The sequence below is a fragment of the Anas acuta genome, chromosome 3 (genome assembly GCF_963932015.1).
Source record: "Anas acuta chromosome 3, bAnaAcu1.1, whole genome shotgun sequence".
NCBI classification, from domain to species: Eukaryota; Metazoa; Chordata; class Aves; order Anseriformes; family Anatidae; genus Anas; species Anas acuta.
Genome location: NC_088981.1, coordinates 91,350,171 through 91,472,066, shown reverse-complemented (window position 1 = coordinate 91,472,066; position 121,896 = coordinate 91,350,171). Strand labels below are relative to the sequence as shown.

Below are 121,896 nucleotides of genomic sequence, written 5' to 3'. Positions count from 1 at the left end.
TCTTCTAGATATTATCTGGGAGTTCATTTAAAACAATTGGGGGAGGAAGAAGGACAATATTTTGGAAGAAAAAATATTTGAAAAATGAGATGGCTGAGAGACTAGGGACAGGACTGACATCTCCATGGTAAATTTGAAATGATAGATAGGATAACAGAGATCATAGAAGATCCTGAAAATGAAAAATCCTATTATGTTTTACATTATAAAGCAAAAAGAATGAGTGAAGCGGTACACAGTAAGAGGTGATATAGTCAAAAGTAGGAGTAACAATAGTCTTTGAATTACTATTTTAAATAGATATGAAAAAGACTTGGACTTTTGGCAAATCAGAGAGACTTGAAATTTCCTAGAGATTTTGCTTAATGTCTACCCATTCAGATTTATTTAATGTAATATACATTGGGAAATCTAAAGAGATTTTTTTTTGTTTTTTTTTTTTAATCAAGAATCCCCATATTACTTACATTGGAGATATACAGAGAACAAAAAATGAACATGAAAAAGACAAGTAGGGAGAAAAAAGGAAAATCAGTTTTTCATCCGTGCTCATCTCTGACTCAATATCCTGCTGAAGAAACATGTCAATTAAAATATTGGCATACAGTGTGATGTTTGGAATAAATCCAATTTTAAGAATTATCCACAGATAGATTCCAACTGAATTTGAGTTCTAAAAAATACAACCTCGATCCTAAAGATCTGTATGCACTTAGTTGCAGAAGATGACCAAGAAATCCTCAATACACTTTTCCTGATCTTTGGTTCTTGTTCCTTGTCTCTCTCCACAAAATACTGTCTTAGGCACAGCAATGCAGTTTACTTAGACCTCCTTCTGCAACCACCTGCTAGCACACCTGGAGTGAAATTCAGCTATGTGTGAAATGTTAGACAATTTGAGACATTTTAGGAAATGGGGGAGGGGGGGGGGGGGGGAGAGAAGGAGGAGTGAGGAGTTTGCATATTGCCTGGACCTTCAGCTAGCTCTAGAACAGAAGGAAAATAAAATAATCTGAACAAACAATTCCTTCTATTTTGTGAATTGAAACAGATGCAGTGCATATGTTATTCTGATGGATATACATGGAGACCTAAATGCATATAGACAAGAGCTTGTCCGTATAAACAACATCTTAAAATATCAACTGTGGTATTCACTCATTGTCATGGAAGTCAAAATCGCATAAAACTGTAAGCTTAGGAAAAAAAATAAATAAATAATGAACATATTTTATGTGAAGTCCTCTACAGATTCGGTCCTAGTTTTCCATCTCACTACCTCTTCACACTGTGGACTCCATTAGTTATAAAAAAAGTAGAGTAAAGGCCAAAGTTAACCACAATTCTAGCAACACAGGTAAAGTAAACACACCACCTTGAGCAACCTTGAGCAGAAGCTTAGCACAAACATGGGGAAAATGTGACTGATGAGAAATGATGATGATCTGAACACTGGTCATCTTGCAGGAGATCATACTGGCACTGAAAGCTGTCGCTGAGTAAACCCATATATTTTGCTTTTCTCATGTCTTATCTTAGAAAAATATTTCTCATGAATTACCGAGGATCAGATTTTACCATCTCCCAGAAGAACAATTCTGTGAAATGGAGTCTTTGTCATCAAAGATTAAAAACTCTGCTGTGGTTGAATGGCTACCTTTTTTCCTAAAAACTGTCACGTACCTTCCTTCTGTGATAGTACCTTCTGTGATAGTACCTTTTGCTAAGAAGTTTTCCTAGAACATCGAGGACAGAAATATTTGACACCAGACATTTCAGTGTGTCACAATGCACAGAACATGAGCCAGTGTGCCATCCTGAGTGCTGGGCCCTTTTGAGCTCTTTTCCTTAGAATGACTTCACTCACCAAGGTGGTTATGCCCAGACAAGATGTCTGACTTCACAGGTGTTCACATGGACATTTCTATGTCAAGATTAGGGTCATGGATTTCCCCTCCTCCTTCCCTAGAATATAGAATTTTTCCATTTCACTTTCCCCTCCCTCATCACAGTCACTTGAATGATAAATGAATAGAATGACATCAGTCAATAAGCTGACATGCACTTGCATGAAAAAAGAATTTGGCATACCGGTTATACTTTCTGAGCCAACCTGTTCTCACATGTTTCCTTGGATTAATTCCACGCTGGTGATTAGGTAAATCCTTATTAATCCATGTGTTTGAGATAGACTGACATCTGTGGATTTTCAGAAATTTCCATAGCTAGTCTTTGAGTTTACCATAGAGGATCAGCATAAAAGTGGAAGAAGAAGATCGTAAGGTTGATAAAAGACTTACCAATATGATTAGAAATTCCTGGCACCTAATGGCATTTAAAAGATATATTAAACATCAAACACTTTAAAACCACATCCTTCATTAACTTTACAGCAGAGTTTGACACTGCCAATTTAGGACAGAGAGTGTAAAATAGAAAGGAATTTAATACCAGTCAAAAGAGGAAGGCAAAAGAAACACTGCTCTTCTCTGTTTATCACCGAAATGCTTTTTTTCTCTTTCTTTGCACTCTCCTTTTCCCCTGAGTGATTGGAAAGATCATGTGTGTGTGTCAAATCATTCTGGTTTTGGTTTCCTTTGTCTGTTCTTTTCCTCTGTCCATTTTGCTGGTTGTCATAGTTACAGCGACCACAGTCCTCCTCACCTTTCAGGGTCTTACAATCAATTCTTTAAGCGTTCCCTTGTAACAGTGCTTTGCTATGCCATCTTGCCCAATTTTTAAAGCAGTATTGTCTTCCTTAACCTATTTGTCACAGCAGTGTCCCCCTTCCCAGTTCTGTGTCCTGACAGACACCTCAGAGAAGGCTGGAAGTGCTCAGTTTTCATCTTCACCCCAGTATCAGTTCCTTTCCGAGAAGACTACCCGGCTTTAATCTTTACTTTCTTAACCTTCAAATCATATTTTGGCCTTGTCTTCATGTAGCTTTAAAGTGATATTTTTACAACTCTTTTAGACTGAGTTAAACCAGACAACCTCAGCACTGGAGTATCCTGGAGTATCTCAAACTGCTTTTTTTTTTTTTTTTTTTTTTTTTTTTTTTTTTAACTACAGTCCCATCTTGGGACTTGCAGCTATGAAGAAGCTTGACCAAGAAGTTCTTGCTGGGTTAGACAGAGCCAAGGTCAACCTCAGAAACACAGAAACATGAGATTGCACTTGGTTTCTCTTCAATGCTTAATAGGCTCTAACAGAGGGTCTTGTGTCATCTCTGCCAGCCAGGCTACTGCTCTTACAACCGCTGCTGTAAAAGGGACTAATCACTGGTAGGGTTGAACAAGTATGGTGCTAAAACAGGGGTTAGTGGCTCTTACTCAATTCAGGGCTTGTCTCAGGCAGTGTGCGTACATCTCTTTTGGCACAGAAAAAAATGTGACTCCTTGATCGAATTGCTCTGCTTGATGGAACTGACAAAAACTTTCAGCAAGGTCTTTATGATAATTCTGGCATTAGTGCTCAAGTTTCTGAAACAAGTTTTGTCTGTACCTGTTGGTATTTTTTTGGAAGCAGACATTAAACTTGATGGAAAATTAATTAGTTATACAAACATATACATTATAGTTATATCAATAATGTTCTAGACAGCATGAACAAGAAAATGGATGTTTAACAGTTTATTTGTTAGCCCTTTAAAAGGCAATGGCATACAATGTAACTATCCATCCTCAAAGCAATTATCCTGTAAACAGTCATACCTTTCCTTTCTATACATAAAGAAAACTCCAGTCTGAGCTTTCCTACACACACAGCCAACTTAAAATATTTCAAGTATATAGTTAGCACAAAAGTCTACTTTAAAAAAAATTAATTTTATATATATGTAATAAAAATATATCTGAAACTTATTTACTGATAGAAAATGTACACAACTGCAGTTTCAATGGATACCTGCAGCACTCTAGTGGCCATTCTTCATAAACGCAACATTGCGAGCTGGAAATTATTTTGGACTGTAGAGATTTAAAGAGGAAAAAAAAAACTAACAAAAATTAAATGGCTACAGAGTTAGACATGAAAGTTCTGGAAATGAGCAATAACATACTCTGTGCACACTGATTAAATTTATTCAAGCAAACCTGTTTTAATTTAACAACACTCTTGCTCTGCATTATAAATATAATGAAAGTAGTTTGGAGCAGAATGCATTATAGTTTGTGGTCATTTTATCTTTTGATGTACTAGTTCACCAGTTCAAGACAACTTAATTACTGGGAGCCTTATATAACTCACTTTCTCTTCATCACACTGACTGTAGGAAGTGAATAATAAGCTAAACAGAAGGGGAAAAGTCTCTATCCAGTCCTTATCCAGCCCTTTCAAACACGGACAGATGATTTTCTTCTAGTGTTTTTTCCATCATTTTGGGATGTCTGTTTTTAATGCTTGAAGTAACAGTTTGTATTTATTTATTTATTTTAGGAGTAATACAAAAATTAATACATCTCTCCATGAGAAAAGAAAAAATAAATAAAAGGAATTTTATCTTATTTGAACATTCAGCTTGTTTTTTACTTCATTATTCACCTCATTTGTTTAATAAGCATCCAGAAACTGCAAAACGCAGAAGCATAAAAGTGCTCCTATATAAGGAACTGTGACTGTAAAAGTTACAGTAAATAGTAAATTATCTCCCTGTATGCATATTCATAGATTTTCTTTCACAAGAGTGTCTAAGTATCAAGTACAATAATTAATGTTTGAATGTTATTTCAACTTTCATCATATTTGCATGTGTTTTACCAGCCGGAACTTGTCTAGGCTAAGGAAAAACACATACAGATATTTTAATCATAGGATTATTTTTTCAAGGAAGGTTAAAAATAAAAATGCATCAGTAATTTTGTACTACAAGAGGCATCCAAACACCAAAATGCTGGATACGAAGAGAGGAACTTTAATCAATTAGAAAGATAGGGCAAGACACAAACGTTAACAAATGATGAAATCAAGGATAATGGACTTGGGTGTCAGTGTTTTGCTCTGACCAGAAGCAGATCTTGAGAAAAAAAGATGAAGACTAGCGTATATACTACTGCTATATTCTCCTACCCCAAGTGGAGAGATAATGGATGCTATAATACAAACATTTCCCCAAATACCCTGTTTGAATAACAGCTACAATGATATATAATGATATTAAGAACAACTATGACACATTTGCCTCCAGGAGGGGTAAACACATCTTCTTTGATGTGTTTACTATACTTTGATGTGTGACTATAAAGTCTTTGGGAGATGTGGCCACCATGGATGATTGACATTGCAGAAAGAAAGGAACAAGTCAAGAATCCGAGATTTTCCACCACTTTCACAATTCAGGATGCTGATCAGAGGCATCTTCACTTCTTTCTATATAGGAGCTTGGCTCAGATTTTCCAGCTTTACTCACTAGCTCCCTTCATTCAGTTGTGGCTCTTTTCAGACAGTTTGAAAGAGCGCCCAGAGGATAACAGTTTAGTAACAGGAAAAAGAAGGGGAGAAAAAAAAAAAAAAAATCCATCATTTTTCCAAAGCACCTAGGAGAGCTGTCCTGCTCAATGAAGCTTTCATGGTACTTACAGTGTCAGGGATGAGGCACAGTGTATTAATGGGTTGCCCTGGGAAATGGTGGAATCACTATCCCTGCGGTTGTTTAAGGGAAGGTTGGACTTGGTGATTAGGGGCATGGTTTAGTGGGTAACATTGTTAGTGATGGTTGGACCAGACGATCATGGAGGTCTTTTCCAACACTAATGATTCTATGAAAATTACCCATAGAAAGATCCTATTTGCAAAAATGACATATTTTAACTCCTAATTAAAATGAAGGCACTCGCTCTGAAGACATTCAGAGCTTCCTCCTTGTCTTCACTAACTATTTGTAGAACTTAATCTGTGGTTCCATATACTCTATTCAGCATCATGCTAGCATAGTTGTTAATCTTGTATTCCCATCACAGTGTCACCACTGGAGATGCAGCAACACAGCCATTTGTGAGACTGAGTTGTAAGCTGGGTCAGGGAAAATATTTGGATGGGATGGGTGGGGGCAAGCCCACTAGATGTTAAAAAGGCAGATGAGAATACCTTAAGGCAGTATTGTCAACAAAGACAAACATCTTCAAACTATAGCTTTTAGCAGAATTGTTAAATAAGGCCCGAGATTTTGAATAGCTGAAAGTTAATTTGTCAGGACACTGCCCCAGATACAAGTTAGAAATTGTATAAAAGGCATTCATACCAACAGCATTTTCCAGTTTCCCATGGTTGCTAACCATATGCTGGATACAAGAGCAAACTATACAAGCTGTGAGTTTCTGCACAAGCTTTATCAGAGCACAGGAGCAGGTGCTCATCATGACCCTCTGGGGATTATCCAAAACAAAGAGGAAAACAACTGTGTTGTAGTTCCAAGGATGAGCCAGTAGCTCAGTCTTTAATGAGAAGTGTGATGAAAGCACTGGTGATCAAATGGGCTGATCACAGCTGTCTGTCCTGTTGTCCAGCTGTCTGAGGAATTCTAACACCAGAGCAATGAATTCCTTCTCTTTGGCTGAAGCCTAAAACAAATGCTTCCAGGAAACTGGTGGAGCTCAAATATTGCCAGAGTTAGTTGCTGCCTGCCTACAAATAAACAATATCAGCAATTATCTTTCACCAGTGATGCTTCTGTTTGGTCAAAAATTATCTGTACCCCAATGTAATGATGAAAAAGAGTAATGAAGATTAATTTCTTACTTGAGAGATTTTTTAAAATGGATCTGTTTGGGACAAAGTACTTCATACTAAGTGTATATAAGATATATACTTCTTATTTTCACTGCTGCTTTTGTAAAACTGCATCAACACCTCAATGTCTGTCACCAGTTGTAGCCACAGAGAACCCCAGCAGCACAGCCTGAGGCCAAGATACAGTCAGGACTACTGCAGTAAGAGAGCAGGTGTGAGGGGTCCAGTTTAAATACAGTGCTTCTGTTCACCATCATCATAGTGTATAAGGTGATATAATATATCTTTATAATGACTGTTAGCAGAAAGAAAACTGAATTGCAATGATCAGGGTTTAAATAAATTTACAGAATTTTAAGATTGGAGATTGAGATCTATACTGGTGAATATGGTGTTGGCTTTGTTGGATATATATATCTGTTTTCATCAACTGAAGAATGGTAGTTTCAAAGGAATGTCTATTCATTCCATACTTCTCCATAACTTCGGATGTTCAATGAGTAATGATATTATTTGAAAAATAAACTGCTAATAAAGTTCTACAACACTGCAGCTCCATTAGTCAATAGATGTGCAATGAGAAGAATGTATAATACACACCTCTAATCAACAGAGACTTTCTTCATATGGATGCACTACTGCTTATTTGTAAGCAAGATGATACTGTTCTAACGTAAAGTAAAATGTCTGTGACAGGAGTGGATTTATCTTAATGACTCCAGAGACCCTGTCCAATTTCAATTTCTAAATCCAGCTATAGGTGCAGCACTGGTGTTCAAATTTGTTTGCACATTTATAAGCATAGTTGCTTTCCCTCTTCCTTCCTGTCTCTTTCTCCTGCAAACAGTGGACAATATTAAATACACCATAATTAGGGCTTGAAAAATAGTCACACAACAAAAAATGGCATCTTCCCCATGGAAAATGTCATCATCTCTGAAAAGGCCAGCCTTTTTTTTTCAAAACATGCTTTTCACCCCTTCCAGTTGTGAGGATAATTGTCTAAATGTGAATTAAGTGGGAAGAAAAGAAGAAAACTGCCTTCCTAAAAGCTCAGACAAATAACCCTCCAGCCCAGGCAGCTGCTTGGTGGCATTAGTCAATGCTGCTGTTCCTGCATTGGGTCAGGAATTTCCTCTGGTCAACACTAAAACAGCTGGATCAGGCCATCTCCCAATCCCTGCTGCTGCTGCTGGCTGTGGGGCCATGGAGCTGGAGGGCTGTTTGAGCTCTTAGGAAGACAGTTCCTAAGTACTGCATACGCAGGCGGGGGAAGCCAGTCCACCCAGGGACCAGCACGCAACACTGACAGGGTGCCTGTGCCATCACTCCAGCAGCAGCCAGCAGGAGAGGGAAGAACAGGGAATGATTTTATAGCAGCTGATGGCACTCACTTGCTGGGAGAGTATTCGAGGATGGAAGAAACTCACAGAAGTCAGATTTCTTACAGCCTTCACAACATAGATGTTTTGCCTGTATCCATTTTCTCTCTATCCTCTCTTCCCACAGTGAGAGAAGAGCTCAGAGGAGTTCACTGCTGCACAGGCCCTTCTAGCAACTTTTGTTATGTATCTCTACTTCCAAAAAAAAAAAAATCTCCAAGATCAGTAATATCAACAACAAAAGATTCCACCATTTAAAGTGACATATCAGATATGAAAGAAGGAAAAAATGAAAGGCAGAAAAAAATATATAAATTTGTTTTGCTTGTCATTTTGTCAAAGAGAAAGACAGGAACTACCAAGGTGAGCCCAATACCAAAGTAAGTAAGTTTTAGTTTATTTATATGTTCTTAATATTTGTCTTTGGAAAATCCCCAAGGTATAATCTTTCTCTATAATGGCAAGAAGTGCAATACCAGCTGCATTTATACTAACATTTACCCCCCCTCCAGTGGAAAAACATGCTCCTGACATGTACTTTGTCTCTTGGGTTACATCTTGTCTCGTGTATTTTGTTTCTGCTCACTCATGGGGTAGTAATCTTTTGGGCTGTAATTTCTACTACAAAAAAAAAAAAAAAAAAAAAAGTATTATTTACCTAATATTGGAATTCATTCCCCTCCACTAACCCAATGTAAATCTCACATACCGCACATTTTCCTACACAGGTCCAGAAAACTACCAATACTATACTACCAAAGCACAATCACAGTCTTGCTATCAGAAAGATTTTTTCCCCCACATTATGCAAATTTCTTTCATGAACTAGGGTGCTTGGAGACCTTTAGTTTTCCATCCCTGTCTAAAATTCACTGGGCTTCCACTTGAAATATTTTAATAATGTAACTGAACAAAACACATACCATTTTATGTATTATGGTGACCTGTTCAGATATAAAGTTAGGTGCAATTAATCTTTCTCCTTGCAATATATTCTCAATGAAGATAAGACGATTGAGAATTGCTGCAGATCTGACCTAGATTTTGTATAGACAGAGAGCTTCGGGGGCTTAGCTACTGTGTTAGCAAGTTTAATAGTTGGTTCTGATGCTGGTTACTGGTCCTCAAGGTTCATAATTCTTAGGTAATGGAAATGCTAACTAGCACTGGAGAACAAAAATAAATAAATACATAAATAAAAGGCTTGGAAGACAATCTACTGCATGTATCTTTATAACATCTTCCTCAATTTGAGTTTGGCACCTAAATTTAAGTGTTTACTGTTTTGTGAAAGATTTTCAGAATCATGTTAATGGAGATATTTAAACAGAAATTAAGGTCTTGGGAGTCTTACTTCAATGTTCTGTTAGTTGCCAAAACTAAAGCTTACCCTATTAAGTACTGGTCTTGACCACAAAAGTGAAACATAAAATGGGATATTTTCATGTAAGAATTAAGAGATTAATATTACTAATGACAAAATAAAAAACTTTAAATTTTTTGTTTTGTTTGTAAAATGTTTGTTAATTATGAAGTAAAAATTAATTGCAGTCAAGTATCAGGCAGGGTTTTTCAGGATATTTGTGACATTATGGTAGGGACTTAAAGTAAAACTGAAGAGCACAGGTGTTCTATACATTCCTAAACTCCCTCTACTATAAAGAAATGAACATTTTAGCTTGGAATTAATATCATAGACTTTGGGGGGGGGGGGTGGGGGGAAGGGGGAAGGAGGGGAAGAGCAGTGTGTGTGTTAGATACATCTGATCAAATTTCAATATTTACAGTGAGAACACCTACATCTGAGCCAGTTGCCTTTTGCATCCTTAAAATCAACTGGACAAAAGAGTGTGTTGTTTTTTTTTCAGCATAATTCATCTCATACTAAAACAATAATTGAAAACAGATCAATATGGCTAGCACCCTGAAAGTGCTGACTTCTCTCCACTGATATAATAAGAGTCAAGGGTGAATGGCTCAGACACACATTTATTTAAACTTTGAGGAATAAATACGTCCAGTCTGACAGTCATATTATAATATGAAAGATATAAATGTAATGCTAACCAATAGAGGATGTTGTATTAAACAAAATATAATGTGTACACCAGAAGAAATTGTTCAGAAATAACAGTATAAAAGTTAGATGACTGGGGAATTTAAAAGGAGAAAAATTTACATTTATTTATGTAAGATTTTAAAAAAATCTATCATTTACATATTTTTAGTATATACATTTTAATATAAAAAGCTGTGACTAAGCTAATGGTTTATATATATATATTTAGGACCCAACATTAGCAATGGAGATTATTAATTAACAGTTATTACTTTTCAAGGGTACATTATTGTCTGCAATATCCTTCATGTCCTTCATTCAGCTATTTAAAAGGATAAATTAATTTTAAAATTGTATTTAATTATCCACTCTCTAGGTACCTTGAGTGTCCATAGTCCCAAAGAAAATACATACCAACAGGTTATATACAATGTTATATTTTATCCATCTAATTAATAATTAGCAAAAAAAAAAAAAAAAAAAAATATATATATATAATAGAATCATAGAATCATAGAATATCCTGAGTTGGAAGGGACCCTTAAGGATCATCAAGTCCAACTCTTGACACCGCACAGGTCTACCCAAAAGTTCAGACCATGTGACTAAGTGCACAGTCCAATCTCTTCTTAAATTCAGACAGGCTCGGTGTCTTAATCTTTCTTGTATAGAAATGTGTTTATATGATGACCTAAAAAAGGAGTTACAATACATTTGCCTAACTGTAGCTTTCTTCATGCCCATCATGTCAAACATAGTCCCCACCTTAGTCTGCTCTTGCAGTTTGCTAGTTCTGAGAGTGAACACATGGAGAGACAAAACTGTGATCTTTACTGAACAGCTTTGAGAGTCTTATCACAGAATCACAGAATTGTAGGGTTTGGAAGGGACCTCGAGAGATGATCGGGTCCAAACCCCCTGCCAAAGCAGGTTCCTTAGAGCAGGCTGCCCAGGTGGGTGTCCAGACAGGCCTTGAATATCTCCAGAGGAGACTCCACAACCTCTCTGGGCAGCCTGTTCCAGTGCTCCATCACTCTCACCATGAAGAAGTTCTTTCGCATGTTGTTGGTGCGGAACTTCCTGTGCTCCATTTTGTGGCCATTGCCTCTTGTCCTGTCCCCACAATTCCCCAAAAAGAGGGTGGCCAAATCCCTCTGTCTACTACCCTTCAGGTAGCTATAAACATTGATAAGATCCCCTCTCAGTCTTCTTTTATCCAGGCTGAACAGACCCAGGTCTCTCAGCCTTTCTTCATAGGGAAGATGCTCTAGGACCCGTATCATCTTTGTGGCCATTTTATCTCCCTGGTGCAAACGCAAAACTTAAAACTTCTCTCTATATATGTCTATATTTTTACTAATTGACATCAATACTTATTTTGAATATAGAATTAAACATATGTTTTATAAAATCATAAAAGTATTAAAATATCTCCAAATAACTCTCTTCCCAGTGGGCAGACTGAAGAGGGTATCTCAGCTGAAAATTGCTTATGATGAATTCTTGTTGGAAAGTAGGTATCTCACAGGCCCAAAGTGCTCTTTCTCCCTGTGTTACAGAGCAAGCAAATTGCTGCATTCTGAAAATAAATAAATAATCATATTGTTTTTCAGACCTGATTCTTTCAAGCCAAATATATTGCATTGCAAGGATCTCTCCTGGAAGCACGTATGTTTTCAGCTGTAACATAGATTCCTAAGGTGTGTTTCATAGCTGCTTGAAGATAAAAGACACATCGTTTGCAAAGATTGTGGAAACATGCATGAAATTTATAATTTTTATTCAAAATTTATAATTTATAAATTTTATTCAAATTTATTTGTCCCAGCTTGTTTTTTACTCAGAGAAGTGTACATCCATCCAAGCTGTAAGCAGACAGTTTCTCCAGGAGAATGCTGTGGGAAACTGTGGCAAAAGCTTTAAGCCTAGGTAAACCACATCCACTGCCTTTCCCTCATCCACTGAGTGTGTCACCTTGTCATAGAAAGAGATCAAGTTTGTCAAGCAGGACCTGCCTTGGATAATCCCGTGCTGTCTAGGGCTGATCACCTAGTTGTCCTGTAAGTGCTGTGTGATGACACTCCAGATAATCTGCTCTATGAACTTCCCCAACACCAAGGTCAAACCAACAGGCCTGTAGTTTCCTGGGTCCTCTTCTAGCCCTTGTTGTAGAGGAGCATCACATTTGCTAGCTGACAGTTGACTGGGACCTCCCCTGATAGCCAGGACTGCTATCAGGGGATAGAAAGCAACCTGGCAAGCACTTCCACCTGCTCCTTCAGTACACCTCAGGTGAATCCCATCTGGCCCAATAAACCTGTATACATCTAAGTGGAGAAGCAAGTCACTATCCATTTCTTTGTGTGTTATGGGGGGTTTTGTTCTGCTCCCAACCCCTAATCTTCCAGCTCAGGGGACTGGATAGCCAGAGAGCAACCGGTCTCACTACTAAACACTGAGGCAAAGAAAGCATTAAACACTTCAGCCTTTTCTTCATCATTTATGTTCATCATTTATGTTTTCCCCCAAATCCAATAAAGGATGGACATTCTCCCTGGTTATCCTGCTGTTTTTCTTTGGTCAGCCATTTTGGATTTCAGACATACATTGGGATATGTAGAACAGAAGAATATGACAGTCTGTGAACACAGAGTATTGGATTCAATCCCACAAGTGAAATACAAGCTCAGACAGGTTAGGCAACATTTAGAAGACACACTGTCACAGAGGCATCTGTTTCACCTGCAATTAACAAGTTTTGTAACATTGCTATAGTCTTCTCAGCAGATGATCAATCAAGAGCAATGATCTTCTCTAACAAAGCAAATAAACACAGTTTGACATTGTGAATTACAGTGTGAACATTAGGAACTATGTAGTCAAAATTCTCCTAGGAAATGAAACATTTTGATAAAGGATTATTTATTTATTTATTTATTTTAAGAACAGATAAATATATCTGTAAGGATTGTTGCGTCAAAGGTTAAAGTAATTGGGAGTTATGCCCCATTCATCCTTATAAGTCCAATCGCGTTCAGCATACTGAACTATCAAGATTACAGATGCACAAATAATGTAATACACCCTCAGTCTAGTTGCATTCCATGAACTACTATGGCCACACTTAAAAAGTTTGGTCATGTAAAATGAGAACTACCATGGCTAGATTAATGAGTAGTGTAATTTATTAAAGCAACAGATGCACAGGTTCTTTGAATTGCTGATGATAAATTCACTGTTCACAAAGCACATGCAAATACCAAGAGTATAAGTAACACTGCCTGGCTACAAACGCGTTAAAAGATATAAAGCAACTCTATAGGGATTTCTAAGATTCCCAGGAATGCGCTTGCTAAACAAGTGTTCAAATCTTACCCAAAGGTGTCCTGATGGGGGGGAGGGGGAACAGGGAGAAGAGAAGCTCAGCCCACCAACTGATCACAAAAGTCAGAAGGTATATTTCCTTACACAATGACATCTTCCCTTATGCGATGGTGTCTTCCCCAACATTCTCTCTCCCTTAAGCTAATTTGTATCATTTTTTATCTTTCAGCTGGATCTCGAGTGACTCTAGTCATACAAACTTTTCATGTGATTGGTGTGAAATTCTCTTGCTTTGCTTTTAAAGGTATAGACTAGAAAAATTTAAAACGCAAGCTCAGTGAGGTGTGGTTACACCTTGGAGGCAGATAGCTGTGGGATGGAGGTGTGTTTTGGTATTATAATCACGGAATGGCTGAAGTTGGAAGGGACCTCTGAAGATCATCTAGTCCAATCCCCTTCAATATTATATAATAATATTATAATGGATGAAGTTCACCAAAAGGACAGCATTTTGTCAAAAACATGACAGGCCATTGGCCCAGGGTAGCAAATATGCAACTTATTGGTTCTGATATACTTTCAAGTTCCCATCTCATCACAGAGCCTGGCCACAGTGTCTCCATTTTGCTCCACCCTTCATACAATTCCTCTTAGAGTCAGCATACCAAGCTCCCCCAGTGCTGTCAACATGGTTGGAGGCCTAGTAAACTCGTATGGAATGCAACTACACTACACCCTGGAAGCTTCTTCAATGCTGTACCTTTACTTTAAAATGTGAATATTAAGTTTAAATTCAAAGTCACCTCTGGCAATTATTCCACAAGGATAACATTCCTTTCTTTTTGTTAAGTACCCAAGGAGTTAAACATACTTTGTCTGGTAATGGGTGGAATCAGTCAAATATTTTACTTGTGGATACTTGCACCAGGTTTCCCCATTTGTCTGAAGAGAGGTATGTTTCCATTTCTCTCCTTTCCTCTCTCTTATTTTGGGAGAAGAAAGGGCTGTTAGAAATTCTGTATCTGAGAAAGAAACAAAGCAGCAGAGAGAAATGAAATTATTCCTCATTAGACTCTAGATGTTCTAGCTCTTGAAGCCTAAAAAGTGCAATTTCACATTATGTTAAATGTCACAGACTACAGAATACCCAGGTTTAATAAAAAATGTAATGCCTCCTTACAGCCATTGTTTTCAAAACCGGTTGAAATTTCTTTGGGAATTAAAAGTCTGTAGATCTGAGTTTTCAGAAAACAGCTACTTTATTGAAATAAAGAGTTATTAAAACCTGTTTCCACTCTGATCAAACTACAAAAGAGGCGGAAACAAACAAGCAAGCAAACAAACAAAAACCTACAAACTACCAGTTGGTTATTTTTTACTAAAAAGCTGAAAGGGGATCTCCCACTACTCAAGGGTTAAGAGCACTATCAGTGGGTGTGATATTTTCTAGTTCAAGATCCTTCTTTGCTAGTTTCTTTCAAGTCTCTATTTATTATAGTAATTTGATCTAAAGGAACAGTGAATATCCTATGTAGAGTGGAACAAGTCAAGAAGAGAGACAGAGAGAAAATCCTACTACAACATTCAATAGCCCAGTAATCAGATAATCAATGTAGAACACACTGAGCTGACTGTATTAGGGGATTTCAAACTCCATCATAGCTTTCCAGGACTTTATTTTAAATGTTGAAGCATTTAATTCTTAAATATCCACCAACAATTAAGCCTGATCCATAGTAACCTCCTCACAGAAAAAATATTGTCCCATTGATCATCAATAAAATAGTTGAGGTAATTTTATTGAAAAATTTTCCACTCAATATTGTCAGGAAATGTCCCTTAACTGCCCCCCCAAACGGCAAACTACCCTTCCTCCACCAATCACTGAACTTATTGTTCTTAATTTTAAACTGCCGTTTTAAAACAAGGAGATTTTAATTTAATTATCAACAAAATCTCCCTTGATTATGCTTGTTGAATGGTTATGTGCAGCTGAATAACCATATTATATGATTTTCATATTTTAATCTGATTATATATCTCTTTATTGCTCCTTTTCACTTTGTGTTGGGAATATTAAACAACAGTTCTGTTACACTTGAGATATAGTATGCTACCTTTTCCTCCCAAAATGTTGCAAATTATCTATTTCCAAAATAAAACATTTTTTCTTTACTGTGCATTGTTCAATGTCATACCATCTATCATTTAGAAAATCGATGGTTTCAGAGTATATGATATAAAAGCTACTATGAAAAATAAATTGCACTGAATTGTATTAATGCATGTGAAGATACTACACTACTGCATAAACAGCAAAGCAATCTAAATCAGAGATATAAACAACAAAATAAAGTTTCAAGAGGTGTTTGGTGCTATTGAATTGAGAAGATTAAATAAATCTTCTTATTTTTCTTCAAGAATCTATAAAACTGTGAGGCAGAGGGTGGGGCGGGGAAAGCTGAACTGTTAAAATGTAAATATCTACCCAGTGAGATTTTCAAAAGCACCTGGCTATTAAATTCCCGATTAGTTTCCATGGGCTTTTGTAAATCCTACTAGAGAATTGTCTCCATCTTGAAGAGTCTGAATACCTTTGGAAAGGTATTTCCAAATACTACTATACTACTTGCATTTATCACAGAATGGAAAAGATAAAAACAAGTTTCTAATTAAAGTGTCAGAATGAGATATAACCAAGATACCACAAACTGTTGTTCTAAAGAATACTCTTCTAACCAAACCCTCTTGTGTCAAATGGTTTGCCTTTTTTTTTTTTTTTTTTTTTTTTTGTAATGAGCAACATATGCTGGCTTTTTGTGAGAATAAACATAGCCAAGTTAAACTACTTGTAGCAATTTTATTCTTGGTAAGACACAAACTTCTGAGAAGCTTGTGAGGTGCTGAGCTTTTTTTGTGATTCTGACAAAGTCTGTGATTCTTTGCTTCTCTGCAAGCAAACAAAAAAAAAAAAAAAAATGAGGGCATTAGAAAAACCCCCCTGGTGTAATGTGCAGTACTAAAATATATGTTACCTGATATTGGCTAATGGAACTGTAGAAATATGTCTTACTCATAGAGTGGTGGTGCAATATATAATAGAAATTCTTTATATCATCACTATTGTTTTTTCACTCCCACTGAATCAATTTTCCAAACAGCCAACAGCTAGTTTTATGACATTGTAGAGAAATGACAAAATGATTAAATGGCATGTGCACAAATTAAGAAGAAAAATAATTTGTTATACTATGTTGGTTTTGTAGTAATTAAATATTATAACGTCCCTTCTTTAAATAATAAAGATTTTATTTAATATCTCCAAATATTTAAAGGTGGATAACTTCCTTTCAAATTATGAATTGCTTGTGCAGTTTTAAAAATGATCTGGAAGAAAATATGGGAAATGATAAATTTTGTAAATAAGTTCAGACTAACTCATTCTACAGTGTTTTGCAAGTACTGTTGCATATTTTGGCAAATCTAAATATCCATAGCTTTACTTAACTTCACATCTATCTCATTTAAAAAAAATAAAAAATAAAAAAAATAAAGATGGATTAATTTTTTTTAATTTTTTTTTCATGTTTGTGTACTGGCAGCTCATTACATCAGGATAGAGTCCAGTCATACAGCCTTTCCTTGCACAAAAAATTCTAATGAACACACAGAAGTAATCACAGAATCTGGATTGTAATCATACTTGCTAGACCTGCAGTCATTCACTTAATTATAAGTTCACTGTCCAATTATTATGGTGAAAGTTAAGTTTATCTAAAGATACTGGAAAGATCACCGCTGGTTTAACCTTTCATCTACTAACAATGTATTCCTTTTTCTCTTGAGGATACTAGAAGTCTGGTGGTTCTTTATCACCAAAGTCTCTAAAAATGGTATATTTGAAAAATACGAAGCAGCCCTGCCAAAACTAAGCACTAATGCTGGAATCATTTGATATGATCTGCGATGCAGGCAGAATTAGATTAGCTGTATGTTATTCTGCCTTCTGTCTTCTATCCACAAATATCCAAGAATATCAAAACCATATCACTGACATATTACAGCCAGTAAACAGTTTATGGTATTTTATTGTATTTGTCAATTCCATTCTAGGTAGCTGGTCTGAAGATACCATCTACACAAATGTCTGATCTATTTTAAATCATAAGATTGAAAAGATCCCATGCCAGCAATTACCATCTGTCAAATTTATGTTTATCGGACCATAAAATTTGCTTTACATTTTTAGCTCTTTACAGGTCTTCTCCACATTAAAATCAATTAGATGACTACTATCAAGACAAGCCATTTCTACTAAAAAAAAATAGGCTTTAACCAGCTCACTTAAACTAAATGTAGAAAATACCCCAAAAAATACCCATATATGAAGAAAATACCATTATTAATACTTTCTGCTACTGTATACAATATAGGAGATATATAAAAATCATATCTTGATGTATACTTGCAAATTCCTTTTCCTACGGAATTTGCTGTGTTCACTTTGACAGAGTATACACTTAGATAACTGGCTGGATCAGGATCTAATAATGTGCAGTTAATGTAGAAAATAATGTAGAAAATAACATAATTTTCTCCACTTTTCTATTTTACAGTATAGGTTGTAATCATTTTGCAAAAATCCAGCAAAAATACAGAACATTATTCTTCATACACATATACCTTTCCCTTGTGACTTTACAGAGATAAAATTTGCAAATTATATTATATTTTAATCAGATATTTAAAGATCAAAAAATACAACAATAACTCCAAATTCTCTCATATAGTGATTTTTCTCTAAAATTAAAAACCAGATGAAATAATATATTACATTATAGTACTTATAGTACTTATAAGTACTAATAGTACTTATTCTTGGCATCAACACCCTCCACCCCTCCCCCTCCACCCCCCAAAAAAAAAAAAGATTTTTGGGGAAAGGACTTAGATACCATGAACCATTCTAAAGAAATTCTAAAAATTTAAATGAAGGTAAAAATTTCAAGTTGAGAACCTTATTTAAATGTCCTCCAGAGCTTTTTCTCATTCATCTTACATTAACTGAGAAAAAAAAGGAGTACAATGGGATCCTTCTGAATATGTAAATTACCTTGTATTAATAAGTTTCAGCAGCTATATATTCCAGGTTTAACTGTTAGAACTCAGCTAAGGCAATAAGACCAAATCACATCTTAGTAATTTACATTTTTATGGTTCTTCTTAAAGCAATGTAGAATTTACTTTTACTGCCAAGAGAGGGCATAAAGCAGTATATAAAAATGTACTTACTACACTTGGTTTAGCCTTTGTTTCTAAACATAAGTTTTTCTTTAATTATTTTTAAGAAACACAAAATATTCAATAGCCATGACTGGGAAAAACAAAACAAAACAAAAACTCCCTTTCAACTGAGAAGGAAGTTTTGTAAGAATTGTAACATCTCTGAAATGAAATCCACAGGGGAAAGAACGTGGAAAACGGCAGCAGATAACTGACAGAGAAAGAAATATGCAATGGCTAAAGGAACAAAAGTCTTCAGAAAAAATCTCATTAAAAATGAATGCAGGTATATATACACTATTCCACCTCTTTAAATCAGCTTTTCTAGCATAGAGAGGAGGAAGGAAAAATAGTTTTATTCCTAATAGGTATCATGGATTTCCTTCTATTGTAAAGGGTTTTAAAAAACAACCCCACTCAGGGAGAAAGGAAAAATATGTATTATTTAAACAGCCTTCATTTTTGGGGCAGTTCTATTTCTGTGTATTGCAATGATTTCCGAGAGAAAAACCTTAGAAATCTAGACAAGGACTGCAAACCTTGCAGTTGAAAAGGTTTATGTAACTTAAACTAAATGTTTCATACAGCTTTAGTAGAAGTAGAGTACACTTGTACAGGTCAGTCCAACAATTGCTGATAATGATGCAGTCATATGAATTCACCAAAAGTCTGTAAGCAGTTTATAGCAGACATAGATATAGGTTGTAAACTAAACTCTATTCTTTGTCTATCTAATGTGTCTATCCTATATGAGGGTAGACTATGAAGACCATTTATTCATTTTAACGTCCTGAAAAATAATGAGATGATATTAAACTCTGTCAATTCCAGAGAGATTATAATCTGAGAGGTTAGTCTATCAACTCCAAAGTATTTTTGGATTACTTAAAGGAGCAGGTTTGTGTGATTTAGTGACATGTAAAAGACAACTTCAGATTTTCCTTGTGAAAACCTTTGAAGTATGTCCTATGTACCTTTCTTTCTGTTAAACTTGCTTTACCCCATATCCAGCCCTACAAGCAAGAGAACAGACAGCAAAATCCCCTACATGCTATAATGCAAGTGCATGAGTTCTGTAACTCATTTACAGAAAATAGCTTTCTTCAGAATAAATCTATTTTGTTCAACTTCACCCTAGAAAGGAAAGATGAAGCACACAACTGGAGTGGCAACAATAAAATCACAAGGGAAATTTTCAAAACATCTGGGATGTCTGGGTCTTCCACCATTCTCCTATGTCCCTTTTTTCATCTTCCAGCCAACCCTTTACACATACATCTGTGTGTGTTTGAAGAAGAGAGTTTAGCCTTTATATCTGCTATAAATCCTCTGAAATCCCCTCTAAGGGCTACTGCTAGTGTGGTGTGCTTCCTGCAGCAGTACCTGTGCTCCCATTTGTTGTGGTACCAGGTGTGGTAGTAGTATCCTCTCCTGCCTGGGTAAGTACCCTCTCCATCCTTAATACTACTCTGAGAGATTCTACAGAAGTATAAAGATAAACAAAACTAGACTAAACAATCCCAGTTCTGCCAGTTAAGCTTTCATCATAAACCATGTTTCCTAGACCTCTAGGTCATTTCCATTGCTCTCTTCACGATTCTCCTTAGTGAGCCCACATCTCTCTTTAATGTCATACCCAGAACCAGACAGGGCTTTCTAGCTGTCATCAAAGCAGAAGCTTGCGACACCTATAAATTACACATGTTTTGACTAGGATATAGTTATTTCCTGTTTTTGGCTGGTGTAGAGTTATTTTTCTTCATAATGGCTGGTATGTGCTGTGTTTTGGATTTAGAATGAAAATAATGCTGATAACACACTGATGTTTCATTTTTTGAAGAGCAGTGCTCACACAGAGATAAGGACCTTTCAGCTTCTCGTTATGCCCTGCCAGCAAGGAGGCTTGGGGGTGCATCAAGAGCTGGGAGGGGATGCAATCAGGACAGGTGATCCAGGCTGACCAAAGGGATGTCCCACACCATGTGGCATCATGCTCAGCAATAAGAGCTGGGAGGGTTGCCCAGGGAGTGGACCACTGCTCGGAGAGGGGCTGGGCATTGGTTAGCATGTGGTGAGAAATTGCACTGTGCGTCACTTGTTATATATATTTATATAATATTTAATTTTATTATCATTGTTATCATTAATATTTTCACTTCCTTTTCCATCCTATTAAATCATCTTTATCTGTGTAGTGTTTAACTGTCTGCTGGTATAAACCACAAGTTAATAGTAGCTTGCCTCAAACTCAAATGCATGTGTACTAAAATAATGTAAACCAGTACAGTTTCTAAATATTTTGTAACAGTGTATTGGCCTAGCCAAACGCAATAGCATTTTACTGAAGAATGTGAGCAATTTGACTGCTAAAGAATCAAAAATGTCTGTGCAGTTGCACACAGTAGGCACTGGAAAATGTATTGATTGTGACCCAAGTCATGAATTTGCAAGATAACAAAGAACAGGAAAAGGACCAGGCTGTGCAAACAGGCAGGATACCCTGAATTAGGTACAAGAAAGACGACTACCAAAATGAAAAACAAGAAAGACAGCAGTGGGGCAGATATTCTCTTTTTTTTTTTTTTTTTTTTTTTTTTTGAGGAAATTTGAAGACCAGTGTGCTGTGGTCCACTTCCCAAATCCCTTGTCAAAGGTTTCTCAAGACTGATCACCTTAAGCTCAGAGACTGAGAACTACCCAGAACCATGGCTACTGCTGCCAAGTATGCACCACCAGTACCTGGTGCTGTGTACTCACGGCTAATGTAGGATACAAATGCTAAGAACTAAAAGTATTAGCTAGAAATAAGTAGCAATAATGTAAAAGAACTAACTTTACAGGAAGCATATTGTTAATCAATGTAATTCTAGTTAAGTTTTACTTTAAACTAAATTTATCAGATTTCTAAGCCATCATGTCAAATCTCAAATTCCCAGATACATTCTTCATATACTTAAATACATCCATTTACAACACAGCTGGGACCTTATCAATAACAGAAAGGATTTACTTCACACATCCTATGGGTTACACATAAATGGGGATGAGGATTGACTACTTTGCAGCAGGACAGTGTAAAACCCAGCTTTTTGTTAAGAACTGTTTAAGAACTTAGAGGTTCCATCTGCTTAATTAAGTGTTCCTTTTTGTATGTAGAATCCTGAATTCATTTTCCATGAATTTTATTCATCTCTTTTGAGATGATTTCAGAAAATTACATAGGAGATGCCCTTAACAAGACAATTTAGAATTCTGTAGCAGACATACTGATCCTTCCAAAATATTTGTCTACAAGGTTTTGTAAATATTTTTATATAAATAATTTAGAATAAATCCTCAACAAAGGGCAAACAATTTAGACTAATTTGCCTAGGGAAGTGTACAAAGCAAGAAAAATTTTGAGATGAATGTGCATGTCACTATTTTGCAAGTTTAGGTTAACCTTAGGCAAAGTTTATGCTTTATCAATTTGATGTGCTAAGACCAACATACTCTGACTTTACAGGTTTTTAGAATGCAATTTACCGTGCAGCTGCAGGTATATGTGATCCTCAAGAACTCTAAAATTTTATCCTAATATATTTGCAAAGAAGCAATTACTCTAATTTTCATAGTTATTCTGTTTTATGAGCGAGGCACTACATATACTCTTCACCAGTCTATGGCAGGTACTACCCACTTCTACCAGTCACTTAAGATTCTCTACTGCAGCACGATATTATCAGATAACTGTATATTCCTACCATTGCAATAGTCAGATAATATACTCCATTTTCTCTTCATTGTTGTTGATGTGCAAAATGTTCCAGTGTCATTATGGAACAAAATGCAGTAGTGGCAATATTAATGCAAGAACAAAAAGGACTGCCAAATATATTCTTATACTGCCACCTGCTAGAAAGTGCTAGAGGCTTAAAGGATGAGAACAAAGCAGACGTTTCCTCTTAATTGCTTCAGGCATTTGCATTGTGCCATCCTACTTTGTAGTGTTTTGCATGTTAAGTAGTTTTTCATCCACATCTTAAGAAATACATGTTCAGGCATTCTCCAGTCTGAAGGCAGATGTTAATGGAGTCAAAGTTTGTAACAATAAAAGTAAAAAATCAAAGTTCACATTATCAATATTTATATATTTGCAATAAAGATAACTTAATTGTTTTTTAAAACACCTTAACAAAGGAGGTGATTTTTTTCCTATTGCTAATAACTGCAACGAAGAATCAAAACCCATGGATACTTTCCAGTTGGCTTCAATAGATTCATTTGGATCCCTTTTCAGGGTCCCATCAACGAGTAGCCTTGGAAGCTCATCTCCTTATAGCCATTATGGTGAGGAAAATCAACATGATGGTACTATTGTGCCAGATGCCTCAGCCCCTCATAACATAGTAACTCCACTTCTTTGCCCCCTTCATAAAATATAAGAGATAATAACCATAAACTCTAGAGAGGGTCCTGCTATTAACTTCAGATTATGTCCTGAAGTAATGGAACATGTCTCAGACTTTCCTCTGGAACTAAACAGGAAACAATTTCACTGGAAAATTTAAAGCTTCTTAATGTTCAAAAGAGGTAAAAAGAAAATCACACTCTTTCCCTCATTAAAATCACAGAATGCATCATTTCTGTGACAAACATAGAGCCCATGTATATTGTAGAACTAATTTCACCTTTGGAGATTTTATATATTCCCTGCTCCATAAATTATTAATATTTCATGCCATTCATTTAGTGAAAAAAGATGGTGAGAAAAGGCTTTTAATCAAGAGAAGCCAGCTGGATAGCAGCCTGTCTCTGTGAAAATTACAGGATAGGAGAGAGGAAAGGGAATGCTCCCTTTTAAGGAGAGCAATCCTGGTAAATATAATTTATATATATATATATCTCCTTACAGTTCTACTCCTTCCTGAATATTCTTTATGCCAAAGTAGTTTCAGAAAGCCACAAATAGAAATAACAGGATTTAAGATATTCCTTTATAATACTGAACTGAAAGCAGTTACAAATAACTTAAACAATAATACAACTCTAACAAAAGTGTTTAAAAAAAAAAAAACATTCTTTACATTCTTTACATTCTTTACATTCTGTCATGTTGCACTTTTTCATCTGTTTGAAAAAGGATGCAAAATCTTAATCCCTTGTGGAGAAGTTATTTCACCTTGCCTATGAGAAACAAAGATGAATTGGGCTAAGGACATCTCTCTGGTTTACAAGTCAGGATAGTCACCTGAGAGGTCAGAGAAGCCAATTTCAGTCTCTGCTCCCAGGGCTATTTGTTTTCAGTTTGTTGCTTTGCTGAAAATATAGAAAGAAAAGATAACCCAGAAAGAAGATACAATGCTTAAATGTATAGACAAATATAAATCTTTTTATTATTATTATTATTATTATATATATATTTTTTTAAATTTAAACCTGTTACATGTATATCATTGTCATATCTGAGTGCAAGCTCTGTCATAGCATTTTTCTAAATTACTATCACAACTAGGTCATACTGGTGCGCAAATACAGAGTGAAAGACAATTAAAAGTTTGACTTGGTCATTTTACATTTAACACAAATTTGTCTGAACTTATTGTTTATAAATGTATAATTATTTATTTATTATTAAAGTAGGGTAATATAGAAGATATAGAATTCAGATGTGGCAGAAGATTGGCAGTGAAAAGACTATTACAAAACTTCTGTTGAAATGATGAGCCCAGTATTGATGGCTCTTTCCCTGTCAAAAGAACAAGACTTTCCCAAACTCTGCTAGAAACCTAATACGTAAAAATTGAAAAATGGGTGTGTAAAGAGGTAAGAACTCTCACACTTACCCAGTGTAGATGGCTTATGCAGTGCATTATTTGTCACTCTCTCATAGTTAATACATGAGTAATGTTCTACGAATAGCTTTTGCCTTTCAACATAATTTCTGTAAAAGCAGAAACAAATCAGTCTCACTTCCTTTGCCTTGTTCCTTGACAGGAGAGTATCATGAGTTTAGTGCTTATGTGCCAATTAGAAAAATATTTTTCACTTGGCACTTGAAGTGTAAAGCAATGATCCTGTTATTTAATGCAGACACAGTCAGCCATGGAAAGTGAGTGTATGTGCCACCATCATCCACCAGCCCCGGTGTCATTACTGTCACTAAATGCTCATACTCTTTTCCAGGCTAACTACCTCAATAAGAGCAGAGCTCCAAAACACAATATGCTGTCACAGACAGCTGTGGCTTTCACATACATTAGTTAACGCTGTTGTTTTAATAAAACACAGTGTCTCAGAAGAAGAGTGTGGCTTACTTTTCAGCCTCATAGTGTCAACAGAAGTAATGGAAACTACTAGAATGCATCCAAAAACTCAGTACCAATTTAGCCTGAAGGACAGCAAGAATTTCAGCATTCTTTGTTGCCTGAAAAGTAACAATGTTTGCACAGTTTTGGATGAGTGGAAAAAACATGATAAAAGACTTTCAAGGTACACATACCTTTCCCTACCTGTACAGTTTAGTTCAAAACAGAGAAATGATTTAGAGCATCCTATCCTATGAAAAAGAAAGAAATAAATAGGACCTTTGAGCCTTCCCAATACTATACATATATATATATATTATTATTTTTTTTCTTTTCGGTTTCTAATGTAAGAACATTTTGTGAATTTTGTACTCATTTCCACATCACAATGATGACACATGCCTTTTAAACAAGACATACATTTGAAAACTTCTTTTGCAAATCTGCCAGGTTTAATTGAAGGGATTCTTTCAAAAAACCTTAAGAGACATGAACAATATCTGTTGTGACAAGAAATATAATTATCTCATGCATACCTATTCAATTGTAGCTGACAAATGCAACACTATGTAACACATAGTAGTTATCTATGCATTTTAAAGTGTTCTTAAAGGAATACAAACTAAAGGAAAACAAAATATCACATAGCAAGACAACAGGTCAGATTTGTGGCAAAAGCTATCCTTTCAGTGAAAATTTAAAATCTGATTTTCATCCTCAGAAATAAATGGCTAGGATGCAAAAACCTAAAATTATTTGGCTTCCTTATATTTCCTTTCAGTTGTGTGGAACTTGCCTGAATCAGTAAATAATAATTACCAGAAGTATTTACTTGCTTTAGTTCCACAGATACTGTTCACTATAGAACAGAACTCTAATTACCGTAAGTCTTTTTAAAATGCCCCCATTCCAGCTTTCACACTTTTTAGAGTAATCACTGCATTTTAAATGCCGATACAGTCATGATTCTGATGCAAAAAAAAAAAGAGCTCATTTTCATCTGTTTACACTAGCAAATATCTCAATGCATTTTACAAAAATAAAGGTCTTATTTCAAAGAAAAAAAAACACATAGCTTAAACACAGTTTACATTTTCTATGAGGAAAACATAAACTATACAAGGCTAACTTGAACCTTTAGCACCCTTAAAATTCATCATTTTCATATACAGTGTTTTATTTTACTTCTTTCTGTTGTTGTTGTAAACATTACAAATCATGAATAACATACAGTTGTGAGATAGCACTGATAGGACCTTAACTAAATTTAAGAGCAGATTTTGGTCTGGTCAAACACACAAAAATAACGTAATGGCCTGTATGGAGACTGAGAATATATGTATTCCCATATGAGTGCATTAATACATATATATATATTAGAAAATTGTAAAAGACCTTTTACCAGAACAGCTAACTTTCATGTAATCTTTCATGGCTAAATTTCATTAAATCTAGTGGTAACATTTTTTGCAACATTAACTCATAAATTGTATCACAAAGCTAATATGTGGAAAATATTCAAGACTAAACAGGCTATTGTCCTGGTTTCAGTTAGCACAGAATTAATTTTCTTCCTAGTAGCTGGTGGAATGCTGTGTTTTGGCTTAGGATGAGAAGAGTGCTGATAACACCCTGATGCTTTAATTGTTGCAGAGCAGTGCTTATACTAAGCCAAGGACATCTCAGCCTTTTGCTCTGTCCTGCCAACGGACAGGCTGGGGGTGCAGTAAGAGCTGGGAGGGGACAGACCCAGGACAGGTGACCCAAACTAGCCAAAGGGGTATTCCATACCATCTGACGTCATGCTAAACAATATATAGGGGTGGCTAGCCGGGGGAAGGGGGGCCGGACTGCTCGGGGTTAGGCTGGGCATCGGTCAGCGAGTGGTGAGCAATTGCATTGTGCATCACTTGTTTGTACATATTATTATTATTTCCCTATTATCACCATATTATTATTATTATTGTTATTATTGTTATTATTATTTTGTTATTATTATTTTCCTGTCTTATTAAACTGTCTTTATCTCAACTCACGGGCTTCACTTTCCATTTCTCTCCCCCGTCCCAGAGAGGGAGGGGGGAGGGTGAGCGAACGGCTGCGTGGTGTTTAGCTGCCAGCCGGGTTAAACCACGACAGCTATAAAGATTATTTAATAATTATCAGCATTTTATTTCCACTGTCTTGTGGGGTGAGCCCTCAGAAGCCCTTTCCTGTCCTGCAGAGGTTTCTCCCTGTTACATAGAATTTCAGTGTGGCAGCATATCAAAGTTCATAACCATTTCTTCATGGTAGTGGCAGCTTATGGCTGAGTACAATACAAGCTGTCAAAGTTCAATATGCTTACTTCATTTTCAACCAAGATTATTTCCTCAGCTGAATAATCAGACAGCTGACTGCAATAGTATCACTCATTTCAGTGCTACACATTGCTAATGCATTCACCTTGGGCAGCTATTTGTTCAGAAAAGTGAAATGGGAGTTTGGAGAAACCTTTGATATGAAGAAAAAAACTCAGTTCTAATGCCAATGATAAAACACTTCTGAATTTTTAAAGCCATTAGAAATAAAAGATACCTCTCATGTCTGTGGTATCGTATAGTTTCTTAAAGTTCATTTAATGACTTCATTCAATTCTGCCTGTCGGCGTTTACCAAAAATTGAATATCCATGAGAATAGAATGACAGGCCATGTATTCCAGCTAAAACAATGAAACTGAATTATTCAATTGCAGCAAAAAGTAATAAGCACACCAAGTGTTGATGCTGAGAGCCAAACTGAACTAAAGTATAGACTGCTATCAATGAATACAGTGCATGTCTAATGCATGGAATACAGAGCAGCACTGTGACATCCCATTTCCCAGTTTGTGACCTGTTTCTTTAAGTACCGTGACAAAAAAATATATATTGAGAAGTATCACTACCTTTTCTCACAAACAATTGCTATTTATAAAATGCATTTTTCTTGAAAAAGAAAAAGAAAAAGAAAAGGAAAAGGAAAAGGAAAGGGAAAAGGAAAAGGAAAAGGAAAAGGAAAAGGAAAAGGAAAAGGAAAAGGAAAAGGAAAAGGAAAAGGAAAAGGAAAAGGAAAAGGAAAAGGAAAAGGAAAAGGAAAAGGAAAAGGAAAAGGAAAAGGAAAAGGAAAAGGAAAAGGAAAAGGAAAAGGAAAAAGAAAAGCCTCCCAAGTTGGTTTGAACTGCTAGCAGTTTACTTATTTTTTATTATTATTTATTTATTCTTAATGCCATAGTTGCTATGGTGATTTGCTGCTAGCTGCAAGCAGGTACTTTCAACACTGGTTATATTCCTACATTTTACCTGTCAAGGGGGTGCCAGGCCAGCATGTTTGGTGTGATACTCTGCTATTTTTTACTGTGAGCCACAATTCTCAGGTAATGCAATGTTGGCAATGTTGTTACTGTTTTTGTGATAAGCCTTCCCTCTCTCACCAATGACAATAATTACACTGAAATTGTGTGCTCCAGAATGAAGGCTACAGCCTACCCAAATCCTTGTGGGTTTCTTGTTACTGCTCTATTTTTCCTTATTTTTATCTCAACCACATGCCTTTTCTTTCTTTATACATATATATGTATATATATATTCTTGATGTCACAACAAATACATTAGTGACAAGGTTAGTAAGCATTTGCTGTATTTTAAGGCAAAAATCTGTGGTAGCAACCCAGAGAAATGGATCTAGTTTACCGAATTGTTTCTGTAATTAACAGATTTACATCCAAAAGATTTAAAGTCAAGAGTTGATAGGAATGAGAATTTCTTGACTTGTCAAATATGAAAAAAAAAAAAAAAAGTATAGGCAGGCTTTATAGGCATTAATGAGTTATGGGTTAATATTTCAAGATTTGACACTTCATAGAGTGAACAAACTGAATTAGGCCATTCCTGGATGTTGGATGCTTATTCAAGTCAGAACCCTAATTATCTTATCCAGGAGTGTCTGGCTGCCTACACCAGCAAAGTGTTTAGAGGTAACAGCGAATATTTAACACAAGAACAGTGAGTTGTCCCACCTAAAAACAAACAAACAAACAAAAAAAAACAAAACTTATTTGATAACAGCTTTTAAATGCTGTAGAACTTGTGGTTTAAATTATATATATTAATTATATTTAAATTATATATATTAATTATATTTAAATTATATATATTAATTCATGAAGTGTTTGTTCATTTACACATAGATACAGGATGCAAATGAAAAGTAGAATGTAAATATGACCTCTTTATATAAAGGAATGAATGATGAAGAGAACTGAGTTCTCCATGCCTTTATTTTCTTTCCTTTAAAATGTTAAGGATGAACTGCCACCTGTGACATTCAGAAGTGGACTTTCCAGCAGTCACTTCATCTCTGGCATCTCTGGTCTCACTGAAACCATTTACATCCTTTCTGGTCATATACTTTCAATGAAAAAAAAAAAATGAAAGACTACAAGTAAAAAGGGTTTTCTTACAAGCAGAAAGGAAGAAAAATAACATTCTGTAACTTTTTTTTTTTTTTTTCCCCAAAAAACTTCTAGTACTGTGTTTTTTCAATGTGTGACTGAAGGTTTTTGGACTCTGTCATCAGGGCTCCATGAAAGAAATCTAAGAAAGAAAATCTGAAAGTGCAGTTTTGAGAGGTATGCAGAGACAATCAGTTCATCCCTTCATCAAAGAAGCTAGAAACTTGTGGGCTGAGTAAGTAAAAAGAGACAGGAACATGCAATCACAAACCTCCAGGCATGTTGCAGAGTCAGAGAGTCACTTTGGTTCCAGGGAAAAGCAAAGTCTTCATACAATGAGGACAGAACAACTAGAAAAGAAAAACTGAAAAAATATCACAGAAAAAGCAGGTCAGAGATACTCAGAACATTTGTACCCTGTAGCATCCTTCTACCTCACAGTTGTTTGATAGAAGAAACCTGCAATATTTACTACAGTTTTGATGTATTGGTCTCAGGAACTGATTTCACAGGCATGTATCAAAATTAAATGTTATATAAAATATAAAAGATACATTTGAAAAGCTGTGTTTATGAAATAAGGAAGGGTTAGGTGGTGTGTAGTTTTTCATGTTTTATAGTATAGTTTGTTGTTGTTTGTTGTTGTTTGTTTGTTTGTTTTGGTGTATAAATAGGGGTGAATGACACTTCAAATTTTGAGTTGGTTTTAACAGTGGAAGAGTTAATGAAGTTTTTTCTGTGCAGCCATGAAAATAGCCAGAATTTTTTAAATTTCATGGAGCTACTCATTTCCTCTGCTGCCTAAAACAAGCCATAATTAACAAAAGGAGCAAAGCCATGATAGTCGAGTTGTGGACTGTATCTATTTAGAGCATTCTGATTAATCGGGTAAGAAACCTTTCTTGTCAAAAGCCATTGTTCTTCGATTAAATTAAGGGATTTTGCATTTTTTGCGAACAATCATTATTTTAATGACAGATTAATGAGGGACAACCATTGTCCTTCAAAGAAAGAAACAGCAACAAAAATAGGTATTTAACATTTAATCAGTTGCAAGTATGCAACTATTTATGGCATTCTCTTATGGTTGTTAAAAGATATTTCAGTACAAGTCAGAGACCACTTTTTCAAGCTTCACTTGTAGCAGATAATACAAAGCACATAAAAGCAGAAGATCCAAAATTCTAGTATCACTGTCCTTAAAGAACAGCAGGTTGAGATATGGATTTGTAAAATCAAAATCATTTTGCAAAGCCCACATTTTTCTTCCTTGCTCTAATAACATTTAGATGTCTGTATGACTACCTACAGCTAACATAAGAACTTCACTATTTCTTGGTTCCACATTTCAGCATGATGTACATTGGAACACTGTCTTGTTCAGACACAGCTTTTGATGTCAAGGAGATGATAAAAATTGGTTTTCATAAAACTATGATATTATAATACATCTGACAGATTCTCTGAATAGTTGTAGGCACGATTTAAGAATGAATTGTTTTTCCTATTATGATTACATCAGTAACTATATGTAAGAGAATTTCTGTTTCCTGGCTGATGTATTTGTCCAAGCTGTTGGCTGAAAGTAGAATGAAGCATAAAACAGCCAATGGGTCTCACTTCATTCCTTGTTTAGATATGGACTTACTCTTTAACTATACTTCACAAAGCTGTCACATACTCACCACAGATTTACACTCTTAGAAATATGGTTGCTCAACTATGCATTGTGAGAGCTGGCAAGCAACTCAAAGAAGATTTGTTTGTCTGTTTTTGATGTTTACTATGAGATTATATAAACCTCTTTTATGCTGTTTCATACAAATAAATATTTTTGCTGGGCTAACTTAGAATCCAGATGGCACATATTTTGCTGAGTTATTGTAACTCATGGCCCATTATTCCCAAATTAGACAAGATTGCTTTCAAAGTTTAGCATTAAAAGTAAATGAACACAGCCTATAAAACTGCATAGCAAGAGTCCTCATTGGTATTGGCTGAATGAATCATATTCTAAAGCCAATAGTTTCTTGCTTATGGACCACACTGTTTTGCTGATAGGATTAGCAAACAAATTGGTAAATAAATCTGTTGAAATATAAATGTAAAAACTTGCAGTAGTGTTTTATTTGTTTCTTCATTTTTTTGACTTCTGAAATTTATTTTTTAAGAAATGTCTCTAAGTAAAGAGTGTTTTTTTTAGATTTTTTGTTGTCTTTTTGTTTTCACTTTTTTATTTATTTGTTTCTCCTCTTAGTATAATAGATTGCTCAGAAATTTAAGGTATATATGTTTCAAAAGCAGGCAAACAGTTTTTATGCACACAACTTTTCCAGATTGCAAATAATAGATAAACCCACAATTTTCATGTGGGTTGGGTATTCATTCAACATATAAAGCACCAGTGCACAAGAAGTATAAGAAATATTAAATTGTCAGGTATTAACATTAATACAATCCATTTCTAGATGTACAGAGAGCAGGCTTAGTGATTCTGACAAGTGTGTTGAGAGTGGACTGTATCTTCATCAGCTCAGAGGAGTTCTGTATCCCGTTAAAACAGCTCACATAAGATTTAGCACTTTTAAGTCAGAGAAATGCAGTCCTGCAGTATTTAGAAAGCCACAGTTCAGCACCCCTGCCCCCCTTCATTGTCTCTTGTTACTTAACTTTTATGCTCACTGCAAGATCTGAAGACAGAAAAGACTAGGCCAGAAGACATTTTCTGTCAATGGAGACAGACAAGAAAGAGAATTAGCACTCATCCTTTGTAAAGTCTTTGAGATCGATAAATGGCCCACAAAGAAGAATTATTAGCCCACATAAATTTTGCCTTTCTAGGCAGAAGTTTCATAGGCAAAATAAATATCCATATATTTGATATTACAATACACATTCAGTCAGAGGTTTCCCACCCTATATGTTGTAATAGCTATCTCTTAAGTAGTCTCACTGCCATCACAACAGAAAGATACATACAATTTTCCATGACTTGGTGGCTCAAATACTGTAAATCAAAGAAGGACAGAAGATAAATGGAACATATGTACTAAGGCCAGACAACTACTCAGAAAACTGAATTGAGATTCCAAGACTCGTTATGGACAGAATTTGTTGCTTCCAAGTGGAAATCAGGAAAGTCTTCATGATGGAAGGAGACCAAACTAGCAGAAGGAGAAGAAATTGCTAAGCACAGGATATACCTAGTTGTGACCTTTCTGAGAGTTTTGTGAGTCGGGCTGCATCTCCTACATTCTGGGTAAAGGCAGCTGTGTCTTTCTCCAAGGATAATTTCCAACTGAGCAGAGCTGAAACTTCTAAAGCCTAGAAGACACATCAAGTCACCATTTTGCCCAACCATTAGTGATGAGAAAATCGCTAGATGGATAACTTGGTCAAATCCATCCATCTAACCCTAGATGGATAACCTGGGTTAAATTCCTGTCTCACAATTTGCATACTGTAACAGTGCTTTAACCACCAAACTTTGGATCCTTTAGTGGAATACAAAGAAAGAGGGAGGGAGGCTTACTTATTAAACTAGCCAAGATTTGAGCCAGAGGACAGCAGCTAAAATGAATCATTTGCTGCCCAGTGAGAAAGACATTCAAGGGCCAAGGCAGCAGCCTAGTGTTCTGATCCCTGATCCTAAGAGTGTGTGTGCATGTATGTTTTGCTAGTCTCTGGATAATGAGCAGGTTTGTGACAAAGAACAGCCATAACCTGTATCTAAAATATGGTACACTACAGTATACAGAATACAGAATTCACAGAATGGTTGAGGTTGGCAGAATCTCTGGAGTGCATCTGGCCCAACCCCTGCTCGAACAGGGCCACCATGAGCATGGTGCCCAGGATGGCTTTTGAGAATCTCTGAGGAGGGAGACTCCACAACTTCTCTGGGCAACCTGTGACATTGTTCAGTCACCTACACAGTGAAAAAGTGTTTCCTTGTGTTCAGACAGGACCACCCATGCTTCAGCTTGTGCCCCTTGCTTCTTGAATTGAATGTATTCAAGTATATATTTACCAAGTACAAAATAAACCAGGATTTTCAAGTTGGCTAAATCATATAACACTGACAGCTCTAACAGATGCAGAGAGAATCCTTTATACCAAAATTACAATGTTTGAAAAATTCATTAAATCCTAGGTTCCTTCCAGTCTTTCCATACAATAGCGTTCAGAGATTTTAATGTCCTTAAATTAAAAAAAATACTAAAATGTATGTGTTAATTAAAAGTTTTCTTCAAATGCAGAAATTAAAGCTGAAGTTTGACAAATGTGACTAGAATAGGGATTAGGATAGAAATTTATAAACAACCCTATTTGCAGTAGTAACTAATATATTTTCTGGTGATTAATACTATTCATAAGATAATTCACATACGGAATAACAAAGAGATTTTCCTCTCAGCAAAAAATTTACACATAAAAACAATCATGGATGCATTCTGTATTCAGCTTTGGCTGGTATCAGATACTCTGATACCATATAGATATATATCATTATAGATATATATCTATATATTCTGCTCAGGAATTTCAAACTCCTTTTCCTGACAAATTTAGGATGGCTGGAGAGTATTCAGAATGAAATCCAGATCTTTTTTTTAGCATTTAATATATATTGTACATTTCTTCATATCTTATCACAGAAGAGTGGGAGAAGGGAAGAAAATAATAAAAGAATTAGGAGAGTGATTATCATAAACAAATAAATATGGGCTTCCTCATAGACTCATAATTTGTGAATAGGTTAATTACTCAAATTAAATTGAATGAGAAACTCAGCCTAATATAAAACTGCAGAGGACAGTAGTTTTTCGTGGGTTTATTTATTTATTTATTTATTTATTTATTTATCTGCCTTTCAGTCTTTTATAGAACTTTGTACCAAAATTGATCTATTTTGTTTTCCTGATTATGAGAATTTGTGTAAAGCTGGGATTATACAAAGAAACAAAAATATAATTGTAGCAACTGTTGTTAGATGGGATGTCATGATGCACCCTGAAAACAATCTCTAATATTAAAATTCCTGAAAGAATTGGACTGCAGTCTAAACATAGACTTCAGTGACTTTGAGTCTAGGATTTAGCAACAAAAATAAGGTATCACCATGATTGTTTACAAATGTATTACAGCCATTTGAAATTATTCTCTGGTATACTGGGGTGTGTAATAACCAGCCTCTAATTTAAAGACCATAGGACACCCTAATCAAAATAGAGACATTAAAAACCTTTTTTAATAAAGAAAATGACTGCTTCAGTATGTGTTTGTAAAAGTACACACAGTGGATATGAACTTCTTTTTGTTTAAAATACTGCAACAGATGAGAAGTCTGTATGGATACTGACTTATCATATACAGCTACCAAGTGCACTTCAATATAATTATGTCACATTAGAATGCTCTATCAAGCACTATCTTTCCCCTCCTAGCATAACATATCACGTCATAGTACTTCCCAGGAAAAGGTTTTTACTTAAAATCTAACAAGTTCCTGTGATGACCTACTTCCAATAAGCTTTGTGAGTTACCAAAGTGACCTTTCAAGAAAGTTAAAAGCATAAGCTAAGGTCAGTATCCTCACGTTCTGCACACAGTTAAAAATGTAGGACTCATCTAAACATTTATTGGACATGGCAATCTACAGATGAAGGAAACAACAGGGAGAAAAGTTAAATATGTTACATGCAGTTTCTTGAAGACTTGGAAGTACTGCTTCAATGAGATATGAACAATTGCTATTCTGTAGCTTGTCTCAGCTGCAGCTAGGCCTTAGCAAAATAGGGTGTCAGAAAAGGGGAGGGGTTCTTTATGCTATGCGACTAAATGTGTGCACGAGTGATTTTTCAATCAATTCTGCTTTCTGCCTTTTAATTTTCTTCCAGCTCAGCCCTACAAATGAGTAAAGGTTACTTATTAAAAAGATCTATCTATATGCTCAAAGTTTAGGGCGTGTTTCAGCAGTTATTTTGTTATTCTATAGCAGAAGAAAATATTTTTGTTGAATTTTTTAATTATGCAGAGAAATGACGATGATCTAAACAGTTTAAGTCCCACTTAAAGTGAATTTTAAAAAGTTTCCTGGATTGAAATGGATATAAACCAATATTGTCAAACAACATATATTTACGTGTATTTATTCATTTAAAATAAATATATTTTTAAAGTATAAATAAATATTATTAAATATATATTATTTTTCAGTATTCAACAAAAACCGAAATAAGAAAAAGAGATTATAATAGCAACAATTTAACCTGATGACTATTTTCCATTGCTGTTTACATCATATTTTATGACCTGCAAATTTTTAAATTTGGGTGTTTTCCCAAGAAAGAAGAGTTAAAATGTAAGCAATTAAATTATAACCAACAGGCTGATCACATTTTGACGATATTCAATACTTCTGGATTGTCATCAGAACCAAAATGGTTTAACTTCATTCCTCTCACATTTAACAGATAAACTTCACAAACATTGAAAGAAGACTTAATCACTGATGGGTGTTGAGACTGGAACCAAAAGCCCATGAGAAAAATAAGATTTGAAGGAAATCACCTTACTACAGAAAGCTCAGTTTGGTGAATGGCAACCTATGAAGGGGTCCAGGCTGTCTGAACTCTGCTCCTGAAATAAATCAAATACATTTCCTTCAGTTGGAAAAATCATCTGTGATATATCTATATCTATATACTCTTCTCATTTATGTAGGATTACTCTTGTTGTCCTGTTTTTGGCTGAGTTACAGTTAATTTTCTTCAGTGAGGCTGGTATGATGCTGCTTTGGATTTTGAAGGAAAATAGTGGTGATAACACACTGATGTTTCAGTTGTTGCACAGAGCTCACACAGAGCCAAGGACTTTCCAGCTCTTGGTGCTGCCCTGCCAGCGAGAAGGCTGGGGGTGCACAGGAGCTGGGAGGGGACACAGTCAGGACAGCTGGCCCAAGCTGGCCAAAGGGATGTCCCACACTATGTGATATCATGCTCAGCAATAAAAGATTGGGGGAGCATTTGGAGTGATGGTGTTTTTCTTCCCAAGTAACTGTTACATTTGATGAGCCCTACTTTCCTGGAAGTAGCTGAACACCTGCCTGTTGACGGGAAGTAACTAATGAATTCCTTCATTTGTTTTGGTTGTGTGCATGGCTTTTCCTTTACCTAGTGAACTGTCTTTGTCTCACACCATGCGTTCTCACACCTTACCTTTCTGATTCTCTCCCCTATCCCACCTGGGGAGGGTCAACAAGCAGCTGTGTGGCACTGAGCTGCCTGCTGGGGCCAAACCACAACATTTGTTTTCAAACTTTGCCTGTTTATCACTAAATTGCTATTAAAAACAAAAACAAAAACAAAAACAAAAACAGCCCAGTTATGGGATCCAGTGCATTAACTTACTACTTTTGTTAACTGAATATTCCCAGTTGGCAACTGGTATTGGGTGTCCAACCCTCGGTTTCTCTGCTTAAATGGGGGTGTTGATGAGATAACCTCTCAAGGTCCCTTCCAACCTCAGTTGTTCTATGAAATCCAATGTCTTTCCAATGCCAAGCTACGTGCAGTCTATTGGCTACACAGGTATTTCTTCAGACAAGTGCAAGTTTATTTTGTCAAGTGCTTTCTAAGAGCATATGTTCTTTTGTATACTCTTCTTCCAGCTATTCACACTCAAAGATCAAATTGCTTTTATTCTGTTCTGCTTTCAGAGAAAGAAAATCCTGCTGTGATTCTGTTTCTGCCATTTCCCAGATGCCAGTCAATAGGACAAATTGTCCTACCTATCTCTCTTTCTCCCCGCCATGCCAGTTCTCAAGGTCTTCAAATTCCCTTTCTCTTATCAGAGTAATATTCCAAATATTGTCAGTAATACAACAACCTCAATTTGAACTCTCTTTTCTGTTCCCTAGCACAGTAAGCAATTCTCACTTGTTAAAAGAAAGCCAGGCTGGTCATTTTCACTGTTGACAGCATTTATTTATTTATTAAAAAAAAAAAAAAAAAAAGGGTTCCAGAGAATAGTCAGTTCTTTGTACTTTCTTCCCTTTGTAACCCTTATTATGCTTTTACTTTCATTTAATTGTCTTGAGTCATTTTTTACGTCTTTTTTATGTCTTGCTGCATTTCTGATATCAGGGTATCAGGGCAGACACTATTGGTATCAGCAGCTGAGAATAAGCCAAAATGTCAGATTCCTACTGTGTTTTATGGTCCTGGTTCCCCATATTTACAGTAGAGACTACTAGACATCAGCTAAAGCTTCTAGGCAATGTGCTGAAGAAAATCCAGACTCTGATGATCAAAAGCACATACAGTCACAGAAACCCAGGCAATAGAAAGAGCTCAGAAGCTGTCTGCAAAGCTGAGAGTAAGTGAAATGTTTGACAGAGAAGAATAGGTGTTGGCAAAATTGCTTGATCCGCATTTTAAAGGGAAAATTGAAATCACACTTCCATAAACCTGAGATATTAATCACTGAAGGGGTGTAACTGTGTACCAGAGTCTCTCTTTCCTCTCAGGAATTCCTCTGGCTCAGAACCAGAGCTGATTCTTAAAATGACCCAATTTGGAAATGGCCTAGAGGCAAAGTAAGCCTCTTTTTTTTTTTTTTTCTTTTTCTTTTTAAAATATACTTGTCCTCCATTAATTTTCAGAATAAAAATATGTAACTGAATCAAAATTGACTGGCCAAAATAATACTGCTCAACAGCTGCAAAATTGATACTGACATCAAATTTAATTTCTAAAATACTCAGGTACAATGAAAAAGAGGAATTATAATTAAAAAAAAAAAAAAAGTTGAAGTCTGCAGGAGCATTACAGTAAAAGCAGAGGCTGTCTTAACAGCATTAGCTATAGGAATTAAGGATATGATTTCTGTATCAGCATTTCAATTGTTATATAAAGTCAGATGGTTTATTTAACTTTTGTTTTTGTTTTCCTAACTGCAAGGTGTGTCTAGTGGGTTATTGTGGGGATTAGTGTATTTCTTCACTACTTTGAGATCTTTGGACATAACAGGATATTGCACTACTGTGGGTCTTTATGGGACATCACAGAAAATTAATAAGCAACACTGCATGGCATGTCCTTTGGGCTGTTGTTTTTATGTTTTGGTGTCTAAACAAGTCAGTACATGGTTATGGTATGAATGTATCCTTTACATGATGGAGTTTTTCCTTAATCGCAAAGGATAAGGAGCATTTTAGGAAACTAACTTGAGTAGGAATTTAATTTAGAAAAATGTATCTCTTGCTACTGAAGTTAGTGCCTCTTCCTGTAGGCTTACAAAAGTGCATGTAATGTATTCTGTAGGATCAGGCCCAGAAGACTTTGAACTTCAAAGGATTTCATCTCATCCATCATTCAGCATTGACAGTGGGTGAATTAATATTAGTGTCTCTCTAACTGAGCTGAAAACGTCATGGGCATGAGCCATAGCTCCTATCCAGCAGTAACAAATGGCCTAGAGTTTAAGCCAAGCAACATCTGAAAGCTCTTTGCTAACTGGCAATTCCACCCATTGACAAAGATTTGTGTTGCAAACACATATTATTTGAAGTACAGTCTTTCAGGATTATGCCGGACCATTAAATAACAGACAGCTGCAAAGTCTTTCAAATCAACTTAATCAAACAGCAAGAGTCTTAATCATTACCCACTTCAAACCACCAGAAAGTCAGGACTCTTTTTGCAACCTAAAGAGTTCAAGCTTTCAAAACTCATTGCCTATGCAACTTTCTAATTAGGGATTATATTGTCGTAGTTTTGCCTTCAAGACAGTAATATCTCTTTGGCACCTAGATCTGCCTGTTTGTGGCGTGACCACAGAAGTGTGTCAGCTTGACTAGGTTGGCTGGCTTGGGGCCTATCTTAAGTCTAAACTCCATCAGGACCAGGAAACTTTAGTTCCTCAATGTATATTGAATGAGAGACATAATACATCATTAGAGTCGACAAAATGCTGGCTGTGACTTTCTCTTAAAATGCTCAGAGGAAGTAGTGCTGTTCTGCACTTCTATTATTCAGTCATCTGAGAGAGGAGACTCCATTTTGTAGGGACATTATGTGATCTGGGGTCTTTTTTTTTTTTTTTTTTTTTGTGGGATTCCTTACACTTTTTCAAACAATTTGAATAAGAGACCAAAAAGATAGAATGACAGCCTTGCAGGTGTGGACTGTCACCTGGCTTCACAGAAAGTTCTGAGTTTTAGTCCCTGATACATGGTCTATTCCAGTATTACACACCACATATCTTACATCCTTTCAAAAAGCAAAAATATAAAACTAGTCTTAGTCACACAGACACAATTTTAGCCCTCCAGCTGCCCACAAGTTTTGAAAGAAAGGCTTTGAAGAGAAGATTAAGACCATGAGTGGATAAAATACCTGTTCAGAGTATTTTTTTAAAGCTCTGAAAACTGAAAAAGAAAAGCAAGAATTTAAAACACCTTTCCTCCATGTACTCATCTGGCAAAGCTGGCAAGCTAACACTATGTTTAGCTCTAGTGCAACCTCTAAATCAGTAAAAATGCTTTCTTCACGAAATACTATTCAAGGCATTCTCCTGTATTTTAGAAGGAGCATATCCATTCAAGCCTTGGCTGACAAGTTAAACTATATGAATGCTCCTTATAAAAAAAAAAAAAAAAAAAAAAAAAAAAAAAAAAAAACAGACAAAAGCTGTGCCTATGCAATGAGCTGACCAATAACCTTGTTAAGACCTTTATAGCTGTAAGAGAGCATGTAATGCCAAAAACAGCCTTAACCTAAATTCTCTTCCTAGTTTGACTACTGAGCCTACTTTGAATTCTCTCCAGATCTCAAACTCCACCTTTAATTTAGTACAGCTAACCAGATATGCTTGCTAAAGTAAATCTAAGAACTTTCTCAGCAGCCCTAAAAAAATTTTGTTTAGTAAAACAGATCAATGAAAACCACCTAGTTTCTTTGTGCGAGCTGTTTACTTTCCACTTGTATTGGGTTTATGTGGCAAGGTTTTGGTAGCAGGGGGCCATAGGGTTGGTCTCTGTGAGAAGAATCCAGAAGCTCCCCCATGTACGGTAAGGGCCCCATAGCTGACCAGGGCTGAGCCAATAAGCAATATTGTTTGCACCTCTGTGAGAGCATATTTAAGACAAGGAAAAAAACTGCTGCACAACAGCAGCAGGGAAAGAGAGGAGTGAGAAACAGCTCTGCAGACTCCAAGGGCAGTGCAGAAGTAGGGCAGGAGGTGCTCCAGGCATGCAGCAGCAGTTCCCCTGCAGCCTGTGGAGAGGCTTCTGGTGGAGCAGGCTGTCCCCTTGCAGCCCAAGGGTCCCACATGGAGCAGATCTCCACGCTGCAACTCATGGAGGAGCCCGCAGTGGAACAGGTGGATGTTGCCTGGAGGAGGCTGTGGCCCGTGGAGAGTCCCCTCAGGATTTGGCCCCAGGCCGGAGCTGCAGCCCGTGGAGAGGAGCCCATGAAGGAGCAGGGGGTGTGGGGGAAGCTGCCACCCATGGGGGACCTGTGCTAGAGGAGTTTGCTCCTGACGGATGAAAAGGGGTGGATGGGGGGGGAAGGTGTTTTTGGTTTCTTTCCTTTATTTCTTCTCTATCCTGTTATTAATGGGCAATAAATTTCTATAATCTCACTATGCTGACTCTGTTTTGCCCATCACAATAGTTGTTGTGATCTCCCTGTCCTTTGACACCCTTGAGCCCTTTTCATCATATGTTCTCCCCCTTTTCCTTTAAGCAAGGGGAGTGAGCGAGCAGTTGTGGTGAAGGTCATCTGCCCAGCTGGGTAAAACCACCACACCACTTTATTTCTCGAAGTCTCTAAATACTGTGCAATGCTGATGTTAAAAATAAAAATTAAGGAACACTCAAAATCCCTTGAATGGCTGATCAACAGCAGATCAACAAACAGTTACATTTGTTTGTTGTAAGATAGCTAGCATGTATATAAATCCGTATTTAGTCAGTTTATTAAAAAATCATCAATTATTTTAGATGCATCCTTAGATATTTGTTTATTGCTTTATACCAATGGACTTGAAAATTCAGTCGTTACTGAAGAAGAATGAAGGATAATCTGGTATAACAGTAACAGGTAATGCAAGAGAAAACCTGATGTAACATATTTTAAAGCTCCTTTAGAATATTACTACCTGTTGATCCTTTACACTGTCCTAAATTATTTCCTCTCTTGTAGATATCAATATCACCAAAATGACATTGTCTCCATTGTATATTCTTCAATCATCCCCAGACAAGTATTATAGTATTAAATATATGCCCTAACATACCCAGCAAAGAATTACATCTTTGTGTTCTGGGATATCAACACTTTCTGTGTACACAATGTTTAAAAGCAAGTACAGAATCATAGAATCATTAAGGTTAAATCATTAAGGAAAGCTTTAGTATTTCTCATGAAGCCACTTACAAACACTTTAATTATGTTCTGTAGCCATTCTTATTGCTTGTCTCTAAAGTTACTTCAACTTATAGAATTTCAAAGGCTGAACTTCAGGTTGAACTGAAAGAAGATGACAACTTCGATTTCATCATGATTGAATGAAATGGAGTTTTACCCCCATGTTGACTGGCAGCTTTAATTTGCTTGGCTAAAGCTTAAAGAAATGTAACCATAGATTTTAAAGAAAAAACAAACAAACAAACAAAACCTTGAACTGACTACTGGTTTTGATATAATGGCTTTATATCAAATGGCATATGTGTGTCATATATAAGTGTCACTGACCTGTTTTTTGGTGTTTTAGTTTTGTTTGTTTGTGTTTTTTGTTGTTGTTATGTTTTGCTGTCCTACATTGCTGTACATCTTTGTCTTCTATATTCTGATTTGTTCATTCATTCCACTGATTATCATTATTTTGTTGTTTGTTTATTGTAAAAATTAGTGTATTTCAAAAATTAATCTTTCTCTTTTTTTTTTTTTTAAATAAAATTCATCATCCCTAATATCTTTTACCTTAATATATGCCTCAAGATTGTTTTTTTTTCTCTTTTGTGTACAGCCACTTTTAATCTCATACCGCCTATTTCACTATAAGGTTACTTATAATTTATTTTATTTAGTGTTTTACTTATCATTTAGAACAGGTTGAATGACAGCCCATCTGCCTGAGTAAACAATTTGTTGAGTCCAGTAAATTAAATATGTTGCTGTTTAAAATGTACCATGTTATACCAGATTATAATATAATCTTCTATCTCTTATCTTTGTATTTGCATATTTAACCTCAAAATATTGTCATCTTTGTTACTTTGTTCTAAGAAAGGAGTATATTAGCCATTCACTAGCTAACAATGCTATTGCAAGTTTCTCCTCTTTCATTCCAAACTTGCACTTATGTTTCCAGAGGTCTCTTTTCTTTTTCAAGTAACACCTGTTTTATCTATTTCTGACAAATACTTTGCTGCACTAACTCTGTTGGCCTTGGCAGAACTGCCTTTTTCTGATCTCTCTAGACTTGCCTCATTTAAGTTGCTTCCCTTATACAAATAAGGTAGAAATTGGAAGATGAATTGATATGAAAAGAAAAAAATAGCTTAGCACTTTCTCACAGGGAAAGAGATTTAATGAAAAATCTTGATTTTATACTAGCAAAGAAACATTGGCTATTGTTGTTGTTCTTTTGCAAGTACCAGTCTAAAATAAATAAATGAATAAATAGAAGCTACAGGTAGGAAACTTTAAAAGTTGGACCAGATGATCTTTCAAGGTTGCTTCCAACCTGGACTTTTCTATGATTCTATGCCAATTCCTACCAAAAAGGTACTTCCAGTGGCTGTCACAAATCCCTAGGCATTCCATGAATGCCTAATCTTTATGAGAACAAACTTCACAAAGGACAGCAATGCAATTTTAGATTTTTTTCTCATATTGTAATAAGTTAATTATTATTTTAATATTGTAATCTATGACTTGATTACAGCTGATATAGTACAAATGCAGAACCAAACAGAATAGTGGTTTGGAACATTAGCATGCTAGGGAGTTGAGCACTATGTCCTCTCACCCGTTAACCACCTTGTATTAAGAGATTTATTTTGCCCCTTTTTGTGTCCTTTACAAAATTGTGACTGTAGAGTAAGTTATGATCTTGAAAAAACAGTTAGTTATGGATTGCTGCTTAACTTGTCAAAACAACTCAAGGCAAATGAAGCCTAACCATAGTGAAATATTGGTCTGCTTCATCACGGTACAAGCCTATATATAACCATAGATGAAACTGAAAAATGATAATTGAATGCCAGAGCTTTGGGCTATTTTACAAAGATCGGAGACTGGTTCTCCAGCACAGACTTGAATAGCTTTAGCAGGACATGACCTTGATTAATGCCTTGTCAAGATACTCAGTACCTTTCAATTGTTGTTGGAAGAACACCTGGTCATTACAGGACTCAGGAGAACGGATCTGAACATTGATTTCTGGGTCTGAAACATAAGGATAGGTTTCCTTAATTCCCATTTAGCCATCATCTAACACAGACCTGCTTAAAGGTTTCTTTAGAAGCAGTTTAATTATGTTGCAACTACTTTTTGCTCTAGCTCTGCTGTATTCACAAAGCAGATGTTTTCTACATATAGTCATATATATCTGGAGTACATTTTTACAGTAATCTTAGACTACAAATTTCACAGGATTTGGTCGTAACCTACTTTCACACAATAACTCATTAATTAATATAATTTTTAAATTTTCTAACACTGTCTCTTCTCTGGTGAGTTTGGGGAAAGGAATTTCTCTCATCTTAATAAGTTGCATTTCTTATCTTCCTGTCAGATCTCAGAGGGTGAGATAAACACATAAAAGATCTACTGAACATGCTCAAGATCTCTGTGACAAAATTGCTGAAGTGAGAAGGCGTTTAGATGGAAATAAGAGCTGCCACATTTTGGAGCCCAAGCCCACAGCGGGAATCATTTCAGAGTTCAGTCATACTAGCTACAGAAATAATAGCCCACCCTACGGTGAGTCCTAGACCATTTCATACCTTTCTCTGTAACTCAGATACAAAGAAAAGCAATGATGAATATTGATTCAGCAAAATCCATGGGACTAGTGCCTATTCTCTTGTAAATACAAGAAGTTGAACTCTATTAGAAAGTATAAAATGAAGCTCTTTGCATGCTTTGCATTGTAAAAGTATAGCCTCCAAAAAAACAAGACATCCTCTGAAAGCAACATAGTATTCCTTCATGCACCTAGTATTGTTGCTGATTGAACTTTCTTATTTTCAGCAAGGGAAATGGAGGAGGGAAGATGATATTTCCTCCTTTAGAATCAGTGAGGAATCACCAAGAAATATTTGGATTGTAGCTGTTTTACAGAAAGGGCAGAATCATAACCCTGATATATACTGGAGGATGCTGCTATCCTCAGCAGTTGTACCAAGGCAAAGAATAATCTTCTTCCTCATGCAGGCCAACAGTAAACACCAGAGATTTAGATTTCCAATAAAATTTATAACAAGGACAGACAATGTTAACAAACTGTTGTTTACTTTTTCTGTGTTAATTCTGACAGTAATGAACTTTAATCATGCTCTGAAATGACAGTGCAGCAATCTGTAACAGATATGTAACCAGTGCAAAGAGCAGCACTGAACAATTTTGAGTTAAAATTAATGAGCTGTGATCAGCCACAGAGCATCAACATTATAGGCTATGATGATGTTCTTAGACACTGCACATTCATTTGGGTGATTTCCATTGATTTCAATAGTGCCAGGATTTTAAACAAGAGTTTGACTTTCACTCAAAACCTTTGTCGCTCCTTCTCCAAGGTACAATATGACCTTGAGCTTGACCTTCACACAAAACTTTTCTCTCTCTCTCCAAGGTACAATATGTCTTGAATAAGGGGATGTTAGCTTCCAGAAAGAAAGTTGGAATGGACTTTTGGAGGTCATTTAATGAAATTTGTGGTCATAGGAGACTCAATTAAATTCGCTTACCAAGGATTTGTTCAGTTAAAGTTCAAATGTTTCTAAAGATGGAGATTTCCCAGAGTTTCTGGACAACCTGTTAGAGTGTATCTTAAAATAAATAAATAAATAAATAAATACCTAAAAACTAAAAATTAAAAAATCCAAGCTGTCAAATCAAAATTTCCTTTATGGAAGCCTCAGTCTATTACCTTTTGTACTATTACCATGAATTTTTGAGAGGAGGAATCTGGTTTTACCCTCTCTATTTACTCCCATTAGGTAGCTGTAGCTAGCAATAAGTTCTCCCTTCAGATTTATCTTCTTTAGACGGAAATGGGCTTCTCTCACACTCTGCTTCTATCTTCTGCTCTCCGGCTCCATAACTGTCCAGATGGTCTATACTGGGAGCCTTGCAGAAGTCCTTGCATTTGAGGAGTTTGATCCTCCTGAACAGGACATGTCTACCTCTACTGAGCATCCTTCTTAGGGCTTGAGAAACCCTTAACTTAGCATGAGAAGCTATGTGGTATATGAACCTGGTGGAGTGCCCCATGCTGGCCTGTGCTACACACTAATGGATGCTATGTGACTGAGATATCCCAATCTGTCATGAAACTTCCTATTAGCTGAATAGATAAGTAATATTGTCGGTACTGTGTAATACTTTTAACAAAGGTAAACTTTATATGTATCAAGGGATGGAATATGATGATCATGACCAGGAGACCATTGTACACCCACAAATAAGTGATCCACGCAGCAGTTAACCTAAGTAGGCCCAGGCATGTGCTGTGCTGCAGATAAAGATTGGCCACCAGGCAGCATTGTGAGGCACAAATCTCTTAGCCACAGCATAAACTCAGCTAGTTCATTGTAACAGAGGAATCTGCAGGCAGCTCCTCCTTGATAGCAGTGATTACACATTGCCTGTGTGTCCATGCCTTTACCTAAAGGTGCAGCAAGATGTTCTTGTGCAGGAGGAAGTTCTCATGTGAGCAACCTTCAGGAACTGAGATGCCTTCTTGTAAGAAAATACATAGTAGCTCAAAGGAATAAGAAAGGCAAACTTTTCTCCAAGGACAGTATCTGCTCAGCATGTCATGTAAAGAAACAAAAAAAAAAAAAAGCAACATCCAGGGTCCATGCAATTCTGCATGAACTCAGAGTTCCCAGCATCTGAAGGGACACAAGAGGTAGTCACTATCTATATTTCTCTTTTTATTATATCTTATTAAAACAACTATTTTCCTATGCTATTTCTTGTAAGGCCTTTCTTATTGAAATACAAAAATAAAACTGTGCTGTGTCTCCATCTCCACACATTGCAGGGAAATCCATCCCTACTTCTACTTTCTGTGTTGTTTCTTTTTGATTTGAGCTCAGTCAGAAGTTCCTTGTTCATTCATACTGGCCTTTTGGCACACCTGCACAAACTGAACAGGAGAACAGTTCGTTCTTGTGCTTTGAGGATATTGTCCTTTAAGATCAAAGTTTTCCTAGTCCCTTTTGATATTCAGGGCAACCTCCCACGGCATCCCAATGAAATCATGCTGTGCAGCTGCTCATGAACTCCTAATTCCTCCTGTTTCCTTCCCATGCTGCATATATTTGGGTGCTGGCATTTGAAACAGACACACAGTTTTGCTGTTTTCAAAGGGGGAAGTGTAGGTGCCTCTGTAAGCATGCTAATCCCCAGACACTTCCTCACTTTCTTCCTTGCTTTCAAGGAAGGCAACTTTTCTTTCAATTTTCTGTAACTATTGCTCCAAACAACCCAATTTAAAGCCTTCCTCATGAGGTTTGCAAACAATGGTATAGATAGTCATGTGTTGCTCTGAGTGCGAATGTGATCTATTTGACAGTAGTCTCATTACTGAGTGTCCTGTAACCATACAAGCCAAAGCCTTGTCTACAGTGATAGCTTAGCAGCAAGGTGATAACCTCGAGGATGCACCTACTTGTGCCCTTCACTTTCACCAGGATGATCAAGGAGAATACCAGGTAAACCAAAGCCTGCAACCCTTACCTCCAGAGCTCTGCAGTCTTGATGCTGCCCAGTTGCCCACACAGGAAGCAGCAAGTAATCTTAACCCAAACGCTGCATAAACCCTTAGCAGTGGCTCCAAAGCACCTTATATTTGAGCCACAGAATGCAGCAAGCCAACTGAAACATCAGTAGCTTCTTCTACAGAAGGAAGCCTCCAACACACTCCTTGTCCTCTTGGTGAAAATACAGTGTTCAGGCTCATCTGGCTTTGATGCCTGTTCCAACAATTTCTCCTCATTTATTCCCAGAATGTTATTCTTATTTTGTAGTGGCAGATCTGCAGACAGAAAAATAATCTTCTTTGTGTCGCTGTAAACCAGTTTTCCAGGATCTCCTCTCTTGGGAGCCTCCATTCATTGCTCCCTTGAGAAAAACTTGTAGCAGCTTTTCCTTTTTTATATCACACCATTTGAGACCTTGCCTCTGCAGACAGTGTCAGTCTCCTTTCCACCCTCCCCGATGGCACAGTCCGCTCACTTTTTCTACAAGTTTTTCACCTGGTGACTCATCCAGAGCACACCTCCATGGATGAGGCTGCCATCACCCTCAGCTCTATTGGGCAGGGGTGCCAGGCACTCTCCACAGCTTTCCTCTGGGACTCCACTAGGAGTAGGCACCCGGAGCAACAATGTGGTACCTCTGGTTGATGCTAGCAACCAAGCCATATGGTGTATCAGCACCATCCCTGCACTGTCCCAGGAAATCCCACAGTGTTTCTAATAAAGTTTCCATTTTTTTTTTTTTTTTCTCCTCTTCTCATCTCTTAACCACCTACTTATAATTCTAACTGTAACAACCACTAGCAAGCCCCTACTTATTTTGTGCTCCTTCTTATCAAATCTAGAGCTACCCACCCACCACCTTGGTACTCAACTTTCCCTTATCAGCTGTCAGCTGAGGACACTGGGTGTAGACACTCCCTAAACAGGAAACAGCCAATAAAGTTGCTTGCTACAAAAAGCAGAAGCAAAGTTCCCCAGAAATGATTTCTTACCAGCAGCACCAGACCACAAGAAATTCCAGAAGGTGTCATTACCAGATGTCCTCTGATGTTCAAAGCCTGGAAATCATGATGACAGCTCCTAATTATTTTTCTGGAATCTCAACCTCCAAATGACTTACTTAATCACAAGAAATAGGAAACTAAAATTGATATTCATGATGCTGGAGAATACTTTCATGTTCTCATAATAATTGCTTTACTAGCTATGATAAAACCAGAGCAAAAATTTCATAGCTCAGTGAAAAACAAATCACAATTGCTTTGGGAAAGTTGCACTTTTTAACTCCCCCATTTTATCTTAGCCATGATTCCTGAGGGAAGGGAAGCCGGAGGTTAGAATGATTTTGAAAGGTTATAATTATTTAAAATAGTGACAGAAAACATCTGTAAGAGGTCCTAAGTGTCTTCTACAACAGGCATCACAAAACATGAATGCAGTCACTGCATGAAGCACCACTTTTACATTATTTAGTCAATGCCTTAGCTGTGACATCTGGGGAAAATCCATTGTCTGACACAGGATGGACCAAGTATCTTTTCAAAGTTATTAGGCAAAGATATGCATGTAGAAGTATGATTGTATTTAAAGGTAAAATCTTAGAGTCATGAAAAGCTATTTTCAAACCAGGATGTTTGTATGTACTCAGTGATAGGCCACAAAGAGAGACTGCAACATGGCTCGATGTGTAACAGCTATGAAGCCAAAGCCGTTTATCTATTTTGACATGATATTGGGCTGAACTGAAAATGTCTGCTGAGGAACTAGTCTTTCTAAGCTGAATCAACATTCTCTGTAAATAAATTAAACATTGTCTAGAGCAGTGCTTGCTCCCATCCAATTAGCTCAGATTATGAGAAGAGCAAACTAGATTTTTTCTGAACTAACCATGCCAACAGGCATAAGAAACTTATCCTTATTTATGTCAGATTGAAATTTGTGGGACTGTGTGATGACTTGCAGACACCCCTGTGAACCTCTGTATGTGTCACTATCACACGCTTGGAAAAGGAGAAAGCACTTTGCAGAGTTTGTTGATTCATTCGGTAGTGTTTTAATATTTTAAAATAAACAAGATAACTATACTTGAACTACTATTCTGTGCTACTGAGCTGTCAGTGAAATTTGAAGGGCAAAAAATCTACAATCCTAAGTCATTATATAGCAAATTGTTAAGATTCTCTGAAATACAGCGAGATAAGGAAATATTTTATTTACCCACTGTGGCAAAATCTCTGCTGCTTGAAGGCACAGAATTGCTTGCAATGGATCCAAGACGTGTGTTTGAAAACTGTGCCATTATAGATCATTAGTGAACAGCACAAGAAAATCACTATTGTAATTTTCCTGGCTTTTAGTAAATTATGGTTGTATGGTTACAGTATTACCTCCCACAGTTGTGACATCACCATAACCCTTGCTGGAAGAATACTGAAACTGGCATTTTTAAAAGCTTTTGCCATCATATGATCTAGTTGCTGTAGGACAAGGAGGTTATATATTTTAACACTGAATAAACTGGATTCCAGTTTGTGTGTGCAGTCTTGTTGTCTAATTTGCACTTCCTACATGGATGAAAGTGCTTGGACTTCAGTCTCTGACCTCCCAGTCTATCTGCAAGTGCACACAGAGAGAACAGTAATGTAAGCCCAGGAGCATTGTATTGCTGTAGTACATGGTTAGAGAGAAATAATGTCTGACAGTCTATTTTTTATCATTCTTTTGACACATTGGGAAAATATTTTAATACTAGGGGTAAAATGCTATAGAACCTTCACAATAATGCAATTCCTCCTGAGTTTTTTTTGTTTGTTTGTTTGCTTGTTTGTTTTTCCCCATTCAGTTACTCTAGAGAAAACCACAATAAAATTTCAAGGACTCAATGTAATATATATATATATATTTGTATATATATATAATATATTTATATAAATAAAAATATGTATATTTATATTTAACATATGTAACAACAGAATGGTATATGACACTGCTGTAACTTGATGGCATCAATAGAGTAGCAAGAATCAATGACAACAGAATAAGACTCAGTATTGATCACATCAATAAGCACTGATTTGCAAAGCACAAAAAATCATCAGTGTTTAGAAAAGGTTTGGAGGTTATTGTAGAATTCAAATAAAATAATTTTTTTGAATAATTGTTATAAAGATCTTAGCATAGATTTAAACTCACTGATTAAGACATAGTTCTTTTTGAAGTCAACTTACTCATAATTTATGCATAGTGTATGTCAAAAAAAAAACTTAGGTTTAGAAAGAGTGAACACTTTGTTATAATCAATAAATCAAACTCTCTTTATAGCTAAGAACCTATGGGAAAAGTAACAAACAAAAAGATCCTCACTTTTGTCTACTCTCATTAATGATGGAGAAATGATAGTCTGGATAAAAAATGAATCAGTGTCTGCCAAAAAAACATCAAAAGGATAAATCTTGGAGCTCAAAGGTTTTTTTGTTTTGTTTTGTTTTGTTTTGTTTTATCTCTATATATCTGTTTCTAGCACAAGTAAAATGGATTTATTTATTTATTTAATGCAAAATTACTCTTGAGGCATCTTTACATTACCATACCAAACATGAGCCATACAAACAGAAGGTGATATAGAATAGAAAGAAATAGAAAGGTGATATAGAAGGTGAGTAGAAGACTTTGTGATTCTTCATTCATGTCAATAAGATTACCCCTGAACTCAGAAATTAGATAAGTCTAAGTTTATAGGAAGAGCTAGAAACTTCTCCTTCCTCTAATCCTCTTTTTAAAGGAATTGGAAAAATATATATATATAAAAAAAAAAAAAAAACTTTATTCTTGCAAATGCTAAAATGAAATTTTAGCATTTTAAAAAATTAATCATGTTGCAAAATTAAGATTTTGCAACATGAACAAACTTTTGCATCATGTGTGTCTACACTTGGGTACAGGTGCATCTAAAATGACTGCATATACAATAAAGTAAGTGCTGTTATGTAATTCTTAACAGCAGAGATGGATGTTGGAAAAGAAAGAAGAATACTTAATATCTGGAAAGGTGCATCTACATTGATATTTGATTCAGTTCATTTTCTTTCACTGTAGTTCTGCAACCACTTGCAATCTGTATACTAAGTTCATTTGAGATCATAGCCTATAAGCTAAGAACTGGTTCACCTCCACGATGAAATCTGGGTGCAGAACAAAGTATACTTTACAAAGGGTCTGCTCCTTACACAAACATAAACATGAGCAAGCCCTTGCTCTTCAGATGGTTTCTCAGCAACTGCTGCCTCATAAAGACTGAGAAATATATCAATTTCTCTGCCAAATTGCAGAATTATATTGAAGATGAATAACAAATTTCACAGCTTTTGAAATACAGATAAAACAAATCAACACCTGCTGAAAACTGTTCTAAATCTTCCTGATTTGTTTGAGGTTAAAAATGAACCTATTTTAATTATAAAGGAATCTTTCCAAATCTAAACTTAAATCTGAGCCTAGGCTAGGTTTCCTATAAACATAAGGCAACAGCTGTCAGTGATGCTTATGAAAAGGGAACGTGATCCAGGAAATATTTCGCCCTTACTTGAAGAATTTCCTCTTAACTTGCAAAATTTTTAAGCTTGTGAAGGGTGACAACAAGTGATAAATTTAATTTGGGAGCAAAAGCAGAAAGAAGGCACATAATCATGTAGGACAGTGGGTTTTATTTGTTTGATCGATTTATTGTTTTTTTTTGTTTGTTTGTTTTTATTTTTATTTATTTATATATTTTGTAAACTAAACATCTCCACTTTATATTAACTCAGCTGTGTGGCCACAAATGCAACAGCCTATTTTTGTGTTAACAATGTGTGCGTATTACTGTGGTTAAAATTTCTTATTCTTCTGACCTGCAACGGGCAGTTTGCAACTATGCGGCAGTCTGCCACAGAGTGATATATTTACCCACAGAGAACAAGAAGTAGTATACAAAATGTTGCTATACAAACTGGTGCTACACAATATTCTCTAAGGACAAGCACAATCACTACAATAATGATGAATATCAGAACATTGTAATAACTGAATGTATTTTCCCCATTTATGCAGCATCACTGTTACAGAGCACAGTATAACCACATTTCTTTCTGCTTTTTCAACTGTGCTATGAAGACCATGTTGTAAAAAAAAAATAAAAATAAAAAAAAAATGTAAAACATCACTCTGCTAAGTATGAATGCAGTAAAACAGAAGGGTTTTATGTTTGAACCATAGGTATCAGTCTGAGTTCCTTCAGCTTTCACTATCGATAAGTGCTTCTGAAGCTAAGTCCTCAGATTTTTTTTTTTTTTCCTGAGCTAGGTAGGCAAACACCAAAAACCTAACATAAAGACAGTGTAACATTTTCTAGTATGCTTGATATGTTGAAAGAGAATAGCATCAATGACAAAGCAATGGATTGGTTACTGCCACAAGAAATTGTAGCTCTTGTAGTTAAATCATTAGTAATTAAAGGATTAATTTTGCTGGTATTTACTCCCACGTTTGGATTAATGTGCATGTACAGCTGTGATCAGACAGTTGCAGAGGGCTGTTGAACTCTCACTCTGTGGAAATATTTGGTAGAATCTAAACTGGAGCTTTGTTGCTACTGCTCCTCTGCCCTTCCATCCGCCTGGAGATGAAGGTCTGCACAACTCTGGTCTGAGGAGGCTGCTAAAGAATAATGCCTGCCAAGCACATTATGTGAGTAGCTCACTTTCTCCTTTGTATTTTGCTCTTTTTTTTTTCTTTTTCCCCAAATTCAAATTGAAAAACATTACAAAAAATAAATAAAAACTGTGCAGCTTGGTGCTCTTTAATACTAGGATATATCAATCAGCTCATCTAACTTGAAGAATTAATATGCTTGTCTTTTGTTTATGGGTACAGGAGGATAGCCCATGGTCATCAGCAAGCAGAATGGTCAGCATGGTGCTATCCATGATCAATCTGTGGGAGACAGATGAACTCTCATTTGTGCTCTTTATTGCATTAGCCTGTTTTTAATTTATCTTGGTGTTCCTAAGGAAGACCAAATGCATTATCTCTTTTTGTTTGACATTGTCCTGTGCTTCAGATTGGTAGGAGTCTTATTTTCATATGCATTCATCACAGCTTGTAATATCTGTATGTAAGTGAGACAGAACAGGCAAGCTTAAATGCATGTTTTGAAATAATGTTTGGGATGTTGAATCCCCAGTCATGTTCTGGTTACTGTCAAGTTACAGTACTTGATATTTGATGTTAACAAAGAATCCTATTTTCATATAATTAACTATATGGCTGAAATAACACTTTGAAAAGTTTACTAATGTGTCATAGTTAAGAGAGCTTTTTTTTGTTAGTGTTTGTGCTATCATCTGTACTCCTCCAAGTGTTGTGTTAACTAGAAAGCACATTTCTACATAAACCTATACATACAGGCACAAGCTAAAGGAAGCCCAGGCATAAGAAATGTAAATCCTTTGACTTTCTCCCAATCTGTACCATTCTCTGAATGAGGAAAAATAAGTGAATGTTGCTTAAAAATGTTATTATAGGTACTGTAGTGTTGAAAAGAAAGGGTACTGCCAACAAAAATAGTCACATCTTGCTTTTGGGTCAATAAGACCTATAGAGATTAATTCTTTATAACCAATGCTCCTAGAGTATTTATATTGTCTTGCTGTGGTCTCTGTATGATAACGTTCCTGAGGGTCCCAGGAGCCCCTGATATGCCCTACACAGTCCTGGAGCACAGAAGCAGAAACCGGAGGGACATGGCAGTGCACTGGAACTGTACTGCTTGGGTAACCTGCACCCAGCTCTCCCTACTCCCTGCTCAACATATCTTCCCAAACACCAAATAAATCCTGAAGACCAAATGACTGGCCTCCACCAGCCATCCTCAACCTGTGCCTGGCACTTACACATTAAGTGTGTGCCTTCTCCGTCAGCATGGTTGAAGGCCATATAACTTTCACGTACACTAGGAAGCCACTATTCTGACTGAGGCAGGTCCCAGCTCTACACTTGTAAGCTGCAAGCTCATATGAAGAAGAAATAATTGTAGAGTGCTCCTCCTCAGCCTGACAGGTAATTTTGGAAGGGCCATCTACATAGCTGCTTCTCTGCAGCAAAACCCAGACAGAGGAGGCAGCTATGAAATAGGCCCAATGGAGGCTGTTGCAGGGATCTGTGGTAGTTGCCTTAAGATAGACTTGGGCAGAGCCATATGTTATTTCTACTACAGCCAGGGCCATGTGCCATAGCGACAGAGGGGTGAACAAGAATAGAAGGAACATAGTGTACTGCAAAATCCAGGAAGATATCCGTTCTTGGTGTAGCATATCATGTTGCAGTGTCCCACATGATGAATGGGGAATGTGATTTTGGGGAAAGGTGGGGAAAAAAGTGTCCAACATTCAGTTTGAAGACTGCATTTTCTTCTTAATAATACATATAGGAGAACAAAACATGAGGAACATTCAAGAAAGGGCAAGTCTCTCCATTCCCTTCCATGCTAACAAAGTGACTTGACTGAGTAGAAGCATGAAGCTCTCAAGGAAAGACAAGCTTTCCTTTGAAACTTGCTACAAAGTGTAAATGCATTCTGATTCAAAAATATATTCAAATGAGAATACAATTATATAGCTTCTTCTTGATTGCCCCAAGTGAAGCAATCTCTTCCCCACCCACTCATCCCACCTTTTTAGTCAAAGTTGTCTACTCCAAAATGTCAGTCATTTTAGTCAGAACGGGCTGCATAGGGAAGAGCTGCTATTTAGACTGCTGGAATTACCTTTTGATAAGCTAAATTTTTGTTTTGTTTTTGTCTTTAATCTGTTTGGGTCAAACAGAGTAAATGTCCTTATTTACACAGTACTAGACCAGCTTTTATTCCTCATTGTGAACCTCCTTCCTAGTTACTGTAGCTGCTGCCTCTTTCTCAAATCATAGAGATGTATATCAGGAAGTATTAAATCTCTCCCTCTATCTTTTATTTTTAACTAAAATGTTTAGTTTGTGGTGCTACCATTTTTATTTTATTTTATTTTTTTCCCTTTTGCTACTTAGTATCTCTAACTTGGAGATCTTATTTGAGAGTGTTCAAGTCCACATCCTAACACTCTTTAATTCCTTAACTTGTACAACATTTCACTATGGGCAAATTACATTTGAACAAAACAAAACAAAAGAACAATAACAAAAGATATGCACAAGATTACTCAGAACAGGCATTTGTTACTGCTGGAATGAAGACATGGAGGGTTTGGTTTCAGTGGTTTGGATTTTATTTTGAGTTGTTTAGTGAGGAAGAGAGAGAAAAAAATGGAAAAGGGAAGGGAAGGGAAGGGAAGGGAAGGGAAGGGAAGGGAAGGGAAGGGAAGGGAAGGGAAGGGAAGGGAAGGGAAGGGAAGGGAAGGGAAGGGAAGGGAAGGGAAGGGAAGGGAAGGGAAGGGAAGGGAAGGGAAGGGAAGGGAAGGGAAGGGAAGGGAAGGGAAGGGAAGGGAAGGGAAGGGAAGGGAAGGGAAGGGAAGGGAAGGGAAGGGAAGGGAAGGGAAGGGAAGGGAAGGGAAGGGAATCTGAGCAGCAAAGCTGGAAGAAAACATGAAAGTTGGGTTCCAAGTTTGTGATTTTTTCTTACAAATTAATTTCATCATTAGAAATTTTTTCTTGATATAATAATATCTCTTGTACAATAAATGGAGTTTAAGGTGAATAATCAAAGTATAAAACCACTTTGAACACAGATCCCTTAACAATCAAAGTACATAACTAATTTGAAATATTTAAGGAATTACGTTCTTCTCATACTTGTTTTGTAGTAGTTTTTACCCATGGTTTCTATTTCTTTGCCGTTTAATATTTTTACAGACAAAAGTTTCTGTTAAATCAACTTCTGTTAAGTTTCTGTGAAATTTCTGTTCAGTCATCTCATCTGCTTCTCTTTCAAGGGTTCAGAAAAAAAATTGTTAACACTTTGATTTCTAGCTTTTGAAAAATTAGGCTGTGAGAGACTTATCAAAGGAAGTAACTTGCATCAAACATGACAACAAAAGTTGTTTTCTCTTTCATTTTGACTGTTATTTGCATCATGATATAGTAACAGCTGTGCTGAAACAGTGGCTATTACCTTCCTATTAGATTACTTCCATATTAAAATTTCTGTTGCCATAAAATTTTGTGCTAAATAGAGAACAAAAATTCCTTCCTCTGCTTAGTCTCTGAAAATTGTTTTTACTTGGTATCAATTTTGTATGATAATATACTGAAGGGGAAAATAGGCATCAATTCTAATTATATTATCATAGAGGTAACGTCTATATTACAAATGCTGTGCACATAATCCACATAATGGACTGAAAAAAAACCATGTATTTCTCTTTTCACACAGTGTGGATTTCAAAACCCTTTAACACTATTAAAGTCGGGGATAAATATTAGTTTAAACTACTGCAAGCCTACAGAGGTTTAAATATAGATGAGTCCTGGTTTTGGCTGGGATAGAGTTAATTTTCTTCCTAGTAGCTGGTATTGTGTTGTGTTTTGGATTTAGGTATGAAAATAGTGGTGATAACACACCGGTGCTTTAGTTGGTGCAGAGCCACACAGAGCCAAGGACTTCACAGCTTTTTGTGCCAGCGAGGAGGCTGGGGGTGCACCAGGTTCTGGGAGAGGACACAGCCAGGACAGGTGTCCTGGTTTCAGTTAGGACAGAGTTAATTTTCTTCCTAGTAGCTGATAGAATGCTATGTTTTGGCTTAGGATGAGAAGAGTGCTGATAACACGCCGATGTTTTAATTGTTGCAGAGCAGTGCTTACACCAAGCCAAGGACATCTCAGCCTTTTGCTCTGTCCTGCCAACGGGCAGGCTGGGGGTGCAGTAAGAGCTGGGAGGGGACAGACCCAGGACAGGTGACCCAAGCTAGCCAAAGGGGTATTCCATACCATCTGACGTCATGCTAAACAATATATAGGGGTGGCTAGCTGGGGGAGAGGGCCGGACTGCTCGGGGTTAGGCTGGGCATCGGTCAGTGGGTGATGAGGAATTGCATTGTGCATAACGTGTTTTTTACACATATTATTAGTAGTACTATTATCATCACTATTGTTATTATTATTGTTGTTATTATTATTTTCCTGTCTTAATAAACTGTCTTTATCTCAAGTCATGGGCTTCACTTTCCCATTTCTCTCCCCCATCCCAGGGAGGGAGGGGGAGGGGGAGCAAACGGCTGTGTGGTGTTTAGCTGCCGGCCAGGTTAAATCACGACAACAGGTGACCAAGGCTGACCAAAGGGATGTCCCATAGCATGTGGCATCTTGTTCAGCAATAACAGCTGGGGGAGTTGGCCTACAGACGGAGGGGGTGCCACTTCTCAGGGATAAGGCATCACTCCTTTTCCCTTCCTTTTCTGTCCTATTAAAGTGTCTTTATCTCAACTAATGAGATTTTACCTTTTTTGTTGTTGTTGTTGTTGTTCTCTCCCTCATCCTACCAGAGAGGAGTACATGGCTGTGTGGTGCTGAGCTGCCTGCTGGGTTAAACCACAACAGAATGCTATGCGCAGACTTCATCTCTTTCAACAGTAACCTTTCAATCAGGCAATAAGAGTTGATGGTAGTTTATCACTTTGATTCCCATTCCTAATACACTGAACTAAAAATGCTGATCCTAAGCTACAGGACACTGTATGCTACATGTTAAAATGTGAATATTTCAAATGATGAGCTATTTTCACATTGCTTCAGGCAGAAGGGTTGGGTGAAACACCAGCAGAATGATTCAGAGCAATTAATGTGGAAGCCTGGGTTACCTATGGTGAGCGTGGATGAATGGGAAGCACTTGGAGAATGCCCATGTAGGGTGCCTACATCATTCCCTGACTGAATGGGAAGTTCAGGCAGCCTCACAGGGCAATTTATGCACAGCCACCTGGAGCCATACAGAAAGAAATGCTAGGCACAGGGCTACCTCTGCCTACCTGACTCATCTTAAAACCAGTTGCCTGTTTACAAACAGATAACTCTTTTGTGGTAAGGCATCTTTTGTGTTAAAGTATAAGGAAATTTGGCAGGATCTAAACCGCCGTATGTTCTAGCTGTCCTTAGATATTAGAGGGGCCAGGAGTGGCTTAGATTCTGAGTGATACCCACTTTAGCACTGTAAGTCTGGTCACATTAATCACGATCATGGATTCACAAAAAGCACAATACACTTTCAGTCTAGTAAATGACTGGTGTAGTTTATAAAGCAACAGAAGCGCAAGTTCTTTTGGATTGCCAGTGATAAATACACTGTCTGCAAGTGCAAATACCAAGAATATGACTAACACAGCCACTAACACATGTGCTACCTGATAAAACAGCTCTACAGAGAATGTCAGGTTTCCCAGAGAAGCACTTGGTATGACTGAGAGTTTGAATCTCACCCAATAAGTTAGCTACTGGGAGGGAAGAGAGTTTCAGCCCATTGACTGATCCCAGAAGTCAGCAATGTCCTTCCAACTTGTCTGTGATGGTGTGTTCCCTCAAGTTTTCCTTCCCTTGGGCCATTTTATACTATTTTCTTACTTTTAGATGGAGCTTGAGTAACTTTAGTCATGTGTCTTCATTGTGACTGGTATACATTTTTCTTGCCTTGATTTAAAGATATAGGCTCTGAGGGGTGGTCGCACTTTGGAGGTGAGTAGCCTTTGGAATGGAGGTGTGTTTTGGCATTATAATGGGATTATAATGAACAAAGTTCACCCAAAAGACATGATTTAATTATCAGTTAGAGTCAGGACTGGCCATGCAGTCTATCAGTTCCACAATACCATCCAGTTTCTCATCCATGCAGTGATAGCACAGAGCCTGGCCATGGTGTCTTCACCCTCCACCCCCTCAACAATCCTTCTTAGGATCAGCACATCGAGCTTCCCAGATGTTACCAATACCTAAGGTTGCAGGCTATGTTGCCAAAGGGACTATCATGGAACAGATTTCCTTGCATATCTGCCACATCTCACCATGGAATCTTCCTCAGCCTTGAACCTTCCCTTAAGACATGGACTCATTTAGCTTCAGTGAGTCACCTCCAACAATTATTCCACAGCACATAGAAAAAGAGATAGTTAAATCCTTCTTGCACAATTGTTTCAAAACACTTGAAAATGTAGGGTTTCTACATCTCCCTGCTTGTTCAGAGTGGATTTGAATTATTATGTCTCAATTCACAACCAAGCAACCACAGCCTAGATGTGAATAAAGCAAAAGGGTACTCTTCTCCATGTATAGACATTTGCTAAGGGTCAAGCCAGGAGAGCTGAGAACAAGTAGGCATGAGCAAATGAGAGTGGTCCTGATTCAGCAGCCTAGGAATAGACCTCGTGGAAAGTTATGGTGGGATTTGGTCATGACATTTTATGCATTAATACAATGACTAGTTAATGTACCACTCTATTACTCGTTTAATTCCAGGATCATTCCCCTCGAAAATAGACAATCAAATACTTTTAGGTAGCTGAAGGATAAAGCAAGTGGAGCTGAAATCCCAGGCTCCTGGTTCCTGTGTAAGCATCTAGACCATAGGGTAAATTATTGTGTGAAATACTTTCTTCAAATACTTTCTTCCCCTTTGAAACTTTTCTGTCCCTCTCTCCCTTCCTCTCTCACTATTTTGCACTAAAACCTCTATGTTATGTGTTGAAATGACTGCTGTTTCTCTATATCATTTATAAATTATGGTAAGGATCTAGGAAGGTTAATGCTCATTGCCACCCAGCTCTTATTTGTTACATAGCTTAGATGGCAGTTGCAGTGAAATGGCAGAATAGCATGCTTGCTAAAATTGGCAGAATGCCAAGATTTTAGGTTTCTAGAAAAAAATAATTATATATATATATACATATATATATATACACACACACACACACCAAAACGAAGATAGAAATTGATTTCCAGTGCCATTGGGGAAAAGGCAGTATTTGACAGTTTGCCATCTGAATCACTTTCAAAGGTTGTTTTTTTTTTTGTGTGTGGAAAATCTGGCTCAAGAAATTTTTCTCTCTTTGATAGATCTGGATCTGATTTTCACCCTTTATCACACCAAAGGATAGCCCTCACCAACCCACAATGTAAGTTGCAGAATGTTGATGAGAACGAGAACCAAGGTATGATTTTCCACCAAAGTAAATGTACTGTGTAACTCTAAGCTTACTTTCATGTTGCTAATGCAAATCAGATTTGGTATGGTTATGTGATACAAAGCATAGATCAAATCTGATTTATCTACCTTTACCTATGAATGAAGCAGCAGCAGGACAGGGTTACCATCTAGGGGACTGCCACTGTATCAAAAAAAAGACACGTTATTTACCCATAGTTCTTGCATTTACTGTTCATGGGACCCAACCTAAAGAGTAGTGAATGTCTCAGATTCTAGTTTTGCAACACAGTTAATCAATCCAGTAGTAAAAATGCAAGTACCAAACTAAAGTAATGTGTCCAAATGGTCAGTCTGGTATAAATTCATTAAAAAAAAAAAAAAGCTTGACATGTAAAAAACTTGTTGTCAAAACAGATGTCTGTGACACATTTATACTGTGAGCAATCTGCTAAAAGAGCGGTTACTGCCCCTGTAAGCAGTTCAAGTAGGATCCAGTTCACTTGTTTCTAGCAGTTTTCCATTTCTTCTTTTTATAATAAATGGGGAGAGAAGGCAGTTCAAAGGAGCTACCCATTTAATCCAATCTTAAATCTAGTTTACAGTGAGATTTACACACAATAACAGTTACTGCACTGACAGCCTAATGCAGCAAACTTATGTAGACATCTATATTATAGGAATCCTTCCCATTACAGCCTACTTGTTCTGGAATTTTTGTTATATGAATGTCAATGTTCTCATTTACAATTCCCCTTTAACAGTCTCAGGATGATTTTGTTAAAGAACAACAGTTTTGGTCTAGAGCTCTAAATTGATAGTTTGCTTGCCTGGTCAAACAAGATGGTTAAAATAGAAATAAAATTAAAAAAAAAAAAAATCAACAACAGAACTTTTTTATTTGATCCCAAAAAAGACCTATTACATTTTTCAAATTTGAAAATTTTAATTTCAATAACAGCCTTAACTTTTCTCAGTCTTTTTAATCCATGTCATTTAGAATCATATTTACATATACTTTTCATTGTTCTGAAACTAAATTTTCAGGAAACAAACAAACAAAAAAAAAAAAAAACAAGAATCTACAAACAAGCTGGCTGTCTTCCCTCAGTCACTTTTTTGATGTAGTGTTTCTCCAGTTATATCACAACGTATGCAACCACTTACATCAAAACACATGAAACAAGAATTTATAGAACAGTATGTTCCTTAAATAACCCTAATAATTTCAGTTCATATGTCCAGACACTTTCTAAACCTGCAGTTATTTCAATTAAATAAATGATGTATTATTTGATTTCCAAATGTTAATGGATGCTTAATGGTCAATATTCTTTTTCTCTGCTGGGTTATTTTGATTTCTGGGTAATTTTTATTGATTTTTAACATTTTAACATTTTTAACATTTATCAGATGTTCCAATTGCTAGCCCCCCAGCACTTTCAGAATGAAAACATCTTATAGTTTAATAGCGTATTATTAAGATTCATGCTTTCTTTAAAACAAGCTAGTCATAACTGTATTACTCCTGGTATTTCTGACAGCTTTGATGTCACTTTTAAGTATGTCTGCTACTACAAAAGAAATCATTAAGATCAAAGGACTAAGGTAATCAATATGCATTGCATACAGAGAGGTTTAAACAGACAACAGAACTCACCAGCATTCTTTCCCAAACCCTATCAGAGTTAGCAACACACAAAGAACCTTCCCACCAGATTTTCAGCCAAATAAATCCATGACAAAAGCAAAGAAAGTCACTGTACAAATGATCAATTTCCACAACTATGGAGAAGCTTCTAAAAACAGTGGCTAAAATTCCAGTATTTCAGTACCTTTTTCATCTTAACCAGATTTTGTTTCATCTCAGCAGATACAGCTACCAGTACATCAAGACAAACTGTTTTCTCTACTGGCTGCCCATGTACATTTGAAGACATACACTGCCTACGGCCTCTGAAACTAATGAGGGGAATCTCTGCATTTTGCAAACTCCTCTCTAAGCTTGCAATAGATAGTATATTGTAGCTACTGCTGCAGTTTTGGACTAAAAGTGCAATTTCACACTTTCAATCTAAATATCACCTGATAAGAAAAAAGCAGGGAAGACAGTGACTTCAAGAAGATGTTGTATACACTTACACAGATGTTTTTCTTATTTTCTCCCTGTGCAGAGCTCTCAGCTGAGGCTGAAAGTCCACATGAGCCAACAAACTGCAGGCTCCAAACCCCACTAAGCCTGTGCTCTGACCATAAACTGGATCCCAAGGAAGCCCTGAATACACTGTGGGTCAGCTTGCTTACCTTATGACACTTGTAAAACTGCAGGTCTTTCTACAAAACATGGTCAAAGCCAGTCCCCTAGAACATACTGTTTTAAGTTCCCTAAATGCTGTATTGAGGCTGTAAATAAGGATACTCATTTTTATTTGTTTGTTGATTATTGTTTTTTTTTTTGTTTTTGTTTTTGTTTCAAATTTCTTCCCGGAGTTCACAAAAAGGAGGACAAATTCATAGCTGTGACTGATGAAATGGTCATTTGTGGAACTTGTTTATCTGAAAGTTCTCACATCTGCACTCCACTGCAATAATATATGTCTGTATATACATCTGCAGAACCACAGTAGATCCTAGCATGAATCAGAGGAGCAGAGGACATCTCTTTGGTGTGGTGCAAACTTGTACGTGTAATTCTAAACTAATTATCTTGTTTCTGGTCATTTTGACTTATTCAATAACATTTTCTGAAATGCCTTTGGAAAAGTATAACTTGAAAATACAGAAGTGATACAAGGAGTGGCTGAGATCACTTGGCCTGTTCAGCATGGAAAAGAAGAGGCTGAGGGGAGACCCCATCACGGTCTATAGCTTCCTCATGAGGGGGAGTGGAGGGACAGGCACCAATCTATTCTCTCTGGTGACCAGTGATAGGATCCGAGGGAATGGTGTCAAGCTATGATAGGGGAAGTTCAGGCTGGATATCAGGAAAAGATTATCCACTCAGAAGGTTGTCGCGCACTGGAACAGAATCCCTAGGGACTCGATGATCCTTATGGGTCCTTTCCAACTCAAGATATTCTATGATTCTATGATTTATTTCTGAAAATATAAAAGCACCTCCCAGTAGCAGATTGTATTTATTTGCATATAAAAATAGAAATCAGTATATCTTTACTCACAGCGAAGGTTTCTATAGAGCACTTCACATTTACATGAGAAGAAATGGAGACTGTCAGTGAGGAAGAAAGTTAAAGCATACAATCAAGCAGTCAGTTGTACCTGCACCCCCATCAAACAGAAGTCCCTTTATGGGATTATTCACGTATAAAGCTAAGCATGGCAATAAAAGCAAAAGGTCACTGAAATTAATGGAGTTAACAGATAAGGAGCTTCCTCTGTAGAAGTGCTGAGGAAATGTGTCTATAATTTCCCCACCTTTTTTAATACTTTACCTTCAGAGGACCTAGTCTGAAAAGCAGCAGGTAGCTCACACTGCTTCAGCAACACAGGAAACTCCTTTTGAAGACTGCCACTCCCAGTTTGAAAGCACTAAAATCACAAAATCTGAAGTGCCAATCTGATATATTCTCTTTTTGTTGTATGCTCTTCAAAAATGATGAAGACTGGTTAACTTTATAGCAGCAGACTTCATGCCAGACCAGGGATTGCTGCTTTATGCCAGATCAGTTATTGTTTATCCTCCCAGCAGGTCTAAAAGCATAAAGCTGGAATAAATGCCATGACATGGGGTCTGGTTCTTTTAGCAGACACACGATGAAGGGAATCAGATACATGCTGCTGGGATCTGGCAATGTACAGGTCTGGTACTGACAGCTACAGGTCGTGGACTAGTGGCCTCAGAGGTGGAAGGACTGAACTGCCTGGTGATGAAAGGTGGAGAAGGGGGAAGTCTATGGACAAAAAACCTGTTGAAGCTTTCGGGTTCATGTTTGAAATACATATTTATGTAAGCAGTGTGCAGACTTACAGTAAGAGCACTTTGTCCCTTCTGAATGCAAGTATTTGCCAGGTAAAATTGCACTTGGAGTGTGTGGAGAAACTCTGTACTGTGCTGACACAGTGTTCAAACTCTTAGAAACATTTCAGAATATTGACGTTTTGTTTTCTTTGTTCCTTCCTGTATAATCACCCGTGTCTTTATAAAAAATAAATAAATAAAACTATGACAGCCTGTTTTCCAAATTACAAAACAGGCTTTAAAACAACTGCTAAGGCATCTAATAAATCAGTTTCTGAGAGTCTTACCTATACCATTTAGTTGTAAAGAAAAAAATCTATTACTGTGTATTCAAGAAAAAATTTTCAAAGATAATATTCTACATATATATATTAATTTTCTTCTCAAACTCAATTGCAAGCAATTAATATTTAATGGATTAGTGAAATTGTCATAGTTCAAGTTCAGTGTCAAATGCCAAGTTTGTAAGTTTCAAAATTATTTCCTGTAACTTTTCACTCGGTCTAATATCTGATAAATTATTTAACATTTTTTGATAAATAACCCACTTTACTAAAATATGCTGTTTTACTAATAGTATACATTTTTTTTTTATTTAATATTGTCTCAAATGAACCACTGTTTTTGAGCTACCAGATACATTTCTAAGTTATCATCTGTCCTAAAATTATGTGTTCTATTATAAAATGCATATAGTATTCCAGCATTTTAAATAACAGCCAGTTCAAGTAACATACCAAATTACTTCTGTGTTTACTGAAAATAATAGTTCAATATTTGCCTGTTGGTATACATGAAGAAATATGTTACCATTTCATTTTAGCAGCATGATAGATTAGAAATCTTTCCCATCTTGAAATGCTAAATAGCAATGTGATTACTGGGCACTTTTTTCCCATTACTTTTTGTGCTGTGGATGATTTTGTGCATCATTTTTTTTAATGTTGACAGATTGTTGTAATATTTTTAAACACAATTCTGTTTCTACAGCATCTAAATTAAATAAATAAATAAATAATCTTTGAGTCTCATACCTGCTGTGATTGGGGTGTCATTGATTTTTATTTATTTATTTATTTATTATTTTTTGCTAACTATAGACTGCAATGAAATTTGAAAAATAGGAATTATTCAGAAGATAATCATAAGGAAAAAAAAAAGATAAAAACTTGTGGGTTGAGATAAAAACAGTTGAATAAAGAAGAAGAAGAAGGAGGAGGAGAAGGCGAAGGCGAAGGAGAAGGTGAAGGCAAAGGAGAAGGAGGAGAAGGAGAAGGAGAAGGAGAAGGAGAAGGAGAAGGAGAAGGAGAAGGAGAAGGAGAAGGAGAAGGAGAAGGAGAAGGGGGAAGATACAAAGCAAATGATGCACAAGGCAATTGCTCTTGGTTTTCAACTGGCTAACCCCACACCTAAAGGAAGCACCATTAATACACAAATAATCATTTTCAAGTCCTTTTCAAGTTGTTTCAAAAAAAATAAAAAAACACAAGAAGGCACATTTGATAACAAGGCTACCCGTGCAATGTACTTGACTTGCTTCGTAAGACATTTTGAAAGGGCTTTTCTAAACTTACGTGCAATTGTTCCCTATCATTTCCAGGAAACAGAAATAGAAAAAGTATAGTATGGTGAATTTTCTTTCAAACAGCTTACTATTTTATTCCTACAGACAGATACTTAATGAAATAGAGATAGCATGATGCATATTGTGGAAGCCTATTAAAAATATACTGGGCCCCTCTCCATGTAAAAACAGACTGTGCTTTATCTTGCTCACAGGGAGGAATCATGAAACCGTATCTCTAACACCTAGAGCAGCCATCCAAGGATGAGCAGCCACTTGTATCAATGTCACTATTTATGCAACATTTGGGACTGAGACAGTTAAAGATGCAGTATCAGCATTTAACTGTCAATAATCAACTGTGAAATGCCATTCCCCAATCGCTTTCTTTACTGGCCACACTGGTGAACTGTAAGGTGAATGAGTCCTTCTAATGATGTTTATCTTCTCCAGTTCTGTCACCACCCTGTTAATTCCTATAAATGCTGCTGCTGGAAATAAATATTTCTGAACATTGGTGATTTTGGAGGACGGTAAAGATATAGATGTTTCTAACAAATTTATAGATTCACATTCATTCACTTCACATCACACTGTTTCCCTGCGAAACTCCAGACCAACCCAATGGGGAGTTTCTATGTTCTGCCATACAACAAACCAAACCCTAATATATTGGTCTTAGCAGCACCAACCAATACTTCAGAATGGGTCAGTTTCTTTTCAGCTGGGAGCCACAAGGTGATTTTTGCTATAAGGCACTACTTTATAATTCTGTCAATCCCTGTAAATTTTACATCATGGTGACCAGACTTAATGTTCAGGTCCTTGGCTGACCTGACATTTTTGCCCCTGTGTCAGTAAGGAAATCTACAAAAATCTTCTTTGATCCTACTGGGATAGGAATGATGGGTTCATAGTGTTTATCAAAGACCCATCATATAGCTAACACCTGCCAAGCAGGTGGCTCACTGCTCTAACTGGGCATGCAAGTTTTTTGTCAAGGTACCTGATAAAAGATTCTGTTGTGAGGCTGAAGGCACAAATCTACTAGGAATTGATCTGTCATCTCCTGCTGGCTGTCTTTTCCCTGCTGAATTAATTATTTGGCTCAGTGACTGTACCAGAATTTTGAGGTTAGTGGCTGGATGTATCACACAGTAACTGTCATGGTACCCCTCATGCCAAGGCTTTATGCCAAAGGTTGTTATGTTCCTTATCAAACTTCGGCTTGAATTCTTGCTTAAACTCAGTGGTATGGACCTGGCAAACCCATCTGGGAAGTTTGGGTGGTTCTCCAGTGATCAACCTGACCCAGCCCATTCAACACCTGTAATTCACAATCTCTTGCACAAACTCACTCCAGGTAGTTATAGGGACCTGCTCCCATGGTGGCTGTGCAGCAACCATGGCAGCAATCATAGCATGGACAGTCTGTGTGCAGTTCTGAACTACATATATCTTTAGGTTGTCTGGGAGACCATGTGTAAGGGGAGTTAACCTTGCTGGATCAATAGGTGCTAGCATCAGGGATCTCCTTAACACATCCCTCTCACACATCACTTATATACAGTCTTTTTTTTTTTTCACAGACACAGACAAATTGGAGAATTCTGAGGTCCTAATAACAATGGGATCTCCTCTTTCTCATGGGTCTATGCTGCTGGCCCAATAGACAGCTTGTGTAGTCAATGAGTGATTTTTATCACCTGGTGCAATGGTTAAAAACTCACCAGGCTCCCAGTAGCCTTCTGCCTCTTCCTCCTTTAGTAGGATTTAGTCCCATTCCACTGTCCTCCCCGGTGAGGAAGACTTGACACACATACTCAGATTCCTCTGGGTGTCTAGAATACCTTTCTTGTAACTTTGCTAATTCAGACAGAGACCATGGGGCAGTTCGTACTGTAGCGTAAATGTCATTATCTCCATCATTTGCAGTTTCAGTTTTGATCAATGGTGATACAGGTACAGTTTCTGGGGTAAGATCATAAGCAGAATCTCCCACCACTTCATAATTATCATTACTATAACAAATGTCTCCATCCCATGTTTCAGGATTTGCACAGTGTATCTATCTATCAATTTGTGGATTTGTTCAACAGAGACTGAGGATGGCATCTGGCTTAGTAAGAGAGAGAGTTTTTCCTGTTGTTTTTCCTCACCTTTCATCTGAGGCCAATAGTATTTTAAGTTCCCTATTTTCTGTCCCTAGTTTCTCTTGGTTTTCCTTTTCAAAGGACAGTGATGTTTTTAGTACCTCATTTTCTGTTTCTAACACAGCATATTCTACATCTGCAATTCTCTCAGGGGGAAGAGATTCTTTAAATTCCTTTTGAGCCCAAGATAAACAAGTCCCCAATATAATGCAAACAATTCCTTTGCCTTTACATTTGTTAATCTTCTGCTCACTTCTACATTGTTTTATTTGCTCTACCACTTTCTCTTCATCCTTCCACAACTTTTGAGCCCATTTCTTCCCAGACTGGGAAGGGGCACATTTCTATTCTTGCAGCAGTTTATCCATGACAATCTTCTCCATTACACCATTTTACTTTTTTTTCTCTCTCTGTTGCATTAAAGGGTAAGGAAGTTTGGCAGGATCCAAACCCCATTTCATTCTAGCTTGTCCTTAGATATCAGGTGGGCTGGGGGCTGCTAAGCTTAGATTCTGAGTGAGGCCCAGTTTGTCACTATAAGTCTGGTCTCATTCAATATATATTGAATTATCACGATCACGGATGCACAAATAGTGCAATCAGCACTATAAATCTGGTCACATTAATCAAGGTCACAGATTCACAAATAGTACAATATAATAAATGACTGGTGTAGCTGTAGTGGGTTTATGTGGCAAGGTTTTGATAGCAGGGGGCCATAATGGTGGCTTCTCTGAGAAGGATCTAGAAGCTGCCCCATGTTTGGTAGGGGCCCCACTGCTGACCAGAGCCAAGCCAATAAGCGATGTTGTTTTGTGCCTCTGTGAGGGCATATTTAAGACAGGGAAAAAAAATGCTGTGATACACAGCAGCTGGGAGAGTGAGAGGAGTGAGGAACAGCCCTCCAGGCACCGTCAGTGAAGGAGGGGGAGAGGTGCTCCAGGCACTGGAGCAGAAGTCCCCTGTGGCCTGTGGTGAGGACCATGGTGAAGCAGGCTGTCCCCCTGCCTCTCATGGAGGAGACCACGGTGGAGCAGGGGGACCTGCACCAACGGAGGCTGCAGCTGTTGGAAGACCCCTGCCTGAGCAGATTTCAGGCCAGACCTGTAGCCCGTGGAGAGGAGACCACGCAGGAGCAGGTGACCTGGCAGGAGCTGCTGCCCGTGGGGGAGCCAGGTTGGAGCAGTTTGCTCCTGAGGGATGGACCCCATGGTACGGACCCATATCTGGAGCAGTTCTGGAGGAGCTGCTGTCTGTGGGAAGCCCACGCCGGATCAGTTCATCGAGGACTGCATCCCGTGGGAGGGACCCCACAGCACAGGGGATGAGAGTAACTGAGAAGGAGCGGCAGAGAAGAAGCGCTATAGACTGACCTTTATCCCCATTCCCCCATTCCCCTGCGCCGCTCAGGGGGAGGAGGCAGAAGAGGGTGGATAGGAGGGGAAGGTGCTTTTGGATTCTTTCCTTTGTTTCTCACTTCTCTAGCTTGTTAGTAATAAGCAATAAATCTTACTATCTCCCTATGCTGAGTCTGTTTTGCCCGTTACAATAATTATTGTGTGATCTCCTTGTCCTTATCTCAACCCTTGAGCCCTTTTCATCGTATTTTCTCCCCGTTACTCTTTGAGGAGGGGGAGTGAGAGAGTGGTTGTGGTGGAGCTCGGCTGCCCACTCGAGTAAAGCCATCACAGTATTTTACTGAAGTAACAGGAGTACAAGTTATTTTGGATTGCTTGTGATAAATACACTGTCAGTGAAGCATGTGCAAACACCAAAAATATGACTAATACAATGAACTACATATGTGCTAACTGATAAAACAGCTCTATAGAGAACGTTAGGTGTTTGAATACATAAGGTTACAGGCTATGTTGCCAAGGGGACTATCACGGGACAGATTTCCTTGTGTATCTGCTGCATCTTGCTGTAGAAGTTTCTTTAATGCTGAACCTTCCCTTAAGACATGGACAAATGTTTAACCTCAATGAGTCACCTCCAGTAATTATTCTACACATGATAAACAAAATCATTCACAAGAAATAATAAATTTCTTTAATTTAATTTATTAAATATTAATTTTTAATTTAATTTAATTTTAAAAAATAATTTTATTTTATATATATATTATTTTTTAATTTATTTAATTACTTTATTTAACAATACATAAACGTAGACTCAATAATAAGCACAAGTCCCGTAGAAAACTGTGGAAAAAGTAGCAGAAGACACGTTTTACAGGTCATGGTGTGTGTTGCCCCAGGTGGGCTCATAGAAAAGCGATAGCCATTCAGTTTGATAATCAACATTGAAATCCAAATCCCATCTTTCCTAAAACCCTAAAGAAACATTTATTTTAATCATATGTCCTGCAGATTTATAGAATCAAAGAATATCCTGAGATGGAAGTGACCTACAAGGATCATTGAGTCCAGCTCCTGGCTCCACACAGGATCACCCAAAACTCAGACCACATGTCTAAGACCATTGTCCAAATCCTGCTTGAACCCCCCGGTAGGCTTGGTGCTGTGACCACTGCCCTGGGGAAGCTATTGAAGTACCCACCCTCTTGGTGAGAAACCTTTTCCTAACCTTCAGCCTGACCCTCCCCTTTTTAGCTCTATGCCATTCCCTCGAGTCCTGTTGCTGTCCCCAGAGAGCAGAGATTAGCACCTGATCCACTGTTTCCCTTGTGAGAAAGTTGCAGGCCACCATGAGGACTCCCTTCAGTCTCCTCTGCTCTGGGTTGAACAAAGCAAGACAATACAGCTGCTCCTCATATTCCTTCTTGACCCTTCACCAACTTTGTAGCACCTCCTTTGGACACCTCTTCCCTTTCATCACTTCCAGCCGTCATGGAGCCATGCAATCAGCTTGTCAACCTGATGGACAACTACATCACAAAATTAGATGAATTTTCTGACCATTTTGGCAAGCTCATCCAAACCATCCAGTACACTAAAGGAAGTGGGAACACATGAGCAGAGCAGAAGAAAGTGGATGTCACATTTTTGACTCACACAACACTTTTATCACAGCATTTGTATTTAAAAAATTGTTTGTCATTAGCTTGATGGCACTTTGACCAAGAGCATATTGTTAAAAAGAACTAGTCCTGTGTAGTCCAAAGTAAGTTAATCACTAATCAACTTGAAATATACAGAAAATAAAATCAGTTTTTATATAAATGTGAAAGTCATATATTACTCCCCAGATTTCCTGTAGGCCCCCTTTAGCTACTGGAATGTCTCTATAATGTCTCCCCAGAGACTTCTCTTCTCCATGCTGAACAACCCCAACTTTCTCAGCCTTGTCTTTATAGGAGAGGTGCTCCACCCCTTTGAACATCTTCACGACCTTCCTCTGGACTCATTCTAATATGCCCATATCCTTCTTGTGCTGGGGCCCCAGAGATGAACACCATACACATGGTGGAGTCTCGTGAGAGCAGAGTAGAGGGGGAGAATCACCGCCATTGACCTGCTAATCATTCTTCTTTTGATGCAGTGCAAGATACGGTTGACTCTCTGGGCTGTAAGTGCACATAGCCAGCTCATGTCAAGCTTCTCATCAACCAGAACCCCCAGCTCCTTCTCATCAGATCTGCTTTTAACCCATTCTCTGCCCAGCCTGTATTTGTGCTTAGGATTGCCTCAGGCCAGGACCAGTGCAGGACCTTGCACTTGGCCTTGTTGAACTTCATGAGGTTCTCATCGGCCCACCTCTCTAGCCTGTCCAGATCCATTTGTGTGGCACCCGTTCCCTCCAGTGTGTCGACCACACCGCACCTGGTGTCATTGGCAAACTTGCTGAGGGTACTCTCAATCCCACTGTCCATGTCACCGACAAAGATGTTAAAGATGTTAAACAGTGCCAATCCCAGTACTAACTCCTAAGGAACACCACTTGTTACTGATCTCCACCTGAACATTGAGCTGTTGACCACAACTCTTTGAGTGCAACCATCCAGCCAATTCCTTAATCTCCAACTGTCCCATTCATCAAATCCATATGTCTTAAATTTAGAGACAAGTATATCATGTGGGAAACTTCTTATCATGGAACATTTTATGTCTAACCAGCTTTTCAAGAACAGAAAAACAAGTCATGTTGCCTCTCTGATCTAACCCAGAAAAATGCTTGCAGTAGGGAGTTAGGATTCACACAAAAGAAGAAACCCAGGAATGTTTGCTATGGCATAAGAAGAAGCTTACTGATTTTGAAAAGAATGGCTAAAATGTTAATCACACACAAGACCTATGGAGTAAGAATGTGGCAGTTTTCAAAGTCACATTTCAGTGTGTAGAATTTTGTCACAAGAGGAAATGTCACAATGAGGAAATGATCTGGAAAAATGAGGTCAACCTATTTTTAAAAAATAACAACAAATAAACAAACAAACAAAGACTTCCATTTGAATATGCTTGTTCATCTGTTATCCTTGATTTTGCAAGGGTGAATAAAATAACTGCACAAATTTGCAAGTGGCTAAGAAATGTACTCTCCAGAAGTGCGTTTCCCACTTTCATATTTTTCTGGTTGTTTTGTTGTTGTAATTTTTTCTATTTTTGTGGCCTTGCTGTTTACACAGCACTCTCTCATACACTCCTCAAACCCCATAACTAAAGACCTACATATTTTTACATGCCCAAAGAGATTAAATAATGACAAGATTATCTGTCTTCAGGCAAAATGTAAATTACTGGCAAATCTGGTAACTGAATGACAGTGAATAGAACCAGACATACTTAAAAATATTCTCAGGAGAGGAGACAGTTTCTCAAAGCATTAATACCAGTTCTTTGAACCATAAACTGATTCCAGTCTGTAGACAATACTGTTGAAGTAAATTGCTTATGTAGAATAAGGGCAGTACATGGGTTTTAATAAGCTACTGAAAACAGATTGAGGTTGTGCCATGCCACTGTCCTCAAACACCTAAACAGATTAAAACATGCTGTTTTGACAGTTACACTGTGAACATTTTTGTATTCTTTTTCAGCAGTGCCTATTTTTGTATCATAATTGACTACAGATTTTCTGTTTAGGTCAATGGATTTAACAGAGTTTTTTAAAACTAAGATTTATAACCATCTTACATTTCAGAGGTAGAGGAAATTTGATCACTTACCCAATTTAACACATAGACTCCACTTAATCTGTAATTCCCCTTTTTGAGTGTTTGCTTTGTAGAGAGTTATTCAGCATGCTACTATAATGGATCATAACTAACCTATGGACCATTGATTTTTTTTATTTTTTTTTTGTCAAACAAGACATTTTCTCTAAGCAAGAGAGAAAGACATTTTCTGCTCTTCCAGAAACCTAGGTGTCAGGGGACAGCTTTCCAAGTTACAAACACCAGTGGAGAGTGAGCAAGTTCACTTGAAGTTACCTCTACTATTTCTACTAGCCATTTTCTGCTTTAACTCCAAGGATTTTTCCTCTGATAACCAAGATTTCCTTCTATAAACTAAGAATTCTTCTATAAACTATAAACTCTTGCCTCGTGCTTCATTGCTCACTTCAAGAAATTGGTGGAGTTTTCAGCATTTTTACGTGTGTTGAAGATGAACTTCTTATTTTTTGCTTTTTTTTTTTTTCCAAAACAGAAGCAAAAACGAACAAACAAACAAAATCAACCATCTTTTACTTTTTTCCCCACCAGATATAAATAAGATTTCTGTGCTAGCAACAAGTATGTCTTTTGCTGCTCTGAGCTTTTCTCCTCCTTATTCTCATCCATTGTTTTCTGATAGAATACATTCAGTCAGAACATTTCCCTTTTAGCAAAGTTTATCTGTGCTTATTACAGTTTTACTTAATCCCTGCAGTCATTGAAATCACTGAATATCTTTCCTTCTGGTCACTATATTTTCAATACTGTTTCAGTTTTTCATGAAAATATTTATGAAAGATTTTTTACTGAAAATTTGTTATCTGATATGATTTCTGTCTCACTTTTTTTTTTTTTTTTATGAGTCATCCCTGACCTATTGGTTATGTAGATGTCAGAGTTAAAATTTAAAATATTATTTCTGCATTGTTTCTTTAATGCCTCGTTCCTTTGTGGACTCTAATCTTAGCTATTTAAAAAAATATATATTTTCTTAAAAGAGTTTAAATTTTGTTGAATGAAGCAGATATACACAAATACTACATAATAATCACAAATTAATTCTTGCCTTTGACCACATAGTTGAACTTCTTCCAGCAAACTTCATCTAGCTATCTGTTAAAACATAGATTTTAAAGGTCTTTCATAGCTAATACAAAAAGGAAGAGCAAATATTCAGTTTTCACATTTTTTTTTTAAATAAGTGACAGACAGACAATGCTTTTTTAAAATTTATATTCTTTATATTGTATTTTTATATCTTATATATCTTTATATTTTCATAGGTCATATAGATCTGACCAAACATAGCATTTTTAGCTTTGTATGACCAAATGACCAAAGTCTTTACATATCTAGTAAATAATGTATAAATAATATTATATATCTAACTATACTACACTACAGAATTAAAGAAGATAGCAACATTTATTTTGGTTGGGTGGTGCTCACTGAGCATCAATATGGGAGATAATTATATTTCAGTGAAGACCTTAACTGAAAGCAATATGTTAATTTTTGCATTATTTAAAAGAGAAATTTAGCTAAAATTTTAGTTAGGTTTGGACTGTTATCCAGATTGCACAAAAAAATGCAACTTGTGTTGCTTGATTTTTTGTAAACCTTTCCATGAACTGCTTTTTCTTGTCTGCAGAAAAGACTAACAAATTCACAATTTTACTTTACAACTAAGCTTAATAATCTGTATTTAATTATTATTTATTTTTTTAACAAGGTAACAATTTAAATACTAATAAAAACCAGCAAAAGTCCTTTCTTTCCTGCTCTCAAAGTCTGTGATAAACTTCCAATGGGAAAAGAATCAAGCTACATTTCCCATGTTTTCCTTAGTTATATTTACCACAATTTACTTTCTATTAAATTCCAGTGCTCATCACACATTATAGTTCATGCCCTCCCAACATATACATCAAATTCCATAATAAATGCTCAGAAGATTAACTACTTCATTAACATTTTTTCTACTAGTTCTCTGTGCTTAGCAAGAACAATTTCTCAGTTCCCCCCAGTTCTCAGATTCTTTTTCTTGATGTATTACAAAAGCCTACAAAATGATGTTGTCTAATGAGATGTGTGGCCATTCTTAACCTATGTAGAATATTTCTTTCAAAGCTTTGTCATAAACAGGAATCTGTCAAATGTCAGGCCTGTGTTCTCTTAAAATGCTCAGCTGTAACATTTGAAATACATCTTTAGAGAAAAAATACAGGATAGTGTCTCTAAATGATAAAAAGCTGAATCTTCTAATGTTTTAATTTACTAGTAAGTCTCCCAACTTTTAAATTTCTGTAAAATTGGAGTAAAACATTAAAGGCTCAAAGAGAAATGCTGTGTAGAGGGACTTGTTAGAGAGTGAGCCCTGGAGTGCTACCTTTCTGATTAAGATAACACTCAGTAGGGAATCTGTTTTATATTCCTTAGGCTGAAGAAATAAATGCCATGGGAAGGATAAAATAAATTCTTGCTAAACAAATGTACAGCAAGTGTAGGAGTTAAAGACCAGCATAATAAGCACAAAAACTTAGTGAGGATCACGAAGGGAAAGACTTGAAGTATGGGAGGTAAAGAGAATAAGAAATGAGTATCACATTAAAACATCCAAGCCAAGCCACAGATTAAGTGTGGACTTGCAGCAAAAAAAAAAAAAAAAAAAAAAAAAAAAGCATTTCAGAAAAAAAAAAAAAAAGAAAGAAAAAAAAGTACAAGGAAGGAACTTAAGTATAAGATTTAAAAGCAGTCAGAATAAAACTATAAGCAATGGCTAGAAATGATCAAAAAACCAAAAGTTCATGTCAGGAATGCAGTTACTACACATGACCATTTAAACCTTGAAAATAAAAATAAATAAATAAATAAAAGACTTGAGAAATAAAAGGCTTATATCAGAGAAATAAAAAGAGGAAAATATGTATGAATGCACAATATAAGTCATTTTAGATGGAACATGATTTTTAATAGCAGGGAAAATTATTGCTTCTTTAGGTGTTTTGAAGTCATCCATAGTTATCACCCATTAACTTCCATTTCTTTATGATGACCATGTACGTGGGCTGATATAGTTAGGAACCCACCATTGCCATGCATTGTAAATAGCTGATTCCATTGAGTGTTCTGAACTAAACTGTTAGATTTATATGATTAGCAGTTTTTTCTGTAATGTTCCTGTTTGCTTTATGTGTGGACTGACAATGCAGTGTAAACTACCAAAAGAGAAGATTCACTGGCTCAGTCACATAAAAGCAGACATTTGTTGCGCAGCTTTTTTCCCTGTCCTTTTAACACTCTTCTGTGCTAGACTGTTAAAATTACTGTTGTCCTGACTTGTATCTTCTCTGGTTCTTATCTACCTTTAGGATAACTCACATCAAAACCTTATACTAAGATTACTGTTGCTCTCATAGAAGCAGCTCAGATTTTTCTTTTTCATTCCACTCCTGGGGTAAAGAAAGGAGGAAAAAAATTATTGCCTTTTCTGTGAAATTGTTCTCCCCTGCACTACAGTGGAAAAGAGTAGGAATCATTTTAAAGGCTTAAGTAACTTTAGGGTATCCCTGAGTACATTGGAAGATATTTAATGGAATTTTTTCAACTTCTTCCACACTACCTCCTCAAAATCACCAACACTGAGCTACAGGTGTTCTAACTGAATTTCTTTGAGAAATTACAGAGACATAAGTGCTTCACACAGGTCTAGTCAAATATTTGCCTTAAGGAACACTACAGTTTCTTACTGGCTATGAATACCTGTACATGCCCTAAAACATAAGGAAAAGGAAGGTTTTGTAATGTTAAACTATACCACCCTTCCTTATCCCATGAAAAATATCCTTTGTAGCAGTGACATGAGCTTTCCCTTTCACGCTGGTTGAGACAAATTGAAGCTGTTAGTACTACCAGGCAAACAGAATTAAGGTGTCTTGTTTTCTTTCCCCCCAGTTTCCTGATTTTTTTTTCTCTGATTCCCAAGAAGTAAACACTGCTCCCAGTTAAGGACAATAAAATCAGTCTTTAAGATTTTGTTTGTTTGTTTGTTTACCAAGTACACTTGCAAAGGAATCAAGAGCTTTCATCTCTTTCATTCACCAAGGTTTTCCATACTTTTCTTAGAAAGAGTCCATCTCTCCTTTCTTCTGTAGTTTGCTTTCATTACTAGCTCCTTGAAATCTTCCTCTAAGAACATTATAACTCCAAAAATCTCTTTCAAACACTCCCAGCTTTACATTGCTCTTTAATCAGTTATTAAGAAAGCACTGTGCCTAACCAATTTTCCTTTTGTCAGGAGCTTTACTAAGAATACTACCATTTCAGTGCTTCTTTCTACATCAAATGTTGGACTGGGCTGCAGAGAAATGACCGTTCCTCCTCCTGCTGCAGTGAGGGTTACAGAAATCCAGTCCTGCTTTAAGAGAATGTCTGGATACACAAACTCCTTAGACCCTGGAAGGGACTCCCTCTTGTCTGCCCTCAGTCACACACACACTCACAAAACAGATTATTGCTAGAGTTAATATACTTTTTCTACCCTGTTTTGAAAATGAGCACAGCTCATCTTCTGGTAAACTTCTGAAGCTCAGCAAAGCTCCCCTGAGGCCAATTTAAAGTTTACTGAAGTCAATGAAATATTGGTGACTAGCAGAGAAATAACCACAAAATAAGTATAGGAAAAGCTGAATGAATAATAACAAGCATGAATAAGTTTCTTAGAGTAGACAAGAGTGTCACAAATAAAAATAGAAATATAAAAAATCTTGAAGAAGTGAAAGGATTCAAGGCAAAATCAGAGCTCTAAGCTATAACAAAACTGAGAGAGAAGCACTTCGAATTTAGTGGTAAACAAACAGATGCATGAGATTAGTAGCAAAAATAACAACATATATAAGGAATGAAGTTTAAAATGTCAACAGGTAAAGAAAATGCCATGATCTGCATTGTGGAATTCAGGCTGAGATAAAGTTTTGCTTTCCCCTCTCTCTAGGACTACAGATTCAAAAACCAAGCATGTAGAATAATGAATACAGGATTTAAACTTTCAGGATCATGAAATTGCACATAATTTAAGACTACACATAAATGGAATTTTAATCAATGTTCATGATGGAAAAATAAGTATTCCTTCCTTTCTTTTCTATTGTAAACTAAATTTATGAATAGTAAGTGAGGAATGTAAAACCAAAGACTTGCTTTCTCACATACACACTTTGTGAAATGGAAGCAAATATGTCTGTCTGCACTAACTATCCAGACAAACTGAAAGTGATTATCTCTTTCATTTATCATCAAGATGGTACAGAAGTCATATAGTTCCCTGATCTTTTCAGAGTTGCTACAGTATCACTACTTTTTCCTTCAATAGAACATTCACTGAAATAGCTGTAGAAAAGCCTGCCTGCAGGATCTAAACCTTAGTTAGATCTAATCTAACTAATCCTTAGGCCCAATTTAAAAGGAAGTTTTAAAAGCTGCTCTACCCTACACTGGTAATTTTTATATTCATAGTGCGATTTAGCATGTGTGCTGACTGAAAAAGTAAAAAGATGCCACTGCTTTTGTCTATTCACATAATAAAGTCTGCATGGATTCAAAGAATAAAGCTATAAGATTCTGATCTTAGGCACTTCTCAAAGAGAACTCCAAACCCTGTTAGGTTTACAGCTATGTGCTGCTGAACCGTAGTGATTGGTCATACATCCATTCTTTTTAGCCTTGACATACTGCATTTGTTTTTGTGGGTGTCTTCTCAAGATACCCAAACTCATGCATACTTCTGAATACTCAGGTATTCACCTGACCTTAAAAATAATTTCTATGACCATAAGCATGTATGTGAATGGAAAATTTTATGGACAGCAGCTATCATGGTCACTACCAAGATCAACCCTAAAAAGATTAAAGAAAGATACAAGATAAAGAAAGAACAAAAACCATCAGAACATATTCTTAAAAATACTTGTAAAGGTTTAATCGATAAATAACGTGTGAAAATATACCTATGATAAAAATAGTATCAAAAGACTCTTCAACTTCCCATTTATTTATTTCTGTAAATAACCCATTATAACAATCTTTGGAATTTGATGCATCTATATCTACTTATATTTTCTTTATCAAATCTATTTTATATACATGATTAATCAATACATATGTACTCGATTAAGATTCAAAACAAATATATACTGAAACTAGAAAGACAGGGGAAGTAAAACATTGAAAATACTTAGAAAATATGCCTTTGGATACACAATGTAAAATCAAAGTAACCAGAGAAATTTTGGGCTACCTGTGATATTTTCAAACAAGTGCAAAGGTATTTTATGTATCCCATTTGTAGTTGACTGTATTACTGTGAAATCTGTAAGGAGTTAGAGGGCTGCTCCACCTTTATGACACAGACCCAAGGGTGAAATGAAGTCAGGTGTCTCTTGTTCCCCCTATAGAAAACTGCTTCTTCTTTTCCCTTTGATTAAGCTAGGCACATATGCTGACTATTGTGTGAGGCCACTGATAACCAATTGCCCATCCCTTCATAGTCCTTTGATATTCATGTTTCTCAAGAAAGAAGAATAAAAGAGAAATCTCTCTATTGTACCATGCGAGAACTGCAATTTGCTGAAGTCTTATAATGGCCATTTTCGGTACTTAGTGTGCATTCAAGTAGGAGCAGGCAGAATTTCTCCCTGGCTTAGGAGAAAGGGCCTCCTATACTGCAATAAGCTTCATGATTGTAATGTGGATAGATGTCTGTTTAATGCAAACATATAGAGGTGTTAAATACATGGGATAATAAAACTTAAGTACTTAAGTTTTTTTTTTTTTTTTTTTTTTTTTTTTTTTGCCAGGGCTGATCTGGGGATGTTGATTTATGCTTGCCTGAACATGAGCCATGAGCTGACAGTGTGCCCAGGTGGCCAAGAAAGCCTAGCTTGCATTAGGGATAGTGTAACCAGCAGGGCCAGGGAGGTGATCATCCCCTTATATTCTGCTCTGGTGAGGCCACACTTCGAGTACTGTGTTCAGTTTTGGGACAGTCAGTACAAGAAGGACATTGAGGCCCTGAAGTATGTCCTGAGAGGGGATACAAAGCTGCTGAAGGGTGTGGAATACATGTCCTATGAGGAGCGACTGGGGTTACTTAGTCTGTGGAAGAGGAGGCTCAGGGAAGACTTTATTGCTCTCTACAACCACTTGAAAGAAAGGTGTGGGGAAATGGGGGTCAGCCTCTTCTCACAGATAACTAGTGATAGGATTAGCTGGAATGGCCTAAAGTTGCACCAGGGAAGGTTCAGGTTGGAAGTTAGGAGACATTTCTTCTCAGAAAGAGCAGTCAGGAATTGGAACAGGTTGCCCAAGGAAGTGGTGAGGTCACCATTGCTGGTGTGTTTAAGGAAAGTTTGACATGGTGCTTAGGGAATTGGTTTAATGGGTGACATTTGTGGTAGAGTGATGGTTGGACCAGATGATCTTGGAGGTCTTTTCCAACCCTAATGATTCTATGAATTAAACCATGCAACAGAAGAATTTACAAAATGGTGCATAATATCCCAAACAAGAGGTCAATTACTTCTCATAATTCCAAAGAGCACAAGATACCAGTTGCTCACACATGCCTCTAAGTGAAGCCAGCAGGACATCTATCTCTCCAAGAGTGATAAACTGTGCAGAAATTATAGAACTCAATGAATACAAATTGTATGTATTTAATTCTTTGCTTTCAAAAAAAAAAATCAAAGACAAGATAATTTTACTTTTTACAAGGAAAGATAAAACAGGAAAAGGATTTTATATTCACTCTACATGCACTTTTATTGTACTTTGTATTTGCAGAATTGTGAAAAATCATTTCACCTAATATAAACAAGAGGGGTAGTTCTGAATCTGTTAGTGTTTGTTTTTTTTCAAATCTCATTCTGGAAATAGTCTTAAACACAGTTATAATAAGCTTTGGTTTACTCCAGCCAATTCAGTCATGCTGTGCACAGAGCATAAGACAGTCAGCTGAGGAATGATAATAATTTTTTTCCTCTGCAGGAGTCCAGAACACGCAGCCCAGTGCCAACAAGGTAACTGCTCCCGAAAAGACACCTTCCAAAGGAGAACAGCTGAACCTAGATTCTTCCCATTTAAATCACTTATAATTGATGCATGGTGTGATATGGCTGTGGTTTAAACCACAGGTTTCACTGCTGTGCAAAGAATATATTTCTGTATTTCTACTTTTGCCTATTTTACCCTGCATTTATTTAGCTGCTAAATAAGTTTTTTATTTATTTTTTTTTCCAATGGATTTTTGCTTCTGTTTTTAAATGACTGAAAACAATGTAGTTGCAAAAGACCCAGAACAACATGTCAGTGTGATATTCTATGGGCAGATGGCATACTTCCCTGACCTTGTTTATCACTGGACCACATCCTGTGACAAGGATTTTTGTTATGACTGCAGCAGTCCCAGGGTTTCCATGTATCACATTCCTTCAGTCTTCAGAAAACACTACTGTAAGGACAGCAGAACTGCTATTAATAAATAAATAAATAAATAAAGCATGGTCTTATTTTTGTTTACTTTCATGTTAATAAAAAACTTGGTTAAACTGCCTGCTTAGTTGATCTCTATTTGAAATGTGTTTGGAATACATTGACTTGGAAGTCAAGCCAAGCATATCTGTAGCATCAAGGCAGGTATAAGCACATTATTTTTATAAAGTAAAAATAAATTTTAAAAGAACATTTAACCATTTATATAACATCTTTTCTTTTTTACAAACTTTTTCCCTGAAAAAATGAAGTAGACATATTATTTCCTACATGTAACAACTTTTTTCTCTACAAACATTTTCAGTTCAAACTATATTTATGAAAATGTTTCTATCATTCCTGTCTCTTATAATTATATAAACTTTTTTGAGTTTCAGCTTCCTTTGAATCCTACCAATAAATCTAGGGCAGAAGAATATTTATTCTTGTTTTTATCAAAACCTTCTCTATAGTTTGGCTACTCCAGATGCTGCCCTTTAAGAAGAGGGAAAGCTGAAGCTCAAAAGCTGGTAGATCTTTGCATGTAGTAAGGTCAGCAGAAATTTCACCAGACTATACTCTTTATTTTGGCAGTGCTTTGTATGCAGATATGGCTTCAGTTGATGTTTACACATCTGTACTTTAAAAACACAATGTAATTTTGCATCCAAGCTCTAGTCCACATAAATTCTAGATTTTAAGCTTTGTGTCAATCCATAGTGCTTTACTCTGGCTTCAGAGTATAAACTATCTCCCTAGCAACTGTACTACATGAAGGCTCACTCATCAACTTTAGGGGTAGGAATAATATATAGAGTATATTTGGTTGATAATAAATGATTAGTCACAAAAGATAACTTAAAATATGACCTTAACACAGACTATTAAAAAGAAATGTAACAAATGTTTCATATCTAATATTTCTACCAAACTCACATGACAGCATTATATATGTAAAGAAGAGACTGCTGAATTAACACAGTAGGGTGACAGGAGGTTCAAAATCTTTTTCTCCACAGTAAGAGGCTTCTGGCCTCCATTCTGTAGGTTGTAATCTTCAGTAAACAGGCTTCAGGCTTTCTGCAGCCTATCCAATCCCGCAGCCCCAAGTCCTTTCTTCAATTTTGTAGCCCCCTGGTGCATTGTGATTATCCTTGCCTGTATTATAAGACTGTCTTGGACTGGAGAAGAGGCTTACTACACCCTCATTGCACCCAGAAGGGGTCTACAGCCTGTGTTAGCTCCTGACGTGCATCTGAGTGTTATCTGAGAATGCTAGGTAGCTGGTGCTAAAGCCATGGTAGAATCTGCTATTACAAGCCTTACTGCTCGTGCACATCTGAACTGTTTTACTACAAATATAGGTGTGCTCTCAGAGCTTTAATGCATGATGCTCTATGTACTTTATTTTATTTTTTAATTTAATTTAATTTGTAGTTTAGTTTAGTTTAGTTTAGTCTGAGAGTACTTTATTTCTACAGAAAAAGAATTTTCTTTCTTCTAACAAATGTCATCAGCACTCTTTCAAACCAGAGACCCTGGTGGTCTGAACCTTTGTATAGCATGATCCCCTATTCAGCAAATAATTTCATCTGACTGTTTTGAATGCTTCTTCAAGATTGTAATATATGTGGAGAAAAGTAAACTTAGAATGCTTGATCTTTATTGCTCTGGTATATTCATAGCCTCCAAATTATCCCTAGAGGCAGCCCAGTGTCTGCCCATTGTCTATACCATCTTGCTATACATTCTGGTGATATAAATTAATCCAGAAATAAATCAGAATCCAGAACTTAACTAAAAGAGTTGTTTCATATTTTTGAGCAGTTAAGCTGTACAGAGAGGATAAAAATACAATGCAATGCAGTCTGAACTAGCTCTCTAGAAAGTTAAAAGGAATAATGCATGTGCTGGAGAAAATAAAAAATCTATCCATATGAAAAGGCAAGGTAGAGAGCTGCGCAAGCATAACTCCTCACTTTCATCTGCAGAAGTGAAGTATGACATGTTATTTTTTGTTTATGCAAACCTACTTCTATTTGGGTTGCTTAGTTCTTCCTATACTAGCATTCGGCTTTCATTTGTACTACTTTGCTAAAGGCGGAAATTTCCTGTGCTGGATATCTGTCTCAAAAGAGAAAGTTTTAGCAAAAGTTATTTAAAAGTTTTTCAGGCTGAGATAAGGAAAATTTTTTATTTTCCCATTTTAAGGAATTATTCAACAATAGTTATACTTAAGAAGTTTTAAAGCCTCCTGAGTTTTCAACAGAAACTTGGATTTTACCCTGATATCATGCTTAATTCTTTCAGTGAAAATCACCCTTTTTATCACCCAAATTTTTTGCCTTTGTGAGGAACCATATTCCTCACATAATTCAGAGACATTTAATCAAAATGTCTGTTAAACTATCTCATGGTAATCACAGAGTTTTTGGAATCTCACTCCTTTGAGATGCTCACATGGATATAGTCCTAGGCAACTTGCTTTAGGTTTCAGTAGTACTCCAGAGTTTCCTTTCAACCATTTTATGGTTCTGTATAGAACCTGCTTTGCTCCAAATGGTACTTGTACACATCTTGACAGTATATGCATTATTCTACAGAGTAGCTGTGCAGAATTTTACTAGACATATTGCTTGTAGTCACTATCTTGTGTTTTACATATTTTAATACAATGTTTAATAACATGATCCATATTTGTTTATTTATTTATTTGTTTGTTTGTTTTAAGGAAGACTGGAATATGGATAGTATGTCAGAATATGTGGCACCTGGGCAATTGCTGAGATTGTGCAGGGAAGGAAGCTGTTATGTGAGGAAAAATTGCTTAGGTAACTGAGACCATGTTTATAAAGGTAGCAGAGGGTTTGCAAGAGAAGAAAGAAAACTGGGAGAATTCTACCCCATCTCTACCTCAGACTTCTTATCTGAGGCAGGAAAAGTCCCCCAAACAGAACGTTTTTATAGCTGACCATTAACTGTTCCTTATTTCTGTTTGCCTGGCAAACAGAAATGTCAGTTGCTGTGAGTTGCAGAACAGATGAGCATTTGTGTTTGCAGGTAATATCAACTGATGCTGTGGTTTAGATATTTTTAGGATCCTATAAAGATGCCAAGTCCAGTGATAAAATTTATTTTAAGGTCTCAGTTTGGTCATCCCTGAACAGTAAAAACCCCTAATAATTTTACTGCATTCTTATATTGTTCTTCCTTACATTGTTTCAAAAAAAGGGTGATTATAAAGCACACTAAGTAGAACTGTTTGAGAACTTCCCCATGGAATTTTAATTACCAAATACCACTTTGAATGCCACTTTTTTTCTTTCGTAATCTGCTTGTTTAGATGGCACATGACAAAAAGGTACTCTATTTCTTTACTAGATCCAATTTTTGAACTATTGCATCTAACATGGCAAGAATGTCTCCTTTTCCTTGCCCAGAAGACTGTGCATTGGTCAGCATTCTCAATAAATATACTCCCTCCTTGACACAGCCAAAGGAGTATTCCAGGAACCACCCATACAAACTATATCTTCAAGGTCCCCCTGGACAGGACCAAATCAGGTGTGTACTTGAGTCCACAGCAACTTAGTGATGATGGCTGTGGCAACTGTGTCTGTCTTCCATTCCCATACAAGCAGGTAGAAGATTCCTAGTGGCCTTGCTGCAAGTTGTATGACAAAAGTCCAGCATGGGATCTACCTACAAAACATATAAACTGTTGAATCACCTGGGTTTCAGTATTTTTCCTTCTTGAAATGGATTAATAAGTGACTATCCTTAATCAATTCTTTGATCCAGAATAATGTATGTCAGAAATTAGTCTTTTGCTTAGAGCAACTTTGTATTGAAAATATTTCTGCACTGACTAGATGATGCAACATTAGTTTATCTCCAATTTAAGTACGGTTATGCTGTGGAAGAATCTGCCTACACCTCCCCACAGTACCTTCAGTTAATCATTTTATTACAAGACAATACTAAATTAAAGATTTTGTTTGTTTGAATCACGTTAAACCATACAGTAATTTGTGTTAAAACTATGTCACAAATAACTTAAATGAAAGTAATACAAAAAGTATTGATATTGGTCAGCAGTCATCAGTATTAGAAATATGCTTGATATCTTTCATGTGTCTATGTCTCATTAAAAAAATCTGCAGTTTCAGGACGGTCTCAACAGATGCTTAGGTTTGCTTTATATTTACATTTTTTTATGTTTGAATTTATTTATATATATATATATATACATGACATCCACATAATTTACAGCCTACTGTGCTCTCTCTTAACATTTTGATGGGCATCCTGTATGTGATCATGTATGTATATACCCTTGTTAGTCACTGAGAAATTTTAAGGGAAATATCTGCTTCCCCATTCTTTTCTAGTAGACAGAATGAATACTACAATAGTCAGTGATGTGACAGTTCTCTAACTGTGCACTTGACAGTATTTATGACTAAGCTAGTTCTGTTAGATAGTTCAGTCTTTCATAAACAACAGTTCATCAGTCTGAAGAGGTTATAGGAAGTGGTTTATTACACTGAACAGGAAAAAATGTGGATTATTCATTACACTGAACAACAAAAATAAGGGTTATACAGACATTACAGCAAGCTCATATGCATTTGGATGAAGCCATATTTTTAAAAAGACAGCTTTATTTTTTGCTTTGCTTTATAATGAGTATAGAGATTTACCAATTACCACAGCATGTGTTCATCTGAATTTCATAATGAATGAACACCCAATTGAGAATCATACAATAAATTACTTTCTGTTCCATTTTGAACAGAAGTATTGAAACACAGGATAATTCTGTTAGGTCAACACACCTGGGGAACTGCAAAGTGAAGTTTCTTTAACAATATATCTTTAATATAATCTCCAGTAATCTGAGTATCTGTACATATAAAAAGATAAACCTGTCATCATATGAACTCACCTATCTGTAATTCAAAAGAATTGATTTTAATATTTGGGCTATTTGGGGGATTGGTCTATTCTCCCATGTGTGTGGTGACAGGATGAGGGGGAATGGGCTAAAGTTGCACCAAGGGAGATTTAGGTTGGATATTAGGAAAATCTCCTTTACCAAAAGGGTTGTTAGGCATCAGAATGGGTTGCCCAGGGAAGTGGTTGAGTCACCATCCCTGGAGGTCTTTAAAAGACATTTAGATGTAGAGCTTAGTGATATGGTTTAGTGGAGGACTGGTTAGTGTTAGGTCAGAGGTTGGACTAGGTGATCTTGGAGGTCTCTTCCAACCTAGACAATTCTGTGATTCTGTGATTATTCTTTGAGTGTATCTACTTAATCTACACAACTAAAGACCAGACTAGTGTTTTCTTAATCTAAATAGAGTTTTTCACTTGTAAGACTTCACAGAGGAAACCCAAGTATTCAAATAAACTCATCAACTGAGAAATTTCTCTGGTAGTTTCTCAGCTGAGAGATTTCACTAGTTGCTTCTCTAATACAATACCTCAAAACCTATTGTTTGAATAGACTTCTTTGAAGTTCCTTTCAGATCAAACGTACTGCCACTCATCTGCACATAAGACCTCAGGATAATTGCAGACAATGTATTTCATTAATCTTGCCTAACTTTTCATGTCCACAGCACTCATACCATTAGGTCTGTTACTAAACAAGGAGAGGAGTAGGCAGTTTCGAAGCAGTTTTCTCACTGAAGATGAAATAGGTCAAATTTGCTCACATTAATTTCTCTCACCCAAAAGAGTGCTGTGACCTTGAAGACTGGCAACAAGCGGTGTAGAGACAGAGTTAAGGAGGACAGCATTTAGAAGCCTGTGGCAGGTTTGCCTTGGTCAAAAGCCAAAAGCCTACCCAGCTGCTCACTCTCCACCACCACCCCCTTGGGACAGGATGCAGCAAAAAATAACAGGAGTGATAAAGCATGTGGGTCAAGATAAAGATAAGGAGAACACTTACCAATTACTGAAACAGGCAAAACAGACTCAACATGGGGTAAAATAATTTTATTTATTGCTAATCAAAGTAGATCTGGATAGTGAGAAACAAAACGTCAAACATTAAAACATCTTTCCTCCCTGTTTTCCAAGCTCAGCTTAACTCCTTAGCTCCAGACTCCCCCACCTCCCACCTGAGCAGTGCAGGGGGATGTGGAAGGGTGGCTGGGGTCTGTCCATTACAGTTCCACGCTTCTACTACTTCTTCATCTCTGCTTCTGGATGAGATCTCCACAGGTCACAACTCTTGGAAATGTTGAACTCTAAGACATGTTCTCAGCAGGCCACAGGAGAACTTCTGTTTTGGTTCTTGCAGCACCTCCTCCCTTCCTTCTTCTCTGACCTCGGTGTCTGTAGGGCTGTTTCTTGCTCTTTTTCCCTCCTTGCTTGGACAGTGTTTTTTACCCTTTCTAAAATACATTTCCCAGAGGTGTTGTCATCTTGGCTGCTGGGCCTAGCCATGCCCTGTAGTGAGGCCATTGGAGCTGGCTGGAACCACCTGTATCTGGCATGGGGCAGCCCTGGCCTCTCTGTGGATTTCATAACCTCAGTCATGTTTTCGGGGATTTTTGAAAACTCAGAAGTAAAACTGCTGGGTTTCCCTCTGGTTCCAACTCTTTCCACAGAAATTATGACATTGGCTTAAATGATAATTAAAAAAAAAAAAAAAGTAAAAATACTCTATAAGTCTGAGCTCATAAGTTTTTCTGCTTCATTATGTTAGGAATTTGGTTTTAATGTATATGAAAACTGAAATTCTCATTTTAATATTTCATAATACTTGGGACTTTACTAAAATGTTTTAAGAGCTGTGATAAAATTGGGTTATATGTGAACACAGGCCTCCAACAAATATGCACATCTACTAGTAACTGAGTATACTAATACTCAGTAAGAATGACAGAGGAGGAATATAGAGAGTAATAATTGTAATAATTCATCTTTTACTTGATAACACCACATGAAAATAGAAAAATAATATTATTAGTTACTCATAACAAGGTTTATATAAAAAAAAAATTGTCTTTATCTCATAGGCTTTGATGGTAGAGTTCTCACTTAAGACTGTTTCTTTAGTGATGGACAGACAATGTAGATCCCACTTCAGTTCCTCTGCTTCCCACCTCCTTGGTGTTTTTCTAGCTACATGTTTGCATCAGCAGTCATGGAGTGACTTTTTTTGTTCAGTGGCTGTGCTCTTCACCACAGGTCACCATTCGTGCTACCATGTATTTCTTTGTTATTATATGTCAATTTTCACATTTGGTTCTTCAAAGTTTTCTGCTGAACAGGCAGCCTCCCTTTTGGCCTGCACCCCATGGCCTTTCAACCACATTCATTGAAGAACATTCCCCAGGTTCACAGCCTTTCTGTAATATATATATATATATAACAACATATAACAACATATATAACATATATATCTGTGTGTGTGTATACACTATATATAATATAGTATACATATTATATATAAATATATAATATATACGTATTACATATATAATATATATACATATTATATTATAATTATATATTATACAATTATATTATATATAATTATATATTTTACATATAATATATATGTGTGTGTGTGTGTGTGTGTGTGTATACTGGCTGTGTCTTACACAGGCTGAGCCCAAACTGGTTGCTGTCAGCAGCTGAGATGAAGGATTCGAGAGATGGAAAACTTTATGTACCTTTAAACAGAGCCACACTAGAGATTGTGCCTCTTGTTTCACGCATGAGAGAGCTAGATATAGCCCTTACTGTTTCTGAAGATATGTTGCTTTATATCTTTTAAGGATAAGCTAGAATTTTAATGTAATTAATTTTAGAATGATAAATTATCTGGACTCCTTCTAAGATTGATTCCATGTGTTTTGTCACAACAGAATATGAGATTTGAGGCAGCAGAGTGACAGACATTTTTATTTTTTATCTTTTGGTAATGAATCTGTTTGTAGTGCAGGTTGTAGAGTATGTTTTGATGGTTTTATTTATATGTGTATGTGCTGTTATTACAAAGCCATGCTGCTCTTGCCTGCCTCTCACATTGTACTTCCCTGTTGCTATTTTCTGTGTGGTATTATGACATCACATCTTAGAGAACTCTGGTTGGAATTGATCTGCCGTGCATCTCGTATTGTCCCTTCCAGTCAAATCTGATATTTTGGACCCTTTTGTTAGTCCTCAGCAACCCTGTATGTCCATATCCTCACATTTTTCTTCACCTTATTTCTCTGCTTTGACAGCTAGTTAGGTCATGTAATTCCAGCACTTCTCTTGAAACCAGAAGAGAGGCAGCAGCAACTGAAAGGTATCTTCTATTCAGTTCCCTCTGCTGTAGGGCTATTCAGCACCTGTGCCAGCAGTGAAGGCATACAGAGTTTCAGTAACATCATAAGTCAGAAAACAAAATGGTCTTGCCTGCTCCAAGTAAATAATGCCAAGATCGATTAGATTTTGAAGAAAAATATGAAGAAATAGCTATTTGGCTTCAGCATGGACCACAATTTTACCTTCTTTACATCAAGAATCATTTAGGTTGTGAAAGACCTTCAAGATAACCAAGTCCAACCTTCAAACTGATCTACCAAGTCCCATCACTGAACCATGTCCATTAGTGCCATGTGACCTTAAGGTCACAACAGGTCTCCCTCCAACCCTGGTGGAGTAGCAGTATTAAACACCAGCCAGCAGGCCAAGCTGGCAGCAAAGTTTTGTGGCTTTTTTTTTTTTTTTTAATTGGTTGGAAACAGAAGTGCTGAGATACTAACAGGCCAACTCCTGTTCTTACCCCCGCCATCAGAGTGGTTCCAAAGAGTGTTTATCAATATGGTGGTAGGCGTTTTATATTATATTATATATTATATTGCAATGTATATTGTACCTTAAATACCTCCATGGATCATCCCTGGTCAGCCAGGGTACAGTTGGCCTTCTTGCCCATCTGGGCACACTGCTAGCATGTGTTCAGCTGGCTCTTAACCATCACACCAGATCCTTTGCTGCTGGGCAACTTTCCAACCACTCTTCTCAGTGGTTTGTGGGGATAGGACAAGGGACAATGGCTGCAAGTTAGAGCACAGGAAGCTCCACATCAACGTGTGAAAGAACTTCTTCATGGTGAGGGTGATGGAGCATTGGAATAGGCTACCTAGGGAGGTTGTGGAGTCTCCTTCTCTGGAAATATTCAAGGCCTGTCTGGACACCTACCTGGGCATCCTGCTCTAAGGAATCTGCTTTGTCAAGGGAGTTGGACCCGATGATATTTCAAGGTCCCTTCCAACCCTTACAGTTCTGTGATTCTGTGATTCTGTGATTATCCTAGTCTATACCACTGCGTCGGGGTGTTATGACCCAAATGCAAGACCTGGCACCTACCCTGGTTAAATGTCATGTGATTGGACTCAGCTCATTGATTCAGCCTATCCACATCCTTCTGCAAAGCTGTCCTACTTCTGCCTAACTTGATATCATCTGCAAACTTACTGAGGGTGCACTCAATCCCCTCACTCAGATAATTGGTAAAAATGTTGAACACAACAGGCCCCAGTACTGAAGCCTGGTGAATGCCACCTTTGACATGCCACCATCTGGATTGAACTTCATTCACCATGTTTCTTAGATCTTCAGTATGATGGTCATATACCATTTTGAATCTAACACATATTGCACATACAATGGTCATCAGAATGGTTAAGGGACGCTTTGAGACATTTATAAAGTGAAATTTTTTGCTTGATTGAAATTGCTTCAAGAATGTTTTCAATGTCAAGGTTATTTCTTTTCCTTGACTAGGAATGGTTTGCTAAAATTAAATGTTTCTGGTTTTGAGTTATCAGAGTGAATTAAAAAAAAAAAATAGTTTCACGTTTTGGAAAAAAATGTTGAGATGCACTCAGTACTGCAAAATGTCTTAATTTTATCTTCAAATTTGTCAATCACAGAAAATTAGTTACACTTTAAAGAAAGCTTGTTTAAGAAAAAGACTTTTTGCCTTAAAAAAGCATAAAGGGCAAGAGGAAACAGGTCCTTCACTTTCCAAAATAAACCAGCACTGCTTTTAGTGACATTTTTAAATGCATGCGTATGTATAAAGCTGCAAATAACTTCCTTATATAATTTTGCAGCTATTCAAGATACATAGAAGGTAGAACTAGTAGAGAAAAGATGGTGTTTTGAGGTTATTCAACCTTTCTCTTTATAATAACCTGTTCTTAGTTGCACATAACTATACTATATCTAAAATATTCAGGTTGAAACTACCTGGCTCATTCCTAGAAATTAATCTAGTTCCTGTCTTAAATGAGACAAGAATCCAGTGACAATTATGATCATGTACCATATTATCTTATGAACTCTGTTATAGCAAATTATGAAACTTTTCAGTTATAACAGCTATCTGTTTCAGAATTTCCTAATTTCTGAGTTTTATGTTTTGTAATAGAAATACAAAATGTTACGTGGCAAAGTGTTGGTAGCAGGGGGCCATAGGGGCGGTTTCTCTGAGAAGGATTTAGAAACTGACCCATGTTTGGGAAGAGCCCCACTGCTGATGAGAGCTGAGCCAATAAGTGATGTTGTTTTGCGCCTCTGTGAGAGCATATTTAAGACAGGGAAAAAACGCTGCGCCACACAGCAGCTGGGAGAGTGAGAGGAGTGAGGAACAGCCCTGCAGGCGCCAAGGTCAGTGAAGAAGGAGGGGGAGAGGTGCTCCAGGCACCAGAGCAGAAGTCCCCTGTGGCCTGTGGTGAGGACCATGGTGAAGCAGGATGTCCCCCTGCAGCCCATGGAGTACCACGGTGGAGCAGGGTTCCACGCTGCAGCCTGTGGAGGAGACCACGGTGGAGCAAGTGGCCCTGCACCGATGGAGGCTGCCCCCTGTGGAAGACCCCTGCCGGAGCAGATTCCGGGCCAGACCTGTAGCCCGTGGAGAGGAGACCACGCAGGAACAGGTGACCTGGCAGGAGATGCTGCCCGTGGGGGATCCAGGTTGGAGCAGTTTGCTCCTGAGGGATGGACCCTGTGGTACGGACCCATATCTGGAGCAGTTCTGGAAGAGCTGCTGCCTGTGGGAAGCCCACACTGGATCAGTTCATCAAGGACTGCATCCCGTGGGAGGGACCCCACAGCACAGGGGACGAGAGTGACCGAGAAGGAGCGGCAGAGAAGCGCTGTAGACTGACCATAACCCCCATTCCCCCGTTCCCCTGTGCCGCTCGGGGGGAGGAGGTGGAAGAGGGTGGATGGGGGGGGAGGCGCTTTTGGTTTCTTTCCTTTGTTTCTCACTTCTCTAGCTTGTTAGTAATAAGCAATAAATCTTACTATCTCCCTATGCTGAGTCTGTTTTGCCTGTTACAATAATTATTGTGTGATCTTCTTGTCCTTATCTCAACCTTTGAGCCCTTTTCATCGTATTTTCTCCCCGTTCCTCTTTGAGGAGGGGGAGTGGGAGAGTGGCTGTGGTGGAGCTCGGCTGCCCACTCGAGCGGAACCACGACAAACATACATTGGAATTTCACCTTTGTTATAAATTTTCCTCAGACTGAATTTTTTCATAGTTTTATAGTTCACCATAGTCCTAAAGGTATTCAAAGCCTCAAAAAGTTGTCCAGAACCATGGGGTATTGCATTTCATGTGAAAGTTCTCTTATAGCACTACTGTAAATGCATAATAAGAATAACTAAGATGAGAAATAGTTTAGAAAAGTTATGTAAGTTAAAAAGTTATAAATGAAATAGCTAGAAAATATAGCTTTAACATTTCAGCTTTACAGTGCTTATATTTGTCATCAAACACCTCATCCTTCCATATTTGAAGTCCTAATTCCTCTTTCTTTGACCAATCACATTTTTTTTCAAGATTCCTGTTTTTACTGGAATAACATCTTAATACTGTATTCTTCACAGTTCCTTCTTCTCTTTAAATTTCTTTCAAATTATGTCTTTTTCCATCTCTGCCACAGTGACCCATCTTATTATCCAAAACTTACTTTCAAGTGATAGAAACATGGCATTGAAATTCCTCCCTATTAAAGTCAATAGAAATTCTGCCTTTGCCTTAGTGATGACACAGTGTTTGTCTGTAGCATATGTAAATGAAAAACAAACAACTTGATAAGCTTTTTGAAAACTTCTCTCTTGCCTAACATCACTTTTCTTCATGCCAGGTCGTGTCTAGTTTACCATACTGAGACTAGCATGATTTTACAGTATAATGGATTTCAAGCTTCTGAAAAGTAGTCTGCCAGTAAAATACCTTATCCATAAGCTGTACATGAGTTTTATAAAGACATTAAGTGACTGTTCTGTACACACCATATGTTCCTTAAAAATATAAAACTTCACAATTAAATGCCACAATTAAATGCAGTGAGAGGAAAACAAGTTCTGACTTTGGTTTTGATCACTAATATTTTTCTACTGAAATGACTTTGATAAGAGTGAATTGCTTTTCTCTGAGGGAAGTATAATTTTCTGTGGCATGGTTTGACTTGGAGATAGTGAAAAGAAAAAAAAAAAAACTGAAAAAAGAATCACTGATATAAAAAGAATCACTTGATAACTACTTTGTGACATTTTGTTTTTAATGGAATATTCTGGGACACTAAATTTCTCTGTATTTCAGCAGACAAATTATCTTTATATACAATGAATTGAAGTGCTGATCCTCTTTCATTCACTATTACCCAAGTGAAATCTATATGTATTTTAAGTTGTCCAGAGCATCTCAGCCTGAAGCAGGAAGAAGCTGAGAATAAAAACAAGTCCTATCATTAAATTATTACAAAGGTCTCCTAAGAACATGAGTTTAAAGCAGATAAGGAAAGGTATTCATGATGCACAATATTTAAGCACCTAATCTAGCTGCCTATATTCCCTGTTTAGCTGGAACACATGGCAGAACATGAACTACTATCTGTGTCCATCAGTGGCCTCCACTCCTAACTTCAGTTGTGTAATGTATGTGATACCAAAAAAGTAACCTCAAAGTATTAAACAATTGTAACTGTGAATAGTACAGCCACTTCCATGAATAATATTTTAAATGTAATATAATAAGCAGCATTAAAGTTATCAGAATCATATCGCAGACAGATATCCCACTAAATTTTGTGCACAGGTTATTAGCGGCCTGAGGCTTTTTTAATCTATATTATTACACCTCTTAGATATTGCTTTTCTGTGTCAATTTGAATATATACTAAAATAATGTGGGGAAAAAAAAGAAAATAAAAGAAAAAAAAAAAAAAGCAGAAAGTTACATTCTTGTTCCTTAAGAGGGGGCTAGGATTTGAAGAATTGGACTCTGGTCATTTCTGTGGATTTTCTGAGGTAGTGGGGATGTCATGCACATACATGTATCTGTCATTAAAGATTAATCTAAGGTGTTACAATGGGATAAGTCCATTTGAGGTAAGTAAGATCTATATGCCAGCAAGTACAACAATATGAAAACTGAGCCACAAGTGAGTTTGAGTCACATCATTATGAGACCAAGTCAGAAAGACATATGATTCTCTCCCTGATAGAATAATAGAACTAAATTTAAAATATTTTACTATGTTTTGTTAGATAAAAGGAAGACTAAAAGCTTTGTATGTCTGATGATACCTTACTCACTAATTACTCAGCCTTATCTGTAAAACCATACAGAATTGTATCCTTTAATGAGGAGGGGAGTAAAATAACCCAGGCCTGTCGGATGTGCCTGTAATGAATAGGTGAGGAACTCACGGCATGCACACATCTTTGTGTGTGTAGATGACTTAGCTCAGTATGCATGTATAAATTTGAACAGGATAAGAAAGAATGAGATGGTCTGAGTGTGCACAAGAACTGGGTTGAAGCAGTCAACATAGTGAGGAAGACTACCAAAAACCACCACAGACCCCCAAAAGACCACCAGTAGAAATAATTGTGCATGCGTGAGGGAAATTTACATATTTTAATGAGTTACGGGAAATAGTATGAACATGTTGATTATTTCTTGGAAATCAATGAATATGTATATTTGGTTGTACATAGCCCCTGTAGCTTGGACAATTTGTCATACACACTAGGTGGCGTCACAATTAAAGAACGCCTACTTTCTAAAACTCCAAAACGAGTCTTAGATAGTTTCTTTGACCCACTTTTATGGTAACAATCATGTTACTAGAACAAATAAAGCAATAGACCCAGGATGATATATTTTAAACCTTATTGTGGCCGTGGTGAGTTGCTATTTGACATGTTATTGTGGAAAAAGTTGTTGATCCCTTCTAGGATGTAGCAATGGAAGAACATTATCTCTTTGCAGTACACCAGCTCCAACTTCATTTTGTTGTCTGTGTTGAAGTGTACACAGACAGGCTGCTCAGAGTGACAGCAGTAATAGCCTTGTTACTGGGGAAAATGGAAAGCAAAGGCGAGAGGAAGTGAGAAAGTGTGTACTGAGAAAGTGCATGCTGCTTTTTGAAAAGGAAGAACCATGTGATTGTTTCAGACTAATCTGGGCCTGTGGTGGAACTGATTTCTTGAACACACTTGAGCTCACCATGTTTATCCAGCAGGAGAATTACAATATTCTATCAAGGTAAAGGAGTAAATTCTTCATGAGAAAATTAGAAGCCAGTTATAAAATAAAACCATGAAAGCAGGGAAAAAAAAAATTTACAGTTCAATGAGTTTGATATCAGATACATTTTAGTCCCAGTTGCGACAATAGGCATTACTATTGGCACATCTCTGTTATGAAAATCAAGGACCAAACCAGTAATACTTCTTGAAAGTACTGCCTTTGGGAATGAGACGCCCGAGACCCATTCCTACAGTTTTGCTGAGGATAATTTTATGTCCATGTGCAGAAACAATTTTCCAAACAGTTCCAAGAAATCTGCCCCTTTCCTTTCTCCTCTAAATTAGTTGGGGAGAGGTTTATTTTCTTGAGACTGGTTACATGAAAAATGCAAATCAAATGTTTAAACTTTTGGGGGATGGTCTGTCATTTGACATCTAAAGATTCTTTGACATGTCTATTTTTTATGCTAGCTTTATCTTCTTACTTACCAGTTCTATTGAATTACAATATCTTTTTCTTCCCAGACAGTGTGATTTGCATTTATTATTCTTTAAATTAAAAATCATTAAAAATCACCTGCATAACTTTGCATTAGTGTCAAAATATATGATCTCCCACTGTCTTTCTCATGAAGTCTGCAGAGGACACTGATGACTGATGTGGCATTTGTAGTGGTTTATTTTAAACCATTTTCCATACTAACTTCCCCAACCACCTCTTGTCAGATTCAAAGGTTCAAGCTGCCACAGTCAGGTAGCTATTTAATTCTGCAGTGACTGACAAGGAAAGTAATTACTGGAAGAAACCAGAGATCCACTGGGGAACATGCAGAAAATTTGCTCTGTAGATTTACCTCACAAACCCATTGGAGCTGCTGCTACACACTAGGTTCTCCTGCCTCATTTAACAAGAAGGGACGGAAATTCAGGCTAAAATGAGCAAGAAACTGTAGCAGGATGCAGTAGCATAGAACCATAACAGATGTGTCCTTGCAGCTTTCCCTGTTTATGTGTGACTGAAAAAAATTGTATATTTCTCAGATGTTGCAAGTGGCCTGGATTTCATGCAGCCAAGGGGTGCTTTTTGTTTGTTTGTTTTGTTTTTGTTTTTGTTTTTGTTTTCTTTGAAATTTTAGAAGTGCCTCTAAAAACATCAGAAGTGCAGTATCAGTTTCAGAAAAAGCACTGTTACATATGTAATTTGCAGCAAAGCTTATCCTTCTTTAATGCTGATGGACCTGAAATGTGAAAATGCCATCTTTTTCACAACATTTCACTTGTGTGGTTATTCAGTTTTTCCAGGGTGTCTCTAATAGCTGAACTTAGTTAAGCTACAAGGTATGAGGATATGCAAATTCCCTTCTGTTCTCTTTACTCTAAGACTCCCTGAGTAGACAATAGCTTCACTTAACACAAGATGGTTGTCTTCTGATAGGCAATTGTATAAGTTGCTGTCTCTGTTGTAACTTTCACCTGTCTCATATTTTTCAGTGCAATAGATTACAATGACAACAAAAAGCTCATTTTTACCTCCTAAACCACTGTTCTATATGGGCAACAAAAATTTCCCACAGAAAAGTAGTTAATCTGCTTTTTTATATAGCTGATTTCATGTGTAACACCACAGCAGAATTGTTTCTTTTACTACCTTCTTCCTCCCCTCCCCCCCAATATATATATATATCCCCCCCTATATATATATATATATATATATTTAGTAGATTAAATTCCAGAATAATGTAAAATAGGGGAAAAAAAAAAAAAAAGAGAGAAAAAATATCGTATTCATTTTAATAATAAAATAAGTAATATTAATACTAACATTGCTTTTCTACTATTGTTTTCCCCTTGCCTGTCAGCAGTCCTCATTCCCCTCTCCGTCTTCCCAACCATTATTTTTCTTCAGATTTCCTGCAGCAGCTTTACATTGTTTCCTTTGTGTTCATACCTGGATAGATCATTTGGCAATCTTTTTTTGGGGGAAGTTTCAACAAATTTGAAAACCATCAAAAAGTTCAGGAAATTAACACTGGACTGTTTTGTTTTGTTTTAAAGACATTTCTGTCTGGAAAGCACTGAAAGGTGAATTCAATGATCTCAAAGCTCATATGGTATAAAAATATCTTATTTGTTGTATTTCAAATCTTGGAAACCATAAAACTACTCTTGATTTATGGAGAAGATTATTTCCTGAGCTCATTAGTGCTTCTTTCTCTTGATTTTCATATATAATACAAAATTTCTAAACAGTATAAACTTTGTTATATTTTCTCATACTATTACCTTATATTTCTTATCTTGCTTATATTTCTTATCTCTTTCTTCATCCTTTACCTCTTGTTCTTCTCCTGTAATTGTTTGCCTTCATTCTTCACTGGTTTGTTTTCTCTCTCCTAAATATAATTCAGCTTTTTCATAATAAAAAATAATAATAATAAATAATAATAATAAAAAAAGAAATAATGAAACCTCTCATCTTTTAATTAAAATCTGATTTGGCATTTTAGAAAGACTTGTTATTCTGAGAAGGCTAATTTCTGAAAATGTTGATTCATCTCAGGTGGAATATGGTTGCCATGACAAACACTTTAGATCAAGGTAGGCTCAAATATTGTGTTGCTGAAGACTGAAGATCAGATATTCAGGAAATCTTACTGGAAGTCTCTTATAAAAATAATATTTTTTATGGAGTAGCTCTTTTCTGACCTTATTTAAGGTGATGTATTTTTTTATTTGTAAGTTTTGTAGGAAACTGACATTAAATGCAGTAGAATGAGAACTCAGTAGTAAGTTTTCCAGTGAGATATAGTTCAGAGCCTTAAAAGTGCAATGACACATGAGTATGTAGTGAAATATTTAAAACTTACAATGACTTTTTAAGAGCACGTGAGCCAAATGTTTTTGAAGCATTTTTATAGAATTAACACTTCCTACTCTATTGGATGCATTGGTTTGAAACATGTAATACAGGAACTGACAAATCCCACCAAATCAAATAAAAAAATGGACTGATGTCAACTGAAATCAGAATCAGAATTTCCTTCTTTATGATAACCTTTATGATCCCTTACGATCACCAAGCCATTTTATAGCTTTGCCAAAGCACTCTTTTTATCACTTACAGAAATTTGTGGGTAGGAAAGTTATTAGTAGTAAAGTGGGGCAAGGGTTAACAATTGAGATCAGAAAAAAATGTCATCTGGAGTCTCCTCCTTTGGTGAAAAGCAATACCAAATCAGTAAACTTAACTGCCTGTATTTGAAATTGTCAGCCAGGTAATTTCTTCCAGTTCCACTTCCTTCCTATTTTTTTCTTCCACTTCCCTGTCCATTTGCTACATTTCCTATAAATTAAATTTTGCAGAATAATAGGATGGATGAGTTTGGAAGAGGTCACTGGAGACTGTCTAGTCCAGCACCCCTGCTCAAGCATGGCCACTAAGAACACATTGCTCTGGGCTGTGTATCTGAATATCTCCAAAGATGGACACTCTACAGCCTCTGCAGGAAATTTGTGCCATTACTCAGTGACACTCACAGAGAAAAAGCATTTTCTTATGTTCAGACAGCAACTCCTGTGTTGCAGTTTGTGCCCATTGCCTCTTGTCTTGTCATTAGGCACCACTGAAAAGAGTATGGCTTCATCTTTGTTATACATTCCTGTCAGATATTTATACACTTTGATAAGAACAGAAGCTCCCTGAGTCTTCTCTTCTAGGGGATAACTAGTCCCAGTTCTTCTTCTTCTTCTTCTAGTTCTTCTTCTAGGAAGAAGAAAAGCCTCTTCGTGTATGAGATGCTCCAATCCCTCAATAACTTTCATCTTCTCACTGGACTTGCTCCATTTTGTTTTTGTATCTGGGAAGCTATGTAAGGTCTGGACACAACACTCCAGATGTATCTCAGCAGTGCCCAACAGATAACCTCTTTTGGCTGCTGGAATTATTCTTTCTAATGCAATTCTGGAGGCTGTTGTCTTTCCCTGCCCCAAGAACACATTGCACAAAGTGTGTTCATGGTCAGCTTCATATCTGCCAGAACTGGCAAGTCTTTTTGTGCAAAGATGTGTTCCATCCAGTTGGACTGCAGCAAGTACTGTTGCATGGGATTTTTCTTCCCCAGATGCAGGACTTGGTATTTCCTGTTCTCGAAATTTATGAGAACTTCTGCTGTCCCATTTTTCTATCCTGACAAGGTCCCTTTAAATTGCAGCACACCCATCTGGAGCAACAACCACTCCTCCTAGTTCAGTATCATATACAGACTTGCTGAGGGTGCATTCCATCCTATCATCCTGGTCATTAAAGAGTATGTTAAGCAATAGTGGCCTCAGCATCAACCTCACTAGTGACTGGTTTCCAGCTGGACTTCATGTTCTAAACAGCCATCGAAACTGTTCAGCCAGATGTCAGTCCACCTCACTATCAATTTATCTAGCCCATACTTCTCTGTTTGTCTTCTTGTTAAAAGTAGGAGTTAGTTACACGATCATGTAAAATGCTGCCATTAGGTTTCTGGATTTCAAATTTTATGTAATTTTTTAAATGTAAAATTTCATATTTTATGGGCTTGACGGGATGAGTTTCCTCTAAATTTGATTGTGTTACATCACTTGATATATAATTCATACGATAGTTTGTCTTAAACTAAGATGTGTAAAGAAATGACAACAAAGGTAGATCCAGGTTAGTGGTCTGAGCTGCAGGCTGCGATGAAATTCTTCGACCTTCAGAAATGTAGATGAAAAGAGCTATGAAGCAACTATGTGACCAAAGAGAGAGATCAGAAAGCCAATACAGAGATTTGGGTTTTTATAACATAAAAAATAAAAAATAAAAATAAAATAAAAATAAAAATAAAAAATAAACTAAGATCCAGAATCAAACCTCCAAGAACATGCTAGGTTATGAATACATCAGTCCCTATGTGCCTTCATGTGATTCTTTGACCTCTTGATCAACTGGTTATGATAGTATCACTCTTTATAAAACCAACACATATTATCTCAAAATGGTCTGTTTCCTCCTGGATTAGTTTCACAATTTTTACCCAGTTTTAAACATAATAAGCTCTGTTACTCTTTCACAAACAAATTTCAGTAGGAATTTAGAACTATGGTTTTAAATGTTGTCAAATATTTTGAAAGCAAATAGTGAGCCTGTCAGTTAAACTCACAGTGGAATCCTTTGTACTGCCAAAAATGTACTTGAGCATGTGAATAATAGATGTAACTGAAGTATTCAATATTCAGAAAAATTGTCACAAATCCAGATAATTACACATTGAAAAACTGCAAGTTCCTATAGACATTTGTCTTAGATAACTAAGCTTTTCATTGCAAGTACAGGAAAGTTTTTTTAAAAATGCTATGCTATTATGGCAAATGTAGGCACAAAGCATTCACATGCTAAAAGCCCACTCTTCCCAGTAGAAAGGCACACAGGATTATTATATTTTCTCATTGTCAATGTGGAGGCTTAGAGTGTGCCATGGATTAAAGTTTCTGAAGAATTAAAACTGATCAAACGTATAATGGAGGTCTCCTGTGAGCTAAACGAAAATAATATACTAGAAGAACTCAGTGATGTGTTTGATTAAATTGGTTGCATTAAGGACACACTTCACATTTGTTTAAACCCTGAGGTAACCCCATTTATTACTCTATCTGGGAAAATTCTGTTGGTAGTGAGAGAGTCTGCTCTGCAGAAAATAAAATTCATGGTGAATTTTTAAGTTATTAAGTCAGTTAGTGAACCACCTGGCTGGTTGCAGCCAAAGGTGGCTCATGTGAGCAGGAGAGAGGAATAGGAAATTGTCTGAGAGCATGCCAGGAAATAAATGAAATTTGGTAATGACTCAGTGAGAACACCTTCATATCCCAACTGTGGAAGAAAAATAAGCAGAAGACCATGAAGTAAAATCTCAATTTTCTAAACGTGTGCATTTTGTTCAATACATACTTCCAGAAAAAGCAAGCTTCACATAATATGCCAGTTAATAAATGTTGTTCAGTGCATCCACATTCCCCAGACTGTTGTCTTACTGGAGTGTATGGTCAGATATCAATGGACTATTAACAGTCCATAGTATCATGTGTTCTGTACCAGCATCTCACATGAAAGAAGAATGGGGTGCTAATTCCCCTTTCTCCTGTACTTTATAAGATAAATATGTCATTTACAGAAGCATACAGTCACAGAATGGTTGAGGTTTAAAGGGATCTCTGGATGTCATCTGGTCTACCATCACCCCGCTCAAGCAGAGACACCTAGAGCAGGTGGCCCAGGACCACACACATTTCAAGTTCGTGGGAGTATGTCCTGGAAACCCTGAGAAAGAACCTTAGAATCTCACTGAAATTTTTAAAACAACAACAACAAAACCTACATCATTATGCGATTATACATGTATTGGGCTTATGTGGTAAGGTTTTGGTAGGGGGAGGCTGCAGGGGTGGCCCCTGTGAGCAGAGCCCAGCAGCTGTCCCATGTCAGATCAGAGCTAGCTCCAGCCAGCTCCAAAAGAGACCTGCCACTGGCCAAACTCAAACCAGAGCAAGATGCTGAGTGGGCCTCTGGGAGATCAGATTGAAGAAAGGGGGAAAAAATACTGCACAGCAGCAACTGGGAGAGAAGAGTGAAAAAATGTGAGAGAAGCAGCCCTGCAGACCCCAAGGTCAGTGCAGAAGGAGGGCAGGAGGTGCTTCAGACATACAGCAGCAGTTCCCCTGCAGCCTGTGGAGAGGCCCCTAGCGGAGCAGGCTGTCCCCCTGCAGCTTATGGGTCCCATGGCAGAGCAGATCTCCACACTGCAACCTGTGGAGGAGTCCCTTTTTGATTTCTAGATGTCTGAGAGTGTGTTTCCAAATTTGCACTATGCTTGATATGGTAGTGCAAACTAAATGCTTTTCACAGGTGAAGTTGGCATTGCAATTAGAGTAGGGTAAAAACTAAAAGCTGAGAGCAAGGCTTTTCTAAAGCCTCTTCTGTAACCTGAGAAAGCTCATTGGAAACCTCTTGAGTGATTTCAGGGAAAAATTAAAAGAAGTCTAAGAGTGTTCACGTGATGAGAAATAAGAAGAAATTTAGCAAAGTGTTGTTGGTTGCCTTTAGCTGATATTTTAGAACAGGAGGGCCAAAGTCATAACCGTATGGGTAAACATCCTACTGGATCCCACAGTTAGAGCTGTAGTCAATACTCTTTTGGTCTGTGTGTCATAAGGGGGCAATCTTAGTCTTTTGGAAATGCCTTTTAGGAATGTTAGAAACCCTAGACTTAATGACTTCATTGTTAGAGCACTAAAGTTATTGAGTAAAGTTTTCTTTAGGCATAACTCTGAACTTGAGACAATATTAAACTGTCTGTGTAGAAATACCCAGTGTTCCCTAGTCAGCGTATTCAATTTTGTTGACTAGCTGTAGGTGCTGATGCACAGAGCTTTTCAGCAGTTTCTTGATCCATAGGCTAGCACTTTTTGATCTATTTTAAGGCACCAAAGCTCCCTGTGGTAGGATATAACATAGAATATATGTAGCGCAGTATATAGTAAATAGGCAGTTGTCGGTCCAAGTTTTGATGTGTATATCTTAGGTTACCTGAGATGCATGAGGACAAGAATACACATTGTGAGGTCTGGTGCAGTACAGGGAGAGAACTGCTACAATTATTAACAATGCTGTGCCTTGAAGAAACATTCAGCTGACACTGGCAACAATAAAGCTGTGTTAGCACAACTCCCATGTTAATAAACTCTAGTAATAAATCACATGAGAAATAGATTAAGCCAAACAAAACATAAAACAAGTAAAGGATGTTGTGTCAGTGCCAAGACCTTAAAATATTCAGGCATTACAAATTTCTTCTGCTGGCCTTTTACAGTTATTTCTAGAACTGTCCACTTAACTCTGAAATCTTTGAGACCTTTGAGAATTAGAGCTTAACCCATATCTTTTAAACTCAAGCTGGGTTTAATTTTCAGGAACATAACTTGTTTTAGGAACAAAAGTTATCTGCAAAAGGAGAAAGAGTATCTGTAGGACAGATTTCAGACAGAATTTCTTAAATAGCTATGGGTACATTTCAAAGGAAGATTGGCACAAGAATACTTTTGTTCAAGTTAGCAGCTTAGTACCTCCAACTTCTTGACACTGCTGTCTTCTCTTCTGATTTTCAGAGGTTATTTCCACATGAGTTTTGCCCACTTAAATAGTTCATCTGCTTAAACAGTTTATGTCACAACATTCCCACTCAAAATTAGCCATATTGACCTGCAGTAATGCACAGTTGACACTGGCTTTTGCTATTCTTTAAGTCTCTGTGATAGCTCCCGTCATGGTTCCGCTCGAGTGGGCAGCCGAGCTCCACCACAGCCGCTCTCTCACTCCCCCTCCTCAAAGAGGAACGGGGAGACAATATGTGAAAAGGGCTCAAGGATTGAGATAAGGACAAGGAGATCACACAATAATTATTGTAACGGGCAAAACAGACTCAGCATAAGAAGATAGTAAGATTTATTGCTCATTACTAACAAGCTAGAGAAGTGAGAAACAAAGAAAAGAAACCAAAAGCACCTTCCCCCCCCATCCACTCTCTTCCACCTCCTCCCCCCGAGCGGCGCAGGGGAACGGGGGAATGGGGGTTATGGTCAGTCTACAGCACTTCTCTGCCGCTCCTTCTCGGTCACTCTCGTCCCCTGTGCTGTGGGGTCCCACCCATGGGATGCAGTCCTTGATGAACTGATCCACGTGGGCTTCCCACAGGCAGCAGCTCTTCCAGAACTGCTCCAGATATGGGTCCGTACCACGGGGTCCATCCCTCAGGAGCAAACTGCTCCAACCTGGCTCCCCCACAGGCAACAGCTCCTGCCAGGTCACCTGTTCCTGCGTGGGCTCCTCTCCATGGGCTACAGGTCCGGCCCGGAATCTGCTCCGGCAGGGGTCTCCCACAGGCGGCAGCCTCCGTCGGTGCAGGGCCACCTGCTCCACCGTGGTGTCCTCCACAGGCTGCAGCGTGGAACCCTGCTCCACCCTGGTACTCCATGAGCTGCAGGGGGACATCCTGCTTCACCACGGTCCTCACCACAGGCCGCAGGGGACTTCTGCTCCAGCGCCTGGAGCACCTCTCCCCCTCCTTCTTCACTGACCTTGGTGCCTGCAAGGCCGTTTCTTTCTCCCTTCATTCTCCCAGCTGCTGTGTGGCGCAGAGTTTTTTTCCCTGTCTTAAATATGCTCTCACAGAGGCGCAAAACAACATCGCTTATTGGCTTAGCTCTGGAAAACAATGGGGCCCTTCCCAAACATGGGGCTGCTTCTAGATCTTTCTCACAGAAACCACCCCTATGGCCCCCTGCTACCAAAACCTTGCCACGTAAACCCACTACAGCTCCCCATGTCTCCTCCCCTCCCCTTCCCTCTCCTCCCCTCCTCTCCCCTCTTTTCCCTTGAAAATTGAAAGCTTCAGATTGTTTGAATAATTTAAAAAAGAGAATTATGCTATAAATTGTTTCCCAACTATTGTTAGATGCTCAAAGAAGAGAAGAAACTCAACAGAAACTAATAATTTAGTGGTTGGAGGATAATTTTTATTTCTTTCTGTGTGCTCTTGAGATACAAGGCAAAAGCAGGTTAGATGTGAACAGTACTCAGAAAACTGTTCTGTTCTAGTGTTATCATTTTGATATGGCCTGCATTATTGTGACTGCCTTATATATGTGGCCTTATTTTGTATGCATTAGTATATAAGCAAAGATTCAATGCAAAAAGCATGTCAGTATCTGATAGAAAATCTGGTCTGTAGTTTAAATTAACCGCCTGACATGGAGTAGGTATCTGAGCTTATCTCAGTAATATCACAGACAGCAGAGTTTTTTACAAATAAAATGAACAGAGACAAGTGAGATGCTTGTAGAATGAACTTTTTATACGTGAATGGGCAGGCAGCTCCAAACCTTTCTTCTGTTGACCAAAACAGCACTACAAAGGGTAATATTAAAGAAAGCCCCCTAACATCTATATCATTTGTTGCTATGCAAATCAGTAAAATAAGGTTGCTTCTTTTTTCATTCACAATTGGAATATATTATGTTCCATTTATTTACTCAATTCTTGTAAAGACAGGCAGTCTTTAAGGTATTGAAACTACACTATGTTAGACTAGCTATTTCTTTAAGCAGTATCTCAATTAATTCATGTCCAGACATCATTGCCTCCTTCATCAGATATCCAAACTTAAGATTCTAAACATCTGAGATAAATCATGATTCTATGAACTTTTGTATTATGGGATATTGGGTTCTGATATCTTTATCAGAGCAAAAATGAACAACAGCTTGCTCAGGCAGTTTACATAAATCATTGTTGTGATTGGGGCAAAACAATGCAGATTTAATAATTTTTGCTCAGTAGAATTGCATATGAAAGTTTGGGGTCTATAGTGTCTTCTGCTTTTCCCTCCAAGCAAGAATGTCTCCATTCATTCTTCATTTGCAAGAATGTCTACACAAGTCATAGTCACTTCAGATTGCAGCTAGTAGCTTACAGATCGCATAAATATGAGGAGAAAAGTGGGCTAACGGTGGCTAACTCAGTGTGGTCTTCACATCAGTGTGTGAAATACTTATTGCCACAACTCCACTGCTTAGCTATCACACAATGCAATGTGAGAGGTAGCATACTGCAGGGTACAAACCAAGAACTAAAACCAAGAACTGACCACATCAACCCCTCAGAAATCACCCAGACCAACTTCTGCAATGATAATGGATTAATTTACTGTAGATATCCTCATCAAATGACAATTTAATCTGTTTCCAAATCTTCCAAGGAAGGACATTCCAGCACCTTATCTTTTTTAAAGCAATGCCATATAGCATAGCACAAAAAGCTTTCTAAAGCTTCTGTTTCTCTCTATATATCTATTTCTTCTTCCCTTAATGTCAAAGTATGAGTTTAGACTGATTTGTCATAATCCAGAAAAGCCTACATTTTCTTTTCTTTCTGTCACTTCATTAACATTTAGTTTTCTATAAATGCTCATTGGTTTAAGAATATTTCCAGGGACTTAAAGGACACTGATGTATCCAGAATTCCTCAAGACGTCTTTTCTACCTTTATAGAAATATTAATTCTTTTTCAGCCCAGTGATACTTCCTCTAAAATTTCTTAGAGAAATTTTAAAGATAACCTTTGATAGTTCAAATATTTTGGTTAGTTTATCAGACACATTAATTAGGCTCTCTGTATCTCTATATTCTCTGAACACTTCTGTTTAAATTTTACCTTAATTTTCAAATCCTTCAATAAATTCATTCAATTTACCTGCTCATATTTGTTTTTTCTAGAAAGATTAAATCAAAAGGATTCTTTGCATCTTTCATAATTTTCTTTGTTATGCTTATTTTACTTTGCTCCTTTCTTCCTTAAAAAATATTCTTATTTTTTTTCTTATTAATTTTTATGTGCCTTGTTAATTGAAAGTCATTATGTTTTCAGTCTTTCTGATTTTATCCCTTTCTTCTCTAACTATCCCTTCATATAATTCCTAATTATGTTACATACACATTTCGTAAGGAGCTTTTCCTTATACTTACTCTATATGAATGATATCCATAACTGATGCACTGTTACTTCCAAAATATTTATTATTTACACTTTTCTGTAAAGTAGGCAATTCTATAGGGAATTTCATAGTCGTCTTTTGTCTCATAATGCAATGGTAATTCTCAGTTATGCCTATTTTAATTTGTATTGAGTTGATGAACTCCTAAGCTATATTTCTAATTAGAGTATAACAGCTTAGAGGTAAATGACTTCTAGGTTCTAAATAATAATTTACTTTAATCCAGTGATTTAAACAAACAAACAAAAAAGCTAATTGGAAGCCCTGGTTGAAAGTGAACTCTAGGAAAGGAAGAACACTGGAAAGCTCTAGGAAGATCTCTGTTCTTTTTATAGGACAACACATGCTGAGAAAGTTATAATGACTTATTTGATGAAACTGATGCATTTTTGTAAAGATCATACATAGTTACATAAGTTGCTAAAACATTCTAAACTGTCTTAGGGGAACAAAAATATAATACGGTTATTAGAAATAAGAAGAGACTAAATAAAGCTAGAAGGTCACATTTAATAACAGACTTAATGGAACATAAAACATTGAGAGCAAAGGCTCAGTGGTTATGAGAACAAAATGAATATATTGGCATAAGTTTTACTCAAGTATTAGATTTGGTGTGAAGGATTCTAGGGCAACATGAAAAGTCAAGTTTTAAAGTAGAGATCTGAAATCGATAATCAGGGTCATGGTCTACTCTTGGACTTAAGTACACAACTCATGCACACAACCAAACGAATAAAACATCTTCAGTTTGTGTTTTCACAGAAGGTATTTCTCATATTGCATCATAGAAGAATGGTAATGTGTGCAAGAAAACAGGAAAAAGTGATAGTTTCATGTTCTCTCCTCTCCTGAGAATTTTAATACTGTAGCTTTTGGAATTGGAATTTCCAAACTTGAACACAATTAAATTCCTAACTTTGTTTCACAGTAGCTTAGAAGTCTTTTAGTTTGTTTGTTTTGTGTGTATGTGTTTGTTTTTTAAGGAAAAATACAAATTATCGGAGAACAGGCACAAATATCCTTTGATGAAATTGTGTGCCAGCAGGACACAGTTCTGGCTATCTTCACAAATAGAGAATCTTCACAGATAGTGAATGGTCTGCAGTTACATTACTTTCCACACAATAACAGCATAACAACAACATAGCAACAGCAGCATAACAACGACAACAGTAAGTCAAAGAGAAACGATTTACTGAGAATGGGGAGCATGCTGGGAAATTGTGGTGGTGTTACCGTGCTGGGCAGCTAAACCCCACAACCGCTCTCTCACTCCCCCTCCTTTAGATGAGGAGGGGGAGAAGTAAAGCAAAGTACAACTCACGGGTTGAGATAAGGATAATTTAATTAAAGGGAAATAATTATAATAATTAAATAAAGACTACCATGAACTAAACAATTTAACTAAGGGGAAATAAAAAGGGAAAGGGGAAAAGGGAGGGGAAAAGGGAAAATAAAAAGAAGGGAGGAAAACAAACAAACAAAATAAATGAAAGCTATATGGAAGTGCAGAGGAAAGAAATTACTCTCTACTTCCCACAAATGAGCGATGATTGACCACGTCCTTGAAGCAAGGCCTCAACGCACGCAGCCGGTGTTGAGAGGAGAACCGACATCTTCTCAACGAGAGCCCACCCCTCCCCTCTTCTTCCTGTTTCCACCTTTTATTGCTGAGTGTGACACCACATGGTATGGAATATCCCTTTGATTGGTTTAGGTCAGCTGCCCTAGTGATGTTTCTCTCCTCACTTTTTGCCCACCCCCTAGGAGGGTTAGAGAAAGGCCCAATGCTGTGCCACTGCTGCTCAGCAATAGACACAACACTGGTGTGATAACACTGCTGTTCCAGCTACAAGTACAGAGTACGGCACTGTATGGGCTGCTGCCAGGAAAGTTAACATTCCAGCCAGACCCAGTACAGAAATGGACAAGAATGTCAGTACTAGCAGCCATCCAAATAAAAAGAGCATATTATTTTTTTTTGTCTTGTGAATATACAAATGCTTTTTGGTTGCTTACACATGCTGACAGATGTATGTTCATACAGATGCATCTACACCTGTTTTGAACAGCACCACTTGAAGTGCAGCTGCACCAGTAGAAGACCAAGCACAAGCTCTGAACTACACTGAACTACACCCTCTTTTCACTCTTGGAAAAAAAAAAGATCCAGTCTCCCCAGCTGCCCCAGAAGAACTGCAGGGCATGGGATAGCTGAGCTCCTCAGTTCTGTCCATAGGAGCTGCAGCTGCTGCCATGACCTCCCCAGCCATACTGCAACAGAAGTTCAGATCAATCGCTTCAGAGCTGATAATTCAACACGGGGTTTGAAGAATGATTCTGAGCACAACTGTAACATTAATGTTGTTTATAAAAGTCCTTTTCTGCAATCTAACTTACTTATTTCAAACGTTTATGGCAGTTTTGCCACAACACATGACAGCCTTGATCTCAAAATGCTTAAAGGATATCAGGCTTACATGGCAAGGTTTTGGTAGCAGAGGGGCTGCAGGGGTGGCCTCTCTGAGCAGAGCCCAGGAGTTGTCCAATGTGGCTTGCACAATTTGTGTACAATTCTACTGGAAGAAATAGGATTTAACTAAATCCTTCCTAAATATGAGGTAACGGCAATAAAAAACAGCAAAATATGTTTTTCTTCTTCTTTTTTTTTTTTTTTCTTTCTTTCTTTCAGCTGGAAACACAGACATAACTTTCATTACATGCCAGAAGCAGAATTGTTGTGTAAGAAAGTATAATGAGTGACTCACCCTATGGCTTACCGTGATTTCACTGGATCTATCTGCATGTGGTATTTTTGGAAATGTGTTCATTTTTCTATCAATCATAGATTTAATATTTTTCTTTGTTTCATTTTTATGTCAATTATAGATTTAATATTTTAGTTTCATTTGTTCTTAAAGATATAATGTCTAGCCTTCTAGATGAGATGGAACATTCTATCTTTTTTTTTTTTTTTAATTTATAGATAATTCTTCTGTTGAACTATCTTGACAAAAATAGTTCTAAATCTAAGTTCACAATTAAGAAAATATAATTTCAGTGGAAATTCTGAGAAATTATTTCTATGCTTATCTCTTACTGGTTTTGGAAAAAAAAATAAATTAAATTAAATTAAAAAAAAAATTGCTTAACAGAAATGGTAGTCTGCTGAGTGCAGCAAGAAAACTTCCTTACAAGAGCAATGTAGGATTGTTTAACTCTGAAAGTCTAATAAGGTGTCATGGTTTAAGCCCAGCAGGCAGCTAAGCACCTCACAGCTGTTTCTCTTTACTCCCCCCATCACCCCCATCCTCACTCTCCCCCCTTCAGCGGGATGGGACAGAGAATTAGAAAAAACAGATAAAGCTCCTGGGTTGAGATAAAGACAGCTTAATAGGTCAGAACATGAAGAAAAAATAATAATGATGATTATGATGATGATAATAATGATAATAATAATAATAATACATGTATATATATACATATATGCACACAAAAAAAATGATTCACAATGCAATTGCTCACACCTGCTGACTGATGCCCATCACATCCCTGAGCAGTGGCATCACCCCTCCACATCCCCTGGCCAACTCTCCCAGTTTTATTGTTCAGCATGACACCAGATGATATGAGACATCACTTTGGACAGTCAGGGTCAGCTGTCCTGGCTCTGTCCCCTCCCAGCTCCTTGTTCACACCCATCCTGCTCACTGGCAGGGCAGCAAGAGAAGCAGGAAAGTATATGGCTCTGTGTAAGCATGGCTCTGCAACAGAAATGTTGGTGCATTATTTTTCTTCTAAGTCCAAAACACAGCATGTACACTATGAAGGAAATTAACTCTATCGTAGAGGAAACCAAGACATAAGGGTTGCCCAGATTTTTGTTCCATTGTACTTCTGTGTAAGAATCACAATATTTTCTCATTAACAATCGATTTTGACAATAAGTACATGCATTCTGCTAAGTGTAGTGAGTCACACTTTTACTCTGCCAACATAGTGAGAGGTCTGGATGTGTGGATCTAATTTGACTCACTTTCCTAAGCCTGGGCCAAGACAGTATTTGCAGCAAGGGACATGTAACTGAAAAGAAAGAAAAGAATGAGAGCACTGGTAGAGAACCAATCCATTTCCCCAGCTGGAACTGAGGAGATTTAGTGCCCTGGTAAAGCAACTAACAGTTTCTAGACTGAATCTGGCCTGCATCCAAAATGCTACAAGTAGATTTATGAAGGAAGAATTCAATTTGAGATTAACATAGCTAAACTTAGAAATAGGATTCAGTTAGAGGTTAAGACATACATTTGTGTTAGGTGCCTATAGTCTCATTAGAATCAATAAAAAATGGGGTCATGATTAGGTTGCGCATGTGTATATGCCCAGTGCCATTTGAGATTACACAGGGTGTTCAGGTCATCCAAACAAGACAAAAGAAATGAGACAGGCATCTGTTAGTAGCTGTTAGAGGCCAGATATGGTACTGTAGGGCTAGTAAGTGACTCTGAAGAACACTATATGCCAAGGTTTAGGTCAACACCATCCCAGCCTCAGTTCCCACAGCAAAGAGAGCTACAGCCAGATCCTCTCTCTCTTTACCTCTCTCCCTCTCCACTCATTCCCTTTCTCTTTCTTCCTTTCTCTGTCTCAGAAGAGCCATATAGTTTCAGATTATGGTAATATGCAGCCATGGGTGAACCTCACTTGTGCTCTCTAAATGAGTCAGAGGTGAGAAAAATCAAAGAATTGTGTTAGCCTGCAGTGAGACCGATGGAAGAGTCATGCAATATCCTCATGATCCAAAATGTGTAAGCAGTATTGATTTTTCTTCAGGACCAATATGTGGAGGGTTGACCTTTAGTGGCTGCCAGATGTCCACCTATCTGCTCTGCTGCTCCTTCCTCCTCATATTTTTCCCCTGCTTCTGAATGGGCTCCTCACTATGGATTGCAGAATAATTTCTGCTCTAGTGCCTGCAGCATCCTCTTCCACTAAAACTTCTCTGATCTTGTTTTCTGCAGGGCTGTTTCTTATGCTTGCTCATCCTCACTCTTCTCTCACAACTGCTATGCAGCATTTTCTCTTTCTTTGATACAATTCCCAGAGGTGCCACCATCTTGGCTTCTGGGCCCAGCCGCTCCCTGTGGTGGGGCCACTGGAGCCATCTGAAACTGGCTGGGGCTGGTACAGGGCAGCCCCAGCCTCTCCTCACAGAAATTGTATTGCAGCACCCTACTGTCAACACCGTGACACCTATACCCAATACAGTGAACAATGTAAGTTATTTCTTGTTTACACATGACATATGTTTTAATTACCTCATGAGAGTCAAGATTCATCACTGCATCATTTTTAATACTTTCAAACTTTTTTACTTCACAGTTTGAAAGGTTCTCAATGTGCCTTTAAGAGAAACAAATACTGGAAGCAGTTAAAAAGCTCTAGGATCTTGAATGCCTGATAATAATTGCAGAAATAGACATAAATATATTAGTGATGAATTTTCAGCATTCTATAAAGGGAATAAAAATTTTTAGTTTATTTGATATAATAAGCAATATAATGAAAATAGAGCATTCCTAACAGAACAGAATGTATTTCCGTGTCTTTATAACCTGCATCGATCCAGAATTCTTCAGTGAGTGTTAGGAATTCACCCAAAGTCTCAGGCATTGCAGTCCTCCCTTGGGTGCCTGAAGTAGGTTGCAGATAGAAAAAAAAAAAAAAAAAATGTACTCTGGATTCCTAATGATCAAACTGCCACAGAAGATCAAGAACATACAACAATCCAGTAAGAACAGTATTAAATTTACACTGTGTACAAATGTCCTCACACAGCAAGGCAGAAAATGTTATTCTCTTTCTCCATCTCTTTTTAAATGTTTTTCATCAAGCTACCTTTCTTCAGAGGGATGTTTACACTGTATTTATTGAATACCTGAAAATAATCATCCTTTCATGGAGAATACAAACAGATCAGTGGATCTTCAATTCAGCCTTATCATTTTGAAAAAAATATAAAGGCAGTTTTCAAAGCCTTCTAGTGCCCATCTGATAGTATCTCATAGCCGGAAGAGTTCATCTGCTCCTTCTGATTATTCCTCACCTGAGGTCATAATCCTGCTTTTTGATATGATAATCATTTTCACAGCCAGAGTCAGAGACATTTTTGATGCCAAAGACAGACTATGACTAGGGTTAGAGAAAAAGTACTAGAAATAGTTGAATTCCTAAAAATTAAAAAATAGAACTTGTTTTCACTTAAATATGCCTCTAATAAAAACATAAGAAAAGTTTTCTATCTTAACCTAAAATGGGAGCAACTATTCAAAAATACCTTTCATCATCAATAAGCTTTTCAGGCTACACACTAATCAAAAGCTAATGTTTCTTCTTTGTCAAATAAATACTTGGAGGAACTTGAATTCTCATGAGAATTAATGAATTTCCAGTAGTATTAATTAAACCCTTTAGTATATTTCATCAAAAATAAAAAATATAGTTGCATATTACAACAGTAACAAGAATACTTTAAATAAATATAGATTTCATCTTTAAAACTGGCACTGCATGTGTTCTTAGGTATGGAAAACACTTTGAAACTATGTTTGCCCATGAGATATTCTAAAAAGATGGTATAAGTTTATCATACATTTTCTCTACATTCACTCTAATTTTCAGGTGGCTTGAATGTGTAACACCCAAGAAAGTAGAACTCTAACCTGAAAAGAGATTCTGCAGTACCACAAATTTAAGATTTTTGTCAGTATGAGCAGCAATAGAAATGTACCTGTTTAAAACACTAGAAAATGTTTTCATGGTTTTGTTTGTCTTAGATACCAAATCACATTGGAATTTCGAAGAATGAAAGAGTTGATTAGATTGCTACAGTTTCTGTTTTAAAGGCATAACAATCAAGTTTCTATTATATTCTGAGATAAAAGCTCTTCTTAATCAATGACAAATTCAAGCACACTTTGTTATCAAGCTGAAACAATGAAAGGTCTGGTGGTTTTATATTCAGTGCAAAAGAAGTGATTGAAAAGGCAATTCTTTACTTATTAAAACTAAAAGTAGCACACCACATAATACAAAAAATTGGTTGAACTAAAGCAGTCAGGGTATTAGTGAGATAGAATAGGCAGATGATACAGAAGTTACTGTCTTTCTGGTAAAGATGGCTTCCTGAATATTAACACACACCACCACCACTACCCCCTCTAATAACTTACTAAGAAAGGGGATCAGAACTTACTAAGAAAGGGGCAGCCAGTCTGTGGCATGTTACTGGGCATCCCGTCAGTTCTTCTCCCCACATTTAGGATTTCCAGAATGCATGTTACATGGCCCAGCAGAATGTTACTTTAATCACTTAAATGTTAACCTGCAACAGGTAACCTCTCTCTGAGTTACTCTGTCACTGAGGAGGTGGGTACAGAGAAAAGACTCCAGGGAAACAATACACTCAGGAGAGAGAACACTTCTTGCACTCCATATATTGTTTCCCCAGGTTGGTGAATCCAGGTGGGAAAGAGTCAAGACATGCCCAAGTCTCTGCAATGAGTTGCAAATTTAATGAAAATTATTGAAACTTGTGGCCTATTGAGTGGGTAAAACCAGTAATAATAATGAATCACAAGCACTTATTCACCTGACAACTGTAGCTCAGCTTCAATTATATATAACACTTCATAATGTGCTAATAAATGTTCTGTAATACATCTTGAAAAAGTAATGAAGTCTTAGGAAAATAAAACTCCATTACAGCATTCAGCTATTACTTCTGTGCTGAGGAAGGGAAAACATTGTCTGTTCCAATGAATATGTTTCCCATGTCTCCTGTATGTGTTGTGTCTATCTCAATTCTTTATCAGCATTTTTTATTAAGTGTATTATATTTTCCTTACGCTAAAGAAAACTTCACATTTTCATCCTTTTTTGTCTACCCAAATCTCTGTATCTGAAAGTGATAAACATGAATTTATAATACTTTGAAATTTATTTCCTCTGCTCTTTCTTTATGTCTGCCAGCTCTGCCCATTCCACTTAACTTTTTTTTCAACCTATACTACCAATGCATTCAAAAGTACTATAGATACAAGCAGTTATACATGGGAGTGAGGAAGCAGAATTAAGGATTTAAAATAGGCACTGTAAATCTAACTTTCAAGCACTTTACCAGCAATCCTTCAGTTTGAATGTTCAAGTCAGGATTTACAGTCAGCTGCCCTATTACAGGTCAACGTCTTAATTTTCAATCTATGTACTGTGTTGCAATGGTCATACTTTCTCTAACACGAACTATAAGAACTTCCTTGTAGGAGATTGATATGGCTCCACAGATTACTTCAGTTTGGAAAGTCAATATTTTCCACTAGAAAAAAAATAATCACAGAATCACAGATTCACCAACGTTAATCTATTAAGAACAGCTCTTATTACAAGGGTGGCAGTTTGTCATTTATCATCAAAGAGGTTAGAGGAATTTTCAACACTGAACTGTGGACAGAATTTTGATGGAAGCAAAAATGAAAATTTCATTATCCTTTGGAAAGGGGAGGAATGTACAGGTGAAGATAAACTTTGGAAACAAGGTGCAATGAGAAAACACTTTCCTAAATCTCTGACTTTGCTCCAGTCATAAAGTATATAAAATTTCTAGAATTTATGAAAAATATTAGAATCCACTTAGATTAGAATGAACTGCTAGAAATAAACCACCATGGTCTAGTGACATAGAATGTTTCTTGCAGAGCTCTGCCCAACAGAACATATGTTGACCAATAACATCACATAAGGATGCCCAAAACTAATAGGTCTGACCATGAGCAACAATCAAAAGTCTGAGACTTCAGTCTAGAAAGTTACACTGAGATTTTACCTGACCCTGGAGACACCTGAGCTCCCTGGTCTACACTGATGCAGTCATGGATTTATCACTGAATCACTTGATTACTACAATTATTATTATTTTTATCTTTTTTGGTGCCAGAACTGCGTGTCTGGGTATAATCTGGAAACAACTGTAAAATCAGTAAGAAAAAGAAGCTCTTCAGGATGATACCCTAAAAGATTTTCATAGCCAACATGGAGCTGTCAAACTGAATTTGTAAGGAGCATTAATAAGAAAATGTCCTTCTCCCCTTCAGCATACCTTAGATTATTTGATTATTTTGTTATATCAAAATTCACACCCTGAGGGTAAGTCCCTTAGCCTGTTTTTTGTTTGTTTGTTTGTTTTCTTTTTTTTTTTTTCTTTTTCTGAAGGACAAGGTAGACTTCATTTAATTATTTAAAGTGTACAAACAACTGAGATAAGATGTAAGACAATGACTAGAATTCCATGGCCATTCACCTTTACTTTGTTCACACTGACATATGGTAACACTTTATAACTGAGTTATACAAGTAATCAGTTTTTAGGAATTATCTGAAGTAATTAAGTCCTGCAGGAATAATCTCCTGTCTCTTCTGTTATAAGTGATAAGATCATTGTTTCAACTTCATATTGTCTTATGTACATACTAATAAACATATGCCCTACTACTGTCACTAAACCATTATGCTCCTTGTAGGATAAAAAAAGATTGGAGATGACATTACTACAGTTTCTTACTCTACAAATAATACAAAAGACTGCATATAAAAGTCCATAGAATAGATAGACTCTTCAGTAGGCGTTGAACTGTCCTTTTCCTTTGGACTATGCCAGTTTAGCTCAGCCAAATCTCAAGCCCATTAATTTTTGTATGTATCTGGTGTGCATCTTGCTTATTCCTGTGCCATTTATCCACTGAAAGTGATAGACTCCGCAGAAGGTTTTTCTGCTTCTTTCATATGAATACCACTAGCTAGTCTGAAATCTTAGAGAACGGGAAAATGAAATGTGGATTAGAGATTTGGTATATCACAGAAATGTGTTCACAAACACTTTTCTCATAGGTAAAATATTTTTACCTATAATATATCTTTTATGCTCTGTTAAAGCAACGTGTTAGTCATATCTTTCCATCAACAATTCAAGGAGTTTTTGTCAGCTTGAGAAATTTTTATATAACTATAGATTCTCTGCGCTCCAAAATAATGTCTAATCAGTCAATATCATATTCCTAAATTATTTAGTAAATGCACAAAGATAGATCAGACATTTGATAATAACAGAAGCTCAGAAGTGGGTAAAATTGATTAAATGAACTTTGAACATGAATAAAACAGTTTATGATTTATTGACACTTTGTAGATTAATCTGAGGCCACATTGAGCAGTGAAGCACAATAGTAAGCCTGATTTACAGGAATTTTAAGAACACTCCTATAGCAAGAAAAAGAAATTAGATCACACTTTTTTGACATAAATTATTTTTGGCAATTTTTAGTGATCTTCAAAAGCGTTGCTTGTAAACAGTGGGGTAAAAAACATCTTTGTACCAGGTTTTCTTATAGTTCAATTATTCATTTCAAATGACAAAAACTTTGTAAAAGATAAAAAAAAAAAAAAAAAAAAAAAAAAGTTTGTATTTTATTAGATCATTTGAGATGGTTAACTTCGCATTAAAATCTCACTGATTTTGGGGATATTTGATATCAGGATTTAAAATTTGTGGCTTGAGGATTTTTATTCCTGCCTTAAACCATAGGCCTGTTGTGGTCTCAGTGGACAATAATGAAAAGTTGGATTATTTTTGTGATGGATACACAAAAGCTGCTTAGATAACACAGAGAGATTATTTTGTCAGTTTCCCATGAAGTTTTGATTTTAGCTTGTTTCCTCAATTTGTATTGGACTAATAGAAAAACATACAAGATAAACCCCTCGTAATGAGTAATATGGACATCACAAACCCAAGGGTAGTCATGCAGTAGTAGTTAAAAACGTTTGTGATAAAAACACTTCTCTTCTCATTCTTTATGGGCTAGAGCTGAAGTATTTTTGCTATGCTGACAGTTAAATACATTCCTCACTAGGTGTGTAAATATATATATGATATACAATAACATGATATACAAAAATAATATGTGGGAATTTGTGTTGGTTTCACACGGATAGACAGCTAAGTTCTACCGTACTACTCTGCCACTACCGCTCATGGGTTGAGATAAGAAGCATGATATTCAGCAGCATTTTGGGAAGCAGGGCCTCAACACGCATAGTGGTTGCTTCAGAAGACAAATGTTTTCCTAGCAAAAAACATACATATGCATGCGCACACACACAAACAGCCTTCTTCCCCTTCTTCTGCTTTTATTGTTGATTGTGACATTATACCATATGGAATATCCCTTTGACCAGTTTAAGTTATCTGTCCTGGCAATTTCCCCTTTTGTGGGAGTGGGGCATGGAGACAGATGTGATGCTGTGCCAGCACATTTCAGCAATAGCCAAAACATTGATGCAATGTAAAAAAAGTATTATATAACACCACTGCATCATCTGGGCACCAGGATGAGGGATTAATTATTAGCGAGTGCCTTACCCTCTACAGTCCTCTGCTTCTTCCTAAGTTCAAGTTTACTGGTTAGCTATTTTAATGAAGACACATTAATTCATCCTGCTTCCTTCCTAATTTGTACCCTTATCCAAAGGGTATCTCATCAATAAACTAAGTAATTATTTTGCACTAATTGTTAGAAACAGTTGTTGATTTTTATTTCTGTAATGTTCTTAACTATCACGAATGTAGCTACAAACTAAATGCAGATAAACAGCTTCACTCAAATTTCTTTATATAAGAAAAGAAAAATTCTCTCGTTACATTGAAGTCCTCTACTAACACCATAATTTTGTCATATACATCATATTGGGGAAGGATTTTTTTATCCTTTTAATGTTTTTTCTTATCACCATTAACAAGTTTATAGATATCAGCCTCCAGTGTTATGATACAGTTTTAATTTAGAAGCAGATGACCATTATTTCACTGTCTTTCTTGCAGATTTATGGACTCATAAAACTGATGGTGCTTTAGGGATGCTTTTAAAAAGAAAGCAGAAGGAACAACAAGGGAAATTCTGGAAAGCAAAGGTTCCTCTAGGTTTTTTTTGTATGTTTGTTTTGTTTGTTTCTTGTTGTTGTTTTTTTGTTTGTTTGTTTTTCACTTTTGAGAGGAGAATCAAGACACCTATGAAAGTGACTAATAATGTTTTGGGATATGGGATAATGTTATGGGACATGGAATATGTTTTGGGGATTATAATGCAAATTTTTCCACTATCTCTTGTAAACATACCACTTTTCTGATACACACTCTTCTTTCCATACTTTACCTCCTTTTCCGATTGGCAAAGGCTAATAATTGTACTGTGGTTTTCTGAAACACTAAAAAGGCTCACGAGTGCCTAGGTTCTACAGGTGGTAGGAGGCTTGAAAAGAATAATCTCTCCAACACATTTTTTCTCAGAGTAATATCTCCAGAAATGTGCAGAAGGCATTTCTTACTTTCATTTAGGGACTACGGATTTTCTTTGTAGGGTTTGTATACTTATTTTGTCAGATAAATTAGAATTCTTCGTGGACTTAATAGGCTATTTTAAAATATTGATTTTGTATGTATCTTTGTGTATAAACAATGCTGAAGGGGTGTTATATCTCATTTTCAAAAATTCCCCCATAGTCAGCAACATAGAAAAGGATTAGAAATGCAACATAAAATTGTAACTTTGCAATTACAATTTTTATTTGATTTCTAGAATGGTCATACTTACATCAGTAGCAAAAACATTATAAATCATTTCCTACATTACTAGCATTATTCTACGATTATCAGTACTCTTACCTGATTTGATTACCTAAAATGTATAGAAGGGACATCAGTCATTATTCTGGAAATAAAAAAAAAAGTAAAAAAATAAAAAATAAAAGCATTGCCAGGCAGACTTTATGATTTTAGAAGCAAGATAAAAGCTTTATGACTCAAAGAAAACAATCAAATGCTTTTTTTGTAGCCACAAGCATCATATTTACTTAAAGGATTGTGACTATAAAAGCAAATATCTCTTACAGGAAGCTAGGACAAAAGCTGTCAGAGAACTGGGTAGTAAATAGCTCTGAAATTGTTTTCTCTGCTTCATTTCAAAAGCTTACGGCTAAGAATGTTTGACCTTTTACAAATGGAATGGTTTCCTGCAGGTCATGGTTCTGTACTGAGTGCTGCTGGTTATGTGCAACTTGATGCGATCATTATGAATGGCAAAACTCTTGCTGCTGGCACAGACTCCTGTGTAAGGAGGATTTCTAACCCAGTGACATTTGCTTGTTTGAGTCTAAGGAAAGGAGGAATACATCTTTCTGCTTCATCCATTTTCATCCATTCAGTTGTATTTCCAAAGGTATTTGGTGAGGGAGGGATCTGGGGTTGTGGTGCAAATTAAGTGGTGTGGTTATTCAGCACAGCCCAGAATGCCTAAAGGGTTAAGGAGAAAAATGTCAAAGAGACCAAAAAAAAAAAAAAAAAAAAAAAAGCTCTCAAACTTGTCATATCTTTAGTCTATTAATTGTCACCTTGACATATTAATGAAATATGAAAGATGTTTCTATTAAATCTTATATTACAACTTATTAATATCTTAATGAATGTCATATAAACTGAAGGGCAAATTTTTCTCAAATTGAGAACAATGGGGATTTTTACTCAATCTCAGCAGAGTAAGGCTTGACTTTGCAGTCAACTGTAGCCAATTTACCTACTTTATCACAGGATC

At 36.9% G+C, this 121,896-nt stretch overlaps 1 long non-coding RNA gene across 1 annotated transcript; it reads right to left on the bottom strand.

Moving 5' to 3' along the window:
* Nucleotides 1-23,869: 23,869 nt before the first annotated feature.
* Nucleotides 23,870-48,322, bottom strand: LOC137853075 (uncharacterized). Its single transcript, XR_011094219.1, has 5 exons — nucleotides 47,515-48,322; nucleotides 29,805-29,897; nucleotides 25,256-25,312; nucleotides 24,600-24,697; nucleotides 23,870-24,072 (listed from the first exon to the last, which is right to left on the bottom strand). It is a non-coding gene; the product is annotated as an uncharacterized lncRNA (long non-coding RNA).
* Nucleotides 48,323-121,896: the final 73,574 nt, after the last annotated feature.